Raw genomic sequence first — 144,179 nt, forward strand, 5'->3', positions numbered from 1 at the left:
TAGTTAATAAATGCTTGAACTTGGAGACTTGTTGTCCGCTCCAATTGGGGATTTGCGAATCTGAGTCACTTGTCCCCCTCGTCGGAGCGGGACGTGACAGCAGTGCTATGAAGAAGGTGTGTTAGTACGTTTCGCATTCAGCTCTGACACAGGTGCAAAGCTTCCAGATGGCATCACAGTCACACCTACCTGGTGCTGAACACAGGAGAAGCAGACGCACGACAACGTCCCCAGGCATAAAGGCGAGCCATTAGACACTGGGCCCGAACCGCCGGTCTTCTAAACCAGGCCCTCTGGAATAATGGTGGTTTCAATCCGCTAAAGATCTGTTCTGAAAACTGATCAAAAGGGTTAGATAAGGACCAAATATGCTTAACATTTAGATACTTGTCAACTCTTAATTGGAATACTGGTTTTCATTTGAAGTGCTGAAACTTCAGAGAGGACATCATATGATTCAGAAAAGACAATTCCAAATTAACCAGTTATCTCAACCATGATCGTGACTTACACCCAAAAGTAATTTTCCCTGATAGCGTCAAATACTATCAAATGGACAAGAACTGGCACACAGTATTTTAATACTTTAAATACTGCTTGACAAAGTTTCAGCGCTCTTGCTTGATCACAAAGCACAATGAAAAAGACAGAACATGAACGATCAGCAGCACTAGGGTGAAAACTCCTCACAATTCTCTTGTTAAGTAAGATGTGCTCAAAGGGATTCTAACTGAATTCCTTTAAGTTCTGTCCAAAATTCAGATTAATTACACATTCTGCTGAAACCTCAAGAAACATAAATATTTAGCACACTTCCCGTGGCCTCCTAAAGTATGTCCAGGGTTACAAAAAATTTGCTTTTTCTCCATACATTTAACTTTGAAAGTTTATTGTATCATACCTCTCTCTTTTTGGATGCTTTTCTAAACAAACATTTAGTTAACACTTTAACATGAGCTGAATGTTCTTTTTGTGTGTGTATTTTAGAGTAAACTTAAAGCTGCAAGTCAGATTCTACAGGCTTTAATCAGGTGTTGCTCGAAATTATTTTCTTTCTTTCTCTGAGAAAAAGAAAGCTCCAAAGTTAACATTAGATTTGATTATTTAAATGTTACCTTTCAAGACTAGAATAGATCCTGTCATGGAGTACAGCTACTCAGTGTCACTCTGAAAATAACATGGGATTGAAGGGCTCCCAAAGGATCAAACCAGTTGCAAGAAAATTTATCCATAAACAAAGAAGAAACATAAGGACACCTAAATACCAATCCTGTGCTGTGGCATGAAACTGTGGGCCAGTCGTAAGTTTTAGCAGCTGGCATTAATTCATAGCACTGTTGCTTCAATTCCATCTCAAAAACATGAAACGATCCATCTTTCTGTTTAAGTTAGGCTATGACAGAGAAACAGTTGTGTAACAAAGTTCATAAAGTCTCGAAAATATTAGAAGCACCTTTCTTCAAAACTGTGATATGAAAGGGAAAGGGCAACTCCTATAATATTACTCATTGAAAGAACCAGTGCATTAATTTAGAGACATTTGACTTCCAAATCCTTCACAAAATTCACGTTTCTCCCCGAGTCTCTACAGAATGCTCAAGATCCCCAACCAGTATCCAGGGCTGTGTACGTGAGGGACGGCTCAGACCACAGACCTCAGGGAAAATGGCTACCTTTACATGGGAATAAAGCGCTCTCAGTCACAGGCCACAAATTCCTACACAGTTTACTGCCGTGTAAAGAATTAAACTGGATCCTCCTGATGGAACTGCCTTCTTCATTCTAAATGAGGAGTCACGATATCTCTGCCTGGAAGCAATCGTTTTTCTTGACCACTCCTAACAGATTGATGATGAATGCTACGCTTACTTTCCAGTGCTGCTAGCTATACGAACGAGATAAAACAATATGAGAATGCTGAAGGGAGAATAGATGAGGGAGATTACACTGAAAAAATTCCGTTTATTCCTATTCCCTGTAAACAGTAACCAATGAACAACACTTGAAACCTGAAAGACTATTTGAATACATCTCCCCTTGTTTCAAGCATAGTTTTTAAGTGAAAAATTCCTATGCACATGAATCTCTTCAAGATTGATATGCAGAACTCACAAGATGCAAGACCGAGACCAGCCAAGATAAATACAGGCCATATACCAAAGACAGCAGAATGAACTGGACAACTTCTCGTTGTTTACAGAGCAAGATCTGAAAGTTACATTGAAGGCCACGTCATTGCTGTTTACTGCCACATATTTCTGTGAGACAGGTTATGCAGTAATAATATAAATAAGATGACCATGACAGAAAAGCTGAATCAGGAGAAAATAAAGAGATTAAACTTGCAGCATCAATTAGTTCTGGCAGTTCTGTTTAGAAAAGCATGTTAGGTCCTCTTACTAATAGCAAGACACTCAAATTTATAAAGTACCTCAACGAAAGAAAAGCTAAAATGTATCACCAATCAAAAATAAAGACCCCACTGTTGTAGAACATTTAGTTATTAAGCCTGGATGTCTAAGATTAGGTAATTGTGTTGACCATTTTTGTGAGACTTGTTCTGTCGGTCCATTCCTAGTAACTATTGTTTCCAATGACCACACAAAATTTTACAGTGACATGAAGATCCAGAAACCATTAATTTTCTCTACATTTTCTAAATTAGGAGACTGGGAGGGGAAAGACACTGTTAGTATTTCTACTGAGACATGGGACATAATCTATCTTCCCTGGTTAGGTGGCTACTGACAGTGCACAAACCAGCAACTGACGGGGAGGGGTGCTGGGGCCATGGATAAAACTTGAGATGTCAGTAGTGGAACGCACAAGCGAGTTAGTGGTTCTGCAGGGTGGGGATGAAGAAGCCTCAGAACGTGGGGAAACCTGAGGTACTGTGCAACACTGGCATCAAAGAATAGGAAGGGAGCTATGCTTACTACATGATGGAGGCATGGGGATATAGGACAAACCTCTTTGCTTCATGATTTGTCTCAATTTTGCTACCTTTCACTGTCATACAGTGCAAGGTACAAGTGATTGTTTTGTCATTACATTTTTTGTAAAAATGAACTGTTCTATCTTGTCTCAGATTCTTTGTTTAAGTACTTAAAATGGGTTAAGCAACAGTTAGTGCCCTAGGAGAACTCCACCCCACATTTCAAATTCATCCTTCCTCCTCTTTCCCTAACAGAATGTAACTGCAGTAGTCTTCTAAACGTGGTTACAGAGTTAAACACGGCTTACAACTAACACAGCTAGTATTGCTCAGACTCACTAGGATAAAATCCATGTGGGTTAAAATAACAAATTGAACCATCTGAGTTTTATGATATTCATTAATTCCAGTTTGTACCTGGAAACCAAATAATGTATGTCAAGAGTCAAGGCATGAAAATTATAATTCCAGGGCAAGCACCTGCAGCTACTGCCAAACTATGATTTTAATTTTTTTAGTATGACAGAAAACACATTGTAGAGATTAAAGATCATTAAATTACACTTTCAAGCAATAACATGTCTCCAGTAGGTGAGCATTATACAAAGTACATGCTGTTTACAACAGCTATCATAAAATTTGCTGCAATATCATTTCATATTTGAAGTCCTTTAAACCACAAAAAAAGCTATGCAATCTCAACTACTGTTCAACTGCTTTTAAATTTTTCCTATTAAATTCCTCTCTTAGAACAAGAGCTAGCAGCATGTCCAATTGCACTGGTAATTTTTTTAACCAGAGATCAAGAAATTAACAGAAAAATCAATTTGCAATAGGTACCGTTGGTACGTCTATGAATTATTTTCATAGCACCTTCATAGCATCTTCCTACAAATCATTCCTGAACATGATAAGAATAACATTTCCTTTTTCTAATATACAAGACCACTATGTATGTAACAGTTTGGCTTTTCCTTCCAAAATGGAGCACCTGATGTCACTATTTGTTAACTGTGGTTAATACTCACTGAAATCTATTTAGACCTATAATATTACTTCAGAAAGACAAATTCTAGAAAAGATTAAACAGGACTATAAAACCAAAGCAAGCTTTTCCTCCTCCATTACACACACTGATGCCTGCTTATACATTTCTCTGTTATTGTGAAGATGAAAAGTAAGGTTGAAGTTTCCTTATAACAAACCCGTTAGTAATTTTATTGTAGCACTAAATACATCCTGCCTAGTGAGTAATATACAAGGACTAATACAAAAATTCAGTGTATAAAGAGAAATGCTTTTTACCAGAGAATCAAATGCAGCTTGATTAATTTTCTCTGGTTTGGTATATATAGGTTTGACACACATTGTACATCTACCTACATATCACACACACAACTTTTATTTGAAGATGAAAATCTGCAAATTAACATTTACAATCTACTCCAGTTGTAAAATTCAAATCAGTTCATCAATGCAAAACAATTTGCAGGTAGGCAAAGAAACTGTACAGAATAAGTTTAAAGCAGGTACATATCACACCTAGGCAATGAAACTACACGGTGAATATCCACCATTATTTTATTTGGATTTAAAAGGCTGTTCACACAAAGGTTACATAACTGCTTCATAATTGTTCTGATGTAAGGAAATAAGGGAAGCAATAAGAGGCACCTTTATATCCCTGTGGATTTGGAGAGGTTATACCATTACAGCTTCAATTTTTAAAAAAGTCCTAAGCTATAATAGTTATTCTATTAAGAATGTAACTCATACAGAGCCCAAGTCCTGGAGAGTCTGGGTTAAAAAATAAAATCACATACTCATACTAACCAAAAACTCCTTCCTGTTCTAGGTAGAAAGGTTCGGAATACACTACATATACATACCAAAACACACACGTTTCCCTTTTGACTGCAAAACCCGGGGTAAAAAGTAACAAAACCTTTCTTTGTACATAACAACTACTTTGGTGAAAAATAAGGGGATAAAACAATGCAATTTTTCTTTTCTCATTATAAAAATATTTAACATGAAGGAGAAGATGAAATTCTCAGAAAATGCTAAGAGTATAAAAATCAATTTCTGTTCTAATAGTTGGAGTATATTATTGAGGGATTTATCATATGTATTTTATTACAAAACCCCCTAAAACCTCTACATCATTTATTCAGAATTCAATACAAATTCCACTGAAGCAAATAAGAGTAATTTCGCTAAGAGTCAAAGGGGTATGGATCATTATTCTCCATTGAATTCATCCTGCATTGGGAAAACATGTAACACAACCACAATGCTCAAAACAGAAACTTTCTAAAGGGAAAAATAGAGACGGCTTTTTTGAACAGTTCTTCTGAAAAGAAGTATTCTCAAAAATACAATCATATTAATTCCAGTGTCAAAAAGGTTACATGCTTAAGAGGTTAGACTTCACACACTTTGTATTTATCCAGCCTCATTATTCCTTTACTGAAAACACATGTACCATATTTTGAATACTTCAACTATTTGCATTTAGATATTTTTGATCAAATAAAGAAGAAGATGAAACTGAATTAAAGAAAACAAGGTCTTTTCTAATATAGGAAATGCATCATCGAGCAATCTCATTTCACCCACACAGCAAAGAGACAATATTAAATCCTACCCCAGCTCTCACTTGCAAATCATATGCAGCAGCGGGGTCTCTCTGGTAATTACTATTATACCACATTTTTGTTTGTAGTAACAACAACAACATTTCTTTGTTACAGGGGGATTCACACAAACAAAAGAAAATTACAATCTACCAAGAAATATGTGAGCTCGCCTAAAACAAAGTTTTAACAAATCTGGAAAAATGCAAGCATTTGTTCTCGGGAAAGAAATCCTCTTCCTTATTCCCCTTTCAACCACACTAATTCTAATTTTAAAAGCTTACAACAGTAATTATTAAGAAAAGCACCCATCCAATTTTGAAGAACTGAAATAAGCTTCTGCAATATGCCTCTATTTCAGCTACCTGATTTTTGTCCTATTCTCAGAACTCATCTCTCCATTCAACTGCAAGAAAACTGTCAAGCACACCCCAGCTGCTTTTAAGTTTAAAGGTAACAGTTCTGCAGAGAAGACTCACTTCTGTTTATCTTTAGGGCTTCTTTAGACATGCCATTTCTAAGTGTTAAAGAATTATCTATCTACCACAACAATATCCCGTATTTCCTAAAGTAACCAAAAAGGCCCCACTTCCAAACTGGAACTATCTCATAGTTAACTCCTTCACTGTAAAGACTGAAATAAAGGCAAACCTGACTCACATATAATCGTACACAGAAAGGCAGTTTTCTCCAATTTAAAGAAATATATTCTTAGAGCAAGCTGTAAGGAAAAATATTTTTCCTTAGTTTTTTAATTTTACTACAGTGCATAAAGGTAAGTCTTTTTTCCAGCAAGAAATCTCATTGTGACTCAGCTTCTCTAACAAGGCATGCTGGAAGGTAAAATCAGATCCTCCAACAGAAAAGCACAATACATATAAAGTAACTTCTTAGCAAAGGGGACACATCATGACACAAGTGTTATTATAAGCAATGCAGGGCTGAGGCAAGAAAAGAAAGAAAAATGTCTTTTATTCCTTGCATATTTCCAGCATGGGGATGGTTTAAGAATGATTTTTTTAAAAACATTGTTCTTCTGCAGGTATCACATTCTGAAATGGTTAGAACATAAAATCCTCATAAGGAAGGACTTGGTCAGCCTCATACAATTTTGTTGTGAATGTTACACCAGCCAAACCATTCCACCAGTTTACAGTGTGCCGTAAAATATTTACACAAGCTATGAAGTATACAATATTTACATATCAACATCAGTTAGGAAAGAATGATGTGTTGTCAAGCTGGTGTGACCCAGGAGTAAAGATTCTGTGGTCACAGATTAAATAAAACTATTGCGAATCAGCTGGAAAGTTACAGGGAATATTAGGTTAAACAAATTACTGCTTCCTGGTCTCTTGGATGGTAAATGTAACCAGGAAAGTATAGCTTATATGCTTTAAGCTAAGCTTTACCAACAACATGAAGAAAGGTTAGGCTCATAATCAAGCTGTACTGACCTCTCTGAATGTTCCTTCTAGCAAGGTGTCCAGATGTTGAAGAGGAGCGGGAGTTTTGTCTTTGAATCGTGTCAGCAATCGCCGCTCAATAGCTCGAAACTGTACAGCCCTTTCAGATAACAGCTCCGGAAATTTTTCAGCATTCAAACGTAGCTGCAATTTAAGCATTTTCAAGAATTCAGGTTAAGGGTCCTATACCCTATGTATGGACATTCCAAATGAAACAGGAGAATGACAGTAACATTTCTGGGAGTGTGTATTATTCAAATGTTAATGTCATTTATACCAGGTTCGTATTTTACACTCCTCATGCAGCTGATTAACGTTTTCAGGAATTATCATTTGCACTGAAACCAAAACTGTCAACAGGCACAATAAACTGTGAAAATGTATAAATATCTCATCAACAAGCCTAATAACAAGAGTGACATTTCACCACCAGGATCTCAAGACTTCTTCTTGGGTTTGTGTGCTATTTATGACAGATACACACAGTTTACTGGACTTGGTACTTATTGCAGTGGAAAGTAAACGGTTATTCCCTTACGCAGAAATACAAGTACTGAATTCTGCACTGTTTGAATGATTGTCTTTTGCTGAAGTGAAATCCTTTTTCTTTTTATATATACTGATCAGCTATAGCAACAAACTTTCCTGAAGTGGTCGCAAAACTTAACAACACCGTACATCAAATGCCCAGATAGTAAGAATTCTTATTTTATCTTTTAATCACAGAACCGTTTTCCAGGTCATGCCTCTAACACAAAATGCACTAAATAAAGGTGAGTCTTTCAAACAGCTGTGACTCCTCTGTACAGCTGACATGCTGTAACTAGCATGTTATCAGAAGAAACATTAAGACACACAGCTTTCCAGATGTGAGCATTATGACACACATCCATTTTAAAGTACCCCAAAACGAGCAGAAATATTAAGTTTCCTAAATTTAGAAAACATTACATTTAAAAATAAGCAAACATACCATTCTGTCAGTAGATGATTATGAAGGACAGTTCAGGAAAGCTAAGAGAAAAAGAAACACTATGTAGCTTTCTAGAAGTAGGAAATAAAAAGCGACATCTCGGGTAATACTCTTCCAAGCTTGCCAAAAGACCGTGTTGAAACTAAAAGGGACGGAAGCATTAGGACCCCCTCGAGAGAAGACTTGATACTTTTATACCTGATAATTATTGCAAAATTTCAGACTTCAAAATAACCAGCTGCCACATAATTAGATCCTAAATTAACATTCCAGCAATTACACCTATATTTCAAATTTTAACGTATTTAAGCTTGGGATACAATCTAACGAGGCCTATGTTTAAGGTATTTCTACAATACCAGTCACTAAACAAAAAACCAACACCACACCAAACTTTTTGAATTCCAAATTTGTTGAAAGACTAACAGAACAACAACTCATCAGCTTCAGAGACAGACCTGGATCTAGGCTGACTCCTGAAAAAAAATCCCAGAAAATCCCAACTACAACTTCCATCTTTCTGTGTGGTGATGGCTCCACCTCACAGAAAATTTGGCAGCATGAAGGAACAGAATTTCCAATAGAATTTCTCACTCTTACGTACATATGTTGCTGCTTTTGCCCATTATATGAGTTTAACAGGCGTTTTCAAACAGCAATTCGCCTTTTTTTTTTTCTGGAAAGGTGGGGGGCAGAGGGGGGGGGGGGGGGGGAGGAGAGTGCATATATTTTATTTTATTAACTATTTCTACAAGCCATTTGAACTACTGGAGATTTTTCTTTGTCATCTGCATGACCAAATAGGAAAAAGTAATTACATTTATTTTATATCTGGTCTGGTAAACTTCCTCGAGCCTCCAACGCTACTTCTACAGGGACAGTCAGTTTTTTTAAATCTAAAGGGGCTTTTTATGTAACTACCAGAATGATTGAACAAAAAGAAAAATACTTATGGTTTCACTAGTACAGAAGAGTAAAACAGCCTAAAACTAGGACAAATATTAGAAAAAATATTAGAATTAAATTGATGTTAGTGAAGGAAGAGTCCACAGCTTATTTACAGACAGCGAGCAGAAAGGCAACTCTCAGTACCACAATTTGTCTCATTTGCAGGCTGCGCACTAGCTACTCGTGCGCTGCTCATCACAAGGGCTGTTTCAGAGGCAAGGCGTATTCCGTATGTTAAAAACTAAACGACCTTTTTTCCAGCACTACCTTAGATACAACCTTCTATTGTCTGAAAGCTACACAGTTCCAGCTATAGTTATAACCTGATTCATCATAGTACTAACATACAAACATTTTTTAAACTAGAACATTAACGATTCACATATTATATGACGTACCTCAAAATGTCAGTCAATTAGTTCAAAATATTCTTGCAGAGGAACTGAACCAGAAAAGGTACATGCAAAATCTTTGCAGTTTTGCTTCTTGAAATGTTCTCTGAGTCGAAGCGTGAGCTCTTCTGTTATTAGCCAAAGGTCTTCTAACTGATCGCTCTGGATTCTATATCATTCTTTGAAAACAAATACACAACTAATAAACACACATTTAAGCCACATAGATTCACTATGCAACGCAGCTTAGATAACACACAAATTTAACTTGCTAACTGTATCCAAAATCTATGAGAGATTTTTGTAAGAGATACATGTTCACTAGTGTTAAAGAAATTCTTGTATTTTATTGATGTCTGTTGTACTCCCTCTTTTATCCTAACTTAGGCAATTTTATTGCACAAAATGAAAGTATTTATTTCTTCAGGACTGCTTCAGAGCAGGAGCCTGCTCATGAAGAACAAAAAGCTACGAAGAACTGCCATAAGGAAACAAGAGAAATACTGGATGATATTAAGCCATAACAACAGGCTGTCTGCAATTCTCTGCCATCACTCAACCTTAGTGAGCTTTTCTGAGGGTTGGAGGCAAAAACAGGCTCCATACACTTTGGACAATGACAGAAGCACAGCATCCTAAGCATCTGACAGCAGCGGTAACAAGCCAACTTCAACCCACCTAAAATCCTGTCTTTTGGAAACAGTCAGTGAGCTCTTTGATAATACACTCTGTAATTTTTATTGTATCTCCACTTTCTAGGATATCTTCTAGTAAGAAAAGTATTACTCTATTACCCTAGCTAGCGACAGACAACAATACTCAGTTTTGACCGTGCTGCGCTTCACTCTAGATACAGGTAATATTAGAAGGCGATTTTTATCCATCTACGCACTATGGCTTTGTAAAAGTGGCTTAGTATAGAAATTAAAGTGCTAATATAAACTGAAGTGAAAAAACAAGTCCTGTTAGCCAGTGTCATCCATCCCAGCAAATTCATTTAACTCATCACACTTTAGTGAATTTCAAATTATCGAACTAGGGGGATGAGATTTTATTTCTGTTGTTTCTAGTCCACAGTTGTATAATCCTCTCTTCAGTTTCCAGGAAATCAGAACTAACTCAATGTTGAGAGGTAAACATTGTGGAAAATCACAGCAGCATTTTAATTTAATTTTTTTTCAGATAACCACTTTCAAACAGTTCCTTATTTCTTTTCATTACTCATCTACCAATACCTTATCCGAAAGGATAGACAGAAATACAGCTACGAGGAAAAAAAGAGTTGCTGGGTCTCGATACAAAATAGTTCTTCTTTTGCCCTGTTAACAAGGTTCACAGTAAATGAAATTAACCAGAATTCTTCAGAACTTGAATGTACTTATTTAAAATTTTGTCAACATTATTAATTCAAGATCGTTTGACATTACCGCTGCGCATCATTCCCAGGATACGTATTTCACCAAAGAGAAAATGACAAATTCTGTTTAGAGTGTAACAGGAAAGAAGCAAGTTTTATTTAAAAACAGAACACCATCTGCTAAAGATAACATTCAACCTTATATCCATCTTTTAAACACTCACAGTGTAATCGCTGGACTTAGTTGCATGCATCATCATACTTTGCCTTAAGTGATTTTTTCCTTGAGGGAAATGAGCTCAGATGTTTTCAGGCCAAATCAACAGTCATGCCATTTATAATTGACAGATCGAATACATTAATGGTTTAAAATGGATAAAACTCATTTCCTCCAAAATGCATATTCAGTTTCCACACATTGTTGGCCAATACAAACACAATCTAATTTAACGTGGCCGGAGTAGAGAGCATTGCAGTAATTTGCTTTACATGATCTGCCAGTTCTCAAAAAAGACAGATTAGATTTAGAAACTGTTCAAAACTGAGAATCTTAAGTTGTACTAAACACATGCTTTAAACAAAAATACAGTGAAAAAAAAAAAGAAATACCCATGCTTCTGCTCATCCTGTGCTTTTATAATAGTTTAGCAACTTGTGTTAGCTTTTTGTTAAATTAAACTCTGTTACAGAAAATGACAACAGATTTTCAGAAAATTCTCAAACAGAAAAGCAGGAGGCTACAAGGGGTTGTCCAACTAGCACAACCTGCATTAAGAACTGCCCTCCCAGTAGGTTATTTGAAGGAAATATTGAGGATTCGGTTCACTTCTCTGCTAGGAAGCCCCCATCAGCAGAAAAAAACCCAGACACCATTAGCAGTCAAGCCTTCTTTAAACTTTGATTAAAGTTTTAACAGTTTTTTTTTAAATCAGCAAAAAAACCCTTCAAACCTTAATCTACATGGGGCAAGCTTCTTTTTAATATATATTAACTGTCAGAATAAACTTCAGGCTGGGCTTCTTTGCAGCAGTCCTCTTGCCAGGCTGCAGTAACTACACTGTTCCAAATGGATTAGCTAATACAGTTGAAAACAGATGTGAAACAGATGTCATTCCAGTTTGCAGCTTCAGCAGTGAAACCCAACTTTCATTCCTACATGCAGTTCTTCCCATTCAGAACTTAAGGTTCATTTGATAAGGGATATGGAAAAAGATGTCTTCTTCCATTGTCCAAGATTAACTTATGTCATGGAAAACCAGAAATAAGGATTGATCAGTCCCAATGAACTTCTTAACTTCTCTGAAACACTGTTACTTCCAGTTCTAGATGGTATTTATCTACACATACAATTTTCTTTTTGAAGAACGTTTCCATGAGGATAATGTTGCATAAGCGCTTTTACAAAGAATAAGCTCAGTGTTAAATTACATGGCAGAATAAGGACGCCCCAAATAATACATAATTTCATCTGCATTCATTAGTTCTACAGACGATCTGTCCACTCAAGCACAACCATTTCAGTATCATGAAACTCTGCCAAACAATGCTTTTTTATTATGGATAGTCTCTGCTCGTAAAAATATTCTGAATTATGCCTGAGTATCAGACCTTTTATCTTTTTTTTTTTTTAATAAGTTTTACTTCAGTAACATTTCAAATAAGCAAACCCCGCTAAAAAATTCTGTAACCAACACAACCCAATGCATGAAGAGGATGCAGAAATAGGCTGCTAACAGAGAAGGTGGACCAACTCATTTGTTTTCTAAAGTCAGGATTCCCAGACACTCGAAAGGAGTAGTCACACTAAGAGAAACAGAGATTTTGAATCTGCTTTGTAAAGTGAACTTCACACGTAAAGCAGTGTGGGAAAGTTTATAGTAAGACTGCAAGCATCGTTCCAATCCAGCGAATAAACAAACCTGAGAGGAAAAGCTTGAGGGTTTGGGGTGGGGGAATTAAAAGTTAGAGCCTCACTAGAAGCTAAAATACATTCACTACACAGACACAAATTTGTCCCTTACACAGCATCAGAACAAAGTCCAAATGAAAGATTTAAATTGTAATCCAGAAAAAAAGTTATTTATAAATCCTTCCAATTCTTTACTTTTTAGAAACTATCTTTGCATGTCTAGTTAAGATCTACTATTTCAATAAATATTAAAAACAAACTAACACTAAAATAACATGCAAATAATGCATATACAGACCAATACAAATGGACTTGAACCTTAGAAATGTGAAGTGATTCTTGGTACAATGAAAGTTACTCTCCAGATTGTTTCTGGTTTTAACACCTTCAGTTACATTAGAAAAAGGTATTAAACATTATCTCATAGCTCACAGCAGACACCACCAATATACGTATAACCCATCATGAATATTCATGTTTTTAAAACAGTGAGACTGTGAGGCTGACATTTTTGTGTCAAAAGAATGTCACATCAACAAACGGTTTGATTTCTCACTCAAAACAGTTTTCATAAAGTATTCACAGTGTTCCATTTGAACTCTCTGCAATGCACACTAGGTATTCTAGCCTTTCCATCTGTTAGTCTGCTGTACTAAGTGAAGACTTTGTGCTCTGCTGGCACTGAAAATGCTGAACACAACTGACCTGATTTGGTTCCAATGCACATGCCAAGAAAGAGTTTAGTGAGTTGAGTCGTTACACAGGGCAAGACCATCAACTCTCCAAAATGAAGAGAACCCATCTTTTTTAAAGAGCACAGATTCATGGTCTGTGGTTGGAACACGACCACTTTATTCACAAACTGCCCTATACAGGGGACACTGGACCAGGTAACAGCAGATCTGCACGCATGTTCATACCTTCTGTAAACATAATACGAAGGATATTGAATCCCTACTCCTACACTTACAAAGATATACAGGCATCTGAAGATAGGGACAGGCGTTTACTTAGATGTAGAGAAGCAAGTAAGTAGGGTCTGATGCCTAATTAAAGTCAAGGATTACTGAGTCAGTCAAGAGTTAGAAACCAGCTTTTTAATTCCTTTCAAAAATTCCAGTAGATGACTACTTCCCAACACAGGTGTTGAAATACCTTTGAGGGAAAAAGGAGGTTTCTTATTACTACAGTGTAATACAGTGTAATACAGTGACAGTATTAATTCATTAATAAAAACCTGAAAATCCAATTTCTTCAGAGAATTGTCATTGTAGCGTACTATATTTGGAGGATGATTTTTTGTTTTAACATTTTGCGCCTTTCCTAGTAACAGAATTAGATACTTGAGTGTGGATAAGCAATGGTTGGTTAACGCTCTGAAACTCCTGTGTTCTCACACAGTGACCGACCCACATTCTCATTTGGTATATACATTAACTGATGATCAAGCCTCTTTTACATTAGTACTAACAGCACTTACATGATGTTTTTGAAGGAAGAAGGGTGGTTTTTGAACCAGTTAGAAACTCAAATCCCAGAACATTTGCCTGGTCATCCTCAGATGAATCAATAAAGTCTGAAAGAGAAAGTTTTCTACAATTTTCTATAATTCAACACCTCAAGCCATAGCCAGTATCACATCAACCTTTGCACAGGCGATTTAGTAAAGGCAATCTGGATGAGACTGCTCCCCGTCTTAGGGCTTAGAAGTAAAGAACATCAGAAAGAGTTTGGTATGCCCTCCCTTCATTCACCGGTGGAAGCCAAGCTACACGCTGCTGTATTTCCCCAGCCTAGAAACAAAAGGCAGATTACTCAGAGTTTCAGTCTGCACCATCTGATTGTGTACAGCCTAAAGACTATTACCTTCTACTGGATGCAAGGTCACCTTTAACTCAGATATTTATGGAAAATTATAAGCAGAAATTACCATGAAAATGTTTAAGCATGCTCTCTCTTCAGTTTTCAGCACAGAGCACAACAAACACCTAGCCTGTTAAAACTATCTACTCTGCCAAGGCTGAGCATGCCCACCTTTCTTTCCATGCCATGTAGTGCATCGTATCAGCTTAACAGGCTCAGTTTTAGAGTACCGTATGTTAAAAACGGTACCTCTCCTCCCAACCTTCCTCTAAAAATAAGATAGAACAGGGAGGAGAAAAGATATGTTTTTTATAGAGCACTCCAAGAATCCAAAGTTCCTTCACAGATCACATCACAAACGGCATGCTGCTGCCTTTTTTTTTTTTTTTTCCACATCCCTGAAAATGGGATGAACAGAAATCAGAAGATTTTAATACTGTCTTCTGTAACACATTATGACTATCCTTTGTGTTATATTTTCAGCAATGCATCCCCAGGTTAAAAATGAAATATAATGCTCTATTTTGGAAGCATTATTGCTTAGCCATAATGGAAGTCTATGATTAAAAGCCCAAAATGTAGACCTTTGAAAAAAAGTTTCCCTGTTTCAAGTAAGTATTACACAGCACACCCATTTGAGAGAAAAGGTTTATTTACCCTCAAAGTGAAGAAAATTGTGCTACCAAAAAACCCCAACCATGCCTACTCCACTGCTCTCAGACAGAAGCTTTTCAAAAAGAGATGTGGCTCCACCTTAAAAATCTCATACTAAAGTTGTTGGCCCATACAGCTCTCAGAAGACTGTTCCAGAACCTTAGTCCTCTGAAGTTCAGAAACTTAATCACTGCCAGACTGAACTTATTCACAATCACTTTATAAGCCCTGTTTATTGCTTTCTTCTTGTGTTAATATGACCATCTAGATCCATGATACAGCCACAAAATATTTACTGAAGGCAACTATTCCTTTTTTTTGCCTGTGTTTTATTAAGCTAAATGAGTCACTTTCTTTTAATTCTCCCCTTCAAATCCCTAGATAATATTCATAGCCTTTTTCTACACTTTTGCGTTTGAATTAATTTTTGTTTAATATCAGCAATCTGCACCCAGTGTGCCAGTGCACAGTAACATGATATTAGTTTCCTGCATGAAAACATTTTGTCTAATGAATCCTCAGTTCTTATTTGTTTGCTTATGACCGTACCATATGGTACCACAGAGTATTCTCCTGTAGAGACTTCCACCTCCTCTCTCTCTTCCAAATTATTACCACACCATTACAGCAGAAATTATTTTCATAATATTACACTTTATAATACTCAATTTAATTCTTCCTTTTCCAGTCCTAAATGGCACCTAATTCCTCCTTCATACTATTTTAATATTCTCCTGAATATGAAATGTAGCTCAGGTTTGTGCATCAGAACATATTGCTAAGTACAAGCCCTTCTGGTCCAAGCAGGCTAAAGAAATCATGAAGTAAGACTGACTCCAGACTGATCTATCAAGAACTCCACAAACCTTCCTCCAAAGAAACTCTACTCCTTACAAACAACACTTACCACTTTTGCTTTGCCCTGCTCATCTTTTTTAAAATGAATGCCCATGTTTTCCCCATGACAACGCCACTGATGCAAAATGTAATGATGTAAAATGATTTTCTGGACACATAAAAATTAGATCTAGATCATGCCCACTGTGTAAACAAATCTGCATTTTTACCAGAGACAGATATACTAGTACAGGTGGATTATTACTGAAATATGCCATCATTTCTGTCAAAATATACTTTTAAAATATTCTAACCTTACTTTTGTTAATTCTTTCATTACTTCACACAAACAATTCCTGCTGGAGTTCCTACCACATTTCCTACTATAGACATATCTGAAAACCTACCTGGAAAAATGGTGAGAAAACTGATGGGAGGTTCATTCGTATCAATAGTTAGCTTGTGGCTTGCTGCTTTTGAAGGCTGAGCTGGAAAGCAAATTAATCGCAAAGGCAGCCTGAAGTTACACTGTGCAACTTTCGGGATTCCTAAAATGAATGAACACAGACTCACCTTTCATATTCATACCTTGAATACAAGACACTTCATACTGCTGCCCTCAAACAGGTGTAACATGGTATCTTTAACGTGATTGAGGAATACGTTAAAACAAAAACTATGTAAAATTCTCAATTTTTGTTACATTTGCCACCTAAAATACCTTTGAATTTGAATACCTATAACTACCTTTCCAAGTGAACATTTTCAGCTGAATGGGAAAGCAAGAGCTATGAGCTAAATCCACTCAATACCTGTATATTTATACCAATTAACATGCAATGAGATTAACATTTTATTTAATGTTCTAGACAGTTCTACTTTAACATAGATGACAGCTGAGTGATCACTCCCAATGCTTGAAGACAAAACTGAAGCATGCACATTTTCATCAGGAATATTACAAACTAAATCCTTCTTAAGAAAACATTTACTCTTTTTTTTTTTTTATATTCCTAAATAACAGCTAGACAACCTTCATATCATCTGTCAGAGGTTTCTGGCTTAGGAAAAAAAAAATCTAACAGACATTATTATCCATATTAAATTCTGTCTTTGAACTCACTGCATCATAACAGAACTGTAGAACAAACCGGCTACTGCCTTTGGTATTAGGATCCAAGATCACAGGCAATTTCATCAGAATGGTGCAAGAGAAGAGAGGAAGTTTTAACATTAATGTTTAGAAAACTTGTTCATTAGAATGTGTCAAAATCTGCTCAGATATAAACATTGTTTGAAATTGTTGGCATGTCAGCAATGGCCTGGTATGTTCTATGTGAAAGGTAAAAGTGCTAGTTGCTATGAACTATGCTCTTTTGGGCAGTCAGATTATGGGGGTTTGAGGAGGACTTTTGATGAAGCAGCAGCAGGGAAACCTTGTTTTGTTTGGGTACAGACATCACTGTAGGCACCAATGCTCACTGAGAACAGTGTTAATGGCATAGCAACAATCACTCATTCTTTACCAAGTAACAGAGGAAACACAAACATTAACCCCAACACTCACCTCAGCAGAATTTAACGATGTATAATTTAGAGATAATAAACTAAGTTACTGCAGTAAAATATATGGAGACAGAAAAGTCATGAAACCAACAGCTACACAGAGGTTATAGATCATGGAAGCTGAGCAGGTTAGTATAAAAATAGAGCTCAACTATTTAATAGTCACCCAAGCAACCCTTTTTGCTAACAATTTTGTTTGCTTGCTGCTTTGTGGATCTCTTGCCATAAAAAATTATTTCTAACACTCATCTCAGGGAAAATGTTACTAGAAGGCTCAGATTCATCAGTCTGGTTGTCAATTCATTAGCTCTTCTGGCTAGCTGATAATGCCTCCAAGTAACTATTCTGCAGCATCTTGTAAAAAAAAAAAAAAAAAAAAAAAAAAAAAAATCCATGTAAAACAAGCAGAAAGCTTAAGACAGGTCCTCAAAACTGGGATATCCCTGGGTTCCAAGGAGAATTTCTGAAAAAATACTTGACAATAAACCCATGACCTTTCACAATGATTCACTTGACTGTATCTTCATTATCTGATGGGAAAATTACAATCTTTTCCTGATGACAATGTAACACAAATATCTTACTATTGAACTTAGATATGGAGACATCAACAGGAAAAAAATAGTGACAAAACTAGACAAAAATATTTTCAAATATTTTTATATTTAAAACAAGATGTTTTTTTTCCTGTTTCAATCCAGCTTCTCCTAGATAGTCTGCTCTCAGTCTGCCTCATCATAAACATAATTTTTAAATATTTCAGAAAAAGGTAAAATCAAAACTAAATCAAATAGTATCTGGCTTTGGGAGGAGACTGGGAAGATTTCTAGTTCATGTGTCCAAAACAACTACATATAAGAAAACCAAACCAAAAAGCTCCAATAAAATTTACCACTACAATTAAAAACTTCCTGGGAAACCCTTTCAGAATATTTTCAATGGTAGTAAAGAAACACAAAGCAGTAGCAAAGCATGGGAGCCAGAACTTCCTCAATCCTTTGGTGTTATTTGTAGTGAAACATCTCACTTCATCTAGAGTTGTGATACATTGCACGATAAACAGTTTTAGCACTGTAATAAAGAAAAAATGTGAAGAAAAAAGCCAAACCAGATTCTCTTCTAATCTGAAATACAACAGAAATTTTGTAACATTACCTCATAAGTCACTACTATTTAAAGGCATACTATGCACTTGCCCGATAAAAGTAATGAAAGTTACATGCACTGTAGTTAACGATCTCACTTCCAAATTACTCATGCATTCACCTCGACTATATTTGAAACATAACACTGATGTATATGACAAAAAAACATTAAAGTTCAGATCTCTGATTTAGGAAGTTAAATATTCTGAAAATTTATGCTTTTTCCAGTATGGATGACCCTGAATTTAACTAGTCCAGTGCATCTCACAGTACAGTGCTGTGCTCTACAATATTCTCATTCAGCATCGTTTACATGTTGAGTAGAAATTTCTTAAAACAAAATCAAAATCCTCATTTTTTAGAATGCTACCCATTCAAATTATATGGATTTATTTTTATATTGTTTATTTATAATGCATTCTCTGTTTAAATAATTATTTTAATTATTTTGTATAGCAGAAGTCTGCCATGTGGTGATAGCTATTCCTGCCAAGAGTAGTATTTTATTGAGATGGTTCAAGCATCTATTTCCTGTACAGCACCTCAAGGTCTGTTGCAAGATCCAGAAACTAGAAAAGGGAACCATTAACACAGTTATCTCTGCTTTTACTTCACTTAGCATGCTTATAAGAGCATAAGTATTGACAAAAAGAACCAAATATACATACATCTATATGTATGCTCTTTAGGAAAACTGCAAAACTGAAAACACCCTTTCAGTAGATCTCTAAACCTATTACAAGCAACCTTTTTTTTCCCCTCCCCAAAATGTGAGAAAAATTGTACTTTATACTTTTAAAGTTTGTAAAATATCCACTGTAAAGATTGTATCTTTTCAACACGAGTACACAACTACATTGCAAAACCACCCTTCTCTCTTTTTAGTCTACCTATACATAAGCTAACTTTCCAGTCCTGTTTTGTCTTTTAATTGTACCTTTTGCAAGTATCATCTACCACAATCACAGCTAAGTTCTGTACTGCTGCTATTCTTGTTATAAAAGCAGCCTATTTGCCTTGAGTAAGAGGTTTCCAATAGGAATTGGAATGAAGTGACAGAGCTACTCAGAGCTACTCAGTCTAAACAGCAGAGCATTAGCTACAAATCCTTAATAGTTGTTTCAGTTGCACCAAAAGAAGTTATAATTCAGCCACCAAAGTTCTTGCTGAAACTTCAAAAAAAAATAGATAAATATATGGTAAAGAAAGAACATACAATTGTGTTTCTCATTTCTAATCTCAATGCACAAGGAACTTGATACTACAGGCAGAATTCTGATGTTACATCTGAGAAAGTGTAATAGACTGCACCAAGAAAAGCCTTTACTGCTTTCTATTTTCCCCAAAGGTAATCATTTTCTTATGTCTAAGCCTTAGGTACTTCTAATTCTCTCAAACCTTCACACCTTCATAGAACCAAACCAAGGATAATAAGAACTTGCAGAAAGAATAGGTAAAATAACAGCTCCCTTCCAAATCTGCTTTATTCAGCATATGCTGTCACTCATAGAACTGTTCAAAACTGTGCATTTTTTCCATTCACAAGAGTAAGATACTACTCAAATAAGAAGAAAAGGAAAGATAGTAACAGGTTTTAAAGAACTTAAGTCACATTTGTTAAGTAGACAATACATAAAAATATAAAATTAGCAAAAAACCAGGCATGAGACCACATTCATCAATAGCGCGATCCCATCCAAGTGACTCGTTATCCTTCAGCTGTATGAAGCCACAGAAATACACTGAAGACTGATTTGTCAAAAAATATGGATATCTTAAAAAACAAAAGAGGAAAAGTCTCTATTCAGATGATATGAAGTCCCAAAGGCACTTAATTTTTGTTTACTAATATATTACACTTAAGGATTTGATTGCCTTGTACAAGTAACACTAGTATTTGTATGTATTGGGTCTGGCTGAACTGGAACTGGTTTTCCCCTATAGCAGCCCTCACGGTGCTGTGGTTTATGCTGGGAGCTGCAGGGTGTTGGCAGCACCCTGGTGCTGTGGCTGCTGCTGAGCAGTGCTTACACAGCACCAAGGCTCTTTCTGATATTTTCCCCAGTGGGACGGGGTGGGCAAGATCTTGGGAGGGGACACAGCCAGGACAGCTGACCCAAACCGACCAAAGGGATATTCCAGACCATATGACGTCTGCTCAGTATAAAGCTGGGAGAAAGGAGGAAGGGGGTGGGGTCACCCTTGGTCCTCCGAGGCAACTACTACGCGTATTGGAGCCCTGCTTCCTGAGAAGGCCCGACATCGCCTCTTCATGGGAAGTAGAGAATAAATCTGTTTGCTTTTGCTTCCGTGCGCGGACTTTTGCTTTGCTTTGCTTATATTAAAACTGCTTTTGTTTCACCCACAAGGGTTAGTTTATCTTCCTTCCCCTCTTTACCCTGTTGAGAAAACAAAGGGAAGGGGGGGGGGGGGAAGTGATAGAGCGACTTGGTGGATACCTGGCATTTAGCCAGAGTCAAACCATCACAGTCTATTCTGGCGCCCAACGTGGGGCAAAACAACGGCAGTTTTATATTAAATGTGCTGTAGCTATAGTAGTTATTAAGCAACAAGCTCTTGTGCTGGTCACGGGCTTGTTTATTGCGCTGCTTATCTTTATTTTGTTAAGCTCGGGAACATGCTGCAAGGAATCGGGAACATCATGAGTGGTTTTATTTTGCAGGCTCCCGAGGTACTTAGTCATCCTTATGTTAGTTCATTGATACTCTTTATTAATGCTGTTCGCCTGTTGTGGGTTGTGTGGAGCTCGGTATGCTCTTGGTGTAAGAGAACGCAAATTTTGAGTGAATCGGTGCCAAAATGTGCTCTGAGGCGGCCTGTTCCTGGGTGGCAGGGAGAGTGGAAGGAGTTGGGCAGATTCCTAGGACGGTTATCACCTCCTGTAGCCTGGGATCTCACCCCTGAACAGGCAAGCAACCCCACAAAATTGACACATCACCTGATAGAGGGGTGTCTTGCCTATCCCAATGAGAATCAGCAACTTCTAGCACTTTACTGGGGCCTGGCCTGTGCTTACCGAGCCGCAGTTCAGCACTCTCAAAGGGCTGTGGTTGACATGGGAACTCAAACAATAACAACAACAGCAGAGATTGCCCCAGTAGTAAAAAAGAAACAATGGACAAGGAGAACAACAGGCCCATACCCTCGATTAATAAGGGAGGAGAAAGAGGAGGAAGAAGCTGGTCCTTCAGCAAAGGTGTCAGAAGAGGGAATAACAGAACTGAAACAGGAGGCAGAAACTACCCGGTCCCTGACGTCATCAGAACTGCGAGAGCTGCAGAAAGACTACTGCCGCCAGCCGGGTGAGCGGATCGCTGCCTGGCTGCTGCGATGCTGGGATAATGGGGCAGATGCTCAACAGCTGGAAGGTAAGGAAGCCCAACAGCTGGGTTCCCTTACTAGAAATCGAGGAATTGAATGGGGAATTGGAAAGGAGACAGCAATTTGCAGTCTGTGGAGACGGCTCCTTTCAAGTGTTAAAGCAAGGTATCCTTTTAAGGAAGATCTTATGGACCACACCCCAGGGAAGTGGGCTACTGCAGATGAAGGTGTCCAGTACCTGAGAGAATTAGCAGTGATGGAAGTCATCTATGGTGATCCAGATAATGATGAAGCCCCTAAAAATCCAGAGGATGTCCCATGCACACGGGCCATGTGGAGGAAGGTGATTAAAGGTGCGCCATCCTCGTATTCTGCCGGCTTGGCCGCAATGTACTACCCAGAAATGGATGCAGGAGAAGGACTAAGATGTACGCCAACTGTGGAGGCAGTCTCTTCCTGGCTTCAGAACTTTGAAGAGAGTCTTGGTACCTCCTCATCTCTACGGGCGAGTGCCCTGGATGTTAGGAGCTCCCCAAGAAATCATTTCTCTTCTGTCCCAGTCAGGGGGAAAGGAAAGCCAAGGCGCATGACACGTGGCGAACTCTGGTTCTTCCTGCGCGACCAGGGGGAGGACATGAGGAAGTGGGATGGTCAACCCACCTTTAAGTTGGAAGCACGTGTACATGAATTGCGAGGAAAGACCCCTGCCAACAAGAAGACATCTAAGAAGGTTGCTAATGTAGCTGGTGTAAAACCACAAGGAAGTAACCAGCGATCTCCCAGATACAGAAAGACTGAGATCACCTCCCTTGATCCTGAAGAAGGAACCTCTGGCCTGGCACGGCAAGAGTCAGACAGTGAGTACTCCGACCAAGAACAGGAATAGAGGGCCCCTGCCTCCAGCCAGGAGGAGGAAAGGGATGATCGGGTGTGTTGGACAGTGTGGATTCGATGGCCTGGCACATCAAATCCACAGAAGTACCAGGCTTTAATTGACACCGGGGCACAATGTACACTAATGCCGTCAAGTTATAGAGGGGCAGAACCTATCTGGATCTCAGGAGTGACAGGGGGATGTCAAGAACTATCAGTATTGGAGGCCGAGGTTAGCTTGACTGGGGACAAGTGGGAAAAACATCCCATTGTAACTGGCCCAGAAGCCCCTTGTATCTTGGGCATTGACTATCTCAAGAGGGGATACTTCAAAGACCCAAAAGGATACCGATGGGCTTTTGGTGTGGCCAGTGTGAATACAGAAAAGGTAAAACAGTTGTCTAATCTGCCTGGCCTCTCAGAAGATCCTGTTGTTGTGGGACTGTTGCAAGTTGAAGAACAACAGGTGCCAATTGCTATGAGGACCGTGCACCGACGGCAGTATCGTACAAACCGAGACTCTCTGGCTCCCATCCAAGAATTGATTCGTCAACTGGAGAGCCAAGGTGTCATCAGTAAGACACATTCGCCTTTTAATAGCCCAATATGGCCAGTGCGAAAGTCTGACGGAGGGTGGAGGTTAACAGTAGACTATCGTGGCCTGAATGAAGTGACGCCACCACTGAGTGCTGCTGTACCAGATATGTTAGAGCTCCAGTATGAACTGGAGTCAAAGGCAGCCAAGTGGTACGCCACAATTGACATTGCCAACGCATTCTTTTCAATTCCTTTGGCAGAAGAGTGCAGGCCACAGTTTGCTTTCACGTGGAGGGGTGTCCAGTATACCTGGAATCGACTGCCCCAGGGGTGGAAGCACAGCCCCACTATTTGTCATGGACTAATTCAAACTGCACTGGAAAAGAGAGATGCCCCTGAACATCTACAATACATTGATGACATCATTGTGTGGGGCAATGAGGCAGAAGAAGTGTTCAAGCAAGGACAAAGAGTAATTGAGATTCTTCTGAGAGCTGGGTTTGCCATAAAGAAAAGCAAGGTCAAGGGACCAGCACGAGAAATTCAGTTCTTGGGAATAAAATGGCAAGATGGACGCCGTCATGTGCCATTGGATGTTGTCAACAAGATAGCAACTATGTCTCCACCGACCAACAAGAAGGAAACACAAGCTTTCCTAGGACTTGTGGGATGTTGGAGGATGCGTATTCCAGGTTACAGTCAGCTTGTGAGCCCTCTCTATCAAGTGACCCGAAAGAAGAACAATTTTCAGTGGGGTCCTGAGCAGCAACAAGCCTTTGAGCACATCAAACAAGAGATAGCTCGAGCGGTAGCTCTTGGGCCTGTTCGGACAGGACCAGCTGTGCAAAATATACTTTACACATCAACTGGGGAGCACGGACTCACATGGAGCCTCTGGCAGAAGATACCAGGTGAAACTCGAGGTCGACCATTAGGATTTTGGAGCCGGGGATATCGAGGATCAGAAGCCCACTACACTCCGACTGAAAAGGAGATACTGGCAGCATATGAGGGGATTCGAGCTGCTTCAGAAGTTGTTGGTACAGAAGCACAGCTCCTCTTGGCACCACGGCTGCCTGTATTACATTGGATGTTTAAAGGAAACATCCCTTCCACACACCATGCAACCAGGGCTACCTGGAGTAAATGGGTCGCGTTAATCACGCAACGGGCTCGACTGGGGAAACCCAACCATCCAGGGATCCTGGAAGAGATCATGGACTGGCCAGAAGGTAGAGATTTTGGAGTGCGGCCTGAGGAGGTGGCTCGTGCCCAAGAGGCACCGCCATATAACGAGTTACCAGAAGATGAGAGGCGTTATGCTCTCTTTACTGATGGATCCTGTCGTGTGGTAGGAAGCCATCGGAAGTGGAAAGCTGCTGTGTGGAGTCCCACAAGACAAGTCGTTGAGGCCACTGAAGGAGAAGGAGAGTCAAGTCAGTTCGCAGAAGTAAAAGCGATCCAACTTGCCCTAAAGATTGCTGAACGGGAAAAGTGGCCAGTATTGTATCTCTACACGGACTCCTGGATGGTGGCTAACGCCCTGTGGGGGTGGCTACAGGAGTGGAAGAAGACCAATTGGCAGCGCAGAGGTAAACCCATCTGGGCTGCTGCATTGTGGCAGGACATCGCTGCCCGAGTGGAAAACGTGGCTCTAAAGGTGCGTCATGTAGATGCTCATGTGCCCAAAAGGCGTGCCACTGAAGAACACCAAAACAATGAGCAAGCAGACAAAGCTGCCAAAATTGAAGTAGCTCGGCTGGACCTGGACTGGGAGCGTAAGGGTGAGCTGTTTGTAGCTCAATGGGCCCATGAAACATCAGGGCATCTTGGCAGAGATGCAACGTACAGATGGGCTCGTGATCGAGGGGTGGACCTGACCATGGAGGCCATCTCACAGGTCACTCACGAATGTGAAACATGTGCTGCAATCAAGCGAGCCACACGAGTAAAGTCTCCCTGGAACAGAGGGCGATGGCTGAGTTTTCAATACGGTGAGGCCTGGCAGATTGACTCTATTGGACCACTGCCACGAACACGCCAAGGCAAGCGCTACATACTCACCATGGTAGAAGCAACTACAGGTTGGCTAGAAACGTACCCTGTAAATCATGCCACTGCCCGAAATACCATCTTGGGTCTTGAAAGGCAAATTTTATGGCGACATGGTACTCCTGAAAGAATCGAGTCAGACAACGGGACCCATTTTCGAAATAATCTTATAAACTCCTGGGCAAAGAAACATGGCATTGAGTGGGTGTATCACATCCCTTATTACCCACAAGCGTCTGGAAAGATTGAAAGATATAATGGACTGTTGAAGACTATGTTGAGAGCATTGGACAATGGGGGATGGAAGCATTGGGATATAAATTTAGCAGAAGCCACTTGGCTAATTAATACCAGAGGATCTGTTAACCGTCCTGGGCCTGCCCAAACAAACCCCCTTCATACTGTGGGAGGAGATAAGGTCCCCGTAGCACACACAGGGAGGTGGCTGGGGAAGGCAGTGTGGATTGCTCCTCCCTTGGGAAAAGGCAAGCCCACTCGTGGGATTGTCTTTGCTCAGGGACCTGGATGTACTTGGTGGGTAATGCGGGAGGATGGGACTACTCAGTGTGTGCCTCAAGAACATTTAACCTTGGGGGGAAAGTAATCTGTGGGATGAGTTGTATGTTGCAGGAAGTGATGGAGGAAGTAGGAACGATGAAGAGTGAACCAGACACGTGCAATGACGACCCAAACCTAGCCGGTGCTGGAGTCCAACGGTCAAGCATACTTCTGTCCTGAGCATCTATCTTGACAGATGGAAGCCAAGACACTGAACATCTGAAGAAGTGAAGAAAGCTTATGGAATAGATAAATGAATATTATGTGGGACCTGGGCATTACGTAAATGGTATGGAATAAGGGGTGGAGACTGTATTGGGTCTGGCTGAACTGGAATCGGTTTTCCCCTATAGCAGCCCTCACGGTGCTGTGGTTTATGCTGGGAGCTGCAGGGTGTTGATAGCACCCTGGTGTTGTGGCTGCTGCTGAGCAGTGCTCACACAGCACCAAGGCTCTTTCTGATATTTTCCCCAGTGGGACGGGGTGGGCAAGATCTTGGGAGGGGACACAGCCAGGACAGCTGACCCAAACCGACCAAAGGGATATTCCAGACCATATGACGTCTGCTCAGTATAAAGCTGGGAGAAAGGAGGAAGGGGGTGGGGTCACCCTTGGTCCTCCGAGGCAACTACTACGCGTATTGGAGCCCTGCTTCCTGAGAAGGCCCGACATCGCCTCCTCATGGGAAGTAGAGAATAAATCTGTTTGCTTTTGCTTCCGTGCGCGGACTTTTGCTTTGCTTTGCTTATATTAAAACTGCTTTTGTTTCACCCACAAGGGTTAGTTTATCTTCTTTCCCCTCTTTACCCTGTTGAGAAAACAAAGGGAAGGGGGGGGGGGGAAGTGATAGAGCGACTTGGTGGATACCTGGCATTTAGCCAGAGTCAAACCATCACAAATAGCTTAATAACTTAAATGAATAGCCAAAAACTTAGCAAGACCCTAGTTACACTCCTTTATTTAGAAGTCTTCCAAATTCTACCATTAAAGGTAAGTTTTTTAACGTTTCTTCTACAGTTCCTCATTCTGGGAAATGTCATGTCCTCTGCGGATTTTTTTTAATTGCATATAAAGAATCAAATATATTTAAGATACAAAGATTTCTTCACTTCCCTAACCAAAAGGCTTGCGAAATCCAACCTAATGTCTAAAATATAGGTGTAAGTTTAACTGGTGTCACCTGAAAGAAATAATACATTAAGTTACTGGTGAGAAATACCCTTTAAGTTTGATACTCTGGTCCTTCAAAGCAAAATCACAGAAGCAAGGCCAGCAAAGCAAAAAGCAAGCTTTCAAAACCAGAGGATCCAAGATACCCAAAAGTATAATACCTACATAGTTGTCCCACAAAACCTGTCTGAAGTCAGATCACTAAGGTGGACACTTATGAAGGTACAGCACCTCCTTCCCAACGGATAAGCAGTCATAGTCACAATACTGAGGGACTGAAGTTGTACCAGCTGTTTGTGCAGGCTCTCAAGAAAAAGGGAGGAGCATCCTTTTCTCTCCCCCTCTCTGCACCTATCTGCAAGCTTGTCTGAAGAGGGCAAGATCAAGTTCTTTAAAAACATGAAGTTCAGTTTTGTCTAAAAAACATTTCAGTCATCACACAGCCTAGACTCTCATCATAACCACCATGTTTCAAGGGAGAAGGGATGTGAAGTAAATGCTTAAATAAAAGTGTCCACATAGGATGAGGTACTCCAGACCACCACCCTCCACAGAAGCCCTAAATCCACATGCATTTCTTTGATGCCAGTCTACTCCATGTCACTCTTCCATCTGTGCTGGCACAGCTCTGTGTTTGCACAGTGAACCAAATCAGCAAAGCTGGCTGAGAAAGAACTGCTGATTGTGTGAGCACAACAGGGGAAGAGGTGCAGGAGCAAAGCCAGGCAGGGAGAAGTGAAGGGCTGACAGCTTGAACTGGTTTATGCTGCATTTAACTGAAGAGGGAAGCCCTGCCTAAACAGTTTCTCAGTAGCCTGACACATTCACGAGGCGGCGTGTAGAAAACCAAGCTGATCATTCTTCAGTTATGGATAGCAGGGTAAATGTACGTACTCTATCACTAGGGTCATTAGGGCAGTATAGAACAGAACTTAGACTTAGTTTCTATTCCTTTGGCTCAGTTTATTTGTTTAGAATGAATATGTTCAACTGTTCAAAGGGAAGTGGGGAATAATCACTCCCAGTGCTTATTCAAATCTCTGTGGGGAGGCAGTTATTGCCACATTTGTTGGCAGCCCACAAGGCTGAAGAGTCATAAAGATGGAATTAACTTCTCACTCCTAGAGGTGGTCCCTTAAAGAGCACAACAGAAGCAAATTGATAGGACAGGCTGGGAAAGCTCGTACAGCTGCTTCCCAAGCCATAAACATATGATTTTACCTCTTTAAGACCAACTGCATAACTTAATGATGCTACATAAAATAGTAACTAAAACCGAACACTAGACTCTGATACACATTATTTCACTAATTACTACTGCCTTCAATATATTTCAAAACAACATTTATAAGAAATATGTAAAGAAAAAGACCTCAAAAAAGACAAATCAATTTGAAATCTCCAGTGGCTTACCCGTTGGTGTATTATATGAAACCACACAATTTCCTTCTAGTTCTGATGGAGAACAATTCCCCTTCAAAAAGACAGCCAGGACCACAGTTTCAGATGAATCTGTTTCTAAAAACAACACAAAACTGTATCAAGTTATAGGAGTATCCAAATGAAAGCGACATATTTTCTAGCCCTTTTGGAAATAGTCTACTAAATTATGACAGCTATTCCCATCAGTTCACCTTTATCAAATCAATGGACATGGTTTTTTTAAATCTGTAATTTCTAAAAGGCAAACTAGTCTTGCCAACTTATAACTATCTTGAAGCATAACCAATAACACAATTCAGCACACTGAATACAGACAGTATCCAAATAAATGCAGTTTTATATTGTGACTCTAATATTTTACAAAGCCATCGGCCCTTTGCTCCTGTCACATACTGAGAAAACATTAAAAATGTCCTTTCAGGTGAGAGCAGCAGTCAGTAAAGCCCTGTTTCAATAGGGACCATCACTGCGTATTTCAGAGCAGAAACGGTCGGCAGACCCAGCTTTAGCAGGACATGCTTCTCTGGTGTTCAGTTCCACTTCCATCGTCAAGGCAATCCCACCTGCAGCCTTTTCAACGGAGCCGGGAAAAAAGCTCCAATCACCACACAGCCGATGCTGGGACTGTCCACATAGGCCAGGAAACATCTGTTGGGAACGTCTGCCAGACCGGCCATAGGTAAACAAGCTTTCTGTCCCTGCTTTCAGCTCAGCAGTGCTACTTCTACATAGACAGAATTGCCAGCAAAACACAATGCCCCAGCAAAAGTACCCCAGAATAACGGATTTATTTTTGCCTCCATCATGAAGGTGCCACCTTGCCTCTCCACACCTGCCATGCACCATACCGTCGTCAGGGAGCAACTCCATTCCTTCCCACTTTGTCCTCCTCCACCAAGCAGTATCCAGAAGCTGCAGAGCGCCGGCAAGGCAAGCCTGTCGTTGCTTTAACTGCACTCTACCTGCAACAATGCATTCGATGGAGGCTGGACTATACCTTTCAGACATCCCCAGAAAAAGGAATATGATCCTATAGCTGTAATGGGACTATAATAATTTACCGAAATCATCCAAGACGACCTGGTCACAGGTCACTGCCAATGGAGCTTGCACACACACTGCCAGGTTTGGTTTCTGCGCAGTCACTCTGCTCTGTATTTTTATCTAAATCAAGTCACATACAAAAGTATTTAAAGGGAGCAATCAATTAACCTCTATAGCTGAAAACCAACATAACCAGCAAAAAGATAAAAAAACCCTGTAAAGAGCAATTCAGCAACAATGTTGAAGAACATCAAATTTCAACTTCAAAACCAATATTTTCCTTTTACAATTCTTATTTACTTAAAGCCAATAATGGAACACAACTTGAATGGTTACAAAAACCTGAGGAGATCTCTCATGTTCTTTGTAATTTTAACCCAAAACAAACTAATGCTAATTAAAATGTAAACATTTTGCAAGTGCCATGTGGATTTGTCCTAAAGTAAGTAAGAATAACATGTTGACTCTTTTAGGTGACTAAAGGAAAAAATAAAAAATAAGTAAAAAAATAAAGCTAACCAAATAAATTATTCCCTTTAATTGTGAAGAGCAATGCACAATCTTCTGAATAACTTCAGAGTCAAGTTCTATTTGATTTTTTACGGCACACAAATTCTAAAACTCAACATACAGGATACCCAGCACAACTTCAACTCTAGATTGTAAGAGCTGACCTAACCATACAGCTATTTTTCTGCAAAACCAACGGATATCAAAAGAATGTCCTTAACTCAGATCGAAAATGAAAGTATAGTGGTGTCGGATGGGAATGTGGTCTGCAACATACACAGACCATATCTGCTATCTGTTACCATCTGCTTGGTCTACCAAGAGCTCACTACAGCCAGGCTAAAATAGTTTAGGAAAATATTATCACTTATAAAATGACCCTAGTGTTAGGAAGTTTGACTGCTTTTAGAGAACTGACATCAACATTTATTTTCATTTAACAATACATTTGGGCTGCCAAGCGGTCCTCGGATCATCCATCGTTGTTAGTGCTAACAAGGAGGGATCACACCTACCCCTCTACATACCCAGGGTAAACTTGGCCCCATTTTCTGAAGCCAGAATCTCAGTAAGATGAACAGTGAAGAGGGAGTCAATAGCCAATTAAACAAGCTAAAAACGTGCAGACATGACTTCAGAATTTGTAATCAAAACAGTGACATTTAAAGTTACTGGAAAATGCTACTTCAGCGCATTTCTCAGTTATGTTTGGCTTTCTGCTGCATATGAAGTGAGAATCCTCTTATCCAGAAAGAGGATTTGTCAAAATTTTTTTTGTCGAAAGCATCTAACTTTATTAAAACTTTTCTGACAGGTCTATCATTGCTGCAAAATTAAATTTAAAAATTACGTTTTTAGCATGAAAATAAGTGACAAATTCTGGAAGTTTTTTTAGACCGCAGTGCATTACCTGCAGATTTTGGGTACAACCACCACCATTACAATGGCAAATAATATTCATTAGCAACATTACCTACTTTGCAGAAAACAATATATTGGTTGCAGTTATACAATTCAAGAAAACATTTAATTTTAAAATTCATCAAAATTGTTCTCAACTTGTCCAAGTTCAGTGGTTAAGTTCTAATTAGTCTGACAGGAGTTAAAACATACAATCATAATGTACAATTATTTCTTATTTTCCTAAGAACCAATGCTTTTAACTTTGTAAAGATTAAAGAATTGAATTCATTAATTAAAAGGTCTTTTCCATTAACTGCAATTAGTTAGAATGGAGACATATGAAGATCAGTTAAATGAACTTATCACAGGAAAAAAATATTCTGGAAAAACTTGAATGAGTGATAAGTCCTACATTTACTATTTTTGTTTCATTAAAAGCTATAAGATACATAAACAAGAAAACAGAATGAAGAATGTCTTCCCATTAAAAAGTTTATCAAATATATAAAACACATCCACACTCATTTTAAACAGTGCTTACCATTGCCTTTACAATAGCAATAATGACCAGGAGAGAGAACAATGGGAGTTACCCATGTTCCCAATACTGAAATCAAAACCACTCTCCAAAACTCGAATTTGACAATTATAAAACTCAATAACTCACTTATACAATATATTGGCTCCAATGTAAACTAAAAGCTGATAAATTCATACCTTTCTGGAGGTAACTTAAACTTCCATTACATGCTTTAAAGTACCCTTATATTCACAAACAGCCTGACTCAAAGTCCAATGCCCTTCATTTGAACTTCTTTGAGCAAAACTGTAACAGACTTTATCGAAACTAGGATTTTATCCTGTATCATTTTAGCATTTAAAAATGCAGCGAAAGACACTGGACCAAGTACAAGTAAATCACATTAGTGTAGGGGAATCTGGTTCAAGAAAGAGCCCGGTTACCCTTTGAACTCTTCACTCAAGACAGAGGGAGAACTTACAAGGTTCTCAAAAATAAGGCTCCGCTGATATTATTAGAAGATCCTCTCAAATAAAAATCATTATTATTTTTAGGCAATACTAAGGAGAAACTATACTTGCACACACATGCATGCACACGTGCACATACACTTCTTTTAGAATCAGTTACAGGCAGCAACTCTTATAGAGGACTGCAACGATGTCAATTTTCAAATTAGATTTTCCTAACATTTTTTCTCACTAGCAAAAGCTATGAAAGTCTTGTTACAAAAGGAAGTCTACTTCCATTTATTGACAACTAAAAAGTCAGCTGAAGATAACAAACCTCACATTGCGAGCAACCAAACATTTCACCCCTTTCAAATGTGTTGGAAAAATTATTCTTATAACTTCAAAACCAAATTCATTCCACGCGAATAATCTCTTTGTGTCTGCTTCTTGATAAGCCTATCAAAAGTAAAACCCCAATTACCTTCTGACTTCAGCAGAAGGCTTGCTAGAATGACACCCTGTCATACTAAGGAGAAAAAGAATTATGTACATTTACCCATTTTCATGATCTAAATGAAATACACAGAACGTGACATGGGTTAAAATTTGCCACCAGTATTTGAATGCTACCGTTTGAGTTAGGCACAGTACCTTGACTGTGACTGATGGTGCTGCCTCTGCTTTTACCTCACTGCCCATGGCTTGCTGTGAAGAAAAAGATGGAAACAGAGAAAATTCAATATTACACATGAATGAGTGAACACAATGAATGCAATATTACTCTCCTACCATCAACTTGGTAATCAGGGAATTAACAGTCAAGGACCTCTCATTCCTATGCCAGATTAAAATAAACAAAATACATGTCTGAATTGCTTCTGAAAACGTAAAGCCTCTGTTGGAAATTGCCTGCAAAAAGGATAGCAAAAGGTCATGAATGTGGTGTACGTAAGACAGTAATACACTCTGATGTACATATGAATGTTTGAAATGGTTTTGTTTGGCACGTTACTTTCCACTGTATATTTATTTAAATTCTGGAAATACCTTCTGTTATTCAGTAGGGAAGGGTGACTTGCAATTTGCCAATATATTATATACACACCATAATACATACTATAAAATCATCAAACACTATCTTATAACCAGAAATATATTTGGAACTTCAAAAGGAAGTTATAGCAGGCATCTTGCTACTCCTGCTAACTTCTATTTCAATAGACAGTTCCATCTAATTCAAAACTCATCTTGACCTTGCATTCTTTTAATATCTTATTTTATGCTCAAGCTTTATTTTGCAACAGGTCAGTCCGTACAGTTTAAGAAAATGTTCCTGTTTGTTCTTAATTTACTCTTTTACCATGAGAAGCTCTAAATACATTCAAGTGAGTAATTTGGTATTATTAGAGCAGAAGTGAAGCGCTGCTTTAAAATAAAATTGTTTAAACAATCTGATGTCCTCGACCCACTCTCCTTTTCATCCCAACCTGCCAGTACAAAGTCCACATCTGCAAAGCTCCTAAGAAGTTAGGAAGCTGGTAGGTCTCTGGGTTCTAGAAACAGGACTTTCATTTGCACGTTGCGTATCTTTTTCAGTTAAAAAAGTATAGCTACTTTCACACTGTCTCTGGTGACCAGCAGCTGATCCTGAAGCAGTAGCAGGGATGCAAAGGGACACGGGATCCCTACTACATTCAGCTCTCAGAAATCAGCTGGACGTCCTGGATCAGAGGCCGTACACAGGAGGTGGTGTAAAATAACCAGAATGTACTCCAGTTACTCTTCTAACCCATTTCCATACTTCTATAGCCTCTTTGCTTTTACCACACACATCACCATTTAAATCTTTTCACAAGCGCAGAAGTAGTATCTGCAAGCCTGTAAGTTCCAAGATCACTGCAGAAACCCTCACACTGTTCCCACATTTGCTGTACTGATCCTTCCCTAGGAAGTACCTTACTGGATTTTTCCTTTCTAGGTGGCTGCTGAAGGACCCCCCCCAGGAAAGCCTACCACACAGGAGACTAAGACACATGAACAACCTCGGGAAATAAAAGATTCCAGGCTGTGGTTCAACTGATATATTGAGTTATTTATACATGAAACAGACCTTTTGCATCTGGAAGGTTGAGCAAACGAGCACAGCAGCATGAGAGCGTTCTATGGACCTAACAGTTCTGTGTTGTGAGCAGATCACTGCAGCTAGCCAAGACCATGTCACGCTGTCCTTTTTTCCACAGACAAGTGCGAGGCCACCAGCACACACTATGAAGATGTGCTTTTATCAAAGAATAACAGTAGTAGAGGTAGTAGTAGTAACAGACTTTAAATAAATACATCAAATATATCTATGGAAGTATTAAAAAGCAGCTCCTTTTGCAGAAATTAGTGGCCAGAAATTACTTAAGATGTTCTAGTGCAATGAGTAAGTTCCAAAAAGTTTTAAAACTATAGAAGCCCTCCTGAATCTGAGTTTGAATTCATTTTTATAAACTACATATGTACACAAGATGAATGAGCTAATTAGGCGACAACACCGGAGAATGTTGAATGATGCCTTGAAAGAGAAAGATTATTTCTTACAATGCATCTTTGAGTGGTTTCTATATCCTACAAATCCTATCTTCAAAAGATCCATACGGTGAAACTTCTACTGTTTCCCCCCATATTAACAGCTGCTCACCATCACAAATTCTCATCACTATAAAGTTATTCCAGATCCTAAGTTCTCATTCACTGATATTTGCTTAGCCAAGAACCTAAAGATCCCCAGACAGGAGATACTAAATTATTTTGTTAATTCTAGTTAAAACCATTAGCAAAAGTGTGTTTTAACTGGTGGATAATTGGGGGCTATGAAGAAGCTTAGTCCCACAAATATAAATATGTGGTAATCACTATCCATAATCAACCATTATTTACTCATGTATGAACCAATGTTTTCAGAATAATTTCCTTTTTATATTGGTACATACAGATTCTGCATCCAAATTGGGCGAAACTTCTGCTGTGACAATTAGATCTCTGTGTTTTTCTGATTTGGGCCAAGTATCTTGAAAAAGAAAGAAAGAAAAAAAAAAAAAGAAAAAGTAAAATAATTTAGGCACATTGTATCACAAGATTTTGCACCTCCTATCCATAACCTTCAGAGACTGTAAGGAATTGTTAACCTTCTCTCCTCACATGTATATACTAATACACCTATGATAAACAACTATCTCCAAAATACGCACTGCACACGGCACTTTCATCTAAGTACTCTGCTAATTAATACTTAGACACAGAAACATTCTGTGCCTCAGTGTAAAATTAAAATAGATTTTAGAAATTCCTCTGGCAAAGAAGGTGCATGAATGCTTTATGTACAGAACATTCTATGGGGCTTAGTTACAATGTACTACCTGGTGATTTCCAGGACTGTCAATACACAAGGCAAAGGATGTTAGGAACTCATTTATAGCTGTGATATAAAACCTTATGCAGATTCACAGATGTAAAAAAAGTTGCAAGAATTAAAAAGTAGGCACTTAAATACTATGAGGAATCTAAGGTATTTGTGCTTTTCTGCAAAGTACTTTTATTTCTTAATACTAAACGTACTGGAAAAAGAAAAACCCGATCAGGAAATGTATAGTTCCTACAGTAACAAACGGTAAAGACTTAATGTAATGGGGAAACTAACATAAAAATTGAGAGCATGAGCACATTCAGAAAGTTGCAAGAATTTTATTACACAAAGGGTCCTGAAAATGTCACAGAACTGGTGGCAGCACATTATCTCTTTCTTATAAAAGGATCAAGGGAAAAGATTTTGACGAAGACAGAAAATAAGTTTTCATTTTCTTTTGCTCAGAGAAAAATACCTTCCTTTACTACAAGGGAAAAAAATCAAAACCAAAACAGTTCCTCCAGTAGCACCTACCAGAGAAGCCTAGCCCTGTTTCAGACTGCCACAACTGCACACAACTGGTTTTGCCAATTACACACAGCTCGGCACAATCCATTCCACTTGTACAAATGAGAAAATATCTTCCTTTTCTAATCCTTCTTAAGTATCTCCCTTCAGGTAGCTTCTTCAAGCAAAATATGATGCAACTTCTGTCATGCAGTCATTTTTCTATTAGAAAGAGGACAGAGATCACAACCAGGTTACAAATAAGTATCACCTTTTATTACTATTAAACTGAGCCAAAGTTTAATACTTTTACTATTAAACTGAGCCAGCTATGTTGAATCACTTGTCATCCTGATCGAAGCAAGTAACATTAGATTTAAGTTAGTAGAACAGTTAAGATTTTCAAATATTTCATCAGTTTATAATGCAAATCCTTATTCTTCAAAATGTACAAAATAGCATAATTTCAACAGTTTAATGATCAGCACTGGACAGAAATATAAGACATTTATGGAAATAACTACTCAAGGTTTTTTTAATATGATGACCTAATTCTAAATACCTTCCATGTTTGTCAAAATGAAACAAAAAATATTTCCGTATAAGGGTAGATATTTTCAAAACAACACAAGCTCTTACTGTGCAAAGGTGAATCCAGAAGACAGGAAAGTCTATAGCTCATTTTAAACATCATGCTTAGGAGTAACTTAATGCTGACCACTGTTCAAAAGTGTTCTGCATTCAACCAGGTACGATTAGCAGTTACTTTAAGACTTAGCTAAAGTTCTAAGAAAAAAGCCAAAATGAATCAAAGCCAGACGTTCGTAACTGAAAGGCATTCTTCATCAGTAAAAGGTTTTCTCACAAAGTTTACATCCAGTTAAAGCCAAACACAACATCATTAGAGAATCTCTCCAAAACAAAACAAAAAAAAGTATTCATAAAAACTCTTCTGAAAACACCACGGTAACACCTTAGACCAGATCAGAAAGATTGAGGAAGAAAATTAAGAAGAGAGAATGGGGAAAAGGTCCACAGTATTCACTGTAAACTGATCAACCATACCATGACAGTTACTAGAAAAGTTATAAAGGACAGCTATGTTTCCTTTCTCTCTCTCTCTAGATCTTTCACACAATATGTTAAAATTAACAAATGGAAGCTGATTCACTGCAAATGAATTTATTCCTTCCATCATGCTTCTCTTTCCTTTGGTTATGATAGCCAGACAAAATGGTCAAATACTTATAAAGAAGGGCGGTGATAAAAATCAATGGAATTTACCCACATCTGTATGCATAAATAACCAATTACTGGATTTATAAAATTAAAACATGGATATTAGTCTATCACAATAATGGACAAAGTTATACACAGATACAAAAAAGAAATCTTTGACATGTAGAATCAAGCTCATGACGGCAGATAATTTCTTATTTTCTAGGGAATACAACTGCAAGATTTTTTGCTCTCTTTTTACACAGAAAGCCATGACTATTTCTTTAATGCATGTTAAGAATGTGCTAACTACCATGAGGAAAAGATTTTAATTGGTTCTTTCTATTTGTCTAAGATTTTTCCATAGTTTCCTGTAAAACCACATGTTTCCAATTCCCTGGGCAAATCAGATACACTGTTTAAAAGCTCAGTTATGAAAACACAAACTTTGAAGGATCTCTGTACAAACTATGTGCCCTTACTTGAACAAAATTAAAACAAGTTAATAGAAATGTAAATTCTAGAATTTATCCTGATCAGTTATTTGGTTTTTGATATCTCTCACTGTGTTCTTCAAATACAACCACTTCTGAAAGAAGTTAAAGCAAAAGAAAAGTTGCTTTAAGAAAAGTCATTCTTTGTTAATTGTGTAACTTAAGAAGCCATTTGTAATAATAAAACTGAATTTGGCAATACTTTTGCTCTCTCTGAAGCCTATCAGACCGTTGCTGTGAAATTCCGTAACTCTTCTTGCCTTTGGGTAGAACATGCACTTTTAGTGTTTTCTCTGAACCTTTGTACTAGTGAGAATTATCTCCAGCCTGATGTAACTTTCTTTAAAATTCCAACAAAAACACAAAGAAAAAACTCTATTCAAGGGCCTAATAGTCTAGGCTTTTGTTTCTACCTTTATCTATTGTATATACCTTATAACCATTAAGTACTACATTTCTTACAGAAGTGTATGATTAAAGTATAAAAAAAAAAAAAAAATAAGTGCTAAAAGAAAAGTCAGATGGTCAAAAGTATGTACGACTATAGAAAAGGGAGACGTATAACTTGTGTTTTTGTGGCCTCCTTGATTATAGGGAGAGGCGCTCGGAAGATCTCGCGATGTACGGGAAGAACAGGGGACTAAAGGTCTCACGATGTACGGAAAGGCGTATGTAAAGCAATTGCACAGTTAATAAACTGAGCAAATAGCAACCACCATATTGGTGTTTGTGCTTTTGTTCCTGCGAAGGTTTTAACCTCCTGCAGGGGTTAGCTGTGATCTGAACGCCACATTTCTGTGGCTTGGCAGATAGAAAAAGACAGCTAATACCTTACCACAACACGATGATCTTCTGAAGCTCTTTCATTTCAGCATCAAATTCTTCATAGTTTATTTCCCTAGAATCAACCGGAGGAGCCTGGAAGAGTGAAGGATCAGTTCCAATGTAGGAACACTGAAGATGCCCAATGTCACTCAGAGTGACTATAACACCCTTCAAGCCTCTGCATAAAAAAATAAAGCTCATTAAGAAATTGGGAAGAGTCCCAGAAGTAATAACATTGAATCTATGCTGCATCTACAAACTGTTCCATCTACAAATACAATAGAACTTCCTGGTTTGTAATGAGATTCTTTGACAAAAAAAACAACATTTATTCTTCAATTCAGATGCATTTATTAATATTACTCCCCCTTATTAGAATTACACCTAAGAACCAATCTGTGCTAGACAGATGACAAAAACATGGCCCAAGTATCTCAGAATCTGGATAATCAAGACAGATAAAGGAAAGGATCAAAACAAGCCAAGCAGACAGTACACTTGTAACCTTCTTTAATCATGAATTGTTACTTAAGTTTTCTGAAGTATGGATATTTAGGTTGGTATGCAGGAAGAGGAATCAGCTAAATGGAACACCAAGTAAGGGGAGGGAAAGGATGCGTTAGAAGAAATCACTAACAGATGGTACGTGTTCACAGTGAAGACGGCAGTAGAACTTTGATGGTATCAGTAGCTCCCCTAACCCGTTCTTTGGCTGCTATTGCAGCATCTGTGCCGGCTTCAGACCCTGGCTGGCTCTTCCCTGCAGTGTATTTCTAAAAGGAAGCCACAGGGATCCAGAACATTCCCCTTGCGCTGCTCTGGATCAATACAAATGAGTGTTTTATTGGCTTCACTACAGTCTCTTTTCTCTTGAGGGAACAGTACCGCATTGAACTTACTCCCACAGCGGTCTCACTCACTCTATTTATCTGATCATGTACCATGCAAACGCATGATTTAGGAAAGTATTTAACAAATTATGAGACAGCAGTGAGGACTGTCAACATTTTGCTTAGCTTGAAGGTTATTCCTAAACAGAAGAGGAACTGAACAGTAAAGACTAGCATACATATTAACAGCAGAAGTTAGGAGAAGACTTTATTTTTTAAAAAGCTTACTCTTAATTCAATTAAAAGCTTGTATTTATTTTCATAATCATGAGGCAACACATTCACGCCAATAATTTGCGTATTCCATACTTAGAATATCAGAGCAGACATTGCATTTGCAATTAAGCAGTCATATAAGGAAAGACAGACCAAATCTAAATCATAGATATAAAACAACTTTGATAAGAAAGCCTAATGCACCAGCCCACTAATTAAACCCACTTAAAACATTCAATTTATATAAGTGTTCAAGCTATAATTTATAAAGAATTAACAAAAATTATTTTAACTTACATACACTGACACCCTTCAAGCAACTCTTCTAGTACAATCCTCATTTAAAAATTAGGTAGCTGTGTAAAAAAACAGAATCCTCTCTGATTTTCTATGTTGCCTTGCAGCATGGCTCCAGTACAGATAGGAAACTTCATTCCAAAATTTTCCAGGGTAACAGCAATTATGAAGGCAAACAGGTGTCACAGATTAATTCTGATAACTGATGGTCCAGCTGGAGAGTCCAAAATGCCTTTTACAGAACATTAAGGCCACAAACCCAGTGTTTATTTCATTTATTTATTACTTCCATTAAATATTCTGAAAAAACTACGTTGGATCACCTGAACTCTGTACAGTTGTATTAGAACTGCATACAGAAGTGAAGACCCCACTAGGCACCGTACAAGTAAGTAGTTGCTGCAGATAAGTTTAAGCTTTCTCTTTCTACAGAAAGTAATTTTTACTCAGCGAATGAAATAAACCCTCCGGTTGAACTATGAATGTATGGAAACTGGTTGGGGGGTTTTTTTGGACAACAGGTATCCCCTGTTAGTCCTCTGCTGCAGGTGGAACACACAAGTCCGAACTGCCTTCTGGAACAGAACACACATAACAGGTCTCAAAAGACGCTGTTCTCCCTACCCATTATATAAACTCACCTTAAACAGAAACAGTCCCTCTGTTGGGACTACTGTTCCTATTACCACAGAAAAGCTTCCAGCTACCACCGCAATTTTTAACATACATTAACATTCACTACAAAGAGTAAGTAAAGTGTAATAGGCAGCTGTCTTTGAGCACCGTAAGGCTGGAGATGCCAAGTCTCCCCCAACAAAGAGTTTAAGAAAAAAAGCTAGAAGACTTAATACTGATTTTCAACCTACAGATGCAGTACGTGTGTTAGCAGCCATCCTGTGAATGGGATAGTCTATTTGTGACCTGTAAGCTTGGGGTCTGCAACTGGTATTCCTGAAAAATTGTAAACTCCCAATCCAAAGCGAGAGGAAGCGCAACTAAGCCTGAGTCCTTGTTCCTCTGGCTGCTCGAGTATTTGTTGCCGACTGTAGCTAGTTTCCTTACTCAGGACTGGGTCTGTTGTTGGAATTACATGCAGAAATGCTCATCCTAGATTTCTTATGTCCGGAAAGCTCCGTACAACACACATCTGTGCTACATTTACAGAATTCTGGATGGCACATGGAACAAATGCGTTGGGCTAACCCTGAGATCTGTATATACGAACAACAGAAGTAGACAGACTATTGTGAATACCTGGACCATAACACAGCCTTGTAAGGTACGCAAATACCACCTAAAGTACAGGACTTTGCTTAATGCCTGACAAGTGCTTGCAAAGAACTGTGCCATACTGGCCATGGGTGCATGGGTGCATCAAAGTCTTTAAAAAGGGATATTGTTGAAGCAGATGCTACCATATTACCAAATACACTGGCTCACACTTTGCTCTTTAGTTACAGCAAAGAATAAAGTTGCTAAAAAAAAAAAAAAAAAAAAAGGGGGAGGGGGGGGGGAATAACAAGAGAAATTGCATCATGAGCTTGTTCCACACTGGAGAAAGAAAAATGACGTATGAAAACAAGGCAATTTCTAAAATTCTCCAGCAATGGATTTTCGACCATCTTAACATTTCTTTCTGGAGGCTATGAATCTGTTAAGCTAGGAAGGAAAGATCCATGAGGACATCTGAATGTAAATCCAAAGTGCACGATGAAATACAGCTGCACTGTAAGCAATATATCTTTGATGACATACTACTGAAGTATAACCCATTCAAGAGGGGTTTGTAAATACAGTCCTTCCCACGTACCTTTGAGCTGGCAGTCATCTGCAGGTAATCATTCTATCAAACCAAATCACTCAAATCAATGAGGTGATTTTCCTATATAAATCTCCCTTTTCTTAACTTCTGAGTTTATGTCAGCATTACAGAATGCACATTCAAAAATTCCATCTTAAAATAAACTCATTTCGACCAACTCTCCTGTTAGTCATGACATCCTTTAAGTCTGCACTAGCCCAGAGACAAAAGCCTTGGTTTAAGAAAGCAGCATTGCAAATGACACTTTTCCTCTGCTTCAGTCACTGTTCTGCTGGGTCCTAAGAAGATTGTTCAACATGAAACACAGACACATAGAAAAAAGCCTTTTTCAGCACTTGCCTTGTTAAAGCCCTCCATGAATGTGTACATCAATAGAAACAATAAGAACAATACCGGTAACCAGTTATAACATGTGATTTATAATACAATGATTTCTCTGCTGGAATGTCTGCCAGCCAGTCAGAATTGCTTTATCTTCTCAAGCTTTTATAACAGTGGCTAAAGACAGCCGGGGAAGAGGGGGCATATTTAACAGTGTTATAGTAGTTTCCCCACAGCTACTGCACTCATACAATATCCCTGCAAATACCATTATTTCAGTTGGCACATTTTGCACACAATCTGGAATTTCAATTACTTGTTAAATTTCTTTGATTGTAAACTATTATTTTTTTACTATATATCGCACAACAGTCAAAGTAATAGCAAATCTAAGGGGACACTTTAACAGTGAGGAACTCAAAGCATGAAACAAATTATTCTGGTATCTAAAATAACTTACAGTACAAAGCAACTCCTACACACATATGGTAATAGTTTGAAAAAATATCTTCTATTGGATTCTGGGTAATAATAACAGCATATGATTTTTATGGGTCTTCTCTTACTAAACAAATTGCCCACAACATCATGTTTGAAGAAATTTAAATGCTTTGCATGTTTCCAGTTATATAATACCAAATTGATCACGCAAACAATTGACTTAGAAATTGAATCTGTAATTCTGAATTCTACTCCAATGACACAAGCTAAGCCTCTGACAACTTCTAGGACAAGGTCTGGTTATTGACAGCATTCACAGCTTTGATTATTTGTATTTATAATAGCACATGAAAATTCTATCTCAATTTCAGAAGTAGTCTGAATTGATATTACTCATACCAATCAGAAAACACGATGCTCTGCAATACTTTCAGTCTGTTACTGATAACGTATTATTTATAAATGACAAAATTAGCAAACTAATTTCTGAATTGTGCTCAACCATTTGGAATCTAATTCTCTCCTCATTTTATCATTCTCTGAAGTAATTATATGCAAAACCATAACTACAAAAGCACTTTTTAGTGCTTTTGAAAATCCAAATTGTAAGTTTCACTACCATTTAATGTCATTATAGCTGCAATTGTGTGAAGTATTTGATAAAATGTTGAAGGAAGATCATGGTAGGAGTAATAAACTATAAAAATTTCTAACATGAACTAACAGGAGTAAAAGTCAAAAGCCCATCTTACTGTTATTAAACACATGCCCCGAAATTAGACCTACCGTTGAGTATTTAAAGCATACCTTGTGCAACTGGGCGCCAGCTACCACCAATTTTTATACAGTTTTGGGTATCTGTGGAGCACCCTCAGGGTCTTCTGAAAACCCCTTCCTCATTATAAAAAACTTTGTTCAACTTTACATCAGAAGTAATACTTGTATGTGTAAGACTTTCCCATTTTGCTATTACAAATGAAAACAATCTGTTTGCTCTCAGAAACTAAAATCCTTTTAAGGCTATTTATATTATGTATTGAACACGCTTTGCACACTCTGCAGAGGGCACGCAAACATATAATGTAAATATAGTGATCAATTATAACTGTTTAGCAATATGTAATTATATTGAATATCATTAAGTGGTAAATAATTTGTGCGTGTTGCTTTACAGAAAAGCATTTGTGTGATAGTTTAGGATTGCAGATTTTAACAGAATACCTGACACAAATCTAGTTTAAAAAATTATGAGATGCATGTAAGAGGAAGAGGGAAATGAAACATGATTTCATCTTGACAAGCAGTGGAAAGACAGTTAAAAAAAGAGAAGTTATGATTAGAACAACAGGTCAACACCTATCCCCTCTTACAAGCACTGAAATCTACTGAGAGTCAGAACTGAATAAAACCTGAATTTGCCAATGCCATCATTTTGAACACCTGAAGGATTCTCCAGCTTCCAGGTCTTACACAGTACTTTCACTCTCTACTTGTGCGAGCGCACACATTGTCACCAGCACCTTTACATGGTGACACCACACAGCAAAACAGCAAACTAGTGCCTTACTGTACGACAAATTCAGACAAGTCTTTAGCTCAGGGGTTTGCTCTTTGAAAAAAGCCCTTTGCCTAAAAGGCCAAACACAATCCAGCGACCAAATAAAACGGAGCATCTTCCACCAAACAACAAAACTTAAAAAGCGATGGAAATTAATTCGTTTTACTTTTAACGCCAAGTTAAAAACAACCATTCCTCACAAAATTTGGGTCAGGGGTCTCTTCTGTCAGACCTCTACTGCCACGTGCGGGGCAGCACAACAAGGCTTGGGAGGGCAAGCCAAGCAGCACAGCTTTCGCACAGGAGAGCCCTAACAGCTGTCACAGCACATTAAATGACGTGGGGGTTTTTAACAGGTTAGTAGAACAGCTTGGCAGTTTAAATGTAAGGGAACCTTAACAGGTTAATATCGCATGCAGAGGGACGGACATCCATGCACGACAGCATCTTCTGGTTCCTTCAGGCAGGGAACACACATACTGGGTGTAGGCAGGCTAGACATGCAGTTTAAGCTCATGCTACAAATGACACATAAAATTAATTTTTATCTGAAGGATTAACCAACTCAGTTTTTTGTTGTTTTAAATATAAAAACATAACTATTTAAAAAGCAGTGAAGATTTTATGAAAAAATTAAAGTAGCCAGCTACAAAAAATGCAGATTGAAATTAAAATTAGTATATGTCACAAACTAGAATAAAACCAAAATATTCACAGTGATGACACAGGTCCCCAGAAATGTATGATCTTGCTTTAGACAAAAAACATGCAAACAGCTCTGAAGTAGAATACATTCAAGAAAAAGTTCCTAACATCCACACTGCATTTCGTATTATCACAGTTCCATATCTAAGACACTTAGTGGCATTATCCGAGTTGAAAATGAATGTGAGTACTGACAGAAAACCTGATTATTTTAAAGAGGAGTGCAGCCTCTAAGTCAGAGCTCCAAATAATAACCAACAAGAGAAATTCCATTGTGATTTCATTTATGACAGTACCAGTGTTAGCAGTAAGAAATTAAGACCAACTGTGACACACTTGAAACATCTCCATGCTTCGTTCCCTCTTAGAGCTACAACAAGAAGTACGTATTTCTTCATGTGCGCCTCCTTCACCCGAAGTCTAAAAACTGTTTCAAGCCAGACTCTCTCACTGGCAGACAGGTAGAGAGCAGCTTCCAAAGGTTAATGCCACACCAAAAGGTAGCAGCTACAGCACAGTGAATATAGAATCTGGAGGGACTCGGAAGTTTATCCGTCATCTAAACCTTCTCCCACCTCAAGATAGTGGTGAGAATCCATTTCAGTCCAGGCAAACTGGAGAGGCCCCTGTAATCTCTGCTTCCAACAATAAATAGATGCAAGGTGTTATACTGATAAAAATCTACACCCCAGCAAGTTTATGGTTTTAGATAAAGCTTATTCTTACCCACTGGTTTCATACAAGCTAGTATTAGACAGTACATGAGGAAAATTAGACTACCCACAGACTACAAAGAGGCTAACGAGAATAACCATGATGTGTCTTTACCGCAGATTTATTCTGAAATGACTGAATAATTATGTAACTTTTAAAACACTCATTAATATCTATCTCTTTCTCCTCACGGTTTGACAGTGATGTGCTTGCAAGCTTCAAAATTCACCAGCGCTCTAGGCAGGAAAAAGTGCATATGCTATTGCTTTTAACAACACTTATTCTCTTCCCTTCACCCTCTCTGGTAAAGAGCAAAGCTGCTTTTTAAAAGCATCTCTTGCACTCTGCACTGCTAGCTGGCTCTTGTCTCCACAGCTTAATATATATATCCCACCTGCTGGTCCTCATACAAAAAAATGTCTTTCATGGTAAGACCTTCAAAATCAACAACCTGAAGACTGTTCATAATAACTGTTTTTCAAACAAGATGTCCAGCACTTCCACGGGCAAAGTGTCACGGTACATCCATAAACTCCACCCTGCTGCGCAACACCCAACTCCAAGACTGAGTTCAGAACCTGGTACTGTTACATTCTACTGTGTCACAACTTGGAAAAGCACAAAGAAATTGAGGGTTAGCCAACAAATCCCATGTTATTTGCTCAAAAGCAAGTATTGTATTTTAAATACACCAGGAGGAGTGACTTACCTTCTTGTTCTTGAGCAGTTAGAATCCCCACTTTTAAGGCTTTCTCTAGAACCATGAGGGTAGGAATATTTAAAGTGTTATCCTAAAGTAAGTTGAAACTCTTACAAAAGCATATGACCATAAAAAGTAGGCTTTTGGAAAAAGCAAGTAAGTGACATGCAATAAAATTAGGAGAACTGGCAATATGGGCATGTACTGAATATCATACAGTAAATAACATTCAAAGCTAACTTGCTAGAAAGCTCAGTCATGAATCACAGTATATGCTGGCCATAGTATTTGGCACATCTATATCTTCTGCAGGATCAGAATCCTACCGAGGTAAAAGAAATACAATCCTTTTTGTGGATAAGCTACACACATTAAAATTATGTCTTCAAAGACCTTTAAAAAGGGTAATACTTTGTACTGCCACCTCTTGACAATCCAGTGGCAATTTAGTGATAAAAACAAATGCAATCTTTTTCTTAAGAACATTTATTTAAAATGCAATTAAGTTTAAGTAGATATATTCTAGAATTCTCTGCATTAACTTCTCAGATAAAAATATAACTGTCATAACTGGCATTGCTTCTGTTACAGTACTACTGTACAGAAAAAGGAATAATCTTTCAACAAACTATAAAATTTGATTCCTGCAGTTTTCTTTGCATAAAACTATGTAACAAGTGCTAAGTTTTGCTGGTTTTATATGTAAGTTTTGCCATTTTTATATGGTGATTCTTTAACAGTTGTGGTAGCTGTGGTGATGTCAGTTACAATAAGGAATAACAGATAGGCTGGAATGAAGAACAAAGTATTTTCAAGCATCTGGATAGCTAAAAAATTCAGTGAGAGGCTTTTGGTTTGTCTCCACCCACTATTACCCTATATGTGATTGCACTTTTACACCTTATATGCTTAATTCAAATACAGTAATTTTTTTTGTTTTTTTCCAGTTCAATTCAGTTCCTGTTGCCTTTTTACTGTTTGGAGAGCACAGCTACACAAAGTACGTTCATCTAACCACCCAATGTACTGTGATTCTGTGCCAGAGAACAACTTTTCATTTCAAGTTCGTATCTGGACGAGGCCAATATTTTCTCACTTGCAAATTGATTGCAGATTTTAATTGTCTTTAAAAAAAATACTGGAAGCTAAAACTTCATGAAGCACATTGTCAGCCAATGGCTACACACCAAAATTCTGAACTCTAATCTTTAGATTCACATACCTCATTTAAATTAAACTGATCGGTCTGTTGAGCTGCATGAGTTCACACCTGGGAATTAATCCTGTGTCAGAACAGAGAATTTAAACACGACCTTATGTGATCTTCTTTATGGTGACAGGTTGCTGAATCAGAGACTTTATATGCAAATTTATTCAGATAGTGTCATGAAGTTACAAGCATGTTAACTACATCAGGCTCAAGCTATTACTCAAATACAGAAGACAAGTCCTGGTTCCAAGAAGCCAGTGAACAACAGTCTTCAGGAACTTCACTGCATTAGAGAAATAAGTATACAAACCACACATTTCTTACCAGTCATTCTAATATTATGAAATACTAACAAAACAGAAAATCCAAAGGATTCTTTTATTAAACATTTTTCTAGAAGGCAAAAAAGTGATTCTCTCCATGGATGTACACTCCACTAACTATGAAATACTTAATTCTTTGGTGTTGGGGTAAAGATGGAATTGTTTTGAAGTGCAATAAACACAATAAATATCTCTTTCAGTACTGTGTTCCCCTTCAACATGCAAACGGATTAGTAATCCTGAAGTGCAGCGGCACATATCACTTGGCTTTTCAAGTGCACTGGAGGTGGCGTGGGGACAATCTCTACTGGTCAGAGTCACCAGAGCAATGCAGCCTTGCAGTCAAGCTGCAGACTAACAGGGAGAGACTGGACAGGAACAGAGCACTGGAATGCACAGTACACTACTAAGCCATACAAACCACCCAACCCTTCCTCAAATATTCTTTTGAATCTAGGGTTAAAGCATCAGGACTTTTTTCTGCAGACGTTCACTGTTGCTCATATGGTCCTCAAATAGCCAAGGCCAACAATAATACAAGGTGTCACATCAGACTACCAAGCCAAAACTCCTTCCCCCTTTGATCTCTAACTATCCTTAAGTGGTCATCTCTGGTTATAAAGAATGAATGCCACATGCCTGTAGTAGTATATGGCAAACCAGAAAAGTCAAAATCAGGTAGCAAGAAATCACTACCTTCAAGCAAAACAGGCTGGAAATTAATAGGTAACTAAACAACACTGGACATGTCTTTTTACACTACTCATCTGTTCTGGATGTTACACATGCTTTTATCTCAAAAGATGGAAGAAAATGGAAAGAGGCAGCTAGGAGTAAAACGATAACTCATCACATATGAGAGACTATTGCTTCAGTAAATTAGAAGTCACTGTTCCAAAACTATCTTGTAGGGATTTGAAAATACTGTAAAATACTCTCCTGTAATGCACCTGTGTAACTGTAACACAAGGGGTATTTTCCAAGAGACAGGAAAGCGCAGTAGCTATGGCTATCAGCACCACGAGACAATACAAATATTCAAACACTAATTAATATGATTACACGGAAAATTAATTTTCAGTACCTTCATTAGTTAAACAGTCTCTGCTTCTTCATTATTTCTGCAAAGGGAAAGAAGGACTTATACAAGAACATTAGAAATTTTAGACCTACTCAATTACTTTGTTTTACAAGTACTAAGAAAACTCGACACTACTGTCGCATCTTAAGTCAGCAACCCTGAAGTGATTCAGTATGCAGCAGTATTCCCTGCATCTCAGCCCACACAACACAACTTTGAATTTATTACTTGGTCTCTAATTCAGTAAAATACATCATGAAATATGGAACAGCAGAAGTCAAAACACAGACACACAGCCTGTGGGTGGCTGCTGGCTTTAAGAGATGGCTGATAAATACATTACTATGTGACACAGTCTTAATGGGCTGGTGGTTCACAACACCGACGTTAGGAGTTCAGGCATGAGCCCTACAGTCAAGCCTGCAGTGATCATACTTGGAGAAGCAGTAAGAAAAAAATTACATAAATAAATTTCAAATACTACAGTCAGTTGTAGTGCTAGCAATTTGCAGGGGGTAAAAAAAAAAAAAAAAGTGCACTTTCTGATTGCAAACTGAGCAAATCAGAATCAGTGGTGAAGACTTGGAACCCTGTGATATTTTTATGGGATCATTCCTCAGTATAAACTGAGATAGAATTGAAGTTCATAAAGACCTGAAGTGTGGATAAAGCTTACTGAGTAGCCCTGCTTGCCATCTTGAACATATAAAATCTACATTTATTTCCTGGCTTTTCAACAACAGAATTTATTTCTTCCCCCATCTCAAATAATGAAAATTTACTAGCCGAACTCAAGCTAAGAAGTTGAGTTCTGGATAACTAATTGTCGCGGATGAAAGTATTAACACGGTAATGATTAGAAAAATAATTTAGATTTATTAATAACTAACAACTATTTGTCAATACAAAATAACTCAGAAAGAAAAGCGACTTATTCAGGTTCTAAGATGACAATATTCACTCTAACTTACTTAACGGTACCTTAATTTATACACATATGTACATGCGCATACACAAACCAGACATATACGTACAGAAACAAAGGGGTTTGGGTTTGGTAAAATGAACACAAAAGGGACAAGCACACAGGAACAAGGGTAAGGGTACGTACCCACACACACGCACACCCACCAATAAACAGGTGAAATAGAAGCTAGCTCAAAGAAAATTTCCCTCTCGAGTTCAGAGCAAATACTCCCAATGCCTTGGCATTCCTCAACGGGCGACAATTGAGACTCGAGCGGGGGGACTTCGCCCTGGCCTTCCGTCTGGAGCAGACGACACCTGAGAGGCTCCCAGCTCAGGGGAGATGCTGGTCACAGGCCGCTGCCATCCAGGAGAGCTCAAAGGGCCTCTCTGGTGGTCGCAGTTTATAGGGTCCAAGATGATTGACTTCTGTCAAATGCTATCTGGTGCCTTCCGGCAGTTGCACAAGAATTTGAATAACATGCAACCCTGTTATTGTTCCATCTGACCACATCCCAGGCACAGGGGTGTCAGGCCATCAGGAGATGATGGGTCAGTATAACCTTTTCCAAGCAATCAGAGAGGGGCAGGAGCCAGGCTCCTCAAGGTTATTCAGTCCTTATCTCCATAGATGGGTGTATGGCTCGGGGGAATGTGGATGGAATCACACCTGGCACCAAGCAGCCCAACAAGGACGGCAGGGAGGGGTAGGAATTGCACCACCACAATCCACCCCGTGACTAAAGTCAATTTATCTTGTCCATAGAGTGGCAGTGTGGTTGCCTCTTGCCTCTATGCCTATAAACTGAGGATGCCATAATCTAGTTATAATTGAAGGAAATTTTGTGTTTGATTAGCTTAAAAAAAAAAAATTATTTTGGGATAGTATACACACGGGGATACTTTTGTAACTGAGCAATTTGTTCAACCATTCTCCAAACCTTAATATACAACACAATTATGAGCAGTAAACATACTAAAATTAGAATTAAGAAAATCATGACCGAGTGGAACATGGAATTAAACAGTCTTGTTGTGGTTGGTGACCATCCAAATAAGCTTTCCCACCATCGATGTTCTCCATCCCTTTTGACTCTTGTTAGCACCTGATGTATTTTTTCTGTATCATGCTGGACCATGATAAGAGTATTTTGTCCAGTTTTCTGTGCACATAGTATGTAAATGGGTAGGCACAATGCTGCAGAGGTTCTTATATTGAAGATGAGGGTTGTTTCCACAGTGCTGCTGGTAGGCTTGCTGGATGTGGTGTTTGTTTCCACGATGTCGTTGGTGGAGTTGGTTATTTCTGAAAAGGAAAGAGAACTCTCGGGGGGGGGGGGGAGACTGAACAGGTTATGTTTTGTTGATTAGGGATATCAATTAGACTCGGACCCCAGAGTGAAAAAGTAGGTGTATCTACTCATAATAATAATAATAATAATAATAATAATAATAATAATAATATAATAATATAATAACATAGAAAATATACGATAAGACAGAATAGTGCACTTAAACAATTAGAAACATACAGGGTAATGCATCAAATCGCTACTGCCAGGGAGAGAATAGTGATTAAGAAAGATCCATCACCACTTGCCTACTTTACTATCATCCCGATCCGCAGTTGCTGGGTAGCCCCCGTCACAGTGAGGATTTGGGGAGCCTTTCCCTGCAAATGGGAAGTCCTACGTGGTGCCTCCACCCATAGGTGAGGCTGCCAAAGTCACTGTGAGCGGGTCCAGCCTTGGTACACCCAAGCGGAAACATCTGGTTTCAGTCTCACATTAGGTTCCCCCCAGAGCCTGGCCAGGGCTCAAGGAAGAAGCCAAAGGAGTTTCTCTGCTCATCTGATGGGATTACGTGCAAGGTCTCACATCAGGTCTCTGTGACAGACACCTGCCTCCATGACTCTGCTGCTCTATTCACATACAAAGGGAAGGAAAGATACATTCCAGACATCCTCTATGCATGGTCATTAAGGATTACATTCTAAGTTAACAGTTTTGGTTCAGGGCCTGTTGCTCAGGCTTCAGCACTTCCACCCTTTACATGAGAATAGGTAGTTTATAATACCTGTTAGCATGTTGGTTATCAGTTATAAAATATACAGAATTCATCTACAGATCAGCTCTGACTTGGGCCTATTGTCCAAGCCTTAGCACTTCAGGTTACCCCTTAGGATGCCGTATAAATCCATCTAGTACTGATTTTATGTTTTATTCCATTATCATCAATAGCATCCCATGCTAGAAATCCTCGTGGCTTGACCAGGGTTACTGGTATTGTTCCTACAGATGGGATTTTTGCCACCACAGGCTGTCCTGCTTTCACTGAGGACCAGGTGTGCTCATTGTCCAGGGATTTTTCTGAAGAAGGTGTTAAGAAGGCTCGAGTAATTGGACTTCCATAGGGACCATACCGATCATTTAACTGCTGTATAATCTCAGAAAGACGGCTGTCCCATTGTCCTTCATGTGGTTTAAGATATTTTTTTAGCAGTCCATTGGCTCGCTCAACTATACCATTAGATTGTGGGTAATAAGGTGTATGAAATACCCACTTTATTTCTCTTTGCTTTGCCCATTCTTGTACTTTACTGGTAAAGTGCGAGCCGTTGTCACTCTGGATAGAATCAGGGACAGGTAAAATTGAGAACCAGGAGGAAAGGCCTCGAATAGTATTCTGTCCATTAGCCTTTGGCACTTGGTAGCTGCAAGAAGTCCAGATATTATCTCTACACCTGTTAAAATATATTTGTACCCAGCAGAGGATTTTAAAGGACCAATGTAATCAATTTGCCAAGTGGACCACAAAGTTTTCCCCTCTTTAATGTGTAAAGGTGGTGCTTTGGCAGGATGGTCCGTCTGCAATTTTAATTTACACTGGGGACACTCAGTGAGTATGGTTTCACATGTTTTTCTACTGAGGGGCCATCCCCAGCTTTGAGCCGAAAAGTAAAGTGCTTCTCGACCTGTGTGGCCTAATTTTTGATGTAACCATTCTCCTAATCGATACCATGTGGAGTTTGAGGAATTTTCAATGTCTATTTTCCTAATTTTTGTCAATTCATCCACCCTTTGGTTCCAATTTGTAGCTGGTTTATTGTCATTAGCATGGGCTTTTACCCATCCTATTTGGAATGGCGTTTTTCTGGCCATGGTTAATAGTAATTGCCAGTCTGCAGTCCTCCAGATTGGTGATTTATTTATCTCCCAGTTTAGGGCTTCCCACTGACAAAGCCACTGTGTGGCACCTGCCCAGACAGCATAAGAGGCTACATAAATGGTTTTTGCTTCATTTTGTGCTGCCAAAACAACTGCTCTTAACTCTCCTACTTGAGCACTGCCTTCACCCTCTTCAATAACTTGTTTGCCTGTTTTGATTTCTAATGCAACAGCTTTATATTGCCATTTACTATCCACTCTTTTTGCTGAGGCACCAGTAAACCAGACACCCTCTGTTGGTGAATCTTCAGTGAAGGGGGGTGCGTCTAAAATTGGAGAAGTTTTAAATGGTTGTTGTAATGCTAGCGGGTCAGTATTAACAGGCATTTGTAATTTAGAAACTTTTGTGTGTCCTTCAGTTAATTGCATTTCATCTGCCACGCCCACTAGATAGGCACACCATTTCCTAATTGTAGGTTTTTGTGCAACACCCTCTGGGGGAGCAGTCCCTTTTAGGATTGTGTCCAATAAATTAAAAGGACCTCTGGTCTGAACAGCTTGTTCTTGACGAATTTTCTCGACTTGTTTAACTGCACGGACTAAAGACAAAAGACCCTTTTCCCACTCTGAATCTCTTTGCTCTGTCTCTTTAAATGCAGTTGAACTAAACAGTAAGGGTCTTTGGCCCCTCGGGGCCCATTTGAAATAAGTTACAGTAGGTACCATGTTCTGCAAAACCCCATTCCGCTATAATAGGATCATGAGGATGAACAGGTCCTAGGGATTGATATGTTTTTAATTCCAGTAGCAGAGTTTTAATTGCTTCTTCGTGTTCTGAGTCCCATCTCCATGATTTTCCTTTTCCTAAAAGTGAATACAGTGGACGGGCAATGATGGAGAGTCCAGGTACATGTTTTCTCCAATATCCTAAAGTACCCATTAGCTGTTGTAATTCTTTTCTAGATTGTGGCATTTCTGATTGTTCTATTTTATTTAGAGTATCTGGTGGGATTGCCGCACTTCCAGCAACCCACCAAGTGCCCAGGAATTTCACTTTTTTACTTGGTCCCTGACATTTTTCAGGTGGAATTTCAATTTGTGCCTCATGCAGTGCTTGCCAAACTGCTGCTGCCACCTCCCCCCCCTTGTTAGGAGAGGTTCCTCCGATTAGAATATCGTCTATGTACTGATACAGTTTTACCTCTTCAGGGAGTGAAACTGTCTGTAAAAGTTCAGCAAGTGCAGCATGAGCCGTTGTGGGTGAGTGTTTGTATCCCTGTGGGAGTCTGTTAAAGGTGTATTGGATACCTTCCCACGTAAAGGCAAATTGTTCTTTATCTCCTTCCCTTAAGGGGACCATGAAGAACATGTCTTTTACATCTAGCACTGCCATCCAGGGATGTGCGGGGCTTGCAGTGTAGCGGTTGAAGCTGCAATGTTGGGGACTGCCGCTGTCAGTGGGGCTGTATTAGCATTTAAACGCCGATAATTGGCTGTTAACCGCCACCTCCCGTCTGGTTTATGGACTGGCCAAACACGAGAATTGTATGGGGCGTGAGTTCGGGAAATAATCTGTCGTTTTTCTAAATCTGCAATTACTTTAGAAATCCCAGTTCGTGCTGCAGCAGAAATAGGGTACTGTGGGACATTATTTTTGATTCGGGAAGTGCTGGAGCTGCACGGAGCACACGCACTGTGGCAGTTTGTTTTTTGTTAGGGTGAGGGTTGGCAGTTGAACTGAAGGACCACAGGCTGCTGTCTGGCAAACGCCAGGTTCGGCCGTTCAATGCGTCAAAACCCAGGATGTTTTCATAGTGCTCCTTATCGCGAAGCGGAGTCACACGTTTTTCGCCAGGGAGCCGCAAATTAAGTTTTGCTGTCTGGCACACAGTGCTAGTTCCTGTAACTCCGGTGATTTTAACCTTTCGCCAGCTAGGTCGTATGCCTAGCTTATCGGCATGTCGCTTTGTAATTATTGAAATTTGTGCACCAGTATCAATTAAAAATTTTATTAACTGTTGTTGAGGACCAACTGGAATTAGAATGTAAGGGCCGTTCTCATTTATCCACTGATAAGCTTTTACTTGCCGGACTGGCAGGCCCAATTGCCGTCCGGACCTTATCAGTTTTTTGATCTTGTGTTTTGCAACTGATCCTCTTGAGGAAGGAAAGGATTCTCTTTTTTCCTGGGGGCTGGCGAGGGGGAAGTTGGAGTATTTGGAGAGTTACATCTTTGAAATGCCTGAATTAGGCTCCGAATGACGCCAGTAGGCTGCCTCTGAATGGCGGCTCTAGGAATTCCTAGTGACAATGCTTGCTTCCATAGCTCATTTCTCCATTCCTGACCCCTGGATTGTCGGTCAGGAGGGTTTTGTTCCTGAGAATTATTTTGATGTGATTGTTTAATTTGCCTGACAGTGCGACCTGTATTTTTTGTTTCATTGGGAATTTCGTTCCATCCCATTTCTCGGGCATGGTTTATAGTTTCATGCACTAATGTTGCCCAAGTGGGTAATCCTTTTAATTCTAAGTCTACTTCCTCACCATTATCAAAAGTTTGTGGTAGATTTATCAATTCGTTATAATTTAAGTCTCTCTGGATCTCATCCCGTTTTGCAATGAGGAAAGGTTTGAGCATGGCAGGGGCTCCTTTTATCAGCAGTTTGAATATAGCAGGAGCTACAGGTGCCGAAAGAGGAACATCAGTAGGATTACGCTGATGCATGGCTTGGATACAGGCAGCATTTGTAAAAGCTGCGGAGAGGTCATTTAGAGATTTGATAGGTATCAACAGAGGTTCTCCTCTCTCTAACACATCAATGCCACCAGCCCAATAGGCCACTCTGCTTGTTAGTGAGTGGGGGTCAGTCGGGGGGTTGGGACCAGCATCCAAGAAGACACCAGGACCCCAATAACCACTGGCTTCACTGCCATCTAGTAAAATTCTATCTCCCCCGTTTAGAGACACTCTCCATAGGTACTCAGTTTCAGTTTCTCCCGGCTTACGGCCGAAACGATCTTGTAAATTGGCTATTTGAACTGGATCAAAAGGGGTTGTTTTGCTGATGTGGCTTCTCACACCACCCCGAGATCCTGTTGTTACTTCTGTTTTAATAATTGGTCTGACTGCAAGTGGAGGAGACTCAGGTGGTTGAAAATTATTTTTGTCTGAGTCGTCATTATGTGTATCGCTCCAAATATTACCATCCCAATCTTCAGGGGACACAATCAATTTTCTGATTTGAAGGATATCAGGGGGGGTCGGACACTGCATTAGCATCATTTCAACGCGTTCCCCCAGTTTTTGTTGTTTCAATTGGGATTCCTTAAGTTGCCCTTGCAGCTGCTCTATTTTAATTGACAACAGCAGATTGGTGAATTTCTGCTCTGTAATCTCATTTTGTAAATTTCGTATTTTACGATTAAACTTCTGTCGTTCATGACAGGCAGCTTCCAGGCACACTCCCAACATTTTACAAATCATACCTTTATTTTTTCCAAATTTAGTTGCATCTCTGGCATTAGTTAACTGTTTTTCTACCTCTTCCCAGTTGTGCCAATTATTATAAGCCCAATCCTCTGGGAAGGTGGGATTTCGTTGGATACCGTGTTTTTGTAAGTATTCGGTGATTTTGCTTGTCATCCTGCCAACTACGCCAATTTGTCGCGGATGAAAGTATTGACACGGTAATGATTAGAAAAATAATTTAGATTTATTAATAACTAACAACTATTTGTCAATACAAAATAACTCAGAAAGAAAAGCGACTTATTCAGGTTCTAAGATGACAATATTCACTCTAACTTACTTAACGGTACCTTAATTTATACACATATGTACATGCGCATACACAAACCAGACATATACGTACAGAAACAAAGGGGTTTGGGTTCGGTAAAATGAACCCAAAAGGGACAAGCACACAGGAACAAGGGTAAGGGTACGTACCCACACACACGCACACCCACCAATAAACAGGTGAAATAGAAGCTAGCGCAAAGAAAATTTCCCTCTCGAGTTCAGAGCAAATACTCCCAATGCCTTGGCATTCCTCAACGGGCGATAATTGAGACTCGAGCGGGGGGACTTCGCCCTGGCCTTCCGTCTGGAGCAGACGACACCTGAGAGGCGTCCCAGCTCAGGGGAGATGCTGGTCACAGGCCGCTGCCATCCAGGAGAGCTCAAAGGGCCTCTCTGGTGGTCGCAGTTTATAGGGTCCAAGATGATTGACTTTTGTCAAATGCTATCTGGTGCCTTCCAGCAGTTGCACAAGAATTTGAATAACATGCAACCCTGTTATTGTTCCATCTGATCACATCCCAGGTACAGGTGTGTCAGGCCATCAGGAGATGATGGGCCAGTATAACCTTTTCCGAGCAATCAGAGGGGGGCAGGAGCCAGGCTCCTCAAGGTTATTCAGTCCTTATCTCCATAGATGGGTGTATGGCTCGGGGGAATGTGGATGGAATCACACCTGGCACCAAGCAGCCCAACAAGGACGGCAGGGAGGGGTAGGAATTGCACCACCACACTAATATTTTAAGAAACTCAGAAGTTCTTATTCTTTAAAGGTGATAAATTACTTTTGCATAAAAAAACCCTTTCCAGACTGCTTTATATTTCCTTTTCAGAAAACATACTGTTCCATTACCAAGTAAAATGGTATTTATCTGTCAAATAAATGAAACTGAAAGCAAACATTCTAGTAACTTTCACCAACTTGTCCATACCTGTCAACCCCTTGTAATAGAACGAACTTCTCATTTTACAAGGCATACACGTCATTTTGTGGGTTATTTGCTTCAAGGGTGTTTCTTCCATGAAGAACAGTCTTTCTGCTCACAGATATTAGTACATATAAATGCTCACCAAGAAAGTTGGTCCCCCACATTCTGATTCCCAGATGTAACTCCTAAAAGCAAGAGGTACCACAAACGCAAAGCATCCAGTTACCTACAGACAAGCACTACAGGTGGCTCGAAAGTTTTCTCTTTGGGGTATTTCTAATCAAATTCCAATGTGGCTGAAGGTGGAAATATCCTTCATTTAAACATGAAGTTCACTGATGAGCTGGTGCCTAAAGTAGTAAGAGTCCCAGTAGATTAAATAGAGGGAAGAAACACCATTCCTACAACACATCCCCTAAACCCTGAGAGAAGGCTGATTTACTGTTAGAACTGTTTCTGCTGACACAATTCACAGGAAAGCCGCATTTTTTTGCCATAGAGATACCATCAGACTTCATTTTTTCATGGGCAGCTGAAAGCACACAGAAACAAAGTTAGGGACATCATGAAATACTGACTTTAAAGTGTGAGAATGCTCCATTTATTTTGTACGTATTATTGCAATAGAAGTGGAAAGGATGTGAAAGTAATTAATTGACATACGTCATATTTAAAGCACTTCAATCTCTCGGCAGTCTCGGATTAACAACTCCATGCTTATTAAAGTACTTCATGTTATTTATGTTACAGCAGTGCCCACAGGCCCCAACTGAGACTGAGGCCTCTCCTGAGTGGAGTATTAGAAAATCATTATCACATTGACTCGCAAAGAATTTCCTTTCAAATTATTTTAAAAAAAACCCCATGTTTTATTTAAGCCAAATTACTACCTCTATAAGCTTTACTACAGTTTCTGCTGTTCAGCTCATCTTTACTTTTAATGTCAAAGAATACCACAAGAATAATCCATATTTTTAAATAGAAAGGCAGAAGTATAGCTCTGAAACACGTATGCCCTGGACTTCTCCCCACCTCTCAGGCCTTGGCTCCAGACACACAGACGTCCCTTCATTGATCAGCACCTGCATGAAGAGGTTTGCGTAACTCGACTGCTGTCTCTCCACCCTCTACAGAATACTACTCCAAACCAAACCCTAGCATTAGTAGGTCGGTGAGAATTCTGAAACGAATTAGCAGCATGGTCTGGCTCTCAAAATTCTCACTAAGATCAAATTATTGAGTGTTAAAGTTCACACAGGCAGAAGAGGCAGCATCTGCATAAAGTGATTTCTTTAAAGTGAAGGTTCAATAACATGAGTTTCCAAACAAATAAACGTACATACGTTAGTACCATCTGCTGTTGTAAAAATCAATGCCTTCTTCAAATTTTTTCTGACACAAATGTTTTCTTCCAAACTTCAAAAGCTGTACTATCATATCATGTATAATTAACTGTTTATACTAACTGGCCCACTGAGACTATTCATTATAGTTTAATTGTAAGACTTGTTGGATGAAAGCCAGCATGACTCTCTACAAAATCTAAAAAAAAAAAAAGAATTATGAATTATTTAAAAATCATTAGGCAACCATTCGTACCAAACAAAACACAAACACCCCTTAGATTACTCTGCACAAGTCAGTAAAGCCAGTTAGTCAGATGTTGCATTTTCCTTTGTTATGAAATAAAATGCACAACTTCTGATCAAATATTCAACAATCCAGTGTCTGTTGGCACAGCGCCCACGAGCCTGCTGGGATCACAAGTAATCCATATGACCAGGACACTTCTACTGCCGCCCGTACGGCCACAGGCACTGGGCAGCCAGCACCCACCACAGCTCCAGTGGCACGCAGTACCGGCATAAACCGGACTGTAAACCCGTTCTGACTTTTCTGTAGCTTGCTTGTTCCAGTGACAGATTCAGCACACGTTATCAATATGTCACACTTGATCCCCTGCCCAACCAGTTTTTCCCTGACCTGTCTCATGCGTATCACAAACAGGTTTGGTCCGTTGCGGTGCAATGCTGAGCAATCCAAACAGTTCCTTAATTTCCACAGTTTAACACTGGAGTTTAATAATCTGTTCCAACAAATCATCTCTGGAATTCACATGCTCTTAAATGCTTAAGGAAGAACAGATTTTCAGTGAGATTTCCTATTACCCTGTCTCAGAGAAGGCTCTTGCCATGCTGCAAAGCTTCACTTTTCATTCTTCTAAAGAAGACACTACTCCACTGGAGGCATGGTACCCCAGGTTCTTCCTTCACCCAAGAAAAACATTAAAGCACAGTACAGCAAGCACAGTACAGCAATTCCAATATTCTTCTCAAATTAACAGTATGCCCATTACTGAAACAAATATTTTACAAAGCAAAGAAAAAACACTTTGAATCTTCCTTTTACAAGTCACTGTATTTGTTACATACCTCAGAGCTGTTAGGATCTAAAATCAAATTTCACAACTGGAAATTAACCTGAACAAAGTAAACGTCAACAAGTTACTTGCTGTAAATTGGCTACTTTTACTGATACAGGAATGTGGGGAAGTTGAGTGGCCCATTTCAGGGTAACAACTTGATAAACATTCAACATTTCACTATGGCTTCCAATTGGAGTGTTTATTGTTCCTTCTTTCACTGTTAAAGATATAAAAATAGTTTTAGGATGAAAGATTTTCAAAAGCCAGTACTTTTCTTTGAGGCTTATGTCATTACACTACTTTTTCTTTTCCTTTTAAGCCTTTACTTGTTATAAATGAATTTAATATATATTAAAGTGTCAAAAGTTATGAAAGTTACATTGACAATAGCCAAGGACGTATGTGATAAATTGTGGATACAAATTTCAGCTGCATACTACACAACACATGCCACAAATTTCCAAGGCTCTAGCCAGCCATGTTTGGTAATTCAAAACATGATGAACAAAGACTCATAATTGCCATGTTGGCATGCCAGGATAGGTATGACAAAATATACACTGGTTAAATATCAGCTACTTATACTCTTCATTAATTCATTGATTTATGAATACTAATTAAAATGTGTGCATTAACAGAGCTTATTTATAGTATAATTTAAATCAGAATTATAAAATAAGATCATTAAGATCACAAAGTCTAAAATCATATTTTAAGTCTAAAATAAAACACAGGGTCAAAAATATATCAGATAGATTTTGAAACGTTAATATAGAATAGAAATTAAGAATCTGTAGTTCTATAGTGGCATCCAACCAAGTTGCTTCCACACAATAAGAAATTAGTTTCATCTCTTTCAAACTTTATTTGATTTTTTTACCTATCAGTAAATGACAGAAGTTCCTCAAACACTAGTTTACTCTTCCAAAATCTCTCATTCTTACATGTTTGTTGTTTTGGTAGCCTGGGAAAATGTGTCTACACTAGACAATTACCTCAATTTGGTGATAAGAAAATATCTATTTAGATTCTAAAAATTTTGACACTTCACACTAAGTAACATCTTAAAATAAACCCGATTCATCCAAAAAGAGAGCTCCAATTCCAGATTTTTTTACACATCAACAGCTTATTCAGAAAAATATTCACTGGAAAAAAAAAAAATCTTAGCTGCAAAAGTAATGTTGAGTTTTCCTTTTACAAACCTGAAAAATAGGGAATGAAGCAACTTGGACTGTAATCAAGGTTTTTCATGAATCGAATTTGCCCATTATCCTTAAGGCAAAAGAAGTTTCTCTCACCAAACACAAAACCAGAATAAACTGCCTCATTAAAGGAGACAACGCATTATCCAGTGTTTGCTCTCCGATGTTTAAAACCCAATCCACCTTCAAATGAAAAAACATGCTCCAGAGATCACTTGACAGCTGCATCTTAAAGACAAAACTTAAGAGAAGACTCAGAACTCATCAAGGTACAGGAATATCATTAACATTGATAGAAAAGCAAAATCAAGTTCTTTTTTGAAGGACAGTTATCCTCTTATTTTGAAGGCAGTTCGTAACTTTCCTTCCTGTGAGGTAGAGCAGCAAAAGCATCCACTTTCTGAAATAGTCATGAATTGATGCCTATATGTAGTTCACTTAAGTATATTTAAATTTTAAAAGACACATCCCATTCAAAATGAAAATGCTTTATACTTAAACTATTAAATCCAAGAACAGAATATTAGAATCATTTAAATCTGCTCCGTACATGTCCTTAGATATTAAGGGCAAGGTTAGAGAGCAAAAGGTGATAACTTCTTCTACCACTACATGTAAATGGAAAAATAGATGAAGTTTTAGACGTATAAGCCAATATTCATGCTTGCAGTCACCACTGCACACCATTCAATCTGAGGAATGTTTGTGTGTATCGTAGCTTCTCTACTTTTCCAACTACATACATTCTGGAAGTCATGGAGTGCCACCAGCTCCTAAGCTCAAACGAATGCAATTCTGAATGTTCCGATTCAAATCTAACACATAAAAGTACGTATTTTTGTATATTGTCAGAGAGATTTAAAACTGTAAGACCAGCAGCCTTCACATTTCAGATGCATATAGTGGTGCTCATTACTGAAGAATTTTTGTATCTAGAATTATTTTACTTGCAGAAGTAAACTGTGTACTTGGAATGAGAAATTTAATGGTTTAATATGAATCCTATGACCCAGTTAAAAATACTAAATAAACCGCGTTTAGTACAATTATCATGTCTTTGTGTCCTCTATAGGAACAAATTCACTTTCCTTTTTCAGTTAAATCTTCTCTTTTCACCATATTTTATTTATAGTCTTGGCTACCACATGATCATTTATTAACTAACCAGGGACTAACACATAGTTTTCAAACCAAACTCCCACTGAACAGCAATATGTGTTGATGTTTAAGTACCAAGTACCTGCATACAAGTCTTTCGTCACAAAAAATGAAGCCACAGATGACCAACACAAACTTTCGATTCAGCTATGGCATCAAGTATACAATCATTTAAACAGAAGGCATTTTGCTTTTAGATCTTGAAACAATTCAGAATCAGCCCAGGAAATACTGCTTTCAGATGAAGGCATTGGTCAGTGTGAGCTACAGGAAGATGGATAATTTGAAGTTTGGCAACTTGTTCTGCTAAAAACACTAGACAGAACTACTGCATTTTTTCATTTACTATAACAAGAAAAAAACATGTTAAATCACATAAAAAGAACCTCTTCTCTCCTTACCATGCCTATTTCCTTCACTTTAGAAGGATTACTTAACTCTATTCTAACGTCCTAATAGTTCAGACACACGTCAGAGATTAGTACCGCAGTGTCTTGGCACTGAGGACCAATAACCAAGGGAAGAATCCCTTTCAAACTACACCTTCCTACAATAAAGACAGCACACTTGTGAATCAGTGATAGACTTCAGAAAAATTTTAGCTACATTGGTTGTAAAAGTCAAGAATCTAAACATAGTGAAAATGCATGAGATTTTTTCTTGAAAATTAGTATTTCTTTATTCCTTACCAATGTTAATAAATTCCATTTCTTCAGAAAAACATGCATTTTCTATTAAATGACTTTTATGTGAAGCACATACATCTTCTCCTGTGTTAAGAAAAAAAATACACGATATCTATAATCTGTTCATGCATTACCTAGAATCTAAAAACCACGTGATCAAGCTTAAGCAGAGTGAGAGCACTGCTTGAGAAATTCAGGTGATAGACTGGGGTAGTGTGACAAAGCATTCCCCAGAGTAGATTCCCAAGGCATAATCCATAAAAAGTCACGTTCTTATATTTTTTAATATGATTACCTCTGAAAAAATCCTTAAGGTACCTGTCAGACCATTTCTCCAGCTTGATGAACTTCCTCTGAGTGGCAGCCCTACCCTCTTTCTATTGACCACTTCCTACAACTTGGCATCGTCCTTGAATTTCAGGGCATGCATTCTGTCCTGTTGTCCAGGATGAAGATGTTAAAGAAATACTGGCTCCAGTATCAGCTCCTGAGGAACATCACTCATCTTTGACTGCTAATTAGAACTGTGGACCACTATTACCCTGTAGCTTGACAGCTCTGCCACTTTTTCTTCGATTTTTTATTTCTTTTTTTTTATCACAGCTAGTAGCTCTTCCCCAAACACCACCCCACCACAATCCAATCTACTGCTAGGCAGAGAGATTTTAAAAAGCCTAAGAGCAGACCTTGCCAGTTTCAGTGGAGAAAGGATGAGGCAAAGCAAGCGGTAAGTTCCTTGGTCTTTTCACACCTTTGTTAAAGTTGCCGAATGCGTTCAGTAGTGGGTCAGTTTCCTGGATCTGCCTTTTACATCTGAGGTACCTGTGGAATTCCTTGTTCTTCAGACCTCTACCAGGAGAAGTTTTAACCAAGCTTATATCATCTTGTTCCAATCCCCTGAATGCCCACAGGTTGTTTATATTCCTCCTTAGAAGTCCATATTAACTTCCATCCCATACATTTCCTTTTTTCCATCTGAACTCAGCTGTGGCAACTGAGGCACGGACTCTCCACTGAAGTGCAAAAGGAAAGACCCTTTATTATTACAATAGCACATATTTATGCTCTCAGCAAACTCTTACTTCACAATTAGCAAATCAGCAATTAGACAGCTATCAATCCTTTCTCCTGTCAGCACCAGACCACTCTCACATGCTGTGCAGACCGATCCCCTGCTCGCTCAGGCGCTGTTCCCGCGGCGGGAACTCCTCACAGTTCAGGACTGTCCCACAGCTCAGTGTTGCAGCTGTCCCTTGTTTTTCCCTGACACATTGGCACAACTTAACAGCTCCTTCTCTATCTTCCAAGGCCTGTTTTCCATCAAAGCCTAGCAGTTTCTCAGAGGCTGTAGGGCTGTGTAGGGCTGACAGGCCGATGCCTCCTACATCTCTCCTTTCTTTGTTTTGCAGCTGCACCTGCAAGACTTGTCTGAGGGCTGTATCAGTTAAGGGTTAGACAAACTTCATACTTAAAATAATTCCACAGAAGGCTAAAAACAATACAGCAGTTACAATTACTAGTTAAAAAGAGTAGGGCAATTCACTACCCATAATTAAGGGATATGACTAAATACTACAAAAATAAATAGTAAGGAAAACATGGAGTAGCACACTTACTTAATGGGGTACTAACATTCAGATCTGCAATCGCTGGGGAACCCTGGATGCAGCGAGGATTTGGAGTGCCCTTCCTCACAAACTGGAAATCCTACGCGATGCGTCCATCCGTAGGTGAGGCATCCAACATCGCTGCAAGCAGGTCCAGCCTCTAAATCAACAGGCCAAAATAACTGGCACTTTTCTTTGAGCGGAAACATCTGATTTCATCCTCCTGTTGGGTTCCACCCAGAGCCCGGCCACCATTCCAGGAGGAAGAACAAGGGAGTTTCAAGGTTAAACACTTGAGCTCTTAATTCTTAATATTGCTAAACAAAGAAAGTTGAATACACACATTCTTACAACATTTCATCCTTACTAATAATTACATTCCATCTAAACTACATCTTTCACTAGTGACTAGTAAGCCTATGTATTTCATTAAGGAGTTACAATTACTGTTAGCATCTTCTCTTAAAAGAATTGGCAACCGTAGTGCATTTTGTCCTGTTGCAGTAGCAAACATTACTCAGACATTCTGCTTAAAAGATCAGTCGAAGAGATCACAAACTGTGAGCACAGGGGCACTCACAGCACCCACAGCTGGATCCTGAGTGCTGGCTACCTCTCACCCTCAGGTGGGGTTGCACACACCTTGCCAGTAACCACCAGAGACTGTGACCTGTGCAGACACCAGCATCACCTCTTCCCCAGGTTATTAAACGAAATGGTCCTTCCCAGCTACCCCTTTCTAGGTTTTTTTGTTAACACTTGAGCCTTGTCCTGGACTTCTTGTTGATCTGGTATCTGTGATGAGAAGTGACACAATATTGGTGGCCCCTGTGAGACAGGGGGAATAGTTAAAAAGTTCGTGACACATAATGCCTTATTTAGCCTTCCGTGAGGTGTGATTAATAGCCTCCATCTCCCCCCCTTTTGTTGCTGTTGTTGTAACAGACGCTTCAGCTTGCCAGGGATACGCTCCACAGTGGCCTGTCCAGTCAATGAGCGGGGAATGCCGGTCAGATGCTTGACCCCCCACTGTATGGCAGGATGCAAACAGTGCTCCAGAACAGGCATCAACAGACACAGGTACATATTTAACATCTGAAATGCAGCTAAGTGAGTGACGTCAGATTGGCATAATCCTGAGGAAGTGAGACCCCAAGCGCCGACACCACTTCCCTGTTGAAGAGATGGAGTCTGTCTGGTATTCAGGGCAAGGGGCAGTGATGTCTTTAGCCTGATGTCTTGATAAAGAAAACTGGTTTTGTATTGCCCTGGCATTCTGGCGGAAAAAATGCATGTGAAAGCTGTGCTTGCTTGAAGACATTTCTATGAGCCACTCTAACGTGTGCATAGTAACCAGAACAAGGATACACACAGGTTCCTGACCAGCAAGTAATAGTAGGTGCTGCCGACCTTTTGTGATCAGTTCGGCAAACATTTCTGGACAAGTAGTGACCGTCTTGTGCATTTGGTGTCACAAAAAAGTCCATTCAATAATAGATCATGTAAAAGTCACTATTTACACCCGAGCTAACAGCCAATCTGCTCACAGATATTATGGTCACATCTGCACCAGTATCTAAAATGCCTGTCAGCTCAACAGATTCTTTAGCTTTAGTGAGGGCACATTTTACCCGAGGTCAACCTTGTGGCACTGTCTGAGCCCAAAATATTTGAGGACTACCTGTTGATCCAAATCCTAAGTCACTGTGGCTTCTCAGCATACTATTAGGGGGAACCACAGTAAAAATAAACAAGCTGAGCGATTTTTGACCCTTTTGTTACTGAACACGGGGGTCCAGGGGTCCAGGCCACAATTCTGATTTCCCCGTCATAATCGGCATCTATGACCCTGGTAAAACGAACAACCCCTGTGAGGTTGTAGATGATCTTCTGACAATATCCCCCTCAGGCAGATGGTTCAGAGGTGCACTCTCCCCTCGGAGTACTCACCTAAATTCAAGACAACAATGAACACAGAATTGCTGCCTCCCACTACAGGAGATATTTCACCTGAGACACTTAAAACCCTGAGCCCCAGCAAACAGCAGCACCAGGGCCCCGGCGGGCGGGCACTAGGCTCTGCCCTAAGGGATGTTCCCTCGCCCTGCACTGCCCCCGTGCAGAGTCTGCCCTGCGCTTCTTTACTCCCCGGCGCGTCCCCGGCGGGTCAGAGAACTCCGCCCTGCGCGGCTGCGGCTGGGCTGCGCCTCACACCCGCACAACAGCCACACAGAGAGGCGCCTTACACTGACACAACACAAAATGACAAATACTACAAACATCAAAACACCATCGAGAATATATAAAGCCACTGCCAGTTGATGATGTGGTGCTGACAGACAAGGGACGGTGCATCACAGTGTCACACCTGCTGGGCAAACCGCCGCTTTTGGCGGGGGGCCGAGAGCGCGGTGCCAGAGGCCGCAGGCGGCTGCTCCGCAGCGGGGGGCTCGGGGAGGCCCCAGGCTGCCACCGCCAGCTCCGCGCCTGCAGGTGGGGGGCGCGAATGCTGAGCACAGAGATCCACACGCTCGGTTTTCCAGACAGAGTGCTGTGCCGGCGTGAATGCTGGTTTTAAAAGTGCCAGACAGTTCCATGGGACCAATCGATATCCCTGAGTGATTCCCTCCAGTACAGCTGTTGTAAATGTGTTTTGCAGCCCGTCCTCACTAATGCTTTTCTGTAGATCTTTAACAACAGAAAAATGCCGTCCTTCCCAATGGGGCTGATGTCACAGCTCATAGATTACAGGAGCAACAATCTTTCTCGCCATGTCCATATCCCCTTGCGCCAAGGCTTCTCGCCTCACTTTTACCCACGGATCATCCCCAGCTAAGGGAGGACACAGGAGAGATTCTCTTTTAGGATTTACAGTGTCAGGGTCTAAAACATTCTCACGGTCAAAAGACCCGGCATATCAATCTTGCTCCTGAGGTTCAAACTAGGTGTCCTCACCCTCTGTGTTCTCATTCTCTGTGTTAACAGCCTAGCTGAGTTCATTACTTTGTCTCTTTATTATCTCAAAATTAATTCTCCATGCCGGTAAGAATTCTGCCGCAACCTGATTCCCTCGTGTTGCACAGTCCCATAATCTTACTCTGGCTTTATTCCATGTTAGAACAGTGAATATAGTAAACGCGGTGCTACCCACTTTAAAATTCTCTTCAAGGCATGCGAGTTAAGATGAACTTTATATTTAGCCAACGGTATTTCCATCAGTGAAATCACTGAGTTTTCTTCTGAGGGTATTAACCTACCCATCGCTTCCCACAGCTCACCTTGCTCACCCTGCAATGGTGATCGATTGCCGGCTCCTGCTTCCTTCAGCAGCTACTTAAGTTCTGTGGGGGTTGCCACCGGAGCGATCCAAGATGGTCACGCTCATTCCCCACTCACACAGGGCACCACTTGTGGCAACGGAGGCACGAACTCTCCACTGAAGTGCAAAAGGAAAGACCCTTTATTATTACAATAGCACATACTTATGCTCTCGCCAAAGCTCTTACTTCATAATTAGCAAATCAGCAATTAGACAGCTATCAACCTCTCCTGTCAGCACCAGACCACTCTCACACGCTGTGCAGACCAATCCCCTGCTCGCTCAGGCGCTGTTCACGCGGTGGTAATGTCTCACAGTTCTGGACTGTCCCACAGCTCAGGGTTACAGCTGTCCCTTGTTTTTCCCTGACACCTTGGCACAACTTAACAGCTCCTTCTCCATCTTCCAAGGCCTGTTTTCCATCAAAGCCTAGCAGTTTCTCAGAGGCTGTGTAGGGCCGACAGGCCGATGCCTCCTACACTTAGCCAGGAGCTACCTGTCAATTCAAGCTGTCTTCTGCTATTTCTCATTTTCTTTAACATCTAAATGGATAGTTCATGGTCTTTGAGAGGGTTATGCATGAAGATTCACCAGCTCTCCGGAGCCCTTTGGCCCTTCAGGGCAGCCTCTCACTGGATACTGCCTACCAGTTCCTTGAACAAGTCCAAGTCTGTTCTCGAAATCTACAGTCTTTGGTCCACTGCTTATCTTCCTCATTTCTCTGGGGATCTTAATCTGTATCATCTCATGGTCACTGCAGCCAGTATCTGCAACAGTCAGCAGCAGATATCGACTATTCCTTCTTTAAACATCTCTTTCGGAGTTGTGGATTCAGCAAAGCATCTTCCCCATCTTCCCTAGCCAGGCTGTCTAGCACCTGCATCAAAAAGTTTTCCTGAATGCACCTCAGAAACCTTACACATTGCTGAAGTCCGTTATGTTGCCCTCCCAGCAGACATTAGTCCTCCATGAGAAGAAGGGCCTACCATTGGGAAACTTCTTGTTTAAAAAAGGCTTCATAGCAGACATCCACCACAGCATTCCCCTCCTCAAGCATCCACCTGATTCTGAACAGATGGATGCTCAATAAGCTCTCAGCATGGTGGTTCCATAAGAGAGCCCCATGTATTCAAGCTGCTCCTCCACGGTGAACACAAATCCCCCCTTGTCTGTCTTTTCTTCCTGAAGAGTCATCAATCACAGCACCTCAGCCATGCAATCTACCCTGTCACATCTCTAACTGCACACACAACTTCTAGTTCGCCCTCTTTGATGCCAAGGCAGTGGGTGTTTGTCAATACACCCTTAATATGGGCCCCCACTCACCTCACTTCATCTAAGATATTATGAAAGCAACCCCCTTTGTGCACTTGACCCTTCTGCCCCAGACCATCCCTTACACGCTGGATTTAGCACCTATCCCCCAGACTAGCAGTCCAGGCGGTTAAGAGGCATCCTCTGTCCCTTTCTCAGGTGGATTCCATCTCTCCCCACCAGCCCTTATTCCTTCAGAAGGATTCTATGATCACAAAAGCCAAAGCCCTGTCTCCAATCTCTTCTGAAAACTGAACAGACTAACACCTATTTGCATCAAAATAAAAATCCTGTGGAAACAACTGGAAAGAACATCTTGCTCAAGGAGTATAGTGCAGACAACACTGAAAGCACAGATTAGACTGAACTAAAGCAGGGAAAAACCTGGCACTTGCAGGACAACATGATGTGCCTTGATAAGGGCGTAAACAAGACATTTATACAAATAAAATAGGACCATAAAGTCCTCAGCACACACAGGATGCTTTCTTCTGTGACTGTACAGAGACAGTAGTCACTCAACAACATACAATATTTTTTTTTCCTTCTTTCCTGCAACTACCTATCAACTGCTTTGGCATACAATACTGGTAAAGGCAATAAAAATTAGACATTATTACTTTGGTTTACATACTAAGTCACAGCACCAAACTATGCTTTAACTACTGAACACATACTTGTAACTCTCAACCTGTCGACAAGAAGACACTGTAATGAAAGAGTCTGTCCGAGAGCTGTAAGTCAAGGGACCAGGCAGAAAAAAAAAAAAAAAAAGGGTAAAAAACGGCCAAAAGCATAGCTTTCCTGTTCAAACAACAGGAGCATCCCATCCATGCACTGTATGCATAGCAAATCTCAACCTGAGGAAAGCAAAAAAAAGATATACAAAGAAAACAAAGCAATGTTATTTATGTAGCTTTAATCCTAAAACTGTTAGTAAATTAAAATTATACTCGTAATTAATCCTAACAAAAGTAAGATTCATTTTCATTTACATGAGTGTTTACTATGAAGAACACCAAATATTCCAACCTGAATAAAAGCTTACTTACTAACATAAACAAACTAGATTTTGGGGGGAACCACATTCAGAATATATTAAGAGATAAAAAGGAGAAAGGTATTTTATTTCAAACAAAAATTCCTAAAGATATAATTATTACAATTCCAGTTTAAATAAATGTTTCAATACTTCCAACCCCCCAAATTATTCTGGTTCTTAAATGCCACTATACCTTACAAGCAGTCATAATGACTGTGGGTTTAAAATAGCCAATTCTACTCTTTCAAGTCTACTTAAGCAACATAACAGAAAGTCCTACAAAAATGTATTGTTGTGAAAATAATACAATGGTAATGTTTTTTCACAATTAGCATTTACATTTTCTGTCTTCAAGGAAATTAAAAAACACCAAAACAGTTCTATTCCATGTTATCAACAAGACAAAAAAAAAAAAAAAATCAGCTTGGAGTAAATTACTTCAAGCCTCATCCATTATTCAGCAGCCTTAGGACATGACTGTCATGCCTCAAGTACACCAATCTAAATTCAAAGTCTCATTTGGAAGATTTCTGAGATCAGAAGCTGATTATGCAACTTGTATTTCATATGCAAAGTAACAATTCAAATAAACAATATTTTGCATGCATTCAAAGAGAGCCATACCAGTAAGACTAACACCTTCTGAAGCTCAAGTATTTCCCCTGAATTCAGAGATAAGCCCCTATCTTGCAAACTTAACATGAAATACTTGTAATTCAAAATGTCTATACCTCCACTAAAATAATCCATTGTGTCCCTGGAATTATTCTCTATGCATGGAGGACCCAAACCAATTGTCTGTTCACTAAGCTCCATCCTCAATCGTTTAAGAACTGTTTTCAAACATAGGAAAGCGAAGCAAAACAAAAATAGACTAAAACTTCATTCTTACACTTAGATAAAGGTAAAAACATTCAAAGAGATAGTCAGTATCTGAAAAAGCAATTAATATAAAGTACAGTGCAAAACATCATTCATCTCCACTATGATTCTTCACAGAAACTTTAGTTAAAAATAAATTAGTAGTGTAATTGGTCAGCACTACATCATGTTGTTTGTCCTTGTGATTAAAACATACAATAATAATATAGCTTTGGGTAAGAACAGAAAAAAAAATGAAGGAAGGTAAAACAGCTGAGTCCTTTCCTCCCTCATCCCTTTTTCAGATTTTCCAATTTTCTAAAAATTAAGTTCTCCCATCCTTCTTTCCCGATTCTGCATATAATTTACTGTCTGTTCTACACCTGTTGCAAATATCTACCATTAGATAGGAAGGACCTTTGAAAGTGTAATTCATTTTGTTTGTTGGGTAGAGGCAAAGTTGAACCTTTCGGTCTCTTATGAAAAAGCTAAAATACCTCAATCCCTCTCACCAATGATTATATAGGTAGAGCTGCAAAACAGCTTCAGCAGTGTAATTTCAGTAACATCAATGGCATTTCAAGCATGCAATCACATGTTGCTTCCCTTATCTTCTATGTAGATCTTTTCTGAAAACCTTAAAGATCATTCTTATTTAATGGAGTTTTGTTGGTTTTGTCTGTATTTGGAGGGATAACATTAACTGACAACATCAAATACTTAAATTTTGCTTTAGCAAGGAAGTAATAGCACTGCCAATTACAAATTAATAAATTAAAACGTAGAAAATAATTTTATTCAATGTTAGAAAATCTCTTATTCCATATTAAAAGAGAGAGAAGTATTCTATTAATCTAGAATCCTGTCTGGCTTCAGAAAGAATCTTAGCTGAGAAACAGTGGAAACTCATCTTCCTAAACTGAAAAATGTCAGAATCTGTACTAATAACACATGTCATACAAAAGCAATTCAAGGTGGAAATCGTTAGAGTACTGTTCGAAATTAGTCTGACTGAGATTTTGCCTGATACTGAACTCAAACTAATATATCTTTGGGTTTTTTTCTACTACTGCAAGTGAGAAAATTTAAATATATCATCTTTATAGCAGCTCATTAAACCAGTGACCGCTTGTCACCAGCAGCTTCAGTTTGATGATTTGAGTCTCAAAAGTTTCATCTGTAACATTCTGAAGTTTGTACCACTACACTGGAAACCTGAAACATTTCAAATGCTTCCTCTTCTACGTGCAGATTAAAGCCATACACCCTTCTAGAAAACTTAAACTTTTTACCTCTGTTAACAGCAAAACTCAACAAAGAAATGTTTCCTGTGACTAAATGCAATCATTTCTGAAAGAATTCTGGGTTTGACGTAGAGCTCCAAAAGCATTTGCTAAACAGTCCAATTGTTTAGAGCTAGGGTTTTCCTAGGATTTTCTACACAGACTTTTTTAATTAGAAAGCAGGGTCTAGCGCTTGCTGTTCAATCTTAGAATTTATTGTTTATAAAATTAAAAACATATTCTACAGTATGCAAACACATTAGATACACATATATACACACACTCCTCTTAAATGTGCATAACTAGTAAGCTTCCTCTGAAATTTTTTCTATAAAGCAGCTTTATTAAGTCTTTAAGAATCATTTCCCCTCTTAAACTATTCTTCATAGGATAGATTTCAGAATTGTTTGATTTATTCATAACTTGTAGTTGACATTCTGCACCTGAAATACGCGGTACTCAAGAGGTTACTGATCTTAGCCACAATGAACATTTGGTTTGCTGCTTATGCTGAGTCTCTGAAGCACTAGCCAAGAACACTGCAATGACTTTACTAACACATGATTCAAAAATGAGAGAGATCTATAAATAAAGTACCTTATACGTTTCAATTAAAAAATAAAGATGCATATGTGAATTTGAAAGTTATTTAATATTAAGGTTCTACAATTCTGAATGTGCTCCTTTTCATCACTAACAGCTGACACTATTATTAGTGTAATTTTTTTTTTAAAAGAATGTATTCACAAAAGAAATGCAGCAACTACACAAGTTCAAAGAGTATCAGTTGAAGCACACAAAGGCTGTGAGTAGACGAGTGAAACCAATCTAATGCTTTGCTACTGCTGGTAGGAGCAGCCCTGCTCCTCCCGGCCTCCAGCTGCCCTTGCTCGGGTCACACCTTTCCTCCCCACGCCCAAGGCAGATCTGGCACTTGTCCGATGGCTGCTCAGCTCATGGTACAACACCATCCTGAATTTGTAATTTTTTTTAAAAGTTCCAGATGAGTGAACCATCACCCCACATAAATAACTCTGTGCAAGCTCAGCAACTGACAGGGGTGACCTGGAAAGTATCCAGTGCGACACGGCTCCGGGGGTGATGGTTGAGGGCGTGAGGGCCCAAGTGATTTTCCTCCTTGAGCCTGCGGAGGAAGGGGAAGGGCATGAGAAAGACCGGCCGTATCCTGTGGGCCAACAACTGGTTGCACAGAGGCATCCACGGCAGAGCGTTCTTGTACGACCATGTGACCCTTTTTGAGGACTGACAGCTGTGTGGAAGAGACAGGATCCTCTGAATAAATCCAACAAAAGTATCTTTGCCAACTGCCTGGCCAACTTAGTAAGAGCAGCTTTAAAGTGGGAATGACAGGGCGGGAGAGATTTTACATTAAGAGAGAGAGCGGTAGATGGGGCAGGCAAGCAAAAGGCCCCAGGATGATGTGAACCAAAGGGACATGGCAATCAACAAAACAGGGCTGGAGTCGAGTCACCTGAAGTGCAGGAATCCAAGTAAAGAAGAGCCCGTGGATCAGCAGCCACATGGAGAAAGCTCTCATGTCCTTTTTCAGTGCGTTTGAAAAGCCTCTACAGTAACGCACATACTAATATAGTATACTTAAAACTTACTAACAACCATGGCTAATGATTATGCTAGTAGCTATAGTTACTGCACAGCTGGGGATAAGCGTAAGATGGGTCAGGTGAGACACTGAAATTGATAAAGAATAGGCTTTGTATTCTTATTATTATAGACCATACCTTACAAAATAACTAGAATGTCCTGGATGTCCTGGTTTCAGCTGGGATCATAAAGAGTGTAGAGAATTGGGTTGAGAATCAGTTATTTGACAACCTGACAAAGTGATTAATCCATCCATTCACTTGGCAATGAAACCAACTTTTGATTGTCCTGAAAGTGAACTTCCTTCATTATAATACTAAAATCCACACCACAGAGGTCAAAGACCTCTGCCCAGGCAAACACCCTTCCCCTGACCATGTGCAATAGTAGAAGCGTTAGGTAAGCCGTATTATAAGTGCTTGTTAATTACGAACCAATCAGTATCTAATAGGCACGTTATGGAAAACTACTCACCTCTGATTTTTGTCAATAAAAGAAGCATGAAACCTGCTGTTTGTGTGCTTGATTTGTGGAAAAGTCCACCAAGCACCCAGGCCTGAATAAATACATTATCTCTCCTGAGGGTGTTAAGATTGGTTTATTGCACGCCAGGCATGAATTCACTTTCTGAATAACAACAGTGTGGGGAAAAACAAGGAACTGGCAGTCTGTGTGCAGTTACAGGGCGATGACCTCACTGGGATCTCAGAGCCATAGTGGGCAGGCTCACATGACTGGAGTGCTAAGATGGATGCTTCCAGGCCCTTTAGGAAGGGCAGGCCAGGATGGTGACGCCGAGTTGCCCTTTCTAGCAAGGGATGGAATTCTGTCTGGGCACAAGTCACGAGCCACTCAAGAGCTGACAGGTCAGGATTATTGAGCAGACCAACACGAGGGTCTGCCATACACCACCTGATCAGGAAGATGTAGGCAAGGCACTCTTCAGACAACTGGCAGAAGCCTCACATTTGGTGGCTCTGGTCTTCGTGGGGGACCTGAAACACTCCTTGTATCTGTAAGGACAACAGCAAGGCACAAGAAACTTAAGACGTTTCTGTAACACACCGATGAAAACTTCCCCACTCGGGTGACTGATGAGTCAAACACAAGTGCTCTGCTGGACCTGATACTTACAGACAAGGATGGATGAAGGCTGGGGTACAGCCTTGACTACAGTGACTGTGAGATGGACAGGAGGATGATCGGGATAAGTTCGGGAGTATAAGAGGAGTGAGCAAGACATAAAACAGGACCACAGCCCTAGACTTCAGGAGAGCAGACCTTAGCCTCTTCATGGATCTGCCAATGAGTATCTAATGGGGTATGGCCCTGGAGAGAAAAGGGGTCCAAGAGCTGGTTGAATATTCAGGGATCACCTCCAAGTTCAAGAACAAGCAGGAAGTCAAGCTAAGACAACAGCCAGGACCAAGCCCCTGCTGCCATAGGATGGTACTGTGTTGGATTCCCAAGCAGCCTTCCTGAAGATGTCAACATATCTCAGTCTGAAGGTATCTCCCTGCTTTGCCATCTTTTAGTTCTTGCATCTGAGCAAACTTCAGATGTTTTTAAGAGGCTATTTGCTGACAAGTTCTGGATTTCACAGGAGACAGTAAACCAGCACTTGACAAACTTTGCAGTCTTACATATACGTACATGCCTTTGCTTGCACACACACTAAATAACATTCCCAATTTTATAGCTGCGTGAAGAAAAATCCACTTGACTGCAATACTATTTAATAGAAGACGCAGGTGCAAATCAATGTAGAATCTTCTTCCCCTCCATCTTTCCCCAGAAGATCAAGAAATGGAGGTGGCACGAAGTTTTACACCCCCCCTCGATTACAAAGGATTATTGCCATTCTCCATCTTTTTTCTTTCTTATTATCTCAGCCTACCAGTTTCTTCCTTTGCCATCCCCTTACCTGTCACACATACCCAGTTGCACAGTGCTGCCGACACTCCTGCCCCCAATGCCTCACATGTGGCTGAGTCAGAAAAAACAGGAAAATAATCCTTTTTTAAATCAGCGGTACAAACAGGGGGGATGTTTTAAGATGCTCCCGCAACTCCCACTGTTTTATTACCACAGAATCTACGCCAGTACAGTGCGAAGGAATAAATCAAACTTTCCGAGATAGAGGCTGGAAGTATCTCTTCTTTCTTCCATTAATATTTCTTTCTAGCTCGGCCAGTATAAAAATCAGATCTCAGTAGGCAAGGAAATGTAGGGAAAAAAAAAATGGACTCAGCATGGAGCTTTCATGATGTTTCACACGTATTTGCAACAATTTTCCAAAATGAAGTTAAGATACCAGTGCACAAACAGACAGTTTGCAACCTCTGTCCCTCTACATCAAGAAACAAGCTGTTTCTAAGCAGCTGAGCCAACAAAACCTGTTCTTCGGGTATTCTATTTTGTATCTTATCTCCCTCATAACAAGCTCCCTTGGCTCCTGGTCTCCTGCCAGTCTGTAGGGACAAGAGACAGCATTTGCTGTGCCTGGTTTTAAGCTTCACACAGGCCAGGTTGCCAGCTGGCAGATCCAACAGAATCAATGATAATTTCAGCTCACAGCGGAGCCTTTCCCCCTCAGCAGCACTAAGCTGGCTCTCTCCTCTCACCACACCACTGGCTTTCTCTTGTAAGAACATAAGACTTCTGAGACCCTCTCTTGGCAAATTCAAGAAGTTGGACAAGTTCAAAGGCTACTGGGAGGGAATGAAGGGAGGGCAGGGAAGGATAGTTGGCTGACAGCCAGAATAACAGCATAATTTTTATTCCAAGGAAAACAAGACCAAAACTAGATTTTGGCAAGAATAAATGAATAGCTAACACTTAAAGGCACCTAGCGGACAATATATCATGAGAAATGTGTCTCTAACCAATAGCCATATAAATCTGTTTTCCACGGAAAAAAAGCTTCTGCAGTCACGTTGTCTGTTCAACTCTCACTCTTCCCCCCTGCACTGCGACAGCTTTTGAAGCTGGTGACCAGTTCCAACCAAAGCTGACCCAGGGCATGGCAGCTATCAGGCAGTGTGCGTTTCCATGGCAGATGCCATTTCATCCGAAACAGAGACTATATACAACAGCTTTAAAATATAAACTGGTGTAACCACTGTGGTGAGGATACTCGTAGTACCCAGTTCTAAGGAAAACCATGTTTCTGTATGTCAAGTATTTGGCAATTGCATGTTAAACATAATGTACATTTAACATTTTATGTTTAAACATAAAAGCTAGAGTTTATAAGTTTCACACATCTCTTCCTCCTGTTGTCTTTACCTCCTCCCCAATTAGGTTATCCACATAACTATGTGCTGTCAGCAGTAAAGTTACAATATTGTAAAAGAAGCATATATGTGCTAATTTTACAGGCACGCTATTTGTCATGACAGAAGCATCTCCTAAGCTTGACATAAAAAGATAATAATTGGAATTCTAAGAAAAAATTAATAAACAAGTATCAACAAATATTTATGGATCTGACTTATGCACTCCTCTAGGAGATATGGCAAAAAACAAACAACAACCAAACCCACAATCAGTCCTGTTGACATTTAGAAGAATAAACCCATTTGGAAGGTGATTTTCTAGTACCCCACGCACAATAGTTTAGAAGGAAATTAAACAAAGAATCCACAGAGAGGCTGAGAAGACACATGCTGCCATGTGCATGGAAGTTTGTGCAGCTGCAAGGCTACAAAACTTAAAATTTCTCAAATCGGTTAAATTTGGTTAAAACCAAAATTTATTTAAAACAAAAATTGAAATATCGAAATAAAATCCCAAAGACACTCGAAATTCATTACAGAAAAATACTGTAATGAGGTTGAAAATACAAGCTATTATGTAGTAGAAATGAGAGGGGTGCTACTCTCTATGTAACATTACAACTGTTATTTTAAGAAAAACTGTAAGCCGTGTACATGGTAGTAGTTTATTCAGACTTTTTACAAAAACAAAGTAGCCCAAATGTACTTAGAAGTATTAGAGGATTTAGGTGTGCCCTCAAACTACAGGGTACCATCGTGCCCCTAAGAGTCACTTCATCTCAATGTTTACCAACATAACGACCCTTGAACAGAACAGTAATTCACTATCCAGCAATTGCAACAAAAATTAAAAATAGGTATTTCTACCACTGATACATTCTTGATACCAGACCTCTCAACTGGACTTCAAAGCATATGTCGTGGAAAATGCTTGAAATAATCACGTGACCATTCCCATATTTGAATTGAACGGCACACTTACACAGCTCAAGTCAATCGCACTTGAACCTTGAGGATTCTTCAAAAATTTGGAATAAAGAGAACAGAACTGTTGTATTGCTTTCAGACGAGGTTCCAATTTTTCCAAGTCTTTTTTCCCTCGCTTGTTCCTCAGTAGAAGAGAGAACAAGGCATAGAAATGCCTGAAGTTCAATTCCACAACTGAACTTACAGCTGCCAGAATAACATGCCTCACTTTACTTGCTGTGTTTTATGAAGGAAGTTGAATTTCCTGCTCTCTTCAAGAAGCAACTGAATGTTCAAGGCTTTGAGCCCCAGAGAGATGCTAAGGGTTCCACTGGCTACTATTTAGTTTCTTTTCGACAGCAGGGTTCCCACAGCTGCCCCAGGAGCAAGCGCGTCTCAGGCTGACTGCTGTGATGTTACAGAGAGGCAATCTGCACAGGGCAGCGCACGCTGCATGCTGACTGTCACACTCGCTATCAGGGGACCGGAGGAATTCAGAGAAAGGTCAATGTCTTCAGCAGCTCCTCTTGCAGAGAAATGGGAGGTTGCTCAAAGTATTGAACTGTCACACAAGTCATGAAGAAGCAACTGATTTAAGCAGGGATGTAACTGTCCCTTTTGACGCGGCACTTTGGGATTTATACAGGCCACATTTTGCTCACAGATGCACCCGGCACCTGAAACTACGTGGCAACTCCACCCTCTAACACACTGAGCAGCTTTGTCATATTCTCAGTCCCACAATCTCCCTGTGCCAGAAAGGGCTGGCAATCATTACGGCAATTCGTACATCGTTTTGGATGGTTTTATTGCCACAGAAACTGAGTGTAGGCATTTAAACATAGCCACAGACTTTTTATAGCACTTTCTTGGATGTCAAAACAGCATGTTGTTTTATTTTCTAAGCAGATGCTCAGAAGATAAGTACTCAATACGATTGTACAGTACTCACCTTCAAAAGGAAGAAAAAACCTCCCAACTTCACAACCTCTGAATCATGTAAGAGACAGAGAAGTGTAAAGCATATTGCTAGTTCAAAGGATTTTGTTCTGAGAAAGCTTATCATTACTACCTAAGGACAAGATCAGGTGAAAAACTTTGTCGATTTGTGCCCATTTTGTAAAAAGATGGGCAAGAAATGTACAAGGTTGTGCTCTGAAGGGAAAAACTTTCCATCGACTCTGATCTTTAAGCAACAGAAAAAGGGAAAATGTCTTCGTATTAAGAGGAGCCAGATTCTCAGGAGGGATCAAAATTCACCAAGACAGGCCCCTAGTTCACAAGCCTGGGCAAAGCTCCACACATTACAAACACAGCAACAGTGATGTACAAGAAGCGAGAGTTCGACCCGCTATGTGGTTTGATACAATTCATCATTTCCATAATAAGAAGGGCTACTTTTCTCCGGTATAGAATCCTTCTGTGGGTCCTTTAGGTTCTCTATCCTTCCTGCAACTGAAAAGTGAAAAACACCTCTTGGTGTTTAATGTAATTTCTGAACACATTCCTAGACATGGAAATACCAAGCAGCAACAGGACAGATTTCCTGGGGGATCTTTAGGTATTATTCACTTTTTTGTTATGGTCATATGTCACCTCTGTAAAGGACAAGGAAATTCTCCTGCTTAGTTTACAGGCAGGCTTACAAGTTAGGACACAAGAGAGATCTCCCTCTGCCCACAGATCCCCCAGATCTTTAAACAGACCACAAACCTTGAAACAGCAAGGACGGTCTTTACCCTTCCAGGCTCAAGACATTTGACGCTTCTTTTTCCTGCACGTACACACCTCTCTAAGCACAGCAAATAGATGAGGCGAGAGAACTCCATGGCATGGAAGGAACAGACACACAGGACCCTTGATACGAGAAGCTTTCACATCTGTCTCCTTCCCGTACCAACTCCCTGCACCTCAGCTCTCATACTCTTTGTCTTACGCCATACTCGTGTCTTATCCAGCTTTTCAAAAAGCAATCTCTCACCACACTATCACTAAAAGCTGTCGGAAAGCAGAACGAGCCAGGAGAGGATGAAAGGAGGTGGGGCTGAAGACTGGAACTATCAATCTGGCTGCTACATGATTCTTAACTTCCACTGCTTCTGTCCCAGAAAAATAGGACTATAGTTACTGAAACGGACTCAAATATATGAAAAGAGAGGAGGTAGGGAGGTGTACAGGTTTCATGTCCACAGACAGTTTAGAGCTTAATCCAGAGAGATGTAAAGCAGATGGATTTATATAAGTTAAATACATTGATAATCCCAGGTAATTTATCATTGCGCTGATGTTAACACACAATTTTCACTATGTAGAAATGAACAACTTGCATTTTTTGTATTAAATTACACTTATTGTCATCATAACATAGTTACTGAAGATAAATTTACACATAGGCACTACTTATATATTCTAAGTTACACAATGAAAAAGGATTACATGGAATAAGAACAATAGTTGCTGAAATGCTACAGAAGATCATTTATTAGAAATATATACTTAGTTCAGACGTGGAGGAGTTAGACACAATTAGTTATTCCAGTCCATAGACATAGTTAAAAATAACTTATTAAAACTTAAATGCCTTCTCAATACTGTCTACAGTAGAACATCCTTGCACAAGCTCAGGGGATACATAAAATGTCACAAGGAAAGTAACACCAGGGAATCAGAAGGATGGCCTTTGAGGCTAGAAATACAAGAATATTAAGAGTAAGGACTCTCTAGTATCTGGCATTTGATATACTAGACTGTTCTTAATTCCCACTGTCAGTTCTAATACACTTTCTGTGCACTGTATCATTGGATTATTAAGCTTCACGTTTGTATAATTATTGATTTGGGATACCACTGCTGACTGTGAGCCAGGAGATTAACCCCAAAGTACTGAGCTGTTCACTAATGACAGCCCAGATAAAAATTGAAGAAAAATTCATTACAAGTTCTGCAACCAGATCTGAAATGTTTTAACAGGAAAGACTAATTTATCACTTTCTCTTGAAGGTGGATGAATGGAACTTTCGTTACAGCACACACAACACCTACTACACCAAATATCAATGCCGTAGCTGTCAGCACTTGCAGGAGCACTGCCTGTGCTCAGGACTCTAAATTCACCTCATCTCTGCACAGCATAAACAACAACTACTGTCTAACCACTCCACCAAGATGGAAATTCACTGCCCATTGCACAGAATTTCTCACCAGATGAAACCATGCTGTATATGATTTGAAAAATCAACTCACTAACACAAGTTGTTACTAAAGTGAGTTACTAACAGAAACCTGTGTCTTCAATTTCAGCTAACATTTCCTTGTACTGACCTCATCCTTTCATGTTGTTTACATACTGCTGTCTGAAAAAAAGAGCTTAACATACACACTGATAAGACAAAAAAAGTGGTTTAATTTGCCAAGAAAATAAAATATACTTCAGTGCAGAGTACTTAGCAAACAACACAGATAAAACTGGAGACTGAAATACCAGGAAATTTAAATATTGTGATTTTTCATACTAAAGCAAACATGCTTTAACACTTGAAGGCAGGGTGGATTTTTTTGTACAGCATTCCAATTAGACACAACTTCAGGGTATTAATTTACATCTAATAGGATTAAAGCCAAACACACACTGTATAAAGAAAGGGTTCTGGAAATTATAAAGATAGGTACCAGACATGAGGAGGTAATCCATCCAAATTAACAACTCCGGCACTGTTAAAAGCGAGCATGTGGGAAGGAAAGTCATACACTTTAACAAAGAAAAAAGAAATCTGTTAAATATCTGTTTCCCTATAACACGCATTGCTAAGACTCTCTAATGGCTAGCACCATCCAGGTAACAGTATCTGTGAATCGGGTTGCCCTGAATTACTGACTACGTGCCTTTATTAATCAAGTCTCCGTAGAATTAATTAACACAGCTTTTTCTCTTTCATTCCTGTATATCCCCAAACCGTATGCAAGAAGAACTAGGTTTCATTAACCACACCCACTTTTTAAGCAGCTAAAATCTGAAGAGGTAGGATTTGAAGGGGGGGGAAGGGGGGGGGGGGGGGGCTGGGGGTGTGTGGAAAGAACCAACTCCTCGGTATCACAACAAGAAGTTACTGTACCTCTAAGGAGGAAATATGGTTCCATTCTGTTTCGTGGCTGAAAAAGCTTATTCTCAGTTATAGAGACTCCTTACCTAAAACTTCAGTTATTCCCCTTTTTCCCCTCAGGCCAGCCTCTCACTCCTGGGAGCTTTTACCATTTCAGGTCAATCTTACACCTAGCTCTAGTCACTAAAGCTGAAGCCATTTTTAACTCCGAGATCCAACAGACTGTCTGACATTAGAATGAGAGTTTAAATATAAAGTCACTCTTCAGAAAGCCTCTTCCTTGCCTCAGCGAACTACAGACTAAAAGGCTTTCCTATTCTGGCGTAAGTACTCCGAGCACAACACGATGCAGACATCCCACCGGCATTCTTCAAGTTCACTGCATAGAAGGCTCTACGTACTCATTTTTGATTAAAATGGGCAAGTAGGAAGAACAGATTAAATAGTTTACATCATGTTATGTTAACCCTTAGATTTTTTTACTGAAACAGATGCTGCTATTTGTCATCCCCCCTGCCCCCCTTCTCTGGTCAGAAGGAGTCTCAACTAGAGCCAATACAAGGCATGTGAACTTTTAAAGAACGCTGGCTTCAGTCCAGGCATGGGCTCTGCTCCCCACCCGCAGAGTATGGATAATTCCCACTGGAGTCCAGAGAAGTGGCCTGTATCCCACGGGAGAATGGAGCTACAATTGGCGCATGAAGACGGAAAAGAAACGCAAAACATTTCCCACACTACATCCAGGTACCTGCAGGAGAATCAGATGCCTGTGATTCAGAGCTCTCAGCTCTGGAACAGACATAGACCTTACTCAAGCCCTTTAGCCAGTTGAGATTATTGATTTCTAAGTATTACTATTACATCCACAGATCCTAACTAAGAGTTCTGCTTATGGCAGGTGCTGCTGTCAAGTCATTAAAATAAGCAAGCCAAACCCTGTCTAAAAAACCTTTCACAATTCAAGTAGAGATAAGAGAGCTGAGGGTGAAAATGTCAAAAAATTGCACCGGAATATATGTAAAATTATTAGATAGTAAGTTTGGAGGGGACATATTAGGGCTGCTTTAAGAGAATGGAGCAAACAAGGATGCTAATTGACTTCTCTTTGATAATGGCTAATAAGAGCAGCAAGACAGAAACAGATCAGGCAAAGCAAAGTAAGAGCCTGACGGAAAGCACCCTCCACAGGGGAGGGACGCATGGCAACACGAGGGTGCTCGCAGGAGAAGTGGGCGAAGACGGGCTGACTGAAACAGCACAGTCCCTGCCATGTACGGAAATAAAGGCTGGGCACCTCGTCTGTGACATTCCAGGCTTGAGCCTGCATTAGGAAGTCTGGTATTCTACACTTAAGACATTCCATGTCCCCAAAATCAACAAAGTAAAAAAAGCTCTGAAAAACTTCTGTAACATGGGCATTTAAGCTTGATCCCAAGACAATGGGGGGAGCTAGGTGTGTCAAAACCATTTCAGGTTTTTATGTCCTTTGTCCACTTACAGTCCTTTGCACCATCACTGTCTCTCTGACAAGACATTTTCACGCATCTCCTTTCATCTTCTTGAATTACTGTTTTATTATCCACAAATGCTAGTTCTGGAATATTCTCTTGTGGCTCAGGATGGTTACAGCCTTTCATCTAGTTAGCTGCAACTACAGAAATCTTACTAGCATCTGTAATTCATCATTGTGCAGTTTTCTCAGAAATTCTAGGCCACAACTGTCAAATGTTTCATTTGACTACAACAGAAGTTGTGTTTCTCTGAAATCTGCATGCATCCCTCTCACAGCAGCAAAGGCTTTGAACCCAGTTTGGGCAAGAACGAGCTGCTGACTACCTTTCAGCACTGCCATCCCGTGGGAAATAAAACCTTTCCAGTAAGTTGCCCGTTCATTGGGCTAGCATCCTATAACCACTATCGGCCAAATTTAGCCAAAAATTTTCAAGTTACTAGAAACTTCATTAAGTCAACAGCCTGTAAAGAGGATTTAAGCTACTGCCCCAGCTAGGAGAGAAACCAGTAGCGACAGAGGTTTGGTTCCCTTTTGTTTGGCCCATCCACCTGCACCTCACAAACGTGACCCCTGCTGTTCAGGTAGCATGTAGGGGACACAGAAGGACCCTGGAGGTACTCACGAGAAGAGGAAAGCAATGCTTCCATCGATCAGCCTTCAGCTTCTGAACCTGACTGCATAACATTTTTGTATCCTATAGCATGCCCAACGCTTTGGCAGGGGCTTTGCCCAGGGCTTTGTTTAACATGAATGATCTTGGGCCAAAGGCAGGTGAAACTTGCTAGCTAAAATCTCACTTTTGGAATGAGGCAATCTTAGCACCTAGAAATTAATTAACTAGATTGTTAAAACTGCATAAAGAAGGCATAGTAACACAGACCATATAAGAAACATTTTTCACAGGGGTTTTTTGATTGTTTGTTTTGGCTTTGTTTGGTGATTCCAGCTTCTTTTAAAACATTCTACTACAGATGGCTGGCCACATACAGGAGCAGCAAACTCTCCCCCCTTCTCACATAACCCAACACACTCATGTTGTTGGTATTAGTGTATTCCCCAGCAACAGCATAAAACTATTCTTTTATAAATACTCTGAGGTATTTTGGAGTAGCCAGATGTAGTTCTCAGGAGGAATACATATGGCTTGGCAGTGGGATGTATGTGCCCCACCAATTAACTCCCTATTTTCTTGATTTTCACAGCCCTGGCTTACAAAAGTAGCTCAGTACATATTCATGCTAAGTTTCATGAGTTGGGCTCCCTAAGTTTAAAGATTTTTATCTGTGCCTTCAAAAAGATGAACACAAGCCCTAAATCCTGGTCACACTGAAATAACTGAGAGTTCTGCCTTTAGGGCTGAAGTATAGGTTTCATGAAGTATATGAAGATTTCATACAGGAACTTCATCTTTGGGGCACAACCATTTCAAGTACAAACTTTGAACAACAGCAGATGAGTGATCTTGCTAGACTTTTTTTTTTTTTTTCCCCCCTAGTTTTGGCTTTAATTGGGCAGTCTGAGAGTGAAGGACTTTAACTCAGAAGGCTTATTTGGGTAGAAAGAGTTGTACATGCTTTCATTTGAGCTTCTGCTGGGCACGGGATAAAGCCATAAATTCTACATCATATGCATAAAGTAATGCCTGGAAAAGAATTATATAAAAGAAGATTCCCATCCTATTTTGAAGAATTTATCCTTCAGGATTTAAAAGACGTTGTATTAAAAATGTTGTTTATTATCCTTTCTGCACATACATAATTGCCCTCCATGTGATAAAAAAGCAGTATGTTGTAGCTGACAAAATGTAGGTGGCAAGCTGTGATTATATGTTCTATTCTTTATTCAGTGACTGAAGTATAAAGATTTTTAATCAGACAGGCTAAAAATCTGCAGCAAAAGTGATAATATTTGCACTTAAACCTGGAGTTCTATGATATGATTCTTCATACCTCATTTTAAAAACATTCTAAAAGTACTTTTATCCACTAAAACTTTTGTCCTACCACACGTAGAATGCACTTCTGCCAATCTCAGGTCCACCTCACAAGTGCCAATGAGCACTGACAATTTTGTTTACTGAGTTAATTGGATTAGCCATCCTCATTTTATTTCTCCTCAACGGCATGAAAAACACTCGTTAACTAGTTCAAGTTATGCCCAAGGTTTCCTGTGTGCCTTCATCTTCTCGCACAGAATATTTTTTTCTAATTTCAATATTTAATCTTGCATTCCATTTGTGCTTTCTGTGGGTTTTCTTGCTTGTATGTTGCCAGCACTATAGTGTACATACAAGCGAGGTCACCTTATCTCACGGCTGCCAGCCACTGTGCATCCATTGTGTATGCGGCTCTAGCACTGGGGTGTGGGAGTTAGGGTCTGGCGCTCGGAAGATATCGCGTTGTACGGGAAGATAAGACGTAGGCAGACGGATGCGACGTCATGAACCCAGGGTATAAAAAGCGGTGTTATACAATAATAAACGCCATTTGCCATCCATCACATTGATGTCTGTGTGCAGATGGACCGAGCAGCCTCGAGTTGGCCGCTGTGTTGTTTTTCCCTGAGCCAGGTCGTTAAGCATCATTAGGCAACACTAGGGCAATCTCATCTGTCAGCTTCATCCAGACAGGAGGAAAAAACAAAACAACAACAGGTCTGATAAGCAAATACATGGCAAAAAAACAGACAAGGCAAAACATGCAATAAACTTCCCACATCTGGGACTCACGCACCTGCTGAATACTAAATGCTGGTTGGGATCTAGAATGCTCCAGCTGAAATGTATGCTGGTTCCGCAGGACGGTGTCAGTCAGCACTCACTCTGCCAGTCAGCCAAGCAGCTGTGCGAGACTATATACCAAAAAGTAACAAAACTTTATTGTACTTTAAATCATGTTTATGCAGCAACTTTTCTATATGAGCCTTCTGAGAGGCTGGAGTTTTGCTTCCAACTTTCTACAGCAGAAGAGAAGCGCTTCATATGAATCAGGAAGGTTAAAAAATATGCAACTGCAGAACAAAATAAAAGCCTGCAGAACAAGATAAGGAGACGTATGCTAGAGACCAGGCATCTTAAGGAGAACATTTATATTGACAACAACGTAAATAAAGCTTGCTTTGAGGTCATACACATGATCCTGTAAACTCGGTCATGTTACATGGAAAGATTTGAGACCTTAGAGAGAAATACTCAAAATGCTTGCAAAAAACCCTACTAATGAAGCCATAGCGAGTCTCTTTATTTATAAAGCTAACATTTTTCTCAGTCTCAAAATAGCCAGCTAATAATCTCTATATGAGAAACAGAGTCCAAGGAACAAAATGTCAGTCTGTTTAGCAGCACTCATTGCCAGATAATCAATAAAAGTGTTCCAGACTGACACACACAGTTCAAATGGCCCAGTCCTGGACAAATGTTACACAAAGCATTTACAGAAACCATTGTATTTTCATTTCCCATATACATGCCTCGCCTTTTTTTTTTCCTCCTCCCTTTAAGAAAGTTGTTTGAAAAGTGAAGTTCTATTAAAAGCACCATATTAAGAAGTTTGTAATAGTTTACAGGGAAAGCAAAATAGTATCGGAAATCTAAACTTTTGTGGGCAAGGAATTTATTCTGTTTCCACGCCCTTTAAATCTAGCCTGCCAAGAAGCTAAATATACTGAATACTTCTTAGCACACACAGAGTCTTCCAAGGTCATCGACACATTTCACTGAGTCTATTGGACGGTTTTCTGAGGTTCAGCTTTAATTTCTGCTAATAGCAATTGAAACCTTAGCATGTGTACAAGTAATGTGTTTAATACATCGTTAAATGATTGTGTGTTGTATGGAAAAATCTTCTGGGAACATGATCTAAATGAAAAAAACTGCACTCATACCCTTTCATATTTTTGAAAAGAAAAAGTTTTTCAAAGCAAAGACGATGTTCCAGAAGACTTGACACAATCATGGCCACTGGGTGAGTAATTATCCACAGAGAACATCTCCCCCCAGAGCTCATTTTCTGTTTGGATTTGGGGGGTGGGGGGTGAGTATGAGGGTTTGAAAAAGGATCTACAACACTGGGGATCTTTTTAGAAACCTGAAGAAGTTATTTCTCACTATAACTAAGCTCCATCTTACCTTGTCTGTGAGAAGTCAGACAGAAGTGAAAGACTGGGAGAAAAAAATTCCAAAGTATGACAGGCTTCTCCTTGCACATGGATGTATGTGCATATAATAGCATACGACATTTCTACTAAACACACGCTAAGAGTTTGGCAGTGTCAGAATACAACATTAACGGACTGTGCATATTCAGTATCACCACATGTGCACAGATAAATGCTTGTCTGCCTCAAAGAAGCACTGCAAGGAGAAAGCTGGGACTAAGAGAATCATTTATTCTGCTTTTTCCTAGCTTCACATAGAAGTACCTGTTGGGCAAAGGACGGTGGCCTCATTCTTTGCAAACGTTTAAAAGGATGCATTTCCAGTGAAAATTTTGGTCAGATCACCCTTAAAGCACACTGCATTTCTGTCATGCCTCCAGAACGGCCCAAAGCACAGTTTTATGACTCATTGCAAAGATAATACCGGTATCATGAGACTCCAAAATACTTTTTCTCTGCCTGCTCCTTATCACGCTCCTCTTCTCAGGCTTCCCTCTGACCTCAGATCTAAAACTTAATTACCCCCCTACATTTCTTCCCATACTTCAGTCTGATTGCAATTTCCTGGTGGGTGTTTCTTAATGGACAACCAGGTGACCTGTTTTTCTCTATGTTCTCTTCCTAGGATTCTCTTCAAGGTGAATGTCCTAGTTCCAAAAGACACAAGTCTTTTTGGTCAAAAACACCAGCAAAATCAGACAGATTTTGGTTTAGTTATGAGCAAGATTTTCTGTTTTTCATATACATATTCATCATATGCAGAGTTATAAAAAATATATATTTATCTATTCATTTAAAAAAAATGTTAAGCCTCTATCAGCAGTCTTGTATAAAGAAAATCAACACCAAAAAATCTGATATGCAGATACCCTAGCCTATATTTAAATATCTATATATAAACAAATGAAAATCGATGACACTTTACGATACACTGAACTTTCACAAGAGACTGACATGCTTTTACTAAGCAATTCATATTCAGAATTGGATCATGTCATACTTCAATAAGTCAATGAAACTTTCAGTGTTGGGTTTTAATCACCAGAGCAAGTGATTCTGCTTTTTGAGACAGTTTGTTTTATTTAAAACATACAGTCTCCATCCAGAACTGCTTCAGATCTTTCTTTCACCTTCTATCCCATAACAGAAAAAAAAAAAAAAAACAGATCCAAGACAAAACCAAAACAACTCCAGTATTATTTAGAGATACCTACCTAAAGAAAGAGAACATAAATAAAATAGGGAACATGTGAGAATGCAGTAACTTTGATGAGATACGATGATCCTGGAACTGACAGAGTTTAACTAAATGTTAAGCCTATTAATTAGCCTTGCTTCCAGCCATTTTATAATATATTCTGATGCCAACATTGTAGTAAAGTTTAGTAAGAAAAAAAAAGTTGCCAGCATGATATGTGACTGTGCCAACAAGTACAGCCATGCAGATACACTAACGATGGTGTCGCGTCTGGTAGTGTCATAGTACCAGGCTGCGAAGTGGATGTTGTAGCATAAGGTACCGACAGGGGCACAGCACCCTGCAGGTCCCAGGCTGGCAGCGAGCTCACATTACCTCTTCCTCCCTCCAGTAAGGCTGGAACAGACTGGAAACAGCTCTTCTGGTTTTATCATAGAGATCAAACAGGGCAGGTTGAAAGCGACTCCACTTTTACCTCCCATCCCACAGATGTTCATCAGAACATTCAGGCTTTTACCAGAATGATGAGAACAGCGGGCAGCAGCTTGGCATCGAAAGCCCCTTTCTCCTACCCTGGGTGGGATTCAAACACAAGCATGTGCTCAAATCCCTCGAGCAGTGCACTATATGCTAAGGAATGTAAACACAGCATGGACAAAAACATGCCCCCAAAACACACCCCTCCGCACAGGGATGGAGATGACGGCGGTGTAGGCTTGGACAGATCCATGTGTTCCCTAGAACGAGCTGCAGAGCTTTTACCAGGGGAAGGAAGAAAACTCCTCAGTACTGCTTCACCATTCTCCCGTGACAGTCAGCATCCGTTATATTTGCAGAGGAGTCTTTCAGTTAGGAAAAATGACTGCCAGCGTTCCCTTTCCCTGGAAGTGCTTCCACTGTTTCTTGAGCTAATCACGTGTCTTCACAGCATTTGGGGTGCTGCCTCTGTTTCCCAGAAAAGCTATGTACTTGTCCTGGATGCCTGCATCATTCTCCAAAGCAGCGTGTCAACTGAAGCTTCTAACTCCCCTTCCTCCCCGACTGTGAGCTGCAAAGCATCTCTGGGTCCTGAAGCCTGGCAACTCTACAGCACAATTCAATCACATGTTCCCTGGGGGAAGAACTGGAGAATAAAAGGCAGCTGCAGGCAGAGAAATAAACCAAGGAGGGTATCAGCTGTAAAGCAGCCAATTCCACAGCCAAAGCGCTGAGCTGCATGACACTGCGAGACGCACACATGACGTAGCTATAGAATTAGAGCATTCCAGTAGCCAGAGATTTAAATACAACTCACCCTTCCCTGAGCTGTTGCTCCACGCTTTGCAAACGTACTCAGAACTTCACTTGACTTTCCCCCCCCCCAACTGTACATTAAGATGATATTTCTTTTTTTAAACAATACAGAGTTCAAAAAATAGCTATTTCCTTGAGAAGAATACTCTACTTGAGAATTTTCATCCCTCTTCATGCATTGAAACCCATATTTCTTTTGAAAAGTTTTATTAATACTAGAAAATATTTTAACTGTGTGGGATGAAGGAACTTATTAAAGACACCAAGAAAAACAGGTTTTCTTGGTTGATTCCTCAATATAAGCACAACAAAATAACCCTCATCCTTGTCCTCATCCTCGGAACCCACATGCTGCCTTTCATACCAGAATCAGTTATGCCAGATACGAGTAATGCACAAACTAGAAGTTTCTGCATTGCAGTACTTTTAAAAATTGCTTTAACAGTATGACGACGCGGTCTTGGTATAACAATCCTTTTTTTTTCTTAAATTAATGTAATTAAAATATTCGAGCAATACAACCTACATTTATGCAGCTACAGACTGCAATTTGCAGATGATTATTTATATGGACAACTACGTCTTTAAAATACATGTAACATACTTTTTACACTCAGTTACAAGCATGAAATACCACCTACCAAAGGCATTTACCTAAAAATATGTTCCTCTATAACCATCACTTTAAAGAATGGAGTAGCCCATAAAGAAAGTATGGTATAGCCTTTAATATTTTCAGATGAGTTTGTGGGGAGAGGTAGTAAATCATAAATTAGGAAAAGGAAAATAAGGAAAGCCCCCAAATCCTTTGTTCAACCGATTCACAAACACAAATCTTCATTTGTTACTGAGAAAAAAGCCAGGGAAAATAACCATGGCACAGAGATAAATATAGCCTGCCTGCTAATTTTTTGTTAAAAATAGCCACTAAGTTAACAACTTGAAAGTTAACTTTTGAAATCTTAGTCCTCTTGGGAAAACCCTGCAGTTGCAGTTTTGACAGGAAGCAATTATAATTTTAAAAGAATAGGATACATTTAAATCAAAGGTATTAGCAGGTACAAAAGTTTCTTTCCCCCCAACAAAACAGAGCTTGGGTGAAGAAAAGCGTGCTGAATACCATGTTCTACCCGTCTCGCTTTCAGACTACCGGGACAGCTGCTGTGAACAGACCTGAACCACCGATTTCTGTAAGGCAAAGCCTGGCCCACAGGACAGCAGCAGAAAGCATGCTGAGCAAGCACATCAGGATACTGGGCTTCAGAGCCCCCTGCCCTTTCACTCAGACGGCTCTTTTCACACACGGTGTGTTGTGATGACCGAGTTTACGTCCAGCTGAACTGGAGCTCTGAAAACCTTCAGTACAAAGCAAACAATTGAGAGGGAACAGCATGATCGGGAGCAATTCAGCCGATGGGACAGTGAGGCGCAGACAAGCTATTTCACCTACAGAAGAGAATATGCACGGTTATCTGATACCAGGCAATTATACATACAAGAACCTAAGATGTAAAATCTCATATTATCAGATTGCCATCTTAAAAAATTAAGAAATGAAACTTTAAATAAGCATGTCCAAATACCACAGAATTTTACAAGCCACAGAAATCAGAATATATATATATATATATAGCTAAGTCAATGCTCTGCACAGCTCCATCTTTTTCCTTTGGTAAAGATACACTAGATAGGCCTAGACAGAGCTGTATAAATAGGGCCTAAAACTACACTAGACTGCTGAAGAAGCTTCAGCAGAATTTGATCAGCTTGAATTTCATAGGGATTCATTCAAATCTGGAACAAAATAAAGATCTTTTGTGTTCCGAAATGAAAACCAAAATACCCAGTTACACCTCTACTGTACAGGTAACAGAAGCAAACGGGGGGGCTGGAATTCAGCCCCTACCTGGGCTCTGCTCTTCTGCAGTTACACATTGTCATCCTAAATTTACAAGGGAAGAGAAAAGCAATCACCACAACAACCACCACCCAAAACAAACAACAATCTCTCAGTACAGCCACTGAACTTCTTACCTGTACATTCTGGAGAAAATTCCTTCAAATCCAAATCATAACTACTAATCTATACCAATTATAATCCATTCTATCCCTAGATGACCAGACTATCCCTCCCATACTTTCTATTTTAAGCTATATGAAGTCTGCTGCTACTTCCAAGGAGAAAGCAGCTCACCATCAAACAGAAGAGCCAACAAACAGATGTTTACACAAGTGGTTTGGCGATTAAACTGTTAAAGCACCTGACATCACGAGGGGCCAACAAAAGGTGTGCGGAAGTCACCTTAGCGATTTGAATTTTACATATAAAATTCTATTGGGATTCCTTTGATTTGTGTTAGTAAGTCTTCTCAACCAGCAGGAATCCTACTGGAGTGATGTGTAATTGTTCTTGCATCACAGGTTTGAAAAAAGATAATGACAAGTGAAAAGGCTGCTTAGAAAGTGCTTTTAAGCTCTTTGACGACATTTTTTACTACAGACCACATGTACACATGCAAATTAAGTGGAAGTCAACAGAACATATGTAATGATTTAGGGAACTCTTATATGTATAAATGAGGAATAATAAATCCTACAGTACTATCACTATGAAAACTGCTGTACCCATAGAACAAGTTTATTTCCGCGAGTATATATTCACCAAGCTAGGAATAACGGAAAAGGCTGAAATTTCTCCACTGATCTGAATGAAAAAGTAAAATGTTAAGGATATTGGCTGGAGTTAGAAAGAGCTACTACTTTTATCCTCAGGGACTGAGTTTGGCAGTCACCCTTCCTTAAACATGACAAAAAAAGAACTCGTCGTCTCTTGGGAAGAAGTCATGCACTAAGTCCACAGAAACAAAGAAGAGACTAGCATAACCTTCAAATCTTCATAAAGCTGGGAAAAGGAAAGAATAAGGAACATGCAAGGTAAGTAGCAAAAACCTAGTCAGGATAAAATGTACCAAGTTGGACAACTTCATGGTTTACAAGACAATGACAAGAGAGATCCTGGACATCTTTCACCCCTCAGGGTATTTTTCATGCCATTAAATAAACGCTGATGTTATTTTAGGACTCCCGCAAACTATTGTTTTTTGTATTGCTTCTATCATTTTTGGAAGAGCTGAACTACAGCCGTTAGACAACACAGCTGTGGAGGAATGTGAGGAACCTGTTTGAGGACAAATAACTGACTAGCAGGACAGAAAACCCAACATTCAAGATGGTTCCAAACCAGCTGGGATTTAGACTCCTACTACTGTGAAGCAGCAGCAGAGGAAAAACACCGGAGCCCAAGGAGGAAAGCATGTCAGTGCGTACCAACACCCTTGGAAGCTTACTGCATCCAAGCCTTATGGGCTCAGTACAGACGTGTAGCAAAAACTCGAACGAGAATGACCACATTTTTGCAGGACAATTTGAGAGCAGATCACATGTTTAAAGTCTTATAAGCACACCAAGTCATGAGGCACCTCATCAAAGTATCTATTGTTTGCTAAAACATATATTCAATTGAAGTTCATTTCTCAGGTTTTCCAAGAATGAAAAAAATGTTTCAGCATCATTAAAACCAAACTACCCTTGCATTACAGAAAAAAACACATTCACTTAATACAAGACCGCCATGTAAAGAGAAGAAAATTTCATAAAACAGAAATGGTATTTGAAAAGTTCCAGGATTTCCTCTAATACTTCCTTCCAAAAGGATTTCCTCAAATTATTTCCTTCCTGAGAATGACTTAGCAGTTACTTGCCATATTGCTATCCACTTTTTAAACACTTCAGTCAGAAGGCTAAAGATGCCTTTGGACAAAATATAATTCTTCTCTATCAGGTCTGGTTACCAAAGAATACCTCAGGTCCCTTTTTAGTATGGTAATACTGCCTTGCCTTTTGTGTACATCTCAATTTGCTTGGACATTTTGGTAACACATGCTATGACAAGTAAATTTTGTTATATAATGCGTGACGGGGTCTCCACTCACCTGCAGAGGAATAAATTGTAATAATTTACTACTAATGTTCATGTTCTGTCCCTATACTTAGCTAGATCAATCTATAATCCACGGGATATGCTGTTTTCATAAGTATTCTAATATTTTGTCATTCTTAAGAATGATGTGGTACAACAGCTACTTTTTTAAAAAAGATTTTTTGCTAAACAGCTTCTTAAAAGTGACTGCATAAAATTTTCGTCAGCAAAACTTAATCAGAACCACTGAGGAAAGTGGTAGTTGTCGCCCATGCTGTCTCTAGAGCAGAAGCTTGCTACAAGGATAGCTGCCATTTCTTCACTGCCCACACAGTAAAGTGGTTTTCTGAAAAACCTCGTCCCAAACTGCTGCTACTGGGAATGGCAAGACACACCCTTCAGCACACAGATGTCACAGTGTTGTTGGAGAGAGGCCAACACGAGACAGAAAAAAATACCCATTCACAAAGTGCATTAGAGACAGAAACGTGGAATATACATATGTACACAAGTACACAGGAAAAATTAACTTGCATGGAGAGTACTGCAGATGGAGGGAAAAAAAGAAAGTTAAGACAGCACAAGATTGGAAAGACTGAAATACATAAAGATCACAGCTGTCAAAAGAATGTTGGAGAATGCAAAGCTTGTGTGTGTTTGCAGCAGAAGGGCAATCCCTCCATACAGCCAAGAGAAAAATTTGCATATATTTTTGACCTTAAGATTTGTGATTTTTGACCTTGAGATCATTTCAGATAAGATTGGATAGTTTCATCCTGAAGTCCAAAAGTAATGTGGGGTGGGGTTTTTTTATTATTTGACTGGTTGGGTTTTGGTGTGAAGTTTTGGGTTGTTTTTGTGGGTTTTTTTGAACTTTCCCAGTTTTGAAGCCAATTCGCCTCCTCTTCCCTCTCTTCCTAATTGCTTTTTAAACTAATAAATTTAATTTTCCTTGCTACATGTAGTAACCTTTTTATTAACTCAGAAAAATTCCACCTCTGCCTTCTTCCCCAGACCTTAGTTCCCACAGCACTTTTCACAGAAGATTCTCTGCCAGCTGAGTTGAGTCTTTGTGCTGACCCACACATCGATGGGATGGGACTGCCATAGATCAACAGGTGAATCCTTGTGACGTGCTGTAAAACTGAAGATAAACGGTGGATGCCTATTATAAATTACTTTTTCCTGATGCTCTACAATAATCAAGCACATTTTCTGATCAGTAGCAGTAACTTAGAAGGCTTCATTTTGCTATTGTTTGCCACCCTGTTCTCTTTCAAAGGTGGATTAACACAGCAGTTGGAAGCGTGGATGAAAAATTCATTTTGTCCTAATGGATCTTTCAACCTACCACCTTGCTTCTTGACACTATTTCTGGTCCAGATTGCAAGATTCCTCTTTGTTCTTCATGCAACTTCAGACTTGGACCAGTACCTTTTGGTGTCCTAAAAGCTGCAGCAAATTGTACCATCCCCTGACATGCCTCTGAAATCCCAGGTTTTCAACAGGAAGCTGCAAATGCCTCACCCACAGACAGTGACATCCAGAGAAAGCCTCCAAAACAAACCCCCTCTGTTTTCTAGATACTGCATTAGAGAATTTTTGGTGCTACTAAAATTTATACGTATACATACAAACATATGGCAAACACATGAACTATAACATGAGCTCTTAACTCCATAAAGAATATTAAAGAAAAACTTCTTCTAGCTTGACCGTGAGAAAAGCCTTAAGCTAGTAAGATGTTACCTTTTAGCCAAATCACAGGACCTTTAGGACAATTCCTCTGACTGTTAGAATTTAACTCTTTCAAAGCAACAGGCACAAGGAGTGGGGAAGAAGGGCTGTTGGCATTTGCACGGGAGAATGAAGATACAGTACTGCAAAGAAGGAATGTTAAGCAGAAGTCCTGCCCAGGGAAGGGCCTGAAGTTACTGAAAATCCTGACCACAGGTTAACATATTTTAAAAACAGGATTACGGAATGTTGTACTGATGAAACATTTAAAGAAAGAAAAAAATAATCACCAACCCCCAAAAGCCTTCAGCAACATGAGAACTAACTCTTAGCCAGAAGAGAAACAATCTAAAATCACTGAAATCACATCCAAATGTGTCACCCCTAAACCAAACTGCTGAACAACAGTTCAACAATTTCTATGCTGAATATACATTTTATGCTCTTTTTAATCAGAGATAATTAAAGAAAGCCACACATGTTCTACATTCAAATAATCTATATATGTAAATTTAAGAAGTGGAAGGAAGAAATAAACTACAGATGTTCTTTTTAAAGCCTGTGAGCTTTTGATCCCATGTGCTGTCTTACCTACAGTGGGGTAACTGCATGTTTGTCCTGCAGGAGTAACTTTATTCTTTTTCCTACGAACTCAATGTCATCAACTGACTTTAAAAAAATAGAGGCTCTCCTTTGAACCTCTTCTGAACCTTCTTAGGCCAACTTTAAGTGAGATATTGAAGACAGTCTGGGCATTGCAGTAACTGAATTAGCTTTGCGCTGGGATTGCTGGGCTAGTGCTTAAGCCAGCTCATTTGTGCTGCCTCAGTCCCATGTGTCACACTCCAGCCTGCAGTGCGCGGGGGCTACAGTTTGATAAATTCTTACAAGGTAAGTCATCTGAAGAAGCAGCCTGAAATGGTCTACTTCAATTTAGCTCTTGTGTAATCCTGTATTAGTCCACAAAACTGAGATTTGGTGGAGCAGTATGCTCAGCTAATGGTCTGAACATGCTGAGTTATAGCACAAAACCAGAAAGGAAATTAAAATATCTGTCTCAAATTCAACCTCTTGCCTTGCTGAGGTCTCTCATTTTTTTCATCTGGGACGGATTCTTCACACACAGAGTAATTTGTCTGTTCGTGGTATGAAGCAGAAATAATGCAGCACTAAGTAAACAGATACGACTACTAAACAGTCTTTTTGAACTGCATGACAAATGCTCAAATGTGAAAACTTTGCAAAAATGTTGTCATCCTTATACTCTGCGCAAGCAAGAATACAGCATCTGCATTTCTATATAACTCGGGCAACAACATCATCCTGGGAACCCCATTTCAGTGGAACAAACCCAGGTAATTAAAGTGACTAGATCTATCATCCTTCTCTATCACCCTACTTGACAGGCCACATTTACTCCTTTGGGAAGTGAGGGTCAAAAATCTGCCACATACAGGTAAGACATTATCTGTCTCTGAGAGACAGGGACTTTAATTTTGATTGCAACTGTCCATTCAGCTGTCTCTGTCACAGCACGACCTTTCTGAGAACTTCAGAAAGGAACTTCACTGTCTCGTACATGTTATACTTTTTAGACATATGCACAGTGTGGTGGATTTCATTAATACTTGACTAATAATCCTGTCAATCTTTGTATTTTATGTATGAAGGCTAAAAGGATTACATTCACTGCACCACTCTGTTCTCACTCTCTGTACCTAAGGTTGCTAGTACTTCCACAGTGACCCATTTTAGCAAAGCCAAACACGCTGGGGAATCTCACGGGGAACTACGGGGAAAAAAGAAAGGAAATAACTCGCTCTTTCAAGAAGGTTGACTCATTCCCTTTTACAAGCTTACTGTCACAGCCCTATCACGTTAAAACAGGCTTGAAAGCACAATGTGAAGTAGCCCGGATTCCCTTAATTATATTTTGCCTGGTTAAGACACTAGCCTAACACAGCGGGTCGTAAGTATGAACAAATCTGGCTCTGAACTATGCTCAAACCTGCAAATACATACAGATGCACAGCACCAGCTCTTCTTCTGGAATGACAGACAAAACACAGCTTTGGAACAGTCTGTCAACATCTGTCCACACCGTTATTCTCTTTTTCTTCTCAAAATTTACCTTGCCAATAAACAAAAAATATTTGTACCTATTTGATTACATGCTCAGTCACCACCAGCTCGTACTCTACTGCCCAACTATTGTGCTGAAACTCGAGATACAAGACTGGGGAAACCTGATAGCATTTTTCAAACTTACAGCAAAAGTCAAAAACACACACACACAACATCCTCGGCTTCCCAAGTACACAAAACACAACAGGAACACTGCTATCAGCTTCTGCACAGAGGACACCCTTCTAGCGTCTGAAAAGGACAAGAATATTTTAACTACAAACCATGAAGCAGAGCAGCTTTTGCCACGGATTCAGAACAAATCGCTCACACATTCCTCTGTAAATACACAGACTGCCTGAAACGGCTGGGGCATCTAATCGAAAGACGCTACAACAGCCTAGCAAAAAGGAACAGATGGGAGTTGAAGGATTCCATTTATACTTTTACAAGGCTGCTTTTAATTTAGCTTTTAAAGTACCTAAAGATTTTATTATTTTCAACAGATCTTTTTAAAAATTACATTGACTGATCTCATTTCTTTACAGAAACTCTGGAGTTTTGAAAGTTACTGTCTGTTGTTCTGCAGTCTACAAGCAATTTTTCGCATGGAAAACGAACTGCACCAATCTGACAGCATATAGGCTTCAGCTACCCATCACACAGAGATCACACAATAAAAGGAAAAAAAGGGGCAGCACATTTGCAATGTTCAGTGGAGAAGATGGGTCTTAAATCTATCTTCTTAGAGACTACTAACATATATAATAGAGCATGCATTAAAATTAATATGTAAAAAAATTAAAGTTAATAAACATATTAAATATGAGTGTATGATAAAGGTTATGCTGATTACAAAATAAGCATTGCAATTCTTTAACCACATTTAACCGAATCTACACAGCAGCCCCTGCAGCATACAGAAAGAAGGAGCATTCCTTAATGAACCTTTGAACTGCTGTTGAACTTTCAACAAGAGGGGAGCATAAACTTCCAGTCTGGGAAACATTACTTTTCTTCAGCATTTCGAAGACCAGGAAAAGGCCAGTGAAAACTGTGTCAGCTGTTAGACTCAGTGATCAAAGTCACAGTGGTCAATGGTCACATTTTAAACTTGCTGAAAGCTAACTTTTATCAACGTTCCCTTGAACAAGTGATGTCATGCTGAATCAGTATAATGGTGGTATCATCACTCAGAAGAGAACAGTGGATGAAAAGGAAGCAGCACCAGAGTGGTGCCCAGAGATCGCAGGCAGTACCCACTCTGCTAAGGATGCTATTTTCTGTTATTATTAGAGCTGAGTTCAATAAGCTTGACTTGAATAGTAAGTTCAAGATGTAAATACTATTTCCTCGTTACTTCATGAAAAAAGGAGGAAAAACCATAAACATTTATAAACTACTAGCAATAGTTCACAGGGGTAAAACAGAGTGTGCTACTGCCACAACACTACTAAACACTCCACTAAATCCTGGCTTTGCTGAGAGCTGCACAGCTACAACCGCCAGCAAACAGATCCTGCCTCTGCACATGCTTGAAACGGTGGCGGATCTGCCTGTTGTTTCCGCACGTGGTTCTGTGGTGAGCAAGCCCAAGAAAAGACTGATCACACAGGTGAGTCTTTAGGAGAGAAGTTACTGCTTCATCGCCTCCTTGGAGCACTTGCATTTCTCACAGCAAGTCTGACATTCTTTGGAGACTATAAAAGGCAGCAACAGATAAATTAATGCAATTTTTAGAACAGAGCAATAAAACGTTTTGAAGCTGCAAGCAACTAAAAATGGAAATCAAACAGCCACTACACCAGGCGAATGACAAAGTCATCTGAGATTTGGTACAAAATTCAGCCTGACATATTCTTATGAGACGATTATTCAGATACATGTTCAGTAAAGTTTTATTGATTTTTACATTTTAAACTTCTCCTAAAGCCACAGTTCACAGAAGTTATTCTACATAAACCTTGTAGTTTAAAAAAGGATCAAATATCAGCTGTACCTCATTTAGGTTTAAGCAAAGCATTTTGACCTCACATGGTAAAAAGTTGTTTCAGTATCTGTTTAGCTGCAGGGAAGCACAAACTTCATTCCTTGCAGCAGCTGACATGTCACAACCGCTGTGTGTCTGAGCCCTGAGAGTTGCTGTCACATGCTTTTCAGTCTTCCTACCCAGGCTTCAAACTTTGCTGATCATAAATGACTTTTTAGACTTTACGTGTAGCCTAGTGAATCAGGAGCCAGAAACAAAGAGGGTGAATTCTACATCCCTTTCTCTCTCACAAGAGCATATCACGCATACTTTAGCTCAAAGAAACATGATTAGAAACTCCAGCCTTCAACTGTTTCTCTAATACTGCTGGCCACCCCATTGTTCCAGTTTTTGGTTTACATAAGTCTTCATGATTTCATCAATCTATATTTCCCTTTCCTCAGCTTCTGACTATTTTGCTCAGAATAAATTACTTCTTTGCACTTTCCAGACAACAAGGGTTTCAACTTCTAATTAAATAACTGTTTTTCCAATTCAACATCCAGAGCTCACTGTTGAACTCAGAACTGTGACTACTCTCAGAAAATGTGGAAAGTTATTTTGACACTTAATCTATCCCCAGGGGCTAAAACTTTACTGTAAGTAGAAGCAGTACTTACGGAAGCAAACCTGACGGGTTGCCCGTTTCTTATGCAGTACTCTTCCAATAGTCACACCATCTTACATGCTAATATACTGCTTTTCCCCATCGATCTGAAGTCAGTGAGTGCACTGGGTACAGTTACTCTGAACAACACCATACACACGGAAGGTTCTTTACAAGATACACAGAAACAGTACCTGAGCATCAGGTGAAAAGATTATCTCAGAAATCCAGGGTTTGCCAAATTGCACCGCACTACCTCGCTTCGCACCTACAACTGCACTGTACTGCCAAAATTGCTTTTGCAAGGCTGAGAGGTTATAAACTCATCTACATTTGGTGCAAACTGATTTTACCTAAAAGATACTTAGAAAAATAATGTCACATGAGATTTACTTTGCACCACATTTATGCCTCCACCAGCATAATCTCTTCTTTCAAAACGGGCAGTTTTACAATAGTAAGTGCTCTGAAAATTCTATTTGAAGTATGCAAGTGCTAACAAACATGCCCTTTGTACAGCAGGAAACCAAGAGTTAGTCACATTTAACTTTGTATTACAGACTGTAATAGGTAGTAAATCGTCTGTTCATCAAATCCAGTAAGAAGACAATAGAAGAGCAAACTGTCATATGAACTATTGTATGTTGTGTAATACTAACAGCAAATGTTTAATTGAATTAACATGGTAGTGTATGTGATCTATTGTATGCTGTGTAAGACTAACAGCAAATGTTTAATTGAATTAACATGATAGTGTGAATAGTGACAGGAAGAAAGGGGGGGAACAACAAGAGAAGAAGCATCTGCACTTCAAAAGGTGTGAAGGGTTGCAGATGCCCAATTAAGCAAACAAGAGAGTGTTCAGACCATAAATCTCCTTATTCAAAGAGACTGCTGGGCCTAGGCTGATAAGGACGCTGCAGACTTAGTGGATCATCACATTCCAGGCAAAAGGTGAAAAGTACAAAGGTGTGAGGAGGTCCTACTGCCTTCATCCCAGACGACCACCGCCCATAATTGGGAGACCCTTACCCATATTTTTAACAGCTTCTGTGCAAGCGTAAAAGACTGATAAGCTAATTACCATACAAAGCGGGAGTAGGCGGGTTCAAGTAATGTATATGCATAAGTGATAATGACTATGTAACACTTTGTAGTATAAGATTGAAACAAAATGCCCTAGGGTTGCAGGCCGTTGTTGGAGCACGAGACTCCCCGGCTGCCCAGCGCTGTTTTGCTTGTTGCCGCTTGCTAAATAAAATTCTGACTTAGCCAAATTTAAGAAGTCAGTCTATAACACAGACGGCCCATAACTCCACAGAAACTGGAAGACTTGATGAAGAAAATTTTATTTAACAACTGCAAGGGTAATTTCTGAAAATATACTTACGAGAATACAATTAGGAGACCTGTGTCTCAGTTGTTTTGTGTTTGGGTTGGTTTTTTTTAATCTGTTATTGAGTGCTACTGCACTCTATTGATTTTGCTTTCCAGGTTTATTCCGGATTTGGAGGACAACGATCCAAAAGTAATACAAGCACTCATTTAAATACTTCATTTGTGTGCCAGATCCCCAAGTAAAGATTTTGTCTTAAAAGTTGTGAAAGTCAGCTGTGCAAATCCTCTCCGTCAGAAGGCCGAGGGAAGAAAAACATGAAGCTGAGATGTTTTCAGAGACAAAGATGTGATTAATAGAGCTTCTCTTCTGGCATGATGCAAGAAAAACTAAGCAAAACCAAAAAGTCACATGTGATTACTCATTCATTTCCTACAAAACTTCAAAATTCAATTGCTTAGAAAGGTTCCCAAGTCCAGACAGGGCTGTGAAAGACTGGGAGCAGCATGAGTTCAGGCCCAGCAAGTGCTGCAAGAGACATTAACAGAGATTCTTGAGGACTTACAGCAGTCAAACACTCCTTCCTTTTAAATAGGGATAATATTAACTGATCCAAAAACTCTGAGAAAAAATGTATGTTTGACAAGGGGTGACAGGATGACACCAGCAGAATGTCATTTAATTGTAATTGTTTATAAAATTCAGGGCACCATCTAAACGATACAACACACACACAAACACACGTTTGCAACTGCACCAGTCAACGTCTGCTTATGAGGCTTTAAGCCCCAAAAGCCTTCTAAATATCATTTCCTAACTGAATGCCTAATTGACAGTCTTTAAATTCTTTAAAAACAGATTTTGTTTGAAGGTTTTGGGGGGGATACAATTACAACTAATAGCATGCTGTATCTGTGACAACCCTTTTGCATGTTTATGGCTGGAGGAACCGTCTCTGAGGGAAAACTGTTGTAGCATTTGTAACCTGAATAAAGCAGGTTTCGTAATAATGTCAGCCTCGTGTCATTACATAGTTAAGAAGCAGCAATATTTTACTCATGCTAAGATAGCAAAAAAGTATTCCCACCCAAAGGATCTTTTCCTCTATTTGCAAAGTTACATATAAAAGTCTTTATACAGATTTCAAATTATTTGAGTATTTTACACAAAACAGTTCAGCACATTAATCGTTTCTAAATTTATTCATGAAGTTGTTTCCTCCCTTAAGATATTATGGCTTCAATGAGATCAATTAAACATCTATTGTCCATTCCACTGGATGCATAATTTTAATTGACTACAGCTGAAGTCCTACAAATTTATATACTTACCTGGTAATGCTATGGTGGAAAACTTATGTCTATATTCTACCTGCTCTCCTTCCTCACGGTTTTGAAAAGGATTTTGACCTTTATCACACATTGTGGAAACCAAAGTTCTTCACTATCAAAAAGCTGCAACGGAGCTGTCTGAAGCATTTGCACCCTAGCCTACAGTTTGCCTTCTACTCCTTTAAATACCTCTCCTCAATGTTTTTACCTGGCATGAAATAAAGCTGACACCTGATCTTGGATTTTGGTTTCTAAATTGAAAACTAAAGTTCACACAGCCTGGGCAGATGGCAGAAATCATTCTTACTGATCACAGTCTCAGTCAGGGTGGGATTTTCTGCTTTTCTACTACATTGTTCTGACAGATCCTTTGTTTCATTCAATTTTTTCCAAGAGCAGAGGCTGTATTTTGAGATCTTTGCTGCTGTACAAATATAACGTTATTTATCATTATTTGCTTTCATTAGAAATACTTTATTAAATATTTTCTCCTTAAAATAGAAAACTGAGCCCTCTGAGCACAGATGCTTATTTTACATCTAAAATTGTGATAGTTAGTAAATTGTTTGTTCACCAAATGTTATTAAAATAATGGAAACATATGTTGCCACATGAGCCGTGCAAAGCTAATATTGCTACAGTTTGTAAGACTAACCGCAAGCGCTTAGCTGAAAAAACATGATAAAGCAAGACTGTATAGGAGGCATACGGGCACTCCCTTATCAGAACTTTAACAAACTAAAGAGACCTGTAGAGACAGTTCGCACTCCCTTATCAGAACTTTAACAGCTGAAGAGGCCTGTAGAGACATGTCAAAGAAATACCCTATCAGTTGAAGAGGCCTGTAGAGACATGCCAGAGAACTACGGAGGCTGCGCAAAGCTTCGGGGTGAAAAGTTCAACAACGAGGAAGAGGAGATACTTCATCCCTGCGCCCACCGCCCAGGGCTCTGCGACCACCGCCCAGAACTATTGAAGTTTACTATGCAGGCGCAAGTGGGAAGAAACCTCATTATAATACGAAGCGAGAGTAGGCGGGGATAGATCATAAATATGTATAGAAGTCTCATTAATATGTAATACTTGGTAACATATAAGGAAGGTGAGAAGCTACGAAAGGGTGCGCCGTTGGTGGAGTTGCACTCCCCGGCCGCCCAGCGCTGCAATTTGCTTATGCTTTGCTTGCTGTAATTAATAAATTTTAATTGGATATTACTTCAATAAATTATGTGAAGTCAATTTATAACAATTTTGGTGCCGTGACTCGGATGAGACTGCTACAGTGAAATGGAACTATCGGGGAGGCGCCCCACCTCCACTTCTGGTGGCCTCGGTAGTGCCGGTTTCTACCTCGCTCTCACTGACGAACCCAAATTCAAGGCAGTAAGCAAAAGGGACCGGTTGACTCTATAAACTTTGTGCACAAAGGTCCGGACGAAGACGCTAGAAGCGTGAGTATTTGCGGAAAGCAAAGGGAACCGTTCGGTCAGGGTCGGGGTCGGGAATCCTGGAGTGTTGCGTCTGAGAGGGGGGCCGACAGTTCGGACCCCTCAAGCGAGAGTGGACCCTCAGTAGTGCGGTTCCCATTGCCCGCGAGGGCGTGGGCCACGAACCAGGGGAAGCAAGTGGTTGCGTGAGATTGATTGAGTGCACTCCAGAAGACGGGGCAGGGGAAGAGCAAGTTCTCTGCACGTTCCAGAGGAAAGTCCTCTGAGGTTGGTATTTAATAATTGGCATTTTAGAAGATGGGACAAGGGAAGAGCAAGCCCTCTGTACCTGTAAAACTACCCCCAGTTCCAAAGGACAGTCCACTAGGATTTGTATTGGAAGCCTGGAGATGTTACCCCGGGACGGGGGATAAGGATAAGACAAAAATGATACATTACTGTATAGAAGTATGGGGAGGGAAACAAATAAGCCCAAATGTTTATTGGCCTATTTTCGGATCATCGGAAGATTGGGTCCGGCAGGCACTAAATATGTGGGTAAATTCCAAAACCCCATTTAGTCAGGGAGTAACTATGCAAAAATTTGGGTGGAACAACCAGGAGGAGTGTTTTTGTTTCCACTTAAAGAAGAAAAGGGTACAGATTCTAAAAAGAAGAATAAACATAAAGAGGAATTGCCGATAGTTCCTCCACCATATGTGCCCCCAGTCCCAAATGCTCCTCTCGACTTAGACCCAGAAGGAGAGGAAGAAAGCCCGGACCCCAGTAACCAAAAGGGACCAAAGACTAGGAGCCGGGCAAGACAACAGAATCTGTACCCCCTTAGGGAAATGCCAATGGGAGGGGCACAACCTGAAATAGGGTTTATATCGGTTCCCCTTAGTTCAGGGGATGTAAGAGAATTTAAAAAAGAAATGGGAAAGTTATTAGATGACCCATTGGGTGTAGCGGAGAGACTGGATCAATTTTTGGGACCCAACACCTATACATGGGACAAAATCACGTCTATTCTAGATATCTGGTTTACATCAGAAGAAAAAAACATGATTAGAACAGCAGGGATGTGTATTTGGGATGCAGCTCATGCTGCAGGACCGCACGCTGATACTAAGTGGCCATTACAGAGGCCAAATTGGAATCATCAGAATCAGGTTGATAGAGGCCATATGCAAGATCTAAGGACCATCATAATACAAGGGGTCAAAGAAGCAGTTCCAAGAGGGCAAAATATCAATAAAGCTTTTAATGAAAGGCAAAAGAAAGATGAGACCCCTACAGATTGGCTAGAGAGGCTAAGAAAGAGCCTACAGATGTACTCTGGATTAGATCCGGAGACACCGGTGGGCCAGGCACTCTTAAAAACTCAGTTTGTGGCAAAGTCATGGGATGATATCAGGAAAAAGTTGGAAAAGTTAGACAACTGGCAGGACAAAGGTTTGGATGAACTTTTGCAGGAGGCGCAGAAGGTTTTTGTAAGAAGAGATGAGGAAACACATAGAAGGCAGGTCAGGATGATGGTGGCGGCTATAAGGGAAAGTAGGAACCAGAACTCTGAAGGAGATAGGGAACAAGAATCTTCTTGTAAACAGGAGCAGCCTAGAATGAGGAATCAGGCTAAAAATCCAAGAAGGGAGAAAGAGGAAGCTAATGCATGTTTTTATTGCGGGATGAAGGGACATTTTAAGAAAGACTGTCGTAGAAGGATGAGGGATGAAAAGGTATTTAAGGAAGATTAGAGGGGTCAGGGGCTCTATTTACTGGGGACCCAAAACCAACAAGAGCCCTTGATAAAAATTAAGATTGGTCCTCAACACCAGGAAGTTGAATTTCTGGTAGATACAGGAGCCGAAAGGTCGACTATCCAGAGGTTACCACCTGGATGCGAAATTTCACGGGAAACGACCCATGTGGTAGGAGCAAAAGGGGAGCCTTTTGAAGTACCCATTGTAAAAAATGTGTTAATAGAAACAAGGTCCAAGATTGGGTTAGGAGACTTCTTATTGGTGCCAGAAGCAGAATATAATTTATTAGGAAGAGATTTGATTATAGAATTGGGACTTAAGTTAGAGGTAATTGATAGGGAATTAAAAATAAGATTATGCCCTCTGAGAGTGGAGGACGAAAAGAAAATTAATCCTGAGGTATGGTACACTCCTGATAGTACAGGATGATTGAAAATCCCTCCTTTCTCTGTAACCCTGAAGAATCCGGAGGTTCCAGTCAGAGTAAAGCAATATCATATACCTCTGGAGGGCAAAAAGGGACTAAAACCTGAAATAGATAGATTACTTAGTAAAGGACTTTTGGAACCCTGCATGTCCCCTTTTAATACTCCTATTTTACCAGTAAAGAAATCTGATGGGTCATATCGTTTGGTGCAGGATTTAAGAGAAATCAACAAAAGAACGGTGACTCGATTTCCCGTAGTTGCCAACCCATATACATTACTAAGCAGATTAGGCCCTGAAAAACATTGGTATAGTGTAATAGACCTAAAAGATGCATTTTGGGCCTGTCCTCTGGACGAAAACAGCCGAGACTATTTTGCCTTTAAGTGGGAAGACCCAGAGACACACCGGCACCAACAATTAAGATGGACAGTACTACCTCAGGGGTTCACTGAGTCCCCTAATTTATTTGGGCAAGCTCTAGAACAGATTCTGCAGGAGTACCATACCAGTAATGAGAATACCCTAATTCAATATGTAGATGACCTCTTGATTGCAGGAAACAATGAGAATAATGTACGGGAAGAGAGTATTAAATTACTTAATTTCTTGAGACAAAAAGGATTAAAGGTGTCCAAAGCTAAATTGCAGTTTGTAGAAGAAGAAGTTAAGTACTTGGGACATTACTTAAGCAAGGGGGAGAAGAAAATCGATCCCCAAAGGGTAAATGGTATATTGTCACTCCCTCCCCCCCGAAATAAAAGACAGGTTAGACAATTGTTGGGACTAGTGGGATACTGCAAGCAGTGGATTGACAACTATAGCAGCAAAGTTAAATTTCTGTATGATAAGCTCAGCCAAGATGGCCTATTAAAATGGAGCAAAGAGGATGACAAGGCCCTGACACAACTCCAGCATGACCTTGTTAATGCTCCAGTATTAAGTCTCCCAGATTTAAAAAGACCATTTTTCCTGTTCGTGAATACTGAAGGAGGAACAGCCTATGGTGTGCTTATCCAAGAGTGGGCCAGGAAGAAAAAGCCAGTAGGATACTTATCAAAGTTATTAGACCCAGTAAGCAAGGGGTGGCCAACGTGTTTACAAGCTATAGTCTCATGTGCCCTATTAGTGGAAGAGGCCAATAAAATCACCTTCAACGGAGAATTAAAAGTATTATCCCCACATAATATCAGGGGAATTCTACAACAGAAGGCGGAAAAGTGGATCACGGACTCCAGACTTTTAAAATATGAGGGAATTTTATTGGACTCCCCGAAATTAACCTTAGAAATAACAACATTGCAAAACCCAGCACAATTCCTGTTTGGAGAGCCCGATGACAACAAATTGATTCATGACTGCATTGCAACAATCGAGAATCAAACAAAAATAAGACCAGACTTAGAGGAGGAGGAATTGACTGAAGGGGAGAAGTTGTTTGTTGATGGCTCATCCCGGGTAGTGGAAGGAAAAAGAGTATCAGGATATGCAATAGTAAGTGGTAAGGACCTAAGAATATTGGAATCGGGTCCCCTAAATAAATCCTGGTCAGCACAGGCGTGTGAATTGTATGCTGTTTTTCGGGCCCTTAAAGTTCTGCAAAATAAAATAGGGACCATATACACTGATTCCAAATATGCTTATGGGGTGATACACACATTTGGGAAAATCTGGGAGGAAAGAGGTTTAATTAATTCCCAAGGAAAAGATCTGGTGCATCAGGAATTAATAAGACAAGTTCTCCAGGCCTTACGAGGACCCAGGAGAATTGCGGTAGTGCACATTAGAGGACATCAAAAGGGATTGGACTTAAAAAGTAGGGGAAATAATGCAGCGGATCAGGAGGCAAAAAGGGCAGCACTCTTAGTCATCCGGCAAAGGCAACTTAAAGATCCGTATGAAGGAAGAGCAAGGTGCCCCTCGTGTGGAGATAATTTGAAAGAACTTTCGTGCTATGAATACTGGAAGGACTGGGGCATGGGGGTATTAAATGCGTTTGTAACAACCCTACAGCAAAACATTGCTATCACCATGGAGAAGTATTCCAAATCTATAGCTTTACCACCCCAGAAAAAGAAAAACTATCCCAATTAGGCGCAAAAGAAAGTCTGAACGGGGAACGGAAACTCCCGGATGGGAGGACGGTGGTACCCAAGGCAATAGCAATAGACATCATGAAGAGGTTACATAATAAAACCCACTGGGGAGCCCAGGCATTAGTAGACCAGTTTGCAACCAAATATATGTGCATTGGGGTACATAACTTAGCTAAACAAGTAACTCAAGGATGTATAACCTGTCTCAAGGTAAACAAAAATTATCTTAGGGAACGACCATTAGGAGGGAGACCCCTAGCATATAGACCATTCTCAAAGGTCCAACTTGACTTTACTGAACTACCTAAAGTAGGTAGATATAAATATTTGCTAGTAATTTTAGATCATTTAACTCATTTTGTAGAAGCATTCCCCACTGCTAGAGCCACAGCACATACAGTGGTCAAAATTTTACTAGAAAATATAATTCCCCGATATGGTGTTATTGAAGTAATAGACTCGGACAGAGGTCCTCATTTTGTGTCAAAAATCACTAAGGAAGTAACAAGAATCCTAGGAATAAAGTGGGATCACCATACACCATGGCATCCTCAGAGTACAGGAAGAGTTGAAAGGATGAATGGAGAAATAAAAAAACAACTGACTAAATTGATGCTAGAAACCAAGCTATCCTGGGTCAAGTGTTTGCCGCTGGCACTACTAAATATACGCACCCAACCCAGATCTGATATGGGGATTTCCCCCTTTGAGATGTTATATAGAATGCCGTATAATCTGGAGGGGCCGCAGGATCACCCAAATTTTAAAGATCAAAATATCAATAATTACATAATAAACCTTATGAAGTATAGAGAAGAGCTATGGAAGAAAGGGATGGTAGCCCAAAGACCGCCTTTAGAAATGAAAATTCATCAGATACAACCAGGGGACTGGGTACTAATAAAATCTTGGAAAGAAACATCTCTAACCCCACAATGGGAGGGTCCTTATCTTGTATTGCTCACTACAGACACAGCCATAAGGACTGCGGAAAAAGGATGGACACACGCAAGTCGAGTTAAAGGACCAGTCCGAACATCAGAATTCAAGTGGCAAGTGACCAGTCCTCCAGGGGACCTGAAGCTAAAACTCCGGAAAAAGGGTATTGATGAACAAATATCGAATCGAGCACTCACCCAACCCCTATTACACAGATGAAGGACTAGTTTGTAATTCAGACGTAAAAGTTAAGTATAAGAAACTTAATTGTGAATGTTATCTTTTTGTATACTATACCTGTATAGTATGCCAGGAAGAGTGGTGGTCACATTGTCATAGAAGGATACCCCCAAGGGGAGTTTGAACTCCCTGCTGGAAAACACAGCGAAAGCTCACTGATTGGGCCCTAAAAACCTGAGGTATCCTGTAGAGCAATTGAAAAAAAAAAATTGCAAAGGGGATTAATCCAAATTATTATTGTTACCACTCAAACGAACCCATACCATTCATAATCCAAATTAAAAAGGCTCTCTGCCAGAAATTGACAGTGGGAGTCAAGTGCCATTCCCTAGAAGTAAAAGCAAAAAGTTGGCAGTCTTATATTATACGACAAAGGTCCCGACAGACTCAGTCCCCTCCTGAAGAACACTCTTGCTGCCAAGAAGATGGAATTCCCTGTGGCTCGTGGCAACCGAGTTGACAGGCGAGGCAGAGGAGTAAAAAGCTGTGGAGGAAGGAGCCAAAATACTGGGATGCTTAAGTCATATTCAAAGAACTGCCACAGAAATGGGAATGAGCTTCCCCCCAAGTGTCGGCGAAGCCTAGAAAACCAAATTTTAGCGGGTCATCAGAAATACCGTAGACAAAAAAGTTATGAAATAATTAAATGTGGACACCACTCTGTTATACTCTTAATAATGATCTTTTGGGTTATTAGAAAAACTTATAGCCTTGATCAAACAAACCCCCACGAACAATTTAAGTGGTCACTTATCAGATGGGATAATCAAAAAGTTTTAAAAACTGTGACCCTAGCGGGACCACCAAGTTTCATAGTTGGGTTGTGCGATATGACAGGAATCGATCATTGTGGAAAACAGTTAAACCTAACCGCATTTTACATGTGTCCTAGCTCACATAGAGGGAAACCTTATTGTAATTATCCAGGGGAATATTTTTGTGCATATTGGGGTTGTGAAACTATAGCATCAGACTGGAACCCAGGAGGAGGACAGGATAAATATTTAAGAGCTGGGTTCGGCCCTGCAGGATGTAAAGTCCCTAAGAGGGGTCCCTCAAGAGAAATGACATATATAGGAACTTGTAAATTTATCTATCTAAATGTCACTCAACCTGAGGATCAAGGGTGGATATTGGGTAAAACATGGGGAATCAGACATTGGGAACCTGGAGCAGACAGAGGTAACTTAATAATGATTAAGAAAGAAAGAATACCTGCGGACCCGGAACCAGTTGGTTCCAATACAGCTTTAGCCCCAAACAAGGAAGAGTTTACTCCCTTCGACAAACAAAATGACATAAAGGGAACCCTTCCCTTACCAGCACCCTCAATTAATCTAACTAAATCGGGAACAACAAAATTAGGAGAATCTAATGCAATGTGGAAAATTATGCAGGCCAGCTATAGAGTACTTAACAAAACTCATCCAGAACTTACTAAGGACTGCTGGTTATGCTATAATATCAGACCCCCTTTTTATGAAGCGATAGGAATGACCTCCAAGGTCAGGAGGATGAACGGGACTAATCCTAAAGAATGCTTTTGGAAAAAAGACAAAGAGAACACACAAGGACTTACCTTAGCACAGGTCTCAGGAAAAGGAAGATGTATTGGAAACATTCCTACAGATAAACAACACTTATGCAGTACAATTATGCCCTTAGAACAGGACAAAAAAACAGCGATTTGGCTATTACCTGCTGCCAACACTAAATGGGTATGTAATGATATAGGAATTACCCCATGTTTGTCCCTTAAACTGTTTGATGAATCAAAGGACTATTGCATCCAGGTGTCTATAATCCCCAAAATAACTTACCACACAAGTGAATATATATATAAACAGCATGCCACAGCTGAACATCATTTGGTAAAGAGAGAACCCTTCACAGCTTTAACAATAGCAACCCTTCTAACTATCGGAGGAATAGGAGCAGGAACTGGGGTGGCATCTGTAATAAACCAACAAAAGGAATTCAAAGAATTGAGGATCTCTGTAGATGAGGACTTAAGCCGAGTCGAACAAGCAATAGATGGATTGGTCAAATCCCTGCGCTCACTATCGGAGGTAGTTCTGCAGAATCGAAGGGGATTAGATTTATTATTTTTACAACAAGGTGGACTGTGCGCCGCCTTAAAAGAAGAATGCTGTGCATATGCAGACCATACAGGAGTGGTAATAGATACAATGAGTGAGTTAAAAAAACGCCTGGAACAAAGAAAAAAAGAACGAGAGACCCAACGAAGTTGGTATGAATCATGGTTCAATCACTCCCCTTGGTTAACAACCCTGTTATCCACAATTGCAGGACCATTAATTTTGCTCTTATTAGGATTGACATTTGGGCCATGTATATTTAATAAGTTAATTGAAATAGTTAAAGGACGATTAGAAGCAGCACATTTAATGCTAATGAGGACTAAATACAAACAAATCTCAGATGCCCAGGAGGATGAAATATTGGAACCGGCAAGACTTGAATTAAAAAGATTCGGTGAACAAAATGGTAAAAAGAAAAAGAGGGAATTGTGATAGTTAGTAAATTGTTTGTTCACCAAATGTTATTAAAATAATGGAAACATATGTTGCCACATGAGCCGTGCAAAGCTAATATTGCTACAGTTTGTAAGACTAACCGCAAGCGCTTAGCTGAAAAAACATGATAAAGCAAGACTGTATAGGAGGCATACGGGCACTCCCTTATCAGAACTTTAACAAACTAAAGAGACCTGTAGAGACAGTTCGCACTCCCTTATCAGAACTTTAACAGCTGAAGAGGCCTGTAGAGACATGTCAAAGAAATACCCTATCAGTTGAAGAGGCCTGTAGAGACATGCCAGAGAACTACGGAGGCTGCGCAAAGCTTCGGGGTGAAAAGTTCAACAACGAGGAAGAGGAGATACTTCATCCCTGCGCCCACCGCCCAGGGCTCTGCGACCACCGCCCAGAACTATTGAAGTTTACTATGCAGGCGCAAGTGGGAAGAAACCTCATTATAATACGAAGCGAGAGTAGGCGGGGATAGATCATAAATATGTATAGAAGTCTCATTAATATGTAATACTTGGTAACATATAAGGAAGGTGAGAAGCTACGAAAGGGTGCGCCGTTGGTGGAGTTGCACTCCCCGGCCGCCCAGCGCTGCAATTTGCTTATGCTTTGCTTGCTGTAATTAATAAATTTTAATTGGATATTACTTCAATAAATTATGTGAAGTCAATTTATAACAGAATGACACCTTTGCTAGCTTACAATATTTTTCCAATGGCTGACTTGTGACACTATGTTTGGTTAGACTTAAACCAACAATATTAAAGTCCTTACTCCTACGAACTCTAGTATCTGCGCCATCTCCACCAGGTCATGCATAAGGAGTCTGATGGAGACTGAAGCAAATAAGTGCTATCTATGGCCCTTCAATACTGCATCTTCATACTTTTAAATATTTCAAGTAGCTTTACTTGGCAAAGCTGTCTGCTTGGTAGAACTATCTAAGTTAATTTCTCTCAACTTACTGACTAAAAATAGGAAAAGGGAGCATGTTTTTGGACTGCAAGCTCTTGAGGACAGGGACAGTATTATTTTTACAATGACAGGAACAACAATGCTAGGATCCTTGTACTCTACTGTTAATTAAAAAAGTTGCAGCAGATAGATGGGTAACTATGATCAAAAGCTAGCGCTCTGACTATTTGTCCTTTTCCCTCCATTATTTATTGAAGTTGTTTGGATTTGTTTACTAAAAAGAAATAACAACAAAGTTCTAAATATATTTTTTTCCTGAAAATGACGGAAGAACAAGCTTGCATTGCTTCCCTTTACCTTGAATAGAAGCAAAGCTGATGAGAACAAAAAGCCATTTCCATTCAAATTCAAACCACATAATTTATCATTCACATGTAGCTGTTCTAACAATACTTTCATCAAAAGCATTGTTCTGATTATCTTATAGGCCAAAAAAGTAAAGAAAGAAAAGAGCAAGTATATCCTAATAAAATCTTCTCTTTTGACGTTGCTTTTTGAAAGTAAATAACCAGCTGTCACTCCTAAACACTAACTTACATATTCTACAAAATTAAGGTAATAAGAAATTGATGTGGAGGGAGGTTCACATTTTATAACACGTGCTTACACATCATGGGAGTAATCCTGCATGTAAATGAAAGCCGCATAAATTCATGCCAGGAGTAGAGACACACATGGCTATACCAACTGGATGTCGGCCTTTGGCAGCTGAAGCAGAAGAGGAAGGAAACAATAACAGTGCTTAGAACTTGGGCATTTCACAGTCTACATCTTCGTATGTAGGTAAGACTTCTCAGACTTTACAGGGAAAAAGAAAGCAGGCATTATCCCCCATGACAGAGAAAACACGAACATCTGAGGTTCCAGCCCCTTCACTGAAGTCAGCAAGAATTTTGCCATTGATTTTAGCGGGTGCTGGGTAGAGCCTCAAGTGACCAACTACATGAAAATTACTGTCCTGTTCAGAGATTTATGCACAGTTCACTGGAAAAAAAAGAGGCCTTTCAAGATACTCGTTACAAGAAGGAATGCCTGCCTTCCCAGGTAAATATTCTGACACTCATTCTCACACATTTACCAAAGAATGTTGCTGTTAAATATATTATTCTCAACAGCCAAATCCTCAGATCAGCATGGTACTTTCTGTAATTATTATTGGCTATTATTGTGAGAAGCTTTTATTCATCTTATCCTTCCCCTGCCTTAGTTATGACTCATTTTCTCCTCTCAAAAAAAAAAAAAAGAGTAGTTAAACAGCGGATGAAGTTTCTCCCTTTGCTGCTATAAAAAATTTATCCCATGATAGTTATGAACAGCAGAAATATTACTCTGCTGAACAGCAAGGAAACACAGGTATAATTTCCTCCTGGGCAAACAAGACCAACAAAAATATCTATGCAACAACAAAAAACAAAAGCCAACAAAAACCCTCTTCGCTGTAAACTAACAACACCTGATAGCTGAAATCCTACTTAGTTATAATTTCTGCTTTTCTCTACTAGTTCGATACACAGACCAATCCTTACGCTGCTGTTTTACTTCGTCACAAGAGCTTAGGTTTGAATGTGTTACAGATTTTGCAGTTTCATCTCAGGCTTAAAAAAAAAAAATAAATCAGAACAAAACATGAACCATACAGAAAAAAACCCACACAAACAACTTCTCAGGGAAGGCCTGTCTCAGGAAAAATGGCTTTACTGCAGTAGGACTTTGCAGCACTGTGCTATGAGCAGACTGTTGAACTCCTGTGGTTCTCTTTCATCTCTGGGTTTCATCACTGAAACCCAAACGCAGTCAACACAAGCGTGCCAAGGCAAAGCTTTTTTGGCTCATCTACTCCTACCCTGCTGAGTGGTAACGTCAGGAAGACTATGCATGGGGTGGGAACGGGGGAGGCAGCAGTGGAGGGGAGAGAGCAAAGCATTAAATTATTGAAATGTGTTTACGTACTCCATCGTGATAGCTCCATTTACAAATGCCTGGCTTACTGAAACCGAGTTATAACTCTAAACCAGTGAAAGCTTTTCAATTCAACATCCCAGCTCTTTCATTCAGTATAGCCTAAGAAGGGAAAAGAAAGTTTAAAGAGTTGGGAGAACATAAGATAGCAACACCCAAAGCCACCTGCACACTTCCCTCCTAAATTTGGGTATTATTGAATTTTCCATATTGTTAAAAACAATGCATTCCTACGGGCTTTTACCATGAAGCAAATATCTGGCCAGCTGTAAGTTTAATAAAATTCTATGCTTGTGCTAAGCACTTCTCTGCTTAACCACAGGACTTAAGGAGACAAGCAGCCACTACTAAGGCAACAGTTTAAAAAAAAAAAAAAAAAAGGGGGTGTGTGTGTGTGGCAATCTACTTATATAAGCCAGTACGATGGCACCCCCCAAATGGGGACACATACATTTTCACTTCAGTTGCATTAGCTGAATGCTCATAACATGCAGTCCTTAAACTGTACCAGGCATGCAATACCCAGAGTACGTATACTTGTGCTTTTGCTAGGGCCTTACCCAGAAACTTTAGTCAAGTAAAAAAAAGCAAACCACACGTACTGGGTGTGGCTGAGCTGGAACTGGTTTTCCCCTACAGCAGCCCCACGGTGCTGTGGGTTATGCTGGGAGCTGCAGGGTGTTGGCAGCACCCTGGTGTGGTGGCTGCTGCTGAGCAGTGCTCACACAGCACCAAGGCTCTTTCTGACATTTCCCCCAGCGGGACGGGGTGGGCAAGATCTCGGGAGGGGACACAGCCAGGACAGCTGACCCTGACTGACCCAAGGGATATTCCAGACCCTGTGACGTCTGCTCAGTATAAAGCTGGGAGAAAGGGGGAAGGGGGGGGTCACCCTTGGTCCTCCAAGGCAATCACTCCGCGTATGGGAGCCCCGCTCCTGAGAATGCCCCACAGCACCTCTCCGTGGCAAGACAGAATAAATATTTTCTTTTCTTGCTTCCGCGTGCAGATCTTTGCTTCGTTGTGCTTATATTAAAACTGCTTTTGTTTTACCCACAAGGGTTGGTCTATCTTATTTTCTTTCCCCTCTTTGCCCTGCTGAGAAAACAAGGGGAAAGGGGGGGAAGTGATAGAGCGACTGGGTGGTGTAAGGGGCCTTTTGGGCTTCTGCCTGTCTCAACATTGCTGCTTCACGACCCCCCCATCCCACCCTCAGCACCCTGTCATTGCGAAGGAGCACTCCTTGCAGACGGAAAGTCCCCGACGACACCCCGACGTCCGCCCGCAGCTGGAACAGCAGCAGCCTTGGCAGCGCCCACCGAGCTGTACCCGCGTGGGCCGGGCCAGACTGTAGCGGCGAGGAAGACGTGTAGAGGCTGGAGGCACCGCAGGTCGACCCCCAACGGCAAGACCACCGCGACCACCCGGGACTGCGGAGGACCACGGGGTGGCAAATATCACCACCAGCCCCCGTGGAAACGGGAGGGCTTCCTGGAGAAATCGTGGGGACGGGGACTATAAAGGGGCTGCGTACTCCTCTCTCGGGATGCTGCTGATTGTTGCTGCTGCTGCTGCTTGCTGGAGACCTCGACGGAGCCAGGAACGTGGAACGTCATCGGCACCAAGAACGAGCCGACGGAACATCACTGGATCCCTGGTGGTGGTGGTGGTGGGAATTAGCTGCATCTCTACTGTTCTCTTGCTCAGGCATTCTGACTTCTTCCTCTTTTCCTCTCTGTCCTATCGCTCTTACCAGTTGTTATAGAAAATGAAGTTCATAAGGTTGTACAGCATCTGACCTCGTTTTGTCCTGATCTCGCTCTTGGGATCGTTTCAGAACCCTCCCTGATAACGGATCAGGACAGGTGGGTACCTGGCATTTAGCCAAAGTCAAACCACCACACCACGAAACACAACATGGACACAAAGGGTAGCAGGCATGTCCCATGGTATTCGGTAAACCATGGGGCAGCACATGCATTAGCAGCCATTTATGCACAAGTGTCTCACGTTCACTGAACAAAAATGGCAGAACTGAGGAGAGGCTAAGGCTGTGCCATGCCCTTAATGCTTTCACCAGAGCTTCATAACTGAACTGAAAAGTCTGTTTCCAAAGTTCATTCCAGGAAAAAAAAAGCAGGAAAAAAAACACAAAAACCAACAACCAAACAGACAGCCCCCAAACATACATGTTGCTTTTAAGATGTAACATGGGGCAAGGCACAGACTGTCACAAGCTCACACATAACACTTACATCCAATTATTTTCATGCAAACATGACCACTTACAAGAACAAAATAGGTATGACAGATCTCATCTTAGAACAGACCTAAACCTCTAGGCCTAAGAAAACCCAAGCCTTCAGCTTCCCAAATACATCTGGCCACTATAAAACAAAGGGAGCAAACCTCCCAGAACAGTAACTAAGCCAGCTCCACCACCCTCCACCCGCACAAAGCTTTCTGTCCTTGGGAGACTTTTCCTGCCCACCCCCATCACTCCTCTATATGAGCAGGATTTCCCATCCTCCGCCTGCCACAGGAAACTAGACTCACCCTCCCATCCCTCTTCAGAGAACTCTGCCTGCTACCGGGTTTCTGTCCCTTTCTTCCAAGCTTTCTGCATCCGGGAAACAAAGCTACTTTAAGTTCTCTTTCTCAAACCTCAGCCAGCCTCATTCCTCAGACCTGACCTAAGGAGGGAGGAAACATGGTCCAGACAAACAATACGACCGATGCCACTGCTCTGTATGTTTCACACTGCTGGCTCCAGCCTCTTGCCTGTGGGAGCAGCTGCCTGTTGCTTCCTACCCTCCAGAACGGGCACTGCCTCAAACCCACCTTCAAGTAAGAAGTTTTGCCTTTAGAAAACAGATTTAACCAACTGGCTCGCATTTCATAAGCGGAACAAGAAGGTGCGACATTTAAACTTTCAGCACAGAATTGAATCCATTTCCAAGTGCTTTTTCCCCCTTCATCCCTTCAGTAGTAGGTTTCTGGTTTTCAAGCAAATACAGCGTTTGCTTGCAGCACCTCATAGAACATTGGATGCAGTAACTCCACAATGTTGGACAAAGCCCTTTCTCACTTACACTGTAAAGCATCTTGTACTCCTAATCTTGCCTCCAAAATATTGATCCCTTCCATGACACAGAATGTTTTGGTTGCTCTGATGTCACCCAGGACACATACTGTACAGAACACACGAGTGCCTCGGCAGAAAAGAGGCACTAAATGAGTTACAGCAGGCTTAAGCACTACCTGAGCATGGTCCTACCTTCTTCACAAGTAAGCAGGGTTAGCACTGGCCTTTGAACGGCCAAGTCAAGCTACAGCATACTTGCTGGATGGTCCCCGAATTGGTGTTCTTTCCGCACCTTCAAACGTAGACATGAGAAAATGATGGAAAAAACGTGAAAAAACATAACAACTGATTTGGCCATCAGCAGTCCATAAAAGCCAAGCTTACTGCCTCGTGGCAATGTAAGGTAGTCCAGACATTCAACCAATACAGAATTTCAGGTTTCTTTCTTTCCTTTTTACAGAATCTCAGGAATATAAAAAAAAAATTTCAAAAAAAAATAAAAATTGATTACTTAAATAATATCAAATCACCAATTATTCGTCCGTGCTGTACCATCTGCTCGGTACTAAACCTCCATTCCTACTTAGTGTTGCAAAAAATGCCATTAAATATCTGTGAGCCGAGTTACTGGTTAAGAACTTGACCCAAAGAATACAGTAGAGTTTACAGACTTTAACCAAGCTCAGAAGCCCATTACAACAGGCGTCGTACAGAACCAAGTACAGACACACCTTCTCACCCTCTGAAATATAGCTATTAAAATTTTACCATTTCTGAAAAAACAAACTGAATGAATGAAAGGCAAAAGGCTTGCTTCCTTCCTTTATACAGCTGCTCTGTCTACACGTCACTAATAACAGAACCCATAGATAATCCCCCACTACCAGTGCTAGTCTTTCCAAAATAAATGGAAAATTCCTTCCAATTCTGTTTCCAGATCAGAGGTGGAACACCCGCATAAAACTTTTCTTATGAGATATACCGATCTAATCTGTTTGCTTTTAGAAAGTTTATTGTAGATACTTAGCTACACGGATTTGGGAAGATGCACAATATACAGTTGCTTCCAATTCCAGGAATCCAAGAAGCATATGTTTAGAAGTACCCTTACAAGCATTTATAAGAAATTCCCCCTCCCCACAATTTGTTGTTGTTATTGTCGTCAAAAAACGTTCAGAATAAATTTGGGGAGAGGAAGAATTTTAAATTCACTCTAATGTGTTCCATAATACAAGAAGCATTTAAACATCCTTTTAAACAAAATTTTTGGAACAAAATTCAAAACAATGCCAAAACAAGAACAGCACCTTGGATGTCATCCTTTTCTGTATAATAATGAACTTAACTCTTTCTTGAAAATTACTAAGGAAACATATGGATAATTTCACAGAGAAGTGTCACAAACCAAAGCCCTGCAGAGGAGAGGAAAATTAAACAATATCCTCTTCTCTTCACTCATCCCATTAGAACGGTAACAGAATATAAACTAAGCAGGAGAGCAATTGGTCATCCTCCTGGAAAAGTCACCAAAAGCGTTGCAATTAAATGTGCAACATTAAGATAATAGAAAAGATCACCAATTTCTCTCGATAATTTCCTACAAAGGTGAAGTAAAGCTTGTCATGTGAAACCAGACAACGATGTGCAATCTTTTTTTTTTTTTTTTTTCTTTTGTAAGAGTATACATGATAGAATCTCACTTTGCAATTACAAAACCGCTCGGCAGCCATTTGAGGGCAACACGCTGGGCTCTGGGGTGGGGGGTAGGAAGAGCAACCTCAAAACACAGAATGTTACATCAATCTGTAATGTTATGTACTTGAGTATAATCCATCAGAATAAGCGGTTTCTCAAGGTGGTGACTAAAATCATGACTTGGTTTTCTGTAGATCTAGGACCTACCTCTGAAAGCACTAGGGATATGCTCCTTTTGCAGTCTACCAGGCATAATGCAGCCACTTCCTCACATAATTTCACAGAACTCAACTCTTTTCAGCTAATGGATGACACAAGGCGTGACCGTGCATCCCTTTTCAGCAGGCACACTCCGAACACTCACTGCCGGGCAGACTGTCAGGAGTGCAGAACGGCCTAGTGCTTCCAGCGCTGTTCACCGCTGTACCTGGGGAGGGAAGGGCCATTATTTCAACAGAGGCCGTTCACAACTTCCATGTTGTTAAGGTTTGCTCAGTCCCTCATCACTGTCCCTGCTGGCCCTTCTGAGCCGTATTTTCTGCAGGAGACACAAGTTTACAGTGGGGGCCCTTCCCACAGGAGCACTGCTGGGACGGCCAAGTTGGGAATTCCGTGTTGCTTAACGCCCGGCCATTACACAGTCTCAGTCAGTGCTCAGGAAGGTCAGTACTGTCACTAGCACTTGTCCTAAACTGGTTTTTCCTTCTCTGTGCCTTGCATGGCCCCAAGTCTTCAACACTGTACACCATTTAAAACTCACTGCAGAAGTATTTTCTCACCTCCATGCCATCATCTTCCATCACACTCAACTCTCACGTTACCTTCACTGATGTTTATGCCTACCCGTGTTCTACAGCTAGTATTACTTATCTGCATATTTAATATAAAATATACTGAAATGAAATAGAAAAAAATTCTCTGAAGTTACCTAATCAAAAAACAGAGATCTTCAGCGTTTTGAAACTTCAGAATTTTAATTTTTTTGTTGTTGTTGTTAAATAACATACTAATTGGGAACACATTTTCTAACTTCCTATTATTACTACATGCCAAGAATTTCCATGCATCAAGGACAAAAGCTTCTTATCTGTGACCAAAATATACTGTCTACTTGTTTGGCCGTGTCTCCAAGTTTTACACTAATGAGATATTTTAACAATGGCAGAAAGAGGAGTCTCACGCTGCTTCAGGAACCAGAGATGCTGGGAAGCACAGTGCTGATGTACAAACTCTGCCCACCCAAGTTGGGCGGGCCCTGAAGCAGCGTAACTACGCTTATAAAACATCATCTAATCCCTGCTAAAGTTCCGATCACAACCGAAACACATCCCATACTCCAGCTCTGCCGGGCACTGGTAACAGAACAGTTCAGGGCCAGTCTGGATCCCCCTAAGGTCCCTGCAGCACTTCCTAGCCCTCACTGACTAGAGTCCACATCCACTGGTATTTTCTCTTGCAAGGATATATACACAGCAACACTTCCAAATGCATGTGGCTCCTGTGGCCATTTCCCTGAGCTAGTTTAAACTAATTCACCTGGAGAGTTGCCAGGAATCTCAACTGTCGACGTAACTAGCCCCCACTGCTTATGTGAAGGGGGTAGCTAGCCAGCTGAGAAGAGCTAGAATTTTAGCTAAACAGCTTTCAAACCTAGTTGATTTAACTGGGACGGAAAAGTGCTTTTAACATGCCAACAACCTCGTCATGAGCTGTTTCACTTTGCCATCAACTAGAGTAGGCAAACATCTGTGTTACCCATAGAAGGGACTTCACAGGATTCTCAGTATTCACTTTTCTAGGAGCATTTTTAGAAAATTCTCTAGGAGAATTTTTAAATTCTCTAAAGAGAATTCTAAAAACCCACACGTTCTCCTTTTCAGCAGTTTTATTTAATATGCAGAATCACAAATATTTTATCTGAATAAACATTGTAACTCTTTGTCAAAAACAGATTGAAAACCAGAGACTGAGATGGAGCAACACTGCTTCTCAGACTGCAGACAGTAGTAAAACATCTGTCTTAGAGTCAGTTATACAAATTATTGGTGCATTTAACGGTTTTATGTGACATGAGTATCAGTAAACTCCCCATCACAGCACTGTGTTCAGTATTCTATAACAGACATTTGTTCCACAGCTCGCAAGTCTGGAATTTCACCTCAAATACACTCACAAAGAGCACTGCAGAACTGAATAAACTAAAGGAAAATTCTGTATCCTACAAAATTCAACAGTTTACCCTTTTAGCCAATAAAATTTTGCCCAATATAAGCAAGCAGATAGAAAAAAGGAACTGGAATTAATTCAGGTAATGACGACAGGCTGTTTATATTAAAAAAAAAAGAATAAAATTTCCTGAATAAAACATTGATTTGGAGAAGCCTCTGATTTCTATAAATCCATCAACAAATTCAATACAACACATCTTGAAAAGAAAGTTTTTAAACATGAGAGCAATATTCACTTTTACAATTTTTTCTTATCACTATCTCAGCTCTCCAATAAAGGTGTAGTAAAAGAAAAAAACATACTATTGAGTCGCAAATACTATATAAACTATACTTAAAAAAACCCAGTAAGACATGTTTCAACAGAAGTTACATAGGTACAACCATGCTGGTCAGTCTTGCCTTGCAGAACTAACAGACAAAACGCTCCTAGGACTGATTTTTTTTTTAGATGCTTGGCTATTACTATGAAAGCTGATGAGAACACGCAAGAGCAATTGTTAAAAACCACTATTTCCTGACCTCACAAACAAAAACGGCTAAACAATTTTCTTCTAGTGTTATTCAGACAAAATAACTACACTTCAGCACTGGGCATGCTTTGCATCCAGTCTCGCCAAGTGCCTGTAAGAGTGGTTTGGAGAGAAAAGTAATCTGATTGCAGGTTCTACAGAATGCCCAACAATGCAGACACATTACCCTGACAGTACTGACTGAATCTAACTTTGAATTTGGCTCTCTGAGACACGGATTGACCTGATGACCTTCAGAGACCCCTTTCGTCATAAATTATTCCGTGATTCTATAGAGGAAAACTGAAAACACATGGCAACACTTCTTTTTATTTTGCTTTAGGATTATTCTGTTTCTACCTCAATACTGCCCTATGCTGATGTTCATACTGCTTGATTATTTGCACAGAAACATTGTCAGGCTATATTATATGAATGTTTTCACACTTTTTCTGCAAATGAAGGAAGGAAACAATTGCAGTATGTTCTTGTCCTCTAGTATTCAAATCAGTCCAGCAGGCTGAACTCTAGGTTTATGGCAAAGAGCAGAAGCGATCCCTTTACCGGGTCAGTTTGGAAAGTGTATATGTACATTCAGGGTCAAAGAAGGTCTCTTCTCCCTCATGACACGAAAGTTTAGGCTACTTCACAGCAGCCTTCCGAGCTATAGAACAAAGCTCCGAAGAGAACGATCATCCTTCCTCGCTACAACAGCAAGTCCATGCAGTAATTTGAAGGAGGAGATTAAAAAGCATATGATAGAGAAACCTCCTAAACCTGGGCCATCAGAGTGATCAGAAGAATTAGCAGCCACTCATCTCCAGCTGCCTGAGCTATACTTCTACACATACAAAACCATGCAAGTGACAGAAAACTTACTAGGCTCAGTGTAATCTTTAGTAAAGATAAGATTTTGGTGTAGTTTATTGTCATTAACTCTTGGCAGGTTCTGCTTAGGAGTGCAACATCAAAAATGCTTTTAAGAGACAGGTAAAATGGACATATGTAAAAAACAAAGGAATACAACACATAACAGAAAGCCAGCTTCTCCAAACGCTTGTCAGGAGCATGACCGGCTATTTTAAAAGTTTCTCAGTTGTATGAGAATTAAATTTTATTAAATCTGCTACAAAGCTTTGCAAAAAAATGTCAAAGGTTTCCCTACAAAATTTTCAGTCTACTTAAATTTAATTTCTAAGCAAAATTAATTTTCCAGTGCTTACTTGCACTAATGTCCAATCTTTGAAGTGTTCTGCACAAGTGTTTTGTCTTATTTTAGACATATCATTGCTGAACTTGTGCATGAGTTTGTTTTTTCTTTTGTATTCCTACAGTCTCAATGGCCAATAAGAGATCCTATTAAACTGACTGTATTCCCTAGTTAATGAGTAATAATAGTGTATTAGAAATCACCGTGACAACTTTTCTGAGGGGAAGTAATACAGGTATTTTTATATTAAGAGTTAAGATATCAGCAGAAATGTTTGCAGAAGTGGCGTTACCAATGAGATGTATATGAGTTCAAAGGATTCATGGGTTTCACATCTCTTATGATGGTGTATAAAAGCCTCTCATAAAGCAGTATTCGTTTACAAAGAACCAGACTGCTCCATTTACATTCCCATGATAAAATACAAAACCTGGGTAAAAATCCCTGTGTGTAAATTATGAAGTGATTTTAAAGAAAGTGCTAAAGCAAAGACAGAAACTGCTCAGGCTTTAGAGTCTGTAAGTGTAGCACATAGAAGCACAACTTGTAAGTACCTGAAATGTGTGTGGTGCCACCAGGAATAATTACCTCCAGCTTGGGACGCTGGACAGAACTACGTCAGTCAACTTGGGGGTTGGGAAGGAAGGGTTGGTTGTTGCGCTCTTGCTTGATAGTATGTGAACTTTAGAAGTGGATGGAAAAGACCCTTTTTGTTTTATTTTTCCTCCTGATGTAAGAGAAATAATTACAGAAAGCAGTATAGCAGAGCCAGTTAATCTTTCACCTAGTCTAATCTTCATGTTTTACAACAATAAATGTATTGCAATTTTTTTTTCCTTATCTAGAATCACTTGTTGGCAAGAGCCTGCTTTTGTCCTCTTGAAGGTGGTAAGATGAACCAAGCTGATGCACAATTCCACTTCGTGCTCAACCAGTCTCCAAATAATATCCCTGCCTGCCCTTCTTGGTATGAGTTTACGGGTATTTTTATAAAAACCTGGTCTCTCCAGTTGAGTTTTGGAATGAATTATGTGCTTAAGAAGGGGGTGCATATGTGAGTAGAGAGAAAGAATGTGATCAAGAAGTGTGCGCTTTTGATGAGAAACACGTGACAGAGATGACTTTAAACTTGGGAAGTATACTTAGGTGGAAGAGCTAGGAAGAAGTACAATGCCAGCTATGATAGCATCTTCTGAGAGCTGTGGGCACACATCCAGTCCAACTACTTCTATATCCCTGATGATGCCAAGGAAGCTGTATACTCTGTCAAAGGTGAAGATACCAGCAGTGAGGGGTCACTGGGCTGTAACACTCGTATTTTAATTTGTTTGCTAATTCATCTAGTCTTGTGTCTTTCCTCTGGACCAGGACAGAATTTTAAGGTTCTGCTGAAAACCATGAAAATTTAACTTTAATCTTCCCATGTTTGAATTTTTCATGTGCTTGGCACCATCAAAGGAAGTAAGTTGTAGTTGTCTGAATTTTCTGTTAGTTTTTAAATGCAACTTTTGAAAATTGGCACAGCACAAAACAATACTTATGAGCTTCTGATTTATAACTACTTTATTTATATTTCTGATTTATTTGTAACTGGTATGGTACAACTGGTAAAGCACGCATTTCTTTCAACAAGATTATAGAGGAGTCCTTGCCCGCTATAAGACAGCACTGCGTAGCAATCCAGGTTGCCCAGGTAAGACAGTGGAAGTATTTGCTGTGCTTGCAAGCTAACTCAGATCTTCCTAACTGAAATATCAGAGGGCTTTTTTGTCATCCGTATCTGTCAAAAAACCCCAACCTTCATTCTAGAGGAGTTCAGGTGTTTGCTGACTTGAAGTGTTCCTATTTGTTAGAGAAGGAAAATTTAGAGAAGGAAAATACTTTTCACTTTTTCTAATTATTCCCCTTTAAAGAGCGATTAGTAACTAAGAAGTTACATGTAAGAGAAGTTAAAATTGTATGGGGAGGGAACTGTTGCAGAACCTATCTCTGAGCTCTTGGAATAAGGGTTAAGAAAATTATTATTATCATTAGTAGCATTAATAACGAAACAAAACATGAAAAGTAAAATCCTGTCTAGAGCACATGATACTAGTTTTCCTGGTGTTGCATGATTTTCTTATGCAAAAATCTGGGAAAGCTCTTGATACCACTGTAAAAGCAACGCATGTGATTTAGAGATGTTAGTTCAGGAGATTTGCATTAGGATCATCCACACGCTTATCTTTAATCAAATATTAAAAAATGTGAACAAGGCCTTTGTTTACCCCAAGATTTCCAGAGTCACCACTGCTGGTATTACCTCTGGCCACCTCCCTATTACACCTGATCAGAAATCGGTGTTACAAAACCCGATCTGTTTAAACCCTAGAGAACCTTTTTGCCTCTCAAACGCAGAACCTCCCGTAGATGAAAGGTAAACCAACAACAGAACAGCTCTTGGAAGTAGCACAATTAGAAAAATTGCCCTAATTTCAAAACTGAACAAATTAACTCTTCCCAGCACCATTCACAGGCGCACTTCTTCCCTGAGGGGTTTTAAACAGACTTGAAGCCCGACGCTGCAGCCTGGCCACCAGCAGGATCTCGGGGCAGGCTGTGAAGGGAGACGCTGCAGTTATCAGCCTCTTCCACGGCACCACTGACCAGGGCAAGGAACCGCGGTGTCTGTACAGGGAAAGTGAGCTCTGGGCTTTAATCCTCTCACACTACAGCCACAACCAGTTAATACTTGCAATGCTTCGTCTCCAAGAGTATAGCAGTGCCCTTTTTAGAAAATAAATAAATAAAAGGCTGCTCCGTAAGTACTTAAGGCACAAGCTAAATGACAGCAGAAATCAGAACATGTGAAATAGTTGAAATCAACACTTTGTTGTACAGTACCACTCACAATGTACACATGTTCTCACTTCAGATAAAACCAGTATTATTTGCCTATAACTATGGCTTCAGGAAATGGGTAAAAAACATTGCCTTTTATTCACTACTAGAATTACATTATTCCTTCAAATAAACCCAAACAAGCAAAAAGAAAAAAAAAAAATTCAATTTCCTTGTTTCACTCCAGGTAAGTGGTAAATATAAAAACCACACTCCATACATCCACACAGGACGATCTGAACATCCAAATCCCGGCGCTCCTCAGACCCTGGAGCCGCAGGAGGCAGCCAAGGGACCCCGCGGGCGGTGTGACAGTGGGAGCTGGCAGACATAAACCGCCCCTGCTTTCCCTCACATCTCTGCTGTCTCAGAACCGACAACAGCTACGAAAAAGTCTTACTTAAGCCATAGTTTGCAGCAAAAATCTACCATGTTTAAATATTTTACTGAGTAGCAATCAACTTAAAACTAAATCCACAACAGAGTCTGCTTTCAGAAGACTATGCTAAATTGATAGTAAAATGACCACACATACTTTTCCTGAAAAAACTGAAGGTTGACTTTCTGTTCTCTTTGGATCAAATGACAAGTATTTTAATGAAGTCCTGCTGATGTAAATGTCCCGCTGCGGTAGATGGTGTGAACTGTGCCGCAGAACCTGGGAGGCCTTTCCCTCGTTGGAGCCTCTGCAGCATTTAACCACCCACCGAACTACAGCAGGAATGAGCTTCCACAGGGCTCAGCCACGCGGAGCCCGTGTCACCACACTGTCTCTCTCGCGACTCATGCTAACGCAGAGCTACCTTACAGAGTTCACCAAATACTAGATTTCATATCAGAGTCAAACAAGATGACCCAGCAATTTACAGGAACAAACCAAGGCCTCATGTTTTACAACTAAATTCAGATTCAACTGACAGACAGAATCAACTTTGCCAGCAACAAAGAACCTCCAGTAAAGACCGTTACCAAAAATAAGTAAAACCAGGCACATAGACTTAGACAGACTGTGCAAGGCCAGAGGAACACATTTTATCACCATTTTAAACAACGTGTCAAGAGGAGACAAAATAAGAAAAAGCAAACCGCCCCACAACACCCAAACCTCAAAGTGCTGTTTTACAAACTACCTTGTAAAATCATCACCATCATTCAGAGACTTCTCAGAATTTTTCCATCCAAACATCCTGGGTGGTTTGTAGGTGTTACCTGAGCCACAGCCCCACCCTACAGATCATGACGTTACAGAAGGGGAACTTCAGACACAGTTACACAAGGTGCTCGCTGGTGGTCGAACACCAAAACACCATCAGAGTTTAAAGCAGTTTCCAACTTTGGGATTTGGGATTTCCCACAGACTTGGGAATTTTTAGAATCAGATTCATTCATTGTGAAAAATAAGAATAAAACTTCAACAACTGTGTGTACATCTCTATGTGTGGATCTCCTAAGTTAAATTTACTTCTTGTACAGCAAAGTACATGAAGATCTCCATTTTCAGTATTTTCTTTCTTCTAAAAACTAGGAAAAAGCTTGCTGAATCTTACGCAGGGAGTGCAAAGTTCAGACAGCTCGTTCAGTCCATTACAAGCCTCACCACCAAATTACAGCTGCAGTCTGAAGGAAGGAACAGGTCACTCTGCACTGCTTGGCCCTTCCATGAGCAAATAAAAGGTCTATCCTCTCAAAATCAGTATCGATACAGAATCCATACTGGCAAAGAAAGTTAATACACTGTGGATTTAACCAGGTGAAAAATTACTGTATCCTCATTTTTCACCTGAAAGAAAATACACCAATAATTTGCAGAATGAGATGTCTGTAATCAGCATGAGTCAGCTGATAAATCTTCTACTGCTGCTTCACTCTGAGTAATATACAGATGTGTGTACTGAATACTTCTAGAAGTACTCCACTGTTCTAAAGAAGCCAATTTCCTAAAGCAAAATCTTATTCTACTTCAAACAAGAGAAAGAGCAAACCACCTTAAAGTTTTACTGTAAATACTGTCAGGTGACACTCATTCAAGTTACAAATTCTTTTAAAACAAGTAACGTCTTTTGAACTACATGGCCCTACCTGTATTTCTCTTGTCTGTCATAGGTTTTACGACAGAATTCAGCAAAACAGGACAGCATATGAAGAAATAAATTAGTGTAGTTAGCATATAAAAAAAAAAATAATGGAAAAAGTATTCCTAGAAGCAGAGCTTTAAATTTTAATATAATTAAAAATATATCAATAAATGAAGCAGCAGGGTATGGAAAACTATGCTGCTGCATTCCTAGTCCAGATTGGTGTGCACACCTAATTATTCAGGGTTTTTTACAATGAAAACCAGAGTTTCTTGAACAAGTTCCATCAACTATGGTCTCATTATGGCCACCCAAAGGCAAACAGGTTAAGGAAGAACAGTTCATCCAGGTTTCAGCTCCAGCCGTTCAAAGGCACTTCGGGGTGGTGCCACACAGGTTTGTAGAAATTAAAGAGCGAGGTCAGAAGCACAGCCATCAACCACGAGACAGCAAGCAACACCAGCAGAGGCAGCAGGAAAGGTTACAGCTAAGAATCCTACAAGAGCCCCGAGGAAAAGAAGGGGATTGAGGGTAAAAAAAAAAAAAAAGAGGAAAAAAGATGATGATACGGGAAAATTAAGTTTTATAGACAAAAGTGATCTTACAGAGAGGAGAGTGAGGAATATTAGAAGAGACAAAGACTACAGCATTTGAGAGAGAGAAAAAGCCTCAGTGCAGCAGAGCAGTGCAGAGGCACAGTTCTGTTCTCCTCACGCTACTCTGGAAGCTCAGCTCTCTCCCATCTGCCTCCTTTCAGCTGCCTCTGCACAGACCCCAGCACTTACACGGACCTGGCACAGATTTAACCACACACGGCACTTTGGCATCTGTACAGATCAGACCACAGAAACAAAGCCTGTTTCTGAACCCACAGCAATCGGATCAATGGTCAGGACACAGATGGCGTTATTAGAACAGCACAACCTCCCCCGCAGTGCCGGATCACCCACCGCCTCCTTGTTCACCTGCCACGTACGCCCGTTCCTCCTCCTCCATCCCAAGCCACATCCTCACAGCCCATTCATTTTAATCAGCCCGTCATCCCTGTGCCCTTAAATTCCACAGTCTAAGTGGTTTTCTGAACACAAGTTTTCTACTAGGGACTGCTTTGCTGTGTAGGCTGTAACCCTTGGAAGTAAAAATGGATCCAGTAAAATTCTTTTTCAGAAGCCTGTCCGCTGCCTAGCAGGGAGAACAGCAAGCAGGGCTCCCCTCACAGACCTTCCACCTTCCTCGCCCCTGCCAGCGCTCACCCCCGCACCGTGGGCAGCGTCCTGCCCCTTCCCTGGGGCTCCTCACCAGCACCTTCCCCGTGGGCACAGCTCTCCTCCAGCTGGAACAGCCCGGGAACAGAAGGGGCGGGCGGGCAGAGAGGCCTTGGGGCAGGGGGAACCACGAGCTGGCCCCCGGCAAGGCTGCAGCTGTCGCCCACCAAGAGGCGTCTGACCCGGCTGCCAGGCCAGGGCCGACGCCGGCTGCGTTTTCCCTCTCGGCACGACTCCAGCAGAGATGGACACAAGGACTGATTTCCAGGCAGCGCCTCACGGACAGCGGGTGAAGGGCCGAGGACTCTCCCCAGCAGTCCCTCCCGGGCCATTCTCACAAATACAGACATACGCCCTCGGCAAGAGAAACGGAGGAGAAAGCTGTCCCACGGAAGTGAGTGACCCCAGAGCCACCTGCCCCACAGCAGCCAGGGAGGACACCTGAGGCAGAAGGCAAGGATCAACAGCCCTATCTGTTCCTGCCAACTGAGGGGAACCTTAAATCTTTTTACTGAAAAATGGCCAGAAATTAGAATAAAACAAGCTGATTTTGTGCCTTAACAAAATAGGTTTTAAGTTAAATTAGTTTATTTTGGTCTGCTCTATATTGAACATTGAACCCTTGTTGGCTGAGCCTTTTATTTTTTTTAAATTTGTTTTACATTTCAGCCTCCAAACTAACCATCAATTAAATTTCAGACCTCAGACTTTTTGATTTAGTACCTCAGTACAACTCCCACAGCTCTCAAGGATTAAGACATCTAGAAGCCAAAGATCAATTACTTCTTGAAAACCTCACCCGTCTAACTGTACATTGGACTCTTGGCTCTGACTTCAGTATTTTTGGAAGCACATTCTACAATAAATGAAGAGAGTAAGAACAGAGAAACATATACAACCCAGAGGCATAAGGAAGTGACGCTGATGCACCAAACAGTAACAGAAACAATTCCCCCTCATTCTTAAAACCCAGCAATCCTCTTATCCAAAACAGACAATGCTCATTATACAATACGTAAGCACTGTCAGCATTCATAAAAACACAGATATTACACCCTAAACACACATGCACGGAGTCGGTTAAATCAACAGAAGAGCCCAGTGACAGGAGAATCTGAATATCCATAAGTACAAATTGATTTCCTACCCTTTCTAAATAAACCTGGTGTTGCAATACACCTTTGTAGTAATCCAGCAGATCCCGCACTGACAACGACTGAAATCATGAACTGGACTGACAGACCAGAGCTGCTGTACCATTTCCTAAGTCTTCAGATTGATCGCGGTGCATTTGTACTCCCACTACAAGGCTCCTGATGCGGATAAACATGTGAAACCTGACTGTGAGGCCATGTGGACCTCACATGCATCAGCTACATCGTCCATTCAAAATGAAGTTGCACAAATTAGCTAATAAATGAACACAGATAGAAACTTGCTCCAGAGAGCTCCCATTTCTGGCTGAAGTGGAATGATTTTGAGATCTGGTCACCAGCACTGGGCCCAGAGCTCTCCCTGCTCAGCAATTACTGTATTCCCACAGACGGAAACTGCTTTTAACCTTCGCTTGGAGAGTCCGTCTGCTGAACTTGTGGCAGCTGCAGCTCTGAGTTGCAATACAACTGCATGGAGCAGGAGCATCAGTCACCTCCTTCCTAGATATATTCACAAAAGCTGGAAACAAAGATTGTTCACAGATCAGTGAGCAGGAAGTACATGTTGTTAAGTGTATTGCTTCAACCCATTAGCGGGGGATCACTTTAGTGTTCGCTTTCATGATTAATGCAAGAATCAGTCCATGCTAAAAACACGATGCCTGTCCATTTGTGGGACCTTTTACATATTTTCCAAAACCTATTCTTCCCCATACCTTGTACCATTCATGCATCCAGAAAAATGCTTTATGAGTTTTAATTTGGAATCTGTAATTAGGTTCAAACAAGAGACAATGACTATCATTATCAATTCACATTTATCACAGCAAATCATAACGCAGCTGCGTTTCAGACAGAAAGCATTTCCATGGATTAGATGGGAGGCAGCAACTTCAACGAAAAAAATCATTAAGCGTCACCATCAAGCTCTATGTATGATCTGAGAATGCAGTTAGAGTGATCTCAACATACAACAGGTCTGAACTATGGAACGGCAGTTAGTAAAACCCTTTTCAAATGTGCTGATGGACAAAAAAGACCCAGCCTGCACACCAGATTCAGAAATGAACAGTGCAGCTGCCCTCAGTAAAGCACTAAATGAACTGCAAAGCCCCGTGAGCGAGCTCAAGGGCTTGTGTACAGACACCTCACACAGCTGCACGGGGCTGCTGAAACAGCGTCCTTCAAACTAAGAAACGGGAATTCTACCTGGCAGGGAGCCCCCAGCAGAACCTGCCGTGCTTGGCGATGCCCTGGAACACAACAGCACGGGTCAGACCAGCCCTGATGTCTCAGGACAGGGAATTCCCGGGGAGCCCCCCGCCCTCCGCGCAGTCCTGCCCCCGAGGCAGCTGAGGGAGGGCTCTGCAGCCCAGCACAGAGTGCAGCCCGGTCTGCAGCCGCGGAGGGGTCACAGCAACATCTGGAGGGGCTGCAGCCTCCACCCTAAGGGATCCACCTCCTCAGCTGGGGCACCCGCTGGAAATTCCTGCGGCTGCCACGCTGCTGCCCGGACATGCTGCTTTCCACGGAGAAAGCTCATCACTCACCAGCGGTGTACCGCAGTAATTCTCAAAACGGAAAGGAAGGGGATTGCAGGCCGCATCCAGCGGTGTGAATCGGTTCCGTGTTTTCACCACTGAAATACATTCATCGGTTTTGGGTTTGGGTTTTTTTTTCCCTTTTAAAGTATTTCTTAAGGGTAGGAACAGAACACAACATTGCTTTTCCTTTTTGTTTGCTGTCAGGCCTGCCAAACCCCCAGCCAACAGCGGGAGACACTTCAACCCCTCCTGCCCCCCGATGGGCTCTGGCCTCCTCTCCCACCCAGGGGCCTCACCCCCCTCACCCTTTCCTGGGGTCATGGGTGCTACCTGGGCATAGAATAAATCACATCACAGAACTGAAATAGTTATTAAAAACACCCCACATCCACACCACCACCAAAACAGAAACAAACCAAATAAAAACAAAAAAAAACCACAAAAAATAAACTCCATTTTTTTCCCCTGTTTTCTTCCCTCCTTCCCCACCTTTCACTACACTTAGAGAACAGATGCATTTGATGAATCCTGTGCTGGCTCTGGATCTAAAGCACAAGTGAAGGCCATTTTTCTTGAGGGCCATTTGACAGAGAAAGTTGCAGGGGAAATAAAAAAAAACATGTTCTTGCCAACCTTTGCCCTGCTCCCCCCCCCCCCAAGCTGCCCTCGGCCCAGGCTGAGGATGGGAGGAGAATTACACAAGACAGAGCTCTCAAACAGAATGTCTGGAGGCTTTTATCACATTACTGCTGGAAGTCTGGCAAAAACGCTCCAAAAGTACAGGAAAATATCCTGAGGATACATCTTCCTCCTCCTGTTCTACGAGCACAGCTGTAATAAAATTTCCCTGCACTTTTACAGAATCTTTAAGGATAATCAGTAGATGCATGTTTCCACTCACTGTTTTAAATACTTATTTTCAGAATATTTTCGGTAAGTCAGAACAACAGAACCAAAACAAGGCCAGTTCCGAGCCCTATGACCACTTCTTCAATGCTTTGTCTTTCTTTTTCTGCCATGTTTTACAAAATCAGGTTCTTTTTATTCTAGATCTATGCTTTTAGGATTCTACTGCAATTGCTTGAAGAAAAAAAAAAAAAGCTACAAAAATTCTACCATTCTCTTCTTTCTTAAAAATGCTCCAATATTCAAGGGTATTCGGTTGACAACGAGTTTGAAGTGAAGTAACAACACAGGTCTCCCAGCAGTCATCACCTAATATGCATGAGAAAAGTCCCCGAGCCAAGGTGCTCTGTTCAGCAGGGACTGAGAGCAGATGCCAGCAGAGATCAGCAGAAATGCCATTCTCACCCACCCTCACTCCACACCGCCTCACACGTGCAGCAGAGATGACAAGCAGCCCCCTTTCCCACTGAATTCCTCTCTTAAGTCACACTTTAGTTCAATAAAGCTGAAACACCCACAGCAAACTCACTGCCATTGCTCTCCGGGCTGAAAAGCAAGAAAATTATTCCAACCCTGCAGTCACCGTAAAGCGTTCGAGCCCCAGAGAGGTGGGACCCCGCAGCCTGCATTTAACCACACGGGAGGTAAGGAAGGGGTATGGAGAAGACATCATTTCCAGGAGAGTGTTCAGCTACTCCCAAATTATTCTGCATCTGCAATGCCACACAGAGATTACTTTAGAAATCTGAGGAATGTGGCCCACCATATCTTGAGGGCAGTAGGAAATATTCCAGAAGCTTCCTGAAGCCTGTCAGGGGGTTAAACCCAGAAGATTCATCCACTTGGCCATATTAAGCTGAGTTAGCATTAAGCTGACCACCTGACCTTCACCAATAGGAAAAACTTTAAAAATACACTAAAATGTGAAAAAAAGAAATCCATGCTCACCATTTTGCCAAAACGTGACAAAATGTAATATAGCCCCTTGCATAAAATTTGGAATTGTTACACACACACAAAGTATTTTAAGCAAGGTTATTAAAATAAAACACTTCAATTAACAACTTTACAATTACCAAATACAAGGAAATACAATTCCCTGGCGGAAAGCCGTACGGCTTCCTTTTGGAGGCTATTTCTGTGGAAATAACACACAAGTAACTTCACACCAATTTTCAAGCCACAATTTCACTTGATTTTTTTCTTAATAACTTTTAAAGAAAAGCACAATAGCAGATACTTTAGGAGGAAAAGGAAAGGGTTTTCATCTTATTTTGATTTCACCTGAGGCACAAGCTAGGCAAGATCTTTCCAACCCTTGTTCTTGCCTCCCCTGCTGTAAATCGCATGTTTTACAGGAACAGATTCGGATCTAACCAACGTCAGGCAGAGTTTTTACTCGCTGTACCCATCTTCTGGAAGCCCGTTCACTTTCCCCAAGTGGCAATTCCTTCCCGCTGAACTCAGATGTCCCCTGAGCCGCCCCAAGGCCGGCAGGCTTTCTTCCTGCAGGTGAGCTCGGACAGCATTACAGTTTTCACGTTCACATGCCAGGTTGTGTCCCAGTGCGGCAACCACGCAGTGATTTTAACCTCTGAGCGGGTTAGAAGAGAATCCTCCAGCCCCTGAGCCATCAACATCGCTCCCAAGGGATGATGAGCACATTTCATGGAAAGCTCAGTCACCATCCTCACCAAATCCCAACCGCCCTGCTGACAGGAGTCTCCTGCACAACTGCAGCCCAGACACTGGGCTTACTCTGCTTTCCCGGAAAAGCTTTGCCATAAACAAAGAGCACACCATCCCCTGTCCCAACAGTTCACACAAGTTCTACTTTCTGTTTTTCCAACACTAATCCCACAGCGGCAACAGTAAAAGATGTTTCTGATGTAGGAACCCCCTCAGAGCTCTGTTCCACCAGCACTACACATCCCCACACCTGCGCTCTGTTCTTGCCAGAGCCATGCCACACTCGTGTTAAAGCAGCTTCACTCTTCTGCCGGGATGAACTGGCCTCCCTTCCTGAGGGGGCATAAGGAACTCGAAAACGTTTACAGTTTAAAAAAAAAAACCAAAACCTTTTAAAATCAGTATTTCCAACAAATTTTCACAAATGGAAAAGAATAACAGTGCAAACGTTTATGTTACTGGAGGACTGATGTGTACCAGTGCAGCCACCCCCAAAACCAAGCACCCCTGCTGCCTTCTGTGCCTCTAACCAAGCGGTCAGATTTCAAAGCTCTGCGATTTCAAAGACTCAGGTAAAAATCCTGGCTGAACCCCTGGTTTCTGTGTATTGCTCCTGACATTTCACAATGCCTCCAGACAACTACATACCGCCCCAGAGATCCGTCACAGCTACCCAGGGAGTCACTCCCTGTGTCCCGCAGCAGACTGCTGGGCCAGTTCCCGTGACCAGAATCACGGCGACCTCCAGCACGAAAAGGGAGTGAGACATTCAATCAGATGAGAGGATTGCTTTTTGCTCTGCAGACTGAGGTTGAGAAGGGGGAGGGAATCCCCGTTACTGGCAGGTTTAAGTAATCGGTACAGCCCTAGCTTCCCTCACTACTTTTTTTTTGTGACTACAGGATCGAAAAAGGTAGAATAAGGGGGGGGGGGGGGGGGGGGAACCCTAAATCCGGCTACGACCCTCCACCAAATTTTCTGTAAAATGAAACAAAAAACCCCACCTATGCTCCATATCCACAACGTGCCTCCTTGAGGACTTCAGGTAGGCAAGGATTAAAAACACAGCCAGATCTTCAGGTGTGTAAATGGATACAGCCTGCGGGCTTAAATCGATTCTCTTCAGTCCAGCACCCTGAAGCAGTGCTCCACCCTGCGCTTTTAGAAGAGGTAACAGAAAAATAACCCTGGGGGAGGGAGGAAGACCATTTAAAAAAAAAAAAAAACAAAAAAAAACCAAGAAACGAAAAACACCACCAACCCCCCCCAAAAAGAAACCACAGAAAACCACACACACACACAAAAAAAATCATTACTCAAGCTTTTTTCTTACTTATAACTGCGAGCCCCAGCTCTAACCAGGCCTAGTTACCTACAGACCTGCATGCTGCAGTTAGTTCATGTTCATGTCTGAGCAGCTCCCCGCAGCCAGCACACACACAAAACTCTTCGAGGCTGACTCTCTGATGCTGGTGACAGAGCGAGCTCCCCAGGCAGCTCTTCTCTCAGCCAGAGACCGGACCGGAGTCTCTCTCCTCCGAGTCTCAAAACTTACCAAAACTTAATAATTCCGTTTTAAGACTTCCCTTCCTTTGACAGATACTGCAAAAGCAACCGACAAATGCAGAAATACCTGGTGCAGATTAAAACGCACCCACTCCAGCAGGACTGTAGGTAGCCAGTATTGTTTCCACGGGAAATCAGCACAAGCCGTTTCCACCGTGTTGTGTTTCCATCCCTCCACAGGGCAGGTTTCAGGCAAAAGCAGCGGGCTTTGCAGGAAACAGTCACGTTTCGTTGCCATACAATGAAAAGGGGATACTAGAGTCTTCAGCCACAGCCTGTGTGAGTTTACAGGACCCCGGCGATACCCTCTGCCCTGCAGCGCGGGGAGAACGGGGCAACAGCTCCGAGTGCGAGTGACCCCGGGTAACTAGTGACCAGCGACAGAGGTTCGATACAACCGCGTGTAAAACACACGGCTGCACCGCCCGTCACCCCGGTGTTAACGGCCCTGCCGAAACACGGGAGAGGGAGGGGAGAGGGAGGGAGGGGGAAAGAGAAAGGGAGGAAGGGAGAAAGAAAGGGAGGAAGGGAGAAAGGGCAAGAAAAAACCCGAAAAGCATCTCAGCTCCTCCCCTGCAGCTCCCAGGAGCGGGGCGGCCGCCGCGGTACCGGCTCCCCCGCGGTGCCCCCCCAGCGCCGCGGCCCCGGGGGACCCCCGCGGGCACCGAGCCCCCCCCGCCCGCCGCCCCCCCGCGCCGGCCGCCCTCGCTCGTCCCCGCCGCTACCGGAGCGCGGCCCCCGGGGACCGGCGCGGAGCCGCGGCACCGGGAGCGCCCCGGCGCGACCCCCGCCGCCTCCCCCCAGCGCCCGGGAGCCGAGGCGGCCCCCCCCGCCCGGCCCGGCCGCCTTACCCGCCCGGGCTCCTCCAGCGCCGGCTCCGCTCGGTGCCCGCCGGCGGCGGACGGGGACGGGCCGGGAACACGCGGCGCCGCCGCCGCCCCCATCGGGGGGTGTCGGTGTTTCCGCCCGGCGCGGGGGGATGATCCGTCCGGAGCGGCGCCGCCCCGGCCCGTCCGCCCGTCCGTGTCCGTGTGTGTCCGTCCGTGTCCGTGTGTCCGTGTGTGTCCGTCCGTGTCCGTGTGTCCGTCCCCGTGTCCCGTCCCCACCCGGTGCGGGGTCCCGGGGCCGCCCCGCCGGGCTCAGCGGCAGCGCGGGGCCGCCGGCAGAAGCCGCTTCCCCGCCCTCCGCGGGGGGAGGGAGGGCAGGGCCGGCGCGGTTAGATGTCAGGAACCGAGTTCCTCGTTCCATTCAGAAGGAAAAGGTAACACAGGAACAACCCTGCTCTCTGCAACTCACGCTTAAGGAACAGGATCGAGTTTTCAGACTTCTTTCTTGCTACAGGAGCTTTCCTGCGTCACGTACCAAAGTGAACTCCCTTCCCTCAGTCAGGACATCACTGGAGTAAACCGAGTGACACCTCGCGAGTGACAGGCTGCAGATCTGAGCCCCGAGCCCTCAATCACCAAAAATAACCCGCATCCCTCAATGAGCTGCAGAAACACGCTGGCCTGGCAGAGTTCAGTCTCCACAGGAACAAAGCATGTTCTTCATCCAGTCACACGATCGCTCGTCCTGAGACTGAAGGACCCAAAGAAATGTTCAGTATGAGGCTTATACAGAGAAATGCAGGTCAGAATGGAGCCGGTCAGAGTTCTGAAGAATTTTGAGCAAAACCCCCTTCCCCAAAATACAGCTACAGCTTCACAGCGACAGTGGGGTTCTGCTGAAATCCCGAGCGAGAATTGTGTGGAGGTGCAGGAGCAGTTGTGTCTGCGCCACATTCGGTGTGAAAGTGTCAGGGAACCGAATGCTTATAAATATCTCTGTACAAAAGCTGAGCTCTCCACAGGCGAGCTCACCACACCTAATGATATTGAACTGTAACTCTGTCCGTCTGGCCAACACGTTCACCAGAGTGTTGTGTGAAATGTAATAACCAAACCCAAAGGTGCTTCTGTTTCTCCTTGGGCCAGAGAATAAACCTAAACCAGCTAAAATGTTCTGCGGTCACGCAGGAAAGTTTGGCGTGTGCAGCACACTGCAACGGTGCTACATGGGGAGAAACAGATCTTTAGTAACCTGTCATCCTCATTTAAAAAGCAAAAAACTCTCAGGTGACGCTGCTTCAAGAATAACGTTCATTATCGAAAGTACCTGCCTTCGCAGCCTGGGAATTCCAACCAAGGGCAGGCGGTGACCAGAGCGTTTCCCGGGAGCTGGTTCCCAGCCCCGCGGAGCATTTCAGGGAGTGCTGAGCTCTGTGTCAGGGCCCGTTCCAGTGCAGGCTGGGGGACTTGCCCTACATAACATCACGGGTGTGCTCAGCCACTCTGTTAAGCTGAGACAGCCTTGAAGTTTGAGGCAGAGGAATCTGTGTTTTGCTGAACCAGGGTTTTTCTAAAGTCTTGCATGATTTTCAAACTCTGTCTCTCGCCCTCCTTCTTTCATCTATCCAGCAGAAGATTCCCAGATCTCCCTAACGGTTAACTCCGGCTCCAGCACATCTGTCAGCTCTCCTGCCTGCTCTTGCCCTAAAGGTGAGCTCCTGTCACCAAGCGGCGCTTCCAGACTGGCTCCCAGTGATGTCCCGGTGCAGGCAGCGAGGCTTTGATCAGCTGTGACACAGCAGACAAGACCAGCCAGCAGCTGGGGGTTGCATGGAGTAACGGCAGCTTTTCCAACACTAAATTGCATTCTAGTGAATTGGGGGCGAGAAAAGACCCCGACACTGTAATAACGTTCATCAGGGAGCAATCCCTGTTCTAAAGCCGTTTGCTGACGGACACCCCGGCAGAGCTGCGGGAGCTGCGGGGGGAGGAACACTGGCGGGCCCCGTGCCCTGGGCCTGCCCCAGCACAAGGCACCCGGCTCTCTGCTCCCACCCGCTGCCTGCGGGTAAGGCCTGGGTGGCTCCAGCAGAAAGCCTCTGGCTATGGCAGGGTGTCTCACCAAAACCTGCGTTAGGATTTGCGAGCACAGCGAAACCTCCGGAGGAAGTTCCAGGTTCGGAGATGTGCGGGTTCACCAGGAACAAGACACTCTCAGTGACTGAGAAATAAATGTCTGAGCGTCACCACGGCTGACATGTCCTGTTCCCTTGCACCGCCTGGCTGCTCTTTCCACTCCCTCAGCTTGCGTTCAGTCCTTGTTGCCTGACTAATGATTTCACATCACCCTCCATGCTTGATGCTGCCTCCTTCCTAATAAATAAGAGGGATGTGGGTTTTTTCACACTTTTATCCCTTGTTTCCCCCCCCCCATCAGTGTGGATCCATCACAGGGTGGGCACAGGGGAAGCTGAGGCATGTGAGATCAAATCAGTCTCAACAGGCACGTCCCCCAGGGCTGAGCGTGATCCCCACGGAACCTGCTCCAAGGCCTCAGCCCTTGGCCACACAAACGTCTCTGTATCCTGAGAGGAGCCTTTGGCGCAGAGCAGTAAGTGCCAGTCTGCCTGATCCAGCAGACCGGACACCCAGGAGCTGTCTGCGTGACTGACCCAGCCCCACTGAATCTGGGGCTGGCTGTGGCTATGAACAGCCCTTCTGGGGTAAAACAGCTTCACCTCTGTTCTGCAGGAGCATTTTGTGAGCCTCAAAGGAGCCGGTTCTGGGGGGACAGACGAGTACGGCGAGAGTGACTGACGACCGCGGGCGGGGAGAGTGACCTGACCTCGGCGCGGGGGGGCTCGGGGGCAGCTCAGCTTGTTCAAAGAGATGAATCTTATCATGCCAACACTGAAATCTCACGGGAAGCTGAAGCCCGCTTTAGTTAGTCATAAAAGAATAGTCATCTGAAGCAGTGTTTAAATCAGTGTTCATGGGTTTTGTCCCTTTCTTTTAACCAGGCTGTAAAGGGATTTATAGCCCCTGTCACCGGCTGCCTTGGTGCCAGGGGCACAAATGGTGCCACTTTTTAGGAATATAACCACCTGCACTACTGAGGCCAGAAAGAACAATTCCAATTAGAAACACAGAATTTCTAGTCATTCAAAAACATAAATGCTCCTACACTCTCAAAATTTAGTTTATTAAATTGAACAAAGACAGGTTATTTGACATGAATTTACCTTTAATGAAAAATCTCCAGTTTTGCATCAGAAAAGGATCAATGCCCAGGCCCTTGCTCTTCTCATTGTCTGGTCTGTTCAAACACCTCAGTTCACCTATTTTGCCTTTGCTATTTCTTTTCAAAGAGTTAACACAGATATTGCCATGGTTCACTGCTGGAAACTGTGATGCCAGTGAATGTACAATTCCCACAGAAGGGCAGCAGAAAGATTTCTCTGTAACAGGCCAGCGGTGTGAATACATATTTTTAGCCAGTCCGAAGTTAAGCACTGTCAGTACGCACACCTCCTGCCTTACTGATATCGGCACAACCAAAATAGTGAACATCTTATCAGCTCTAATATTCGTATAAAGGAGCATAGTGGAGTTTGTTTAAATTTCCATACAGAAATGTGCTGTAACTGGAGAGTGCAGTTTTCTGTAAGCCTAAGTGTATTTATTCCAATGTTTCACTGGCAAACCTGTCTCGGTCCCAGCCTGGCCGGCAGCTCCTCCCTGCCCGTTCCCGGGGGGTTTGGGGTCCTCGTGCTGCGGCGGTGAGGCGATGCCGGGCTGCGGAGCGGAGCGGGGTGGGAGGCGAGGGAGAGGCTGGGAAGGGCTTTGCAGCGAGCCCTGTCCCCGCGGAGGGGACGCTGCCGTGTTCAGGACGAAGGCCTTGGGCCCTGGCGGGCGTGTGTGCCCGTGCCCCCCCTGGCCCCCCAGGGTCTGTCCTGGTGCCGGGGGCTCCGTGCTGCTTTCTGCGTGGGGCCGTGTCCGTGAGTCCTGCAGGGAACCGTCTGTCCCGGCTGCCCCGCCAAAGGGCTGCTTGCCCTGAGGAAGGGGCCGGGGGAGTCGCCCCCCCACCATTGCCTGCCCCGCTGGCGGTGACTCAGCCCGGGGGGGCTGGGTGCCCTTCGGGGCTCGCCGGCTCTGATTTGGGGCTCAGCGGGGCTGTTGCACCCTTGGGTGCCATCTCGTGGTGCCCCCTGCGCTGCCTCCCCCTCCCACACAGGCCCAGAGAGGTTTTGTAGAAAACAGATTTTAATGAGAAAAACCAACAGAAAAGGTCCTACCCAAACGGCTCTGATCCCACTCCCCCCCCCCAAATACAACAACATTCCCACCCCACCCCGCAAATACACCACCCTCAACGCCCCACCCCAAAGCAAAACAATCGTCCCCCCCAAATACCCCCCCTCGTCGCCCACCACCCCGCTCCCCACATCACTCTCTGCTCCCCCCGGCCCCCCCGGCCTGGCTGCCAGCGCCCTGCGCTTGCTGGGGCGCGGTGACAGGGTGCTCTGCCCCCGCTCCAGCCCCGCTCCTCTGGCACGGCCGGCTGGGACGGGGCGGCTCCAGCCCCGCATCCCCCCGCGGCTCCTGGGCCTCCAGCCCCACCACAAAGTCCTCGAGGCTCAGGATGGCGCTGGCGGTGTCGGGGACGCTGCAGTCGGGGCTGAGCAGCTCCTCGGGCAGCGAGAGCCAGGCCAAGTCACGGGGGGGTGGCTGCGCCGGTGTCCCCAGGGTCCCCAGGCGTGGGGCTGCTGCTGGGATGGTCCTGGCTGGCCCCCAGGTCGTCCATGGAACAACCAAAGAGCCTCAGGGCCTCTTCGAGAGGCACCTCCTGGGACACGGCAGGGTCTTCCGCCATGTCCCCAAGGTTGTGGGGGTCAGCACTGGGGTGGGGGGGACGTCACTGCCCGGGGGGATGTCGCTGCCTGGGGCTGGCCCCGTGGGGGTGGCCATGCCAGAGATGTTTTCCAGTTGCCACTCGATGTCCTCAGGGGTGGGGATGGACGTCGGCGGCACTGGGGAGCCTGGGGCCACCGCTCTCCCCTCTCCATTGGTGTCCCCAGAGTCCCCAGGCTTGGGGCTGCCCCTGGGATAGTCCTGGCTGAGTCCCACCGCATCCAGGGAGCACTCAAAGAGCCTGAGGGCCCCCTGGAGCAGCATCGCCTCGGTCACGACCAGCTCTTCTGCCGTGTCACCAGGGCCTTGGTCGTGGGGGTCAGCACCGGGGCTGGGGGGGGCGTGGCTGCCTGGGACGATGTCAGTGCCCAGGGGTGCCCCCGTTGAGGTGGCCGTGCTGGAGGTGTTGGTGGGAGCAGACGGCCCCTCC

The 144,179-nt window shown here is 41.2% G+C and overlaps 1 pseudogene; it reads right to left on the reverse strand.

Annotated features, from left to right (window-relative positions):
* Positions 1-7,028: 7,028 nt before the first annotated feature.
* On the reverse strand, positions 7,029-61,487 carry LOC141954964 (protein PTHB1-like; annotated as a pseudogene).
* Between the last annotated feature and the right edge of the window lie 82,692 nt (positions 61,488-144,179).

The sequence above is a fragment of the Athene noctua genome, unplaced genomic scaffold (genome assembly GCF_965140245.1).
Source record: "Athene noctua unplaced genomic scaffold, bAthNoc1.hap1.1 HAP1_HAP1_scaffold_44, whole genome shotgun sequence".
In the NCBI taxonomy this organism is placed as follows: Eukaryota; Metazoa; Chordata; class Aves; order Strigiformes; family Strigidae; genus Athene; species Athene noctua.